The sequence below is a fragment of the Adiantum capillus-veneris genome, chromosome 30, assembly GCF_014529385.1.
Source record: "Adiantum capillus-veneris isolate H3 chromosome 30, ASM1452938v2, whole genome shotgun sequence".
NCBI classification, from domain to species: domain Eukaryota; kingdom Viridiplantae; phylum Streptophyta; class Polypodiopsida; order Polypodiales; family Pteridaceae; genus Adiantum; species Adiantum capillus-veneris.
Window position 1 is genome coordinate 92,060,718 of NC_140960.1, and position 144,179 is coordinate 92,204,896.

The window sequence follows — 144,179 nt, forward strand, 5'->3', positions numbered from 1 at the left end:
TGTTCGAGAAACATTTTGTGCATCCTACAAAAGCACGAATGTCGATGTGATTTTATGTGTGTGTATTTTTTTCTCTTGTCTTAAATAAAGTTTTTTTGTTTTTCAAGAATAGAATAATAGAAACAATGGATCCTTTTGTAATATTGGTTTTGTTATGATTGATTGAGCATATTTTCTCTTTGTCTTGATTTTACTATATTTTTTGTTATGTGTGAGTGATGTTTATCTTTTTATTTTAAAATATCTCTAACTCATTTAATGTTTTTAATTTTATTTTGTTTTTTTATAAAGTTACGGAATATAATTTTGTAGAATGTATGTTTTAAATCACAATTGCTTTTCTCAAAACTATTCATAAATAAAAAGGACATTTTAATATGGGTCTTTTGGATTAAGGGTTTCTTGTGTGGTTTCATGAATTATCGATTGTGAGAGGAGAGGTTAAATAGTGATTTTAGCAAGGGATCATTGGCACTCCATTGAACGTTATTGTTGATGATCTTTTGAGTATAGCAAGCGACTTTATTTGAGGACCTTATTGCTTGGCACCAATCTTACCATACAAATGAGGGATGTGGTTAGCACCAATCTAGCCTTAGGCTTCAAAATGACCTTACTACAACAATGAAAAACACTTTTACTTGTTTCTCAACTTCAACCATCAATGTTGATGACTCTCAGGTATGTCTTTTTGACCTTAGTACATGAACTGTAAGTAGTTTGTGACATTATGGGTTTGCAGTTGGTAACTAGTCTAAGACCAAGGGTAGCCCACATTCTGAGAAAATCCATACGGAAGTTTTCATAGCTCTACAAGAAATTGTGATGGTCCAGTCTCCTTTGATTGTTGCTAGGTTGCCATAGCACTTGTTGATGCAACTTTATTGGTTACCACCATAATCATTGTTGACACTGAACTAATTGGCACTGGCACAACTGCCGAAGAGGTTGAAACTAGAGCCAATAATGGTACGGACACAGTCCGATCGACATTCATATGTTTCTGTGTTGTTGTCACTATAGATTGAGATCTAGACAACACCTAGAGACGCCTCTCTATCATTTCTTGCTTCCACTTCTTAGTAGGTGGCTACTCGACTCCCTCTTTCACCTGAGAAATTGTTTCTCTCTTGGATGTTACAAGAATAGTAACAATGTTTACTGGTGGGTGCAACAGAGGCACATCTAGAGGCAGCACCAGAACCTAAACCGATTGGACTCCCCTAGTCCAAAAGTAACCGGGACATCCACCACAGGCAAAGCCCATATTTCACAAACAAGAGTGAAAAATCTATGGATCGGGCCTTCATCCCCATTCTTTGGGAAAAGAAGTTGCAGTAGCTAGCTCACTTTCCTGTTTACTACTTGGACCTTGTTCATTGTGCCAACTACCCTCCTAGCTTCTATAAACAATTGTCAGATCAAAAATTTTGCCCAGTTAACTCCCCCCCACATTTTTGCTGTAGAAATTGTATCATGACGTGCTCGAGAGATATTGTATACTTTAGTCATAAGCCAAAATCCTTTTTGAGATATTATCTGACCTCCAATTCTATTGAAGTTTATGTTAAGTTTGGTGAGTGAAGGGAAGAAAGGATGGTGTAAGATGAAGGTTCAGAATCCCATATGCAATGTAGTAGAGAATGGCCATGTATGAAAGGGATCTAAAGCTGAATGGGAAATCATCCAAGTTTGTTTCTTAAGAACATTTCTCTATTTATGAACTTGCGATCATTGTGTCCATACTCAAGATCATGTATATGAGCCCAAGCTTCCATCTTGGGACCTAATTTGCTTGCGTAACTTCGTTTTTCCATAGGCAATCACACACACCTCATACTAAGATGGTATCAGAGCCATGGCAGCTAGGGTCATGTAACATTCTTGTAATCATAGGAGTATAGTGGAAAGAGTTTCTATTAAGTAAATTCCTTTTAATCACTCTATATACCTACATTTAGGTAAGCATACTTATCTCTCACTAGGAATGTGTACGTGGATACCCAATGCAAGCCTTCATTGAAGCATTGTTAAGCCAATTATGGAGAACTGAAGGTGGTTTATGAGCCAAGGAGCGGATCCAGAAGGTGCTTTATGAGACAAAGCAACGCCTTGACAAAGTAATCTCACACACGGTTTCTTGAGGGAAGCTCACCAAGGAGTTTTGGTTTTTTCATTTACAAGCACAATTCGGAAACCTTATTGCCAAGCCTAGCATTAGGTTCGGAGCATCGCATGGCTGCACGCATAAATCTACAAATGAAGGTGCTACACTACAAGAGCCGTCATTAGAGCTGAAGCCAGCGCACAGGGCCATATGTATTGTAAGCACACAATCCTTGTATTCACTACTTGAAATCATGAACGTATGTAAGCCGTAAGGGGGTTTAGACATTGCTAGTGTGATTGTGCACTCGATAAGACCACCGATAATTTTTTTGTTATGCCAAATTTAGCTTCAAAGGATCTCGTATGCGCAATTAGACATTGCTCTTGTGACTAGATGCACAAGTAGTAAGACCTTTGTGTTCACCCTAATTCAAGAATGAATATGGAAAAGAAGCTTAATTGCAACACTCATGGAGTTTGAATCAAAGCACAACACCGAGCTAGACCATGTGGCTCCAACAGAAGCCAACAGATCTAGACCGTGTGGCTCCAACAGAAGCACCAAGAGAATGTGCATTTTTCAACCAAGGAGGATTAAAAGGTGGAAGGATTACCAAAGGAAGAGGCAGAGGCCACGATGGAGGTAGAGGACGATTCACTTGTCACATATGTGGATAGCCAGGACATTTAGCTTGGTATTGCCTTCAAAAGGAGGCAAACTTGACTAGAAGGATGGAAGAAGAAGAAAGAGAAGAACAAGGGGAGGCTGCAGAAAGGGTAGAAGCCTCCAGGACTGAAAATGTGTTTTGAAAGTGTTTTGTAACCCCCCATGTATGTAGGGCACATGTCAAGACTTGGGCTAACCTAAAGGGACATGGATATCTGGGCTAGGTTATAGAAGTCTGAGGCACATTTTTCCGGGCTACTCAGTGTGGAAGTAAAGGGATTAGGAAAGTGCAGAAATGTAAGTACATTTGTGAAGATTTAGATTGTATTTGGGGCAATATGTGCGGGCTATGCTACTAGGGGAGTAGGCATATAGGACATGGCAGTGCAAAGATTTATTATTTGGGGGGGGGGGGGGGGGGGGGTGAAGTTTATGTCAAGTTTGGTGAGTGAAGGAAAGAAAGGATGCTGGAAGGTGAAGGGTCACAATCCCATATGCAATGTAGTAGAGAATGGCCAAGTATAAAAGGGGCCTATACGAGCCCAAGCTTCCATCTCGGGACCTAATTTTCTTGAGTAACATCCTTTTTGCACAGGCACTCACACATGCATCATGCACCCACCCTAGCTCTAGGAGATTTGTATGTTCTAACAAAATCCTGACAGCAATGTACTCTGAATTCATTAGTGGTCAAATTTCCATAGTCTATAATCATCTCTTCCATGTTGGTCTTCTTAGTAGGAACATCGACACTTGTAGTAGGGAGATGACCTTTATCTTGCCCCAGCTAAGCCGACAACTGTTGGGGCTCACCATGCAAGTGAACAATGCCTTGGTTGTCCGTTGCTACCAATTCTTGCAAAATTAGAAGAGTGTGTGGATGAGGGAATACATGTGCCCAGTCGATCAATGTGTATTCAAGAAAAACTCTATGCTCCAACCAAATCTTCATCACCTCATTCAATTTTTTGTTAATTGGTATTAGAGACTTCATACTTGATGACCCTACCAATGGAGCCATCGAGCTATTGTATGCACATGATTGAAGAAAGAGGAAGGAGAGGGCTATGGTCTGTACGTGCAACCACAAACTGGCTCAAAGATAAACAGCTTGCACACAGGGAAGGCAAAGACAAAAACAAAAAGTAAAAGTGGACCCAATGAATTTGCCACACTTAAATAGACTTCCTTTTGGATGTATAGTGTAACATTTAATGGCCTAAAACCTTGTGTGTAGCGGAAATTAGCATGAACATATTGGGCATTTCATTAGAATAGATTCTTAATGAGAATTACAAGAGTGCTTGGGTGGAGAGAGCAACAAAAAGCATAACACCTAGTTAGATAGCATGAACAATACTTTCAAAAGAGAGAGAAATTAAGCTATTGACAACATTTGAGGACCGGATTTTCATGGAGCCGGTCCCCCCTCCAAAAGGCTTTGTTTTATGGTTTCTCCCATCAAGAGAGACATTGTACAATACAATTCTTTGTGTTCCTTCAAGACTAGCTAGTGCAATGAAGATGAAAGCTTCATGCACTAAGCAAAACACTTAGCAAACACAACATCAATTATCCCCGGTCTCAGACCCAAGACCTCACACACCTTCGAAGATGGTGAGAGCTAGCAAGGTATGAGAGTAGATTGAGAGGAAGAAGGAGTATCTTACGAGAAAGATGTACATTTCCTCACATAATCACTCATATTAGCATAGCTTAGCTTAGTAATTAGCATGGTAGAGGAGATGAGCATGCATTGAAGCTTGGCTCTTCGTTGGATTTGCATCACAAAGCCAAGAGTTGTTGGTGTAGGCCTCCCTTCTCACAAGCTTGGAGTAGGTGATAAGCTTTCCATTAAAGCTTGAGAAGGAGAGAGAGTCTTCTTTACTTCACACATGAGATTGTGTGAGTGTGTGTGTGATAATGCCTTGCAAAAATCAGCCCCCCCCCCTCTCTCTTGGTCGACCCCTCTTGCTATTTGCTCATGCTCTACCCTCATTGGACCTCCCCAGGCCTAGCCAATGGTAATTAAGCAGTATAAGTGATAGCCTTCTGACATGTGTCCCCCTTTCCCCTTTTGTGAGAGCTTTAGGTAATTTAATAATTCCACTAAACTCTCATTGGACCCCTTTGCCTCCTGGCCAATAGGAATCAGGCAAGCCATTGGGCTGCTGAATGCTCATTGGACCCCTTGGGAGACTGTCCAATAGTCTTCTAGAGGACATAATTCTCATTGGTTATTTTATTAAGTGATTTTAAATTAATTAAAGTAGATTTACTCTAGCCTAATTCTCATTGGTCCACCTCCAAGGCCATCCAATAGAAATTGGGTACACCTTGTGGGCATCTGGGCTAGGGAGCTGACATGTGTCCCTAATTCCCTTTGTGTAAAGGGAGCTTGTGTGTGTGTGTGTGGCTTTCTCTCTCATCCCCTACAAGCAAGGCTCTCCCCCTCCTTTATTAGGGATGTGTAAAGACTTTTTTGGACACACACAAAGCATCCAATTCCCCAGTGGTTGACCTTTCGACACAACCTTTGAATTTTGGAACCTTAGCATTTTGGAAGTCTTAATGGGATGACCCTTAGGGACTTTTTAGCCCATTGTTGCACATGGCTCTTTTGCAGATGCCCCCCCCCCCGCCCCCCCCCTTTGGATCCCTATTTTCCCTCCTTTGGATTCCTACTGTGGCCGGTCTGCTAGCTTAACCAATATTCTAGCTTTTTCTCCCCTGGCACTTCCCCATATTAAATGATCAGTTTAACATGAGAAAATCATTTAGGAGAATTAGATATTGATTATTATGACATTACCTCTCTCTTGAAATCATAGTCGTCCTCGACTATGGTGTAGAGAAGATAAAGCATATACATGAGTCCTTTTCTTAGCGGGTTGTGCGCTCCTTGCCGCACTGTCGAAGCAAGGGACTTGCCAATACACCGTATGCGAGCCACAAACGGCTCCAAGCACACAAAAAGCCTAAACTAGCAAGCTCAAGGAAACAAAGGGTGTGTCACTCACCGCTCTACGCTCGCCTTCGTGGTGGATTCCTCGCCGCGATGAAGAAGAAGCTGTAGTCGTGCCGCGCTCAACCGCTTCGCCGCCATCGTGCCTTCGTAATGCTCGATCGCACACACACTCTCCCTCTCTCTCTCTCTCTCTCACACACACACACACACAAGGAGGTGAAGAAGAAGAAGATGGAGATGGAGCAAGAGCACTCTTCAATTGCACAAATGAGAGAATGAGTAAAAATTAGGTTTAGTTGGCTTTTATAGGAGCTCACCCCATTCACACTTGGGCGCCCATGCTTAACCAACTAATCCCTTGAATGTCCAAGTTAAAGTGCGCCTCTCATCGACGATCACTCTACCTTTCCCTATTGGTCCGACAAGCCCGGTACCTGACTCTACCAAATACATAATACGCATCCATCGTAGGTGATGGGGTGTCCGTGTGCCGTGAGGGTTAACATGCCCCCCTTCCTGATGTAGATTCCGTCCTCGGAAGCTATTGAGTTGAAGCTGGTTCGTCGAGGTGGAAGAGCATTTGAGATGAATGTCCTTAGCCTTCTTCAGTCACTGCAAAATCAAACAACATTGGCACAGTAATTGCATTCTCTTAAAAAGCATATGCAGTTTTAGGTAGACACATTGATTGGTAAAAGAATTTCAAACAATTTGTTAGCAATGAACATTAAATTGCAATGTAATCAAATGCATAAACAGATGTAAAGGCAAAAAATTAAACAAGTCTGGGGTCGCTAATTTGACGGTCGAAAGGCACTAGAGATCGAATATTAATACCATGGGTAAGCTTCTTAATTTTCTGTGGTCAATTAAGTTGTTTAATCACGAGAGCCAAGTATTCATGTTCGAGGGCTGACTAGAGGCTATACCTAGAAGACTTTGTAGTTAAGCTACCATAAAAGGAATTTCTCATGAAATCATCGCCTGACTGATTACTTTTTCTTTGACCCCCCAAGGTCTTTTCACATTGATTCAATTATGATGTGTGTGCTTATTTTGTATGTCTTGGGTTTTTTGCTTTTCAAGGAAAAGCGCCCACACTGGGAACCTCTAGGGCTCTAGTACCATAGGCTATACATGTGAGTGAAGTACCAAATCAAGCTGAGATTTCTCTTCCAGCTTAAAATTTTACATTGTGGCACTTTGATTTTTTGTTTGTTCATTTTCAGCATTTTAATTTTGTAACTTTGGGGGGCCATATAACACTGTTACCCTCCCCAGGCTCATCACATTAGTAAACTCCCTTTATAATACTTAAGCTAAAGGTCACTAGGGTTAAGCCCACTAGAAAGCCCTAGTACATTTCATACAATGCTGCCTAAATCGAATTAAGAACCTAAGTAACCATTGCTTATTAGGAAGGCATTCCCCATGGTATTAAGAGAAGATTTCTAATACCTAGCTTGGTCAAACTAGCTTAGTCGGACTGCTTGATTTTTACACCTAAACAAGTGATTATGACAAAAGATTGCATTGAATTAAATGTTGGATACTAAGCCAATGCGCTGAATAGTATGCTACCAATCACAATCAAAGCAGACAAACATGGATGCAAAAAAGATAAGGGCAATGCTAATGGACAAGAAACACCTGTTTGTGTTGATGGTCGCGCTTGATTTGAAGTGTGAACGAGAGAAAGGTTCCATGAAGGTCCAAATCCTATCAATAGCAACACACTCCTGTACACACTATGAAACACAAACAATACCTCTAGGAGGCACATCAGTGGGAAAAGAGAACTTCGCTAATCACTCAACTCTAAAACAGAAACACTCCTATCGTACTAATCTTACTTACCCTCCATCACTCAAGTGATGAGGATCAAAGGTGTTTCATGGCATAGGTTTCTGTTTCACTGTACCAAATGTGACATGTGTAGGTCTGAGTCAATGTTTTGACTTTAATGTGCATACTTGTTTGCTAATTGCTCTTGCTCTTTTTTTTTTCTTTTTTCTTTTGAGTATAAAGCTTTATATGTACATTCCCTAAGATCGGAGATTAAGAGGTCAGGGAAAAAGGTTGAGAGGGAAACAAATGAATGATGACTGTCAGTAAACACTCCCCCCTTCCTTGGGTAGATCATACCGTTTGAAATGAGCTTGTCACCCTTTGAAACCAATTGTTCCAGTTGGTAATAGGTGAGGATTTTTGCCAGTAATTTTCTATTACCCTAGGTGCCTTGTCAAGATGCAAGGGTGGTAAGGTACTCTCCCAGGATCGAACTTGAAGTGGTTCATCAGGTGATTCTTGAACACTCGGAGGTGTGGATTCTTTTGTAGCTTCATGGAGGTCCACTACTATAGATGGAGGCTGTGTAGAAGCTTTTACCTCTATGGATGTATTACAGGAGGAGCTAGAATCTTCATGGGACTCCCCCCTTTCTGAGCTAGGTGGAACAAATCGTTCTTTCTTTGGTACCCAAACTAGCTCTAGAACGGGTGTGTAACATTCCATGATTTTTTCCTTTCCGCGATTTTCAATTTGTTTTGGAGCATCAGGATTGGGTTTACATGGGCCAGGTGACAGGTAAGAGCACAATCTACGTTTGGGTACCCAGATTTGATCATTTCCTTGATAGTAGCCTTGGGCTTCCAATAGTCGTTTAGGGATCCATCGCAACATTTTCTTACTTTTCTTGGAGCGAGTGGTACGTTTCTTACAAGGCTTTTGTTTTATGGTCACTAAAGAAGCTTTAGGGACCCACTTGTATGTTTTCTTCGTTACATTAGGATGAGTCTTGTTGGAAGCGATATGCATTGCTTGTAGCATATTTAAGGGTATAGGCATTTCATCCCCCTCAGGTGTTACCCAGGTCGTCCCTCTATTTCCCCAAGTGTCTATGGTTGATGCTAGGTGGACCCAATCCACATTGTCCGACTCAGTCATCCCAGGTAGGATATCCATATAAGGAGAATCTTGGCCAATGTCTGTATCCTTCTTACAAGTGTAACAATATTGTAGTGGGGCCGAGTGAACTGTGGTGTCAGAGCGATGATCAATAATGGTTTTACTCCCTAAGGGGTGTACCTTACCAGTCACCAAATCCACTCTAAGGACAGAGTCTTGGAATTGCAAATAAACATGATTTTTAGACCAATCGTGAACCATTTGTGCTTCCCTCATGAATGGTCGTCCTAAAATCATTTCATATGACATAAGGTGTTTAGAGAAATCCATTACAATGAACATATGTCGTACCTTGTGTCCTAGAACTTTGATCTTAAGATCCTTGAGCATCCCCATAGGTTTGGCTATGGTACCATTTGCCATCTTTACCACAATGTTAGTAACACTGAGGCGGGGTTTTCCCATGGATTCCCAACAATCTTTTGTAACGATGCTAACTCCTGCACCACCATCAAGAATTCCCTTTATAGTTAATCCCTTGGTAGTGATGGGTAGGGTTGCATTAGACTCGTCGCCTTCAAAATACTGCCCTAATTCGTTAATGGGTACCTCAATCACAGACTCGTGTCCATCTAAGTCAAGTGATTGCACATGATTTTCCTCATCAATCATAATCGAGTCAGGCCTATTTGGTTGCGCAAACTGCGGTAATCCCGTTCGTAGCTCTCCGTTAAGGAATGCTCGAAGTGCAAGGAATAACTCAGGATCTCCATACAGCTTTGCTATGATCGTGGTTCGGACCTCAGAAGACATGAAGTCCACTAGTTTGGCAACATTCATTGGTGTTTTGCAAGGTGTAGGTCCTTGACTAGGAACTGGTGAGGATGGAATCTCATATTCCTCAATGGGATCAGGTATTCCTTCGTTAAACATCCTTCCCAACAAGAAGGGTGTATGCTCACTTTCTGATGTCCCGTCCTCACTCCCTTCTTGGATGATACTAGATATGGCTAACGGTCTATGGTTCATGTGGGGTGGATGAACTTGCGTGGGAAACACTGTGTCATGAATTTTGACCTGCATGGGTTCTGGTTCTAGTTTCCTTTGAGTCTCCTCCACTAAACCTCTTAGATGTTTCACCTGCTCAATCTCGTCTACTGGGTTTGGATACGTCCCAATCTTCTTTTTACGATTCTTCCCTTTTTTCCCCTGCGGTTTATCTTGGGGGTCTTGGATTAGATTTGGAAACACTTGTGGTGTTTTCAGAGGCTCTTTATGATTTTCTCTTATTCGGTTTTCATTTGGTTCCATGTTACGGTTTTCCTTGTCGGTCTTTCCCTTTGTGGTATTGGTTCTAGTCTCCATTGTCTCGACTGAATCTGAATCATCCTCGAGGTCATTCATATACACGGGGTCATCTCCTGTTCCTATGTTTGTTTTGGAACTTGGCTTTGAATTTTCCGTATTCTGCGACTTCTTCCTTCGTGTCTTCTTTTTCTGTGCTTGGATAAATGACGCGGTATCTCTCTCTTCGAGGATATGTCCTGGCCCTTGAAGCATGGACCGTGTAATCGCATAAGCGGGTGCGACGGGTGGTATTGGCGATGTCACACTAGCAATTTCGACCAAATTCAGGGGTGTGATTTTAGGCGCATTTGGGTTATAGGGGCATTGGGCAATCAAGTGATCTATGCCACAACGATTACATGTGAGTATTGGCATTGCAGACATGCTCTCTTGATTCACTTGCATCTGTGCAGCATTCTTTTGCAGCCTAATAGGGCACTCCGCTACTCGATGTGGTCCACCACACTCGTAGCATTGAAGAGGTGGCCTCCTAGCCTGGGTGTTGATATTTTGACCTCTGGATGCGAGAGCAGCAGCTTGATAAACCGGCTTAACTTGTCCCCAACAATCTTCCATGTAGTATATAGGACATTCTTCAAATGTATCAAGTCCGTAGGCAATACTAGTGTCTATTTCCTCCTCACAGCCATCTGCATAAGCATTTGATGGCTCGCAACCCACTTGGTTCATAGGGGCGACTCTTGGATGCGGGGGCTGCGGTCCTAGCACAGGAGGTGGTAACGGTGTAGCTTGTACAACATTTTGAGATCTAGGGACCATGTGTTGCGGTAGTTGCTCAACAGGTGGAGTAGGCATCAATACAGGAGCTCGAGGTGCATCCGTCCAGGCTACAGGTGGTCTATTTGCCATCATACGTTTGATCATTAAACAATCCTTAGCTTGGTGACCATACCTACCACATGCGTTGCAAGTTCCATTAAATTTTACTCTAAACGTAGGGCACTCACTAGTGCTATGTGGACCTAAGCAAATGGAACACCATTGTTGCTCCCTTCTTGGATACATGTGACTATTTTGAGGGGGTCGATTATCCTTAAGAGACTCTTGGATTGCCTTGGTGAGGTCTGTCAAGAATGTCTCAAATACCTTTGGCTCATTGGCAATGGGCTTTGCAGTCATGGGTTCATACTCAATGGCTTGTGAGCTAGTGGATCTCGTGTCAGTAGACACCCTCATGCCTGCTATCATCAAGTTGTCCTCTAGTTGGATTGCATTGGCAGTGACATCTTCCCAGGTTGTGATACCTCTAATCACTAGTCCATTATAGATTCCTTCATTCCTCAACCCTCGAATGAATCGATCAAGCAGTTGGTTATTGTTGAAGCGCTCATTTACAGGGCAACGAGAGTTTAAGTGCTTTAGACGACTAATGAAGTCCCTTACTGACTCTCCTTCCTTACGTTCGGCCTTCTGTAGCTGAGATGCTACACCCCAAAGCACACCTTCTCGTATGTACTCCTTTAGAAACAACCTTCGAAGGGTAGGGTAGATTGTTTTCTCGTCCACCCTTAGGGTTCTATACCAATCTCCAGCCTTCCCACTTAATGTCAAGCTTAAGGCATTGCACTTATGTAGTTCGTTGCGTTCCCCTAAGGAATCACATACTTGTTCAAACACTTCAATGTGTTTTCTAGCATCTTCGTCCCCATTGAATTTTTGCGTGAGTTTGGCAATTTGTACTGCCTTACTTCTAGGCTCTCTATCAGATGCATGACGCATATTTTCCGCGATAGATCGACCTATGGTTTGAGCAAACGCTGCCAAGTCACCTATGTGAGGAGGCAGGGCCGGTGGAGGTACTCTTGGAATCATATGTGGGAGAGGGATGGGTGCCGGTCTTGGCATATGTGTAGATGATGCAGGATATGGAACATAACCGGGCATAGGTCCACTCGGATAAGGGCTAGGGAGCGGCACTCGAGGAGCATAAGCAAGTGGTACAATTGGAGGTGTGGGGGCCATGTGTGCATAAGGGGCTAGAGGCACATATGGTCGAGGCCCCATATTAGGTACTACAACACTAGGTAGTGGCACTGCGCTAACCGTAGATATCATCGGTACATTCTCTGTCAGGCTTATCCCTGGAGTGAGCACTGGGTTTTCCTTAATAGAGGGTTGAGCCAAGTTAGGGAAGCTAAAGTTTTCGCTCGGAGGCTCAGATTGCATAGAGACCCCAGGTGAAATGACGTAAGATGGGTCCATGGGGCTCATTAGAGGAGTCTCCATTTGTGATAGAGTAGGCTGTTGAGCCTTGCTCGTATCCAGAAATCTCATGGGGCCAGTTGAGAGTATATTTACCCCTCGGTTTTGCCTTTCTGATTGAATAATGCCATGGATAACATTACAGATCATTTTCTGTTGATCTTCGATGCTCGTGGCACTAGAGGTGGATTGTACAATCTCTATCCATCCTACATGGTAGGCGTGGCCAGAGTGTAGATCCGTCAACACCTCAGTGTGGAGGTCGTATGTCCAATGATCATTAATGAACAATCCTTCTAGAGTCGACGTGTTAACGGTTTCTTGTGAGGTAGAAGCAATGTTGCTCCCCGTGGTTTTACTTGTCACCAACGGTACTCTAGAGGGAACTTCTGAAGGAGGCAGCTCAACAGGGCCTTCTTGGTAAGAAGTTGGTAGGATATCCACATGGACACTCTTTGGGGGTGTGGGGTCCACGTGCGAGGTGAAAGGAGAGTCCACTTCCCCACCCCCTTCGTGTGCTTCATTTGCATCAGGTTTCGAGCGAGTAGCTCTACCTAATGTTTCCATGAAACGGCTAAACATACTAGTACTAGGCTGTGGAGCTTCGGGAGGTGCATGGCCTTCTCTCTCAGTGTTTTGGTTAGGATATGCTTCCATGATTTCTAAGTCGGAGGAGGAATCACTAGTGGCTATTTTAGGGTCTTGGGTGGTGCTACCTTGTGTCCCCACTGAGGGTCTAGAGCTTATCGTGGATGGGTAATGGGTGTCCGTATGAACAGAGGCACCCTCAATATGCTCGTGTTCTAGCACCCGCCCAGAGCGTAAGTGCATGTGCTTTTGATACCCTAAGGTGTCAAAAAGCTGCTCTAGGAGGCCTTGTGACTAGTTTTTAGCGTGTTTTTTGTTTGTTTTTTTGCTAGATTTTTTAGAGCGTGTCGTGGAATGGGCCGTGTGATAGCTCGAAACGAGCGTATCGGTCAGAGGGTCGTGCTGTGCTTTACAGCCCTCCGTTTGGTCACTCTATGCTCTCGGAATCCCTAAAACTGTCAATTTCCAGTAGGGAACTAGGACCAAACTAGAAAGTCTAAGGGTGCAAGTGGGAAGAGAAAGGAGGAGAGTGGAGGACTTGTCCCACATGCTCTCATTCTCTCTTGAGGGAGTAGGGTATATATATAAGAGTGAGTCTAGTATATATCATAAGACTGAGGACTGAGGCCTGGGCCTGGGCTTGGGAAAATGATCCCGATCCCGATCTATCCAGAAAAAAACGCAGAAATTGCAGAAATTGCAGAAATTGAAAACGCCGAACTTGAAAATGCAAAAATTACGGAAATTGAAAAAACGCAGACAATAGCAGAAATTGAAACTTGACAGCAAATGCAGAAAACGCAAAAAACAGAAATCTCCACACACTCCTTCCCTGCCTTTCCTATGATAGAAATTGCACCACAAGGAAGCGTAAAGTGCTAACCGAGCTTAGTGTAGGGCATATCCCCGGCAGCGGCACCAAAAATGTGCGCTCCTTGCCACACTGCCGAAGCAAGGGACTTGCGAATACACCGTATGCGAGCCACAAACGGCTCCAAGCACACAACAAGCCTAAACTAGCAAGCTCAAGGAAACAAAGGGTGTGTCACTCACCGCTCTACGCTCGCCTTCGTGGTGGATTCCTTGCCGCGATGAAGAAGAAGCTGCAGTCGTGCCGCGCTCAACCGCTTCGCCGCCGTCGTGCCTTCGTAATGCTCGATCGCACACACACTCTCCCTCTCTCTCTCTCTCACACACACACACACAAGGAGGTGAAGAAGAAGAAGATGGAGATGGAGCAAGAGCACTCTTCAATTGCACAAATGAGAGAATGAGTAAAAATTAGGTTTAGTTGGCTTTTATAGGAGCTCACCCCATTCACACTTGGGCGCCCATGCTTAACCAACTAATCCCTTGAATGTCCAAGTTAAAGTGCGCCTCTCATCGACGATCACTCTACCTTTCCCTATTGGTCCGACAAGCCCGGTACCTGACTCTACCAAATACATAATACGCGTCCATCATAGGTGATGGGGTGTCCGTGTGCCATGAGGGTTAACACGGGTAAAGGATCCCTATGTTACCCTACGACATCATTCCACAATGGATGACTAGTCCATTTGGTGCTTGAGAGCCTAAGGCTGCCGCAAGCATGTCTGCACATTAGTCCTGTCAATCTTCCATAGTAGAGTGACAAGCTCTACTTGGTGTTTGGGAGACGTAGTCCTCGCAAACTTGATCTAAGCATGCATACTACTTCATTTTTGTGCACAATAAAGAAAAAGAGAGTCTTATAAGACAAAAACTTTGTTCATTTTTAACATTTTGTACATTTTCTTACTCTTGGGAAGCATTGTAAGCATTGACAAGGTTTAGGTTATCCTTTAATTGTATGCCTTGCATCCATCTAGCATCTTCAACAGGATAATTCTTAAACTTAATAAGATATCATCGGATAGTCTTACCGCCTCTTAGTACCTTGTCTTCATGTCGGAGAATGGACTCGGGCTGCAGCACCTCCTCTTGGTCCTCGATCTCCGGTGGGTCTTCAGTAGTTGGTTCTTGAGGTGGCTCTCCTTTGTAAGGCTTTAATAGGCTCACATGGAAACCATTTTGTATGAGCCAATGATTGGGCAACTTGAGTTGATATGCATCTGGTTGATTGGCCTAAGAATCTCGAAGAGACCATAGTACCTTTTTGCTAGTTTAGCATAGTACTTTTGGTGTCCCGTAGGATTCTTGCCCGTTGTGTGCCTTAATCGAGCCTTGGGAAACTTTAATAAGACCCAATCATTTTCTTTAAAGGCTTGGGCTCTTCTGTGCTTGTGAGCAGCAGCCTTTTGCCTTTGCTGTGAGATAGAGATAGCATCCTTAATCTTTTGAAAAGATTCTTGTAGGTCTCGGCTATACTCATCTACAATGAAGATCTTCCCATGTACCTTAAGTAGCAAGGGACTTTTTTATCTTCCCTCAATTACCTCGAAAGGTGCTTTTCCCGTGGAAGTATGTACAGTGTTATTGTAAGCATACTCCACTAAGGGTAAGTACTTCTCCCATTGGGATCTTTGATCTACTTCCGTTACATAGGCTTTTAGTAGATCGAGAATTGTTAGGTTAGCTATTTCACTTTGGCCATCTGTTTGTGGATGATAGGCCGAAGAGAAGTTTAGCCTTGTCCCTAAATTCTCAAAGAGACCCTTCCAGAAATTACTGGTCATTCTAGGATCTCTATCCGACACTATGGACATTGGGAAGCCATGGTACTTGAAAATTTGTGAAATGAAGAGGGTTGCCATTTCATGGGCTTTGATAGTCTTTTTGACAGGTATAAAATGAGCTTGTTTACTGAACCTGTCTACTATCGTCCATATTCCTGTATTCCCATGGATAGACTTAGGCAATCCAAAGATAAAATCCATGGATATGCTCTTCCATGGTGAATTAGGGATTGGCAAGGGTTGAAGCAATCCAAGCTGCTTTCCTCTATCAAATTTTTCTTTTGGCATACCACGCATTTAGAAACATACTCTTGTATGTTCACTTTCATGGTAGGCCAATAGAAATATGTTTCAATTCCCTTTAAGGTAGACTGAATCCCTCTATGCCCCGCATAAGGTGGAGCATGAGATTTATACATTACTTTCTCACGTAGTGAGTTAGTAACACATAGTCTATTGCCGTAGAGAAGATAACCATCTTGTAAAGTAAATGGTTCTTCTTTCTTCCCTAATGCAAGGGCTGAAATCACATCTCTAAAATCGGGATCAATAGCATACTCATCTATCATTGAAGATAGATCATTGTGAGTTGCTATGGAAACCGCATTCACTCTCGGTCGTCTTGAGAGTGCATCAGCTACTTGATTATGCTTGCCAGCAATGTGAGCAATATGAAAATGAAATTGCGAAAGGAAATTTTCCCACCTCATTTGATTGTCGGAGAGCTTGGTCTGCGTCATGAAGTACTTAAGACTTTGGTGATCCGTTCGCAGAATGAAAGGAGTCCCCAATAAATAGTGCTTCCATGAGTCTAAGACATGTAGAACTTCAAGGAGTTCCTTTTCATATATGCCTAGATCTTGCTCAACAGGGTCGAGCCTTTGACTTTCATAGCCTATGGCGTGCCCTTCTTGAAGCAAAACAGCTCCAAGGCAATCACCACAAGCATCACATTGGACCTCAAATGGTTTTGACAGATCCGGTAGTGTAAGCACAGGTTGAGAGATAAGCTTTTCTTTAAAATTTTCAAAAGAATTGTTCTCCTTAGCAGACCATGTATATCTAACGCTTTTCTTTGTTAGGTCATGTAATGGTCCGGCAATTTGTGAGAACTTTTCTATGACGCGTCTATAGTATGCACACATACCTATAAAGCTTCTTAGTTCATGAAGATTCTTTGGTTTAGGCCATCCTTTTATTACCTCTAACTTTGATGGATCCATTTGGATGCCATCTTGAGAGATAACGTGACCTAAATACTGAATCTCTTGCAAGAAAAAATCACTTTTCTTTCGATTAACATAAAGTTTATTCTCTCTTAAAACTTGAAATATTACATGGAGGTGTTGCTTGTGTTCGTCTAATGAATTAGAGTAGATGATAATATCATCAAAGAACACTCCAGTGAAGGTTCAATGAGGCCTGAACAGCTTCTCCATCAAGCGGTTGAATGTGGCTGGTGCATTGGTCAAGCCAAAAGGCATGACAATGTATTCGTAAAGACCAAATGTGGTGCGAAATGTTGTCTTTACAATGTCTTGATCAACTATCCTTATTTGCTGATAACCACTTTTTAGGTCAATCCTACTGAAGTAGGTCGATCCTTGTAGCTTATCAAATAGGTCTTCTACCCGTGGAACGGGAAACCTATTCTTGATAGTGATCCTATTTAGTGCTCTATAGTCGACACACATATGATATGTGCCGTCTTTCTTTTGCACTAATAGCACAAGTGAGAAAAATGGAGATGAGCTAGGCCTAACCATGCCCTTCTCAACTAACTCATGCACTTGCCGCATAATCTCCTCTTGTTGAGCTTGAGAAACTCTATAAGGAAGTTTGTTAGGCGGTGAACTTCCTGGAAGAAGTTCAATTGCATGGTCATCATTACCTCGTATAGGAGGTAGCTCACAAGGGATGTCGTCAATAAAAACATCTTGAAACCCCTTGAGAAAATTGGATAACTCTATTTCCTTTTGGTTGCTTTTATTTTCTTTTGCTAAAGCATTAGGTTCATTTTGAGAATCTTTAACAAAAATCATGTACACGAAAATAGAGCTCTTTATTGACTTGTTGAAAGCTGGTGTATGTACAATGGGGACAGTGTTACCCATTTCCTTAGCATCTATATACATGTGTTTTTCCCTGAACTTAAACGAGATTCTCCTTTCAGGAAATTTAACATTGGCAGCCAGGCGGTCAAACCATGGTGCCCCTAGGATTACATCCTCATGCTTGAGAGGAGGGATAAAGAAGTCCTCTTTGTCCACATAGATTTGGACATGAAGCCTCAATTTCCCGATTAAGGGAGTGACTGAAGCTTCTTGCCCCTTGAAAGCGTTGTATGCGGGTAGGACATCTCCCATCTCGTAGGCTTGTATGCCTAGCTTGGTGGCCAACTCTATAGATATAAAATTGTGAGTAGAACCAGGGTCAAAGAGAATAAAAGCATCATGTTCTCTTACCTTTCCCCAAGCATGGCATAGAGGAGATCCTTTGTGGTGAGTTTGGTGAGTCTCCTCCTCTTGGATTTCAACCAAGGTAGCTCTAGGAGGATCTTGGCGGTTGTTCTTTTGGGGACAAGCGCGTTACGCATGCCCTTGTTCGCCGCACTTGAAACACCGGTTATCCTTGCGATAACGCTCAAGCTCTTCAGGAGAGAGTTTGTTTTTACCTTTGTAAACTCCCTTCTCTTTAGCTTTGTTGGAGTTGCCCTTAGGAGACTTTTGGACATTGTCCTTCCCCTTAGGCTCGTTGGAAACCTTGTTTTCCGTGGGCTTATTATTTCTTTTAGCCCCCGTTTGGAAATTGATTTGAGAGGCCACCATAGTATGATGTATTACCACCGATATGGTACGTGGCCTTTGGGAGTTGACATACTCCGGAATTTCTTTGGTTAAGCCCACACAAAATTGTTGCTTTTACTCTCCAAAATCCAACTTTTTGAAGACAGTTGCTTTGAGTTGTAGGTCCTAAAACGTGTCTACATATTTGTGGATGGATTCATAGGGAGAGACCTTTAAGCTTCACCGTTCAGTGAGTACTTTGTCTTTGGCATCGTTGGCCAAAAACTGCTTCATAATGGAAGCTCTTAAAGATTTCCATGTTCGTGGAGCTTCACCGTTGGCTCGTAGGCTAGACCACCATTGCCTGGCGGACTTTTGAAGTGCCTAGATACATGGCGTAGCTTAGAGGACTCCGTGAAGCCCTCATCTCCAAATGCCGCATAAAATTGTTAGATAAAAGCCAAGACTTTGTCTGTAGCACCAAAGGTGCCATCATAGATAAGGAAAGAGATGCTCTTCCCTCCCTCTTTGAACTTCTTCAGCTTGGATGACCTCTTCCATGCGGCATAGGATTTCCTATGGCCTCTTCTTTTTTATGGTTCAAAGGTTGCACCATCACTTTCTTCAGAAGGTGAAGAATTTGAAGAAGGTGGAGAAGAGGGTGACCTCTTTCTCGCCTTTTTCTTGTCTTGATCTTCGTCGTCTTCACCATCACTTTCATAAGAGGAAGAGGATGAAGAAGATGGAGAAGAGGGTGTCCTGTCTCTCGCCTTTTTCTTCTCTTGCTTTTTATCGTCCCTCTTTGAATTGTGGTCTAGAGAAGGGTGCGATGGTCTTCTCCGCTTTGGTCGTGATGGAGAGCGTTTAGCCCACCGTCTTCGTGGAGCCATCTCCGTCGAGGTGGCGGGAGACTCACTTCTTTCTTGTTCCTTTGGTGGAGGCTCTTGAGTTCTCCTTTGGGAAGGAGATGCATCATCAAGAAGTAAATTCTTGAGCCCTTCGTATGGATTCTCTTCTACTTCCTGAATCGGAGAGAGACCTCTTTTGGGAGTCTCACAAGGAGGCTTCCTAGGTGTTCTCTCGTCATGGTGATGAGCTTGGAGAATCCCATGAGCACGGAGCTGTCGTTGCACTTCACTTTGGAGAGATGGATTGAAGCCTAGAAACAAGATAGTTAACAAGCATCGAAGCATCATTAGTAGCTTGCTCATTAGCAAAATCAAAGTTATCAACATTAATTTCACTCCCTTTACTATTGTCAGCCATTCTAACAACTTTTAGGTGTAAACTTTTTAGGTGTACTTTGGCACTTCAAGCCCTAGTTGCTACTCCTCTTTACCCCTTTAGAAAAAGCACTCAAGCTACTGTACCCGAGGGTCAAATACAATTAATTGCAAGGAATAGAAGAGAGGGTCTTTCAACACCAAAACAGCATCATCTCCTGTCAAGCTTCTAATAGCTCAATAGTGGTTAAGCCGTAGGCAAGCCCCGTAGGACTCCACTATTAAGACCATAGCTCTCCACGATGATACCCCGTTAACTGCACGAAGGCAGGCGCACTGCAAGGCTGAAAAATCCCTATTCCACTTACTCACAGGCAATTAATAATACCAACCATTTATAGCTAGCTTGAGGACCTCCCTTCTTGAGCAAGAAAAGAGAAACCTTGTGCTCTGATACCAATGTAACATTTATTGGCCTAAAACCTTGTGTGTAGCGGAAATTAGCATGAACATACTGGGCATTTCATTAGAATAGATTCTTAATGAGAATTACAAGAGTGCTTGGGTGGAGAGAGCAACAAAAAGCATAACACCTAGTTAGATAGCATGAACAATACTTTCAAAAGAGAGAAATTAAGCTATTGACAACAGTTGAGGACCGAATTTGCATGGATCTGGTCCCCCCTCCAAAAGGCTTTGTATTATGGTTTCTCCCATCAAGAGAGACATTGTACAATACAATTCTTTGTGTTCCTTCAAGACTAGCTAGTGCAATGAAGATGAAAGCTTCATGCACTAAGAAAAACACTTAGCAAACACAACATCAATTATCCCCGGTCTCAGACCCAAGAAGACCTCACACACTTTCGAAGATGGTGAGAGCTAGCAGGGTATGAGAGTAGATTGAGAGGAAGAAGGAGTATCTTACGAGAAAGATGTACATCTCCTCACATAATCACTCATATTAGCATAACTTAACTTAGTAATTAGCATGGTAGAGGAGATGAGCATGCATTGAAGCTTGGATCTTGGTTGGATTTGCATCACAAAGCCAAGAGTTGTTGGTGTAGGCCTCCCTTCTCACAAGCTTGGAGTAGGTGATAAGCTTTCCATTAAAGCTTGAGAAGGAGAGAGAGTCTTCTTTACTTCACACATGAGATTGTGTGAGTGTGTGTGTGATAATGCCTTGCAAAAATCAGCCCCCTCTCTCTCTTGGTCGACCCCTCTTGCTATTTGCTCATGCTCTACCCTCATTGGACCTCCCCAGGCCTAGCCAATGGTAATTAAGAAGTATAAGTGATAGCCTTCTGACACGTGTCCCCCTTTCCCCTTTTGTGAGAGCTTTAGGTAATTTAATAATTCCACTAAACTCTCATTGGACCCCTTTGCCTCCTGGCCAATAGGAATCAGGCAAGCCATTGGGCTGCTAAATGCTCATTTTACCCCTTGGGAGACTATCCAATAGTCTTCCAGAGGACTTAATTCTCATTGGTTCTTTTATTAAGTGCTTTTAAATTAATTAAACTAGATTTACTCTAGCCTAATTCTCATTGGTCCACCTTCAAGGCCATCCAATAGAAATTGGGTACACCTTGTGGGCATCTGGGCTAGGGAGCTGACATGTGTCCCTCATTCCCTTTGTGTAAAGGGAGCTTGTGTCTGTGTCTGTGTGTGGCTTTCTCTCTCATCCCCTACAAGCAAGGCTCACCCCCTCCTAAGTACGGAAGTGTAAAGACTTTTTTGGACACACACAAAGTATCCAATTCCCCTATGGTTGACCTTTGGACACAACCTTTGAATGTTGGAACCGTAGCATTTTGGAAGTCTTAATGGGCTAAACCTTAGGGTATTTTTAGTCCATTGTTGCACATGGATCTTTTTCAGATGGCCCCCCCTTTGGATCCCTATTTTCCCTTCTTTGGATCCCTACTGTGGCCAGTCTGCTAGCTTAAGCAATATTCTAGCTTTTTCTCCCCTAGCACTTCCCCATATTAAATGATCAGTTTAACATGAGAAAATCATTTAGGAGAATTAGATATTGATTATTATGACATATAGCACCGCATAGCATGAATGTGTGACAACAAATGCATCACCTTCTTGTGTCACAATTAGCCTACTCATGTTAGTATCCATCTCATGATGCCTCAAATATCTCCCTCGGGAATACATACTACATTCAAAGTTGCTCACCAACATGATTACAACGACAATTGGATCAGCCGTCCTCCTCATTATTATTCGGCATTGTTCGGATGTAATATTGTAGTTTGAATCCATTCATCGGACTCAAAACCAGAGTACCATCCAAATTTTGCAAGAAGAACGCAACCGCAGGTAAAAGCTTTACGCATTGATGTAAACGTTTCATGGTAATCCGTAGCTTTTGGCGTCGCCAAGCCGCAGCCTAATTTCATCATAAGTGGAAATTTAAGCTAGAAAATCACAAAGTAAGCATAGGCGGGGTATTGGGGCATCATTGCTAAGCGTTTAGATGCATTCTCGATCGAAAATGACTAGGTCAAAAATTCATTACTGTTAATAATCACGAGTTTTATACTTCATCAGAAGTGAGATTTAAGACCATAAGCATGTGTGCTTAGGTCTTATATACATGTCCTAGGTTTGGTGCTGTAACAATTATGATTTTTTTGCCGATTAGCGATTAGCTTTTGGTGACTTTGGTCATTTGAGTGTAGCTTGTGTTAGATGCGAGTTGTCTATTGTTTTCTAAGAGATTGACACCCTCTTGTAGCCTCTATGCACTAGTCAAGTGAGCTTCGTCCCATGGATTGACAATTATGTTCGTGGTTCTTGCTATGTCTGCAATAAGATAGGAGTGAGGTTAGAAACCCGTCCCACATTTGGTGCCGCTCTCGGGGATCGAATAGACCTAAACTAGGAAAAACATGAGCGTCTTCTGTAGTTGTCCTTTAACTTCCTCTAGGTTCACCTAGAGTTAAGGATTAGATTAGGATTTTTGAGAATGATTGATGGACAAGACAAGTCTTAAGATCAAGGCTCAAAAAACCATTAAAAAAAAAAAGAAAACAAGTGTTTGTGGACACTTTCCACAACCCCATTACAGTAGAACCTAGGAGTAGGGTAAGTAGAATCCGAGGTGGGATCTCAGAACATTGCTCGCTTCAAAAAAATCAATTGTGAGTTGTTTATGTGACGTTGCAAAAATTCAAGTCTATGGCTTGAAATAGCACCAAAGACTGTCAACCACTGAATCCGGCTGGAGATAATGCTCTAAAATTTGTATGAACGAGTGGGTAAGCTTAAGGATGCATTTGAGGTAAATTTTTAATAGTTTGCAAAAACTCATATTATTTACTTTTTCTTGAGATTTTAGGCCAAATTAAGTTTGACTTGACTCAGAGGCTTAAAACAGGTTAAAAAAAGACCGTCCAGTGAAAAAATTGCAAAAAGTGTTCATTTTAGGCCAAAAGTAAATAATTGCGATTATTTACTTTCAGCTCAAAATTGATCAAGGTTGATACCAGAGACTCTGTGCATGGTTGCAAACATCTTTTGTAAAGGCTCATAGAATTTGGATCACAAAACAGACCAAAACCTTGAGAAAAACTGAAATCTGTACTAATTGTCGAGAACTTGAGTGTGACTTGGTAAATCTTGCTCAAACTTAGTGAAACTTGACTCAGAAGCTTGGATTGAAGTGTTAAACATGTGTATATGCTCTGATAATAAAAAAGATGAAATATTTGCCAAAAGTAAATAATTGCGATTATTTGCTTTTGTCCTACTTTTCAACTTTTTTTAACAACGCAGCATACCACCAGTTTTATCATGTTATATTGAGCACACGAAACAAATTTGATAAGATTTGGATTATTAAAGTGAAAATTGTGGCCAGATTTGTAAAGTCAGTCTGTGGACAAAAAACTATTGACAAATTGAGTAGTAATTATCCAAACTTGGTGAAACTTTGCTAGGTAGCTTAAGTTGAGTTGCTTAACCAGTTTGTATCAACATTTTGGCTGCAAAAAATTCCCAGTTGTAAATAATTACGATTATTTACATCTGTTATAAAATTAAATAATTTTGCACATCTGAGTATACCACAAGGTCAAGCATATTAGGTAGACTCCACAACTAAAATTTGGTGAAATTTGGATCACAAAAGTGAGACTTAAGCGAAATTCTTGAAAACTAAGTTTGTGGACACTAAACAATTGATAACTTGGACAAATCCTATTCAAACTCAACCAAACTTGTCCAGAGACCACAACAAGGTGATTACTTGGCAAAACAAGCCTGACAAGTGAAAAAACTGAGAAAAGTAAATAATTGTGATTATTTACTATTGAGACCCAGAGACAAGATTTTTGACTTTTGAGTTTGTACATAATACAAGGCTACTGGTCAATTTTGGGTTCCATCGGGTCCAAATTGGTACATGTTAACTGAGTTTTCAGGTTGCAGATTAGTCCTTTGGATTTTTGCAAGAGTAGAATCTGAAAGTCTCAATTGCTGACTCACTTAGCTCATATTGAAGTGATATACATAGACTAGTCACAATAGTTAGCAAAAATTGTACAGTCTTTGAGAGAAAACAACTAACTTGGTTAAAACTCATACATGAATCAGGTTACAAGCAAGGAAATGAGAGCTTGACAGGGGTTGCACTCAAGTCAAGTGGAAGAAACGGATGCCAATTCAATCCGATAGTAAGTACTCTATCCAGGGCTTAACAAGTCTATATGAACCTTAGATCTGGTCGTATGCTAGCAAATCAAGGCCTATTTGAAGAGACCACTAGTAGAGTATCCATCGAAGAGAGTGTAAATCAAGGTGATGACTTGGACACTATCTTTGAAGAACTCTCAGACACCTATTTTGTCTCAACATCTGAAATGTCTTCCTATTCGACTCATTCAGGAACCGGAACAATAGTGCAATATAAGCACATACTCACCTTTTATAAGACTAATGTCCATGGAGCTCAGGTTTACCTAGATCCTAATGAAGAGTATGCCATTCGCATTGATGACCATGACATAGAGTTTGAAGAGGAAATCAGGGCAAACAAATAAGGAAAAATGTATATGGATAAATACGAAACTCAGTATTTAAAAGCTAAAAACCTTGATGTGACAGACAAATGGGGGTTAGAACTGAATGCCATAATTCTAGATATGGCAGCAAAAGAAGGTCCACCAACTTTAGAATTTCAGGGATACGATCAAGTTTTTCTGAAACCTTTGAAACGGCTTAGCACAAATAATCCTAGGATCAGAGTCTATTGTTGGGAGGATTGGAACATCAAGGATCTTTTATGGACTTCTCATGCCAAATCAGGATAATTAACACCCATGAAGATCATCTATATCTTCAAAATCAAAGACAAGGATTCAACAAATCTACCAACTTACCTATTTAGGGATTGTTATAACAATAACTTTGTTATGATGAGTCCTGAGGAGGCAGAACAAACCAAATACCAAGGGTACTCTCTAAGAGATTGGATATTGGGCCAAGGACCAGAAACTATTCCAAGAGAGGAACTCCGCGAGAGATCTTTTGGGAGCAATGTTAAAAAACCCGAACCTACCTCACGAAGAAAACCGAGTGACACTAAAGCCAGTCCAGGGCTACATGAGTCACTATTTCAAACAATCTGGTTTGAAGGACTTGGAACAAGACCAACTGCCAGGATAATTGGAATTGAGCCAAATAGACGTGTCAGACTAGCTGATTTTAAAAAATGGGTTAGAAAATACAGTGGATATGGGGATCCATATGACCACTTAGCAAGCTTTAAGCAAGTTCTAAGAGCAGAATGCATATTTTATTTCCACATTCAATTTGAGGGATTCGGAATGACATTAGAAGGAAAGCACTGACATGGTTCCAAAATATTCCACCAAGGTCAATCATGGACTTAAATATATTAGCTCAGGGATTTGTAGCTGCATGTTCCAAAACTAGGATCAAACATAAAAAGGGTAGCTCAAATCTATAGCTTCAAACAGAAACAAGGTGAGTCTGTTAGGAATTGTGCAACTAGGATGAAGCAATACATTGCAAGGTGCCCAGAACTAGAACTATCTGCAGATCAAGAAAATTAGTGTCATTGTTTCTAAAGGGATTGCTAAACAAGGAGCTTCATGCTATACTGTATAGCAAGAAACATATGACCCTAGAAGAGTGTGTATCAGATACTATTGACTTGGGAGACCATTGTGATATTTTCAATGAAGAAGACGTTCATAAGGATACTGAGAGTGAGAAAACAGCATCCACCAAACCAACACAAGTGGGAACAGCTGTTGCAGCACCACTAACATCCATAGAAGATATGCTCAAAAAGATGAATGAAATGATGAATAACATGCAGAAAGCACCTATAAGAGGACCAGGGCAAAGGATACCTCAACAGGGACAACCAATTAAGCCATAGAAATGGTGTGCTATCAAGGGTAAATGGACCAACCATGAGACCAATGAGTGCTATTACCGACCAAAGTACGATAAAAATGTTCAATGTGTGTCTATGAGGCCACAACAACAATCCATGTACAGATATCAACCTAATTTGGCCCCATCACAAAGACCACCAATGGGTATGGAAAGACCACAACCAGTGTTGGGTCAACAACCTCCATATCCTGAACATAATGTAGTGCTTGTAAAGTACATGCATTCAGAAGGAGTCATAGATGAACAAGCACTAGTGCCTATTACACCTTATGTGGAGCCTAGTCCATCTACGGTAATGGTAGAGGAAAGTGATATAATTCACATCCACCTTCAATGTAATAACCTATGACTTTTGCTACACTAGAGCTTACATCAATGTACTATGTAGCTAACAAGGTGTTAGACCTCCTATGGTAAGAGCCATGATTAAGCCAAGGACTGAAAACTGCCATAATTGTGGTACAGATGATCATTGGAAAAATGAATGCCCAGAACTGGACAAGAACATTAAGCCAGTTGAAGCTTTTTGTACACATGTTGCAAAAAGGGTGGACACTTCCCTGAAAACTGTCCAAAATATCCTTTAAACAAAGAAAAAAGTGAATGTAGTCCAAGTGATACCTAGTAGCTCATTAGAGAGTGAACCTATTGTTCCAATTAAGGTGATTAATAGAGCTTAGGCTAAGAAAAAGAAACACAACTCGTTTGAAGAATCGGAGAATAGTAAAAATTCCTCTCAAAAGACCAAGAAAAGAAGAAGCCAAAGGTATGAGATGAGAAAACGAAAACAAAAGGATGAAATGGAGGAAAAGGCCAAGAAACTTTTCTAGAAAAAAGTGAAAGAATCTGTGAGTGATATCAAAGAAACCACAATGAAATCTGGAGGATTGACTTTGGGTAGACAAAATTTTTGAGTCAATCAATGCAGCCTTGGAAGCTTTCCAAGTGCGGCTTAAAGCTAGCTAAAATATGGAAAAGAAATGAAAAAACTATTCTTCTCTAGATATAGAAACAGCTAAGCTTGAAGCTTATCAAAATTTGGTAAGAATTACTCAAGAACTGCTGGAAAAACAAAAACCCAAGCTTGAGAGTATAGCAAAACCTGAGGAGCTTGTGGCCATGCAAGAATTTGACTCAGTCTCTTCAGCTGAATTAAAGCTTCCATCTTGGTTAAACAAAGGCACACCTATTTGGATGTGTGGCGCCTCAGAAAGTGGGAGTTTAAAATGAGAAAAATGTATCTTAGAAAGGGATTGCACAGATGAAGCCTATATACCTGAACCTTTGCCGAAGCATTTGTTTGAGCCATTTGAGTGGACGTAAATTTTGGCAACAATGGATATGTGTGTGAATACATCTATGCCTACTCAATTTTGCAATGAGGATGGCTATGACATAATTCCCATACAAATGATTTCAACCATTCACATTGAAGATGAAGTTCAGGAACCCAAGGACTTTTTGAAAGCTCAACAAGTCTCTTCGGACCTCTATTATGATGCAACAGACGAGTTTGAAGAACATTCAGCTACATCTGATGCTTCGGGGTCTGAAAAAGAACATGTGAGAGCCAAATTACTCATAAAAGGAGGAGAGAAAAATTTTCTTGACTTTCCAAACCAAAAACCAAGAAGACAAAAATGGTATAGAAGAAAGTAGATATCCTTCAGACAAAAAATAAGAAACATCAAAAACATCAAGGAAACAAGAAAGGAAACTCAATCAAAACCTAAACACCAAGATGATGATTCACCCATGACCCGAGTTAAACGAAAGAAGAAATATCAAGAGTTAAAGAAAGCTCTAAAGGCGATGTATACCACTGAAATGGAAACAATAGAAGAAAAAAGTAAATATGTAATGAGTGTTCCATCCCATTACAAGAGATATACTCTCCAAGATCGAAAGATCATAGTCGGACAACCTGTAAGGGAACTAAGAAAACAGGGTGAGTCCTATGAAGGACCTGAAAATACAAAGAAGGTAGATCTAGAAGAACCAGCAGAAGAGCCTAGACCTGCCTACGTTGCGAATGACTTGACTGAAGAAGAAGAAGAGCTTTTGCTAGTCTTTACCACCAACATTTCCACTTCCTTTCAAAGAGACCGCCACGATACACAACTTTGAATCATGCAGTTACAACTACTTTCACGCAAGTGTTGAAGTTAACAACAAGGCAAGCTATAGATCACGTGTAGTACATGCTTGCAACACTAAAGGGCACAAAGAAAGAAAAAAAGATAACCTATATGGGTGCTCCATAAGTGCTAACAAGAATTTCATACCATGCTATTGGAATGGCCGACAACTTGTCGCAACCCCATATCAGAATACGTGGATAATCTCAGCTCAACCTTCTCCACAAACCACTAGATCAAGAAAAAGAGTATATAAATCAGATGAGGAATCAGCAAAAAGCACGCCTGAAGCCCATAGGAGCAAAATCTCTAACAATGAAGAAACGAGGGCAAGAGAGAAGCAATGAAGAAGAAAGCAGTGGCAGCTCATCAAGAGGAACCTCAGTAAAAAAAGGGCAAGGTTTGAAAGAGAGAAACAATCATATGAAAGAAGCCACCAAGCTGTAGGCAAAAACCCTCAGTCATGGAGCCCGAGGGAGGTCAAGGGTCCAAGGACCAAGAACCCCGCGAAGAAGGTCCCAGAGGATCCGAAGGATTTACTTGAGTGGATGTATGCAGAATCCAAAGCATTGAAGATTCAGGAAGCTCTAGAAGCGCAAAGGAAAGCAAGAGAAGAAGCGGATGAGAAACAAAGTCAAGCAGAAGCTTCACAACAAAGTGAATCACATCCTGAACAAGGAGGGATGTCTCCAAGACCCTCTTCACCAACTACAAAACAAGAAGATCATCCCATGCCAAGTCCAAGCCCTTCACCAATTGCTAAGTCCAATGAAGGCGAGGAAGCAAAGTGAAAAGAGAAGCAACAGGAAAAGGCAAGTTTTGAATAGCCCAAGGAAGCCGAAAAAGTTGAAGATGGACCTTCTACAACAACTCAAGTAGAATCACTTGAGGCATCCATAAAGCCTCAAGAAGAATCAATTGAACCTACAAGGCTACAAGCAGAATCCGCTGCACCATCAAAAGAGCCGCATACCAAATTTGCTGAAACTTCTAAGCAGCCTCAGATATAACCTGAAGATTGGGAAACCATCGATGAAGTGATCAAGCAGGTAAATGAGTATGCAAAGAAAATGCAGATGATGATAGAAAAGGTGAGAACAGTAACACTTAGCCGCAGTGCCAAGGCTAAAGAATTGGAACAGGTAATAGATGTTCTACAAGGTGAGCTCGAAGACAGGATGAACATTATTGAAGATCTTCAAAGACAGATTAAAGAGCTAAAAAATGAAGCAGAACAACACCAAACTATCAAGGAAAGGTAGCAAAAAGAGATGGAAGATTTGGGGGAGCTCCTCACGAAGTTGTCTAATGCATGCAAGAGTAAGGACCAACAACTGACTGAAGTGACCAACGAACTTTTAATCACTACTCAGTCAGTCCAAATGATCCAAGTGCATCTAGATGTATCCAATGCCTCCTTGCAGTACTCCAAGCAAAGAAGCAATGACCAAGCGGCATTTTTAAGGCAGATAAGAAAAAACCCCACCGTAGCTTCACTCAAGGGAGCTGAAGTCTACAAGATTTTGGAAAAGAGGAACAAGGACCTCAAACTTGAATTTAAGCTTGAACAAGCACAAAGACGAGACCTTGCATTAATGTGGGTACAAAGAGAAGAGTAACTGCTCAAGGAGATAGAAGATTTGAAGAGAGCCAACCAGTTGCTGAGAGAAGGACATACAAAAGCTCAAGAGGATGCAGGAACATCTGAACAGTCGATCATAGACATACCATCAGTCTCCTTTGCAGATATGGAAACACAACCTTTGAAAGGTCTAGCAAGAGATTCGGAGTTTCAAGTGCCAATCACTAAATAAGAACAAGTGCCAATGGTCTAGCTTTCCAAAGCTGAAGAAGATGCATTGAAGGAGTAGATAGTCCATGAAGTAGATGCTGAATGGAAAGCAGCAATGGATTGGGAGTTGAGAGTTCTCCACTTAGTAGATGTTGAATGGAAAGCAGCAATGGATTGGGAGTTGAGAGTTCTCCACTCAGTAGATGTTGAATGGAAAGCAGCAATGGATTGGGAGTTGAGAGTTCTCCACTCAGTCAATGTAACTCAACCCACTCCCAACCAAATCAATGCTCAATGGCATCAACAATCGTTGCCCTGCCCATTGATAAAGGTGGAGCTACTGCAAGTTAAAGAAAGACTTTACAAGGATATGCAACCAGAAGGCTCAGATGCTCTCCACCCCAAATGGAGAAATAATTGGCTCAACAAGAACTCTAGATACCTCATTCTGTTTACAAGAGCACTTGCAACAATACAAAAGGACCCCACATTCTGTCATGTACCAAGGGTAAGGACGTGGCAGGCACACGACGCATTAAGGAAGAAGAGACCAACTTGGCTCAACTACCCAAGGTTGCCAGCTCTAGCGCAGGGACCGCCAACAAAGGAATACATGGTAAAACCCCTAACGAGTCCCATGAACTTCTTCAAAAGCCTCCCTGACCTCTCATGTGCAATGCTCTGTAAAATTTGCAGAATGCTGCTTACATGCATTCAAACTTTTCATGAGCCTGAGCAAGCAGGAGCTCCCTGGATGTCTTTCCTAGAAGGCAACAAAAATATATGCTATGATTTGAGTGGACAACCCTCAAAATAATTCCTCTACGGCTTCTACGTCAGATGCATGTTCCTGCCATCAAGCAATATGTTGGCATTTGAAGAGGCATTTTATACAGGATTCTTCACACGGCGGACAAAGATTTTTGGGCCAGTGATCAGCAACCTTACATCAAGGTTTGTTGGCTATTTAGCCATCGAACTTAAAAACAAAGTCACCATGCAGTTTTTGCAAGTCCTTGACAAAGAAAGACGAATCGGATATGAGAAAGCTCTACAGGCGCTAAAAGACCGTCTCGCCAGTCGTCAATCCAAAGACTAATTCAATCCATGAAGCTGTGTCAAGGGATGACACAGTCGAGGAGGGGGGGGAATGTAAGCAGCAAGCTAACTCAGATAAAAAATTTCGGGAGCTTTTATTGTAAAAACACCTATTCTTTTGAAAAATCAAAAATTTTGTAACTCCTATTTTCCAAATGGATACTGTAATCGATGAGCCAGGGCTATCAGCTTCCAGATTGTATCAACTTATCTTTAGTTAGAGCTCCCAAATTATTAGTTTTTTACCACAAAAACCTTGGCTAAGGTATAAAAGACAATTTTTGTAAGTTATTTTTCAAGTTTTGGATAATAGAAACACAACGTGAGCTAACGGTGCTCACTTCTCTCCTTCTCGTACTTCCTACTCCCTTCTCGGTTGTCACATTGCAGTGTCGTCTATTGCATTGCAACCGCAAGTAAGAGCTCTACGCATTGACGTAAACATTTCATGGTAATCCGTAGCTTTTGGCGTCGCCAACCCGCTGCTTAATCTCATCATAAGTAGGAATTTAAGCTAGAAAATCACAAAGTAAGCATAGGCGGGGTACTAGGGCATCATTGCTAAGCATTTAGATGCATTTTGGGTCGAAAAGGACTAGGTCAAAAACTCACTGGTGTTAATGATCGTGATCTTTGCATTTCATCAAAAGTGAGGTTTAAGACCATAAGCATGTGTGCTTAGGTCTTATATACATGTCCTAGAAGTTTCGTAACATTTGGATGTCATTTGATACTGTAACGGTTATGATTCGTTTGCCGATTCGCGATTAGCTTTTGGTGACTTTGGTCATTTGAGTGTAGCTTGTGTCAGATGCAAGTTGTCTATTGTTTTCTAAGAAATTGAAACCCTCTTGTAGCCTCTATGCACTAGCCGAGTCAGCTTCCTCCCATGGATTGATATTTATGTTTGTGGTTCTCACTATGTCTGCAATAAGATAGGAGTGAGGTTAGAAACCCGTCCCACACTTATCTCCAGCATCAAACTGGTTGTCGGAGAAGCTAGGGTGTGAAGACCCTCTTGACTAAAGGCCTAAGACCAAATAAAGTGGCCACTATTGCATAATAGTGTGAAATTAAAAAGAAACATGGAGAAATGCGTTCGTTGCAGACAGTGCTAATGGAAATTGCCGTCTGTGTAGCTTGTAGAGGCCAAAATGGAAGGTGCTTCAGTGTCAAAAATGGGTTCTCAAGCGAGGGCAACCTTGCTGATGCAGGTTATGCCCAAATTGGCGTAGGTCAAGATCCTATTTCTCTCCTTCACAAGCAACTTCTCCCGCATTGCTAAACCGAGCCGAGGCCTTGATGCCAAGCCAAGCAAAGCTCTAATACCAGTTTTAGGAGAAGCTAGGGTGTAACTGAAGGCCTAAGACCAGATAAGGTGCTATCTCATAACAGCGTATGTTTAATATCTCTCTCTCTCTCTCTCTCTCTCTCTCTCTCTCTCTCTCTCTCTCTCTCTCTCTCTCCTCTCTCTCTCTCTCTCTCTCTCTCTCTCTCTCTCTCTCTCTCTCTCTCTCCTCTCTCTCTCTCTCTCTCTCGTTCATCTCTTCTGCGACTTGCTTTCTCTGCACGCTTCACCATGGCTCGCCTTCACCCGCCATAGCGGGGACCAACAACTGGTATCAGAGCAAACAATTTTGGACTTTGTATATGTTGTTGTAGTGAGTGTTCAAAGCAAACCATTGAATGAGCTTTCCTTTCCTTCTGCATGAGCTTTGAATTTGAAGTCGTATACCACGTTATTAAAGAAAATATTCATGTATGATAGCCGGTGCTTCACTGTGAGCTATGTATGATTGACAAGAAAAACCACTAAATTGACATATATGGCATATGAATCCGAGTTGAAACACAAAACCTGAAGATTTTTAGAGTTTTTTATGAACAATTGATACATGCAGGTGCACATACTTTGGAGAAACCAAAACCAAGAATGTGCCTTTGCAAGGCTCATCTCCATCATCAAACCTGTTGTAGGACAAGCTAGGGTGTGAAGACCCTCTTAACTGAAGGCCTAAGACCAAATAAGGTGGCCACTATTGCATAATAGTGTGAAATTAAAAGAAAAAATGGTGAAACTTCGTAGAGGCCAAAATGGAAGGTGCTTCAGTGTCGAAAATGGGTTCTCACGCCAAGGCGACCTTGTTGATGCAGGTTATGCCCAAATTGGCACAGGTCAAGATCCTCCTTCTCTTCTTCACAAGTGGCTACTCCCGCATTGCTGAAGCGAGCCAAGGCCTTGATTCCAAGCCAAGTAAAGTGCTCATACCAATTGTAGGAGAAGCTAGGGTGTGAAGACCCTCTTAACTGAAGGCCTAAGACCAAATAAGGTGCTATTGCATAATAGCGTGTGTTGAATCTCTCTCTCTCTCTCTCTCTCTCTCTCTCTCTCTCTCTCTCTCTCTCTCTCTCTCTCTCTCTCTCTCTCTCTCTCTCTCTCTCATCTCTTCTGCGACTTTCTTTCTCTCCATGATGCACTATGGCTCGCCTTCACCCGCCATAGCCGGGACCAACAACAATTGGTATCAGAGCAAACAATTTTGGACTTTGTACATGTTGTTGTAGCGAGTGTTCTGAGTAAAACGTTGAATGAGATTTCCTTTCCTTCTGCATGAGCTTTGAATTTGAAATCGTAAACCACGTTGTTGAAGCAAATATACATGTATGATAGTCGGTGCTTCACTGTGAGCTATGTCTGATTGACAAGGAAAACCACTAAATTGACATATATGGCACATGTATCCGAGTTGAAACACAAAACTTGAAGCTTTGTAGAGTTTTTGATGAGAAATTGATACATGCAGGTGCACATAGTTCGGAAAAACCAAAACCAAGCATGTGCCTTTGCAAGGCTTATCTCCATCATCAAACACGGACACCACTCTATTGGTGTAGTTGCTTACAGACGTTTTGATATGCACCACAAAGCGTGTTGTGAAGCTATGCTTGCCAACCTCTGTAGTGCAATAGCATTTTGAAATGCTAGTAAAAGATGGCCAACAAGATCACCCGCCGTCAGCTTCGTCATAGACATCATTACTCATTAACTAGCTCAACTGTAGGAATTTTGAGAGGCTGTCTATAATGGCCTCCAAACCTGAAAATTTTCATGCGCTACAGAGCCCTTTTCAGCGCCACAAAACAGGGGTAGCGTTTTGAGATGCTGCAGCAAACAGCTCCACCGACATCCGATTTTTGCAGCATTTTGAAATGCCCGTCTACACCACCAGAGAGAGCGTGCCTTGCTGGAACCTCCATAGTGAGCGTTTTGAAACGCTATTTTTGCCGGCAAGCACTGCTCACCTACGCCTTCTATTGCAACTGTGCCACCGAGTGAGGCAGTGTCTCAAGATGCTACCGCAGCTGCCAAAGAGCGCCCGAGAGGTTATGCCCGCCTGTAGCCGCCTCTCAAAACGCAAACCTGGAGCTCATGTAGGATGACGTAGATGATCTACTACAACAAGCGCCCTAAGGCTCTAATACCAATTCGAGGAGAATCTAGGGTGGATGCCATCCGCAAGAATCCATGGTTCCTTGGAGCGTACAGAAGTGCAGAGATTTTGAAGAACAAACGAGAGAGGGAGAGATTCAACACACGCTATATTTTGTATTTAAAAGACTTGCTACATACATAGAGTTTCTTTCCACGCAAAATGAAGCTCAACTATCCTTTCCTGCATGCTTCATAAGAGTATGTTTCCATAGGCTGACACCACTAACTGAACCCCGGCTTGAATGCCCAACATTTCTTTCCTTGCGCAACCAGCCTTCCATCCTTCTTATGCTCTTCGACAAAGAGACCATCGGAGTTAAACATGACATGTAATTCCTACTCAACCATTTTCCCAACAGAAACCAGGTTCTTTGTAATGTTGGGTACATATAGTACATTAGCTAGGTACTTAACTTTACCATATATCATAGACAATGGCACATTTCCAGTATGCATAATAGGATGTGCAATATCATCCCCAATTTCTACATAGCCAAGACTTTGTAAAGTCTGCATTTCCTTAAACCATTCACCATGACTGGTCATGTGATTCAATGTACCAGAATCCATATACCATACATTATCACTAGATTTTTCCACATTTGCAGACATAGTATTCAGCATGTGTTGCACCACAGATAGCCGCATTCATGCTAGTAGTTGCATAACGGTTTTGTTTGTCTCATATCTGGACAAACATGTTCAAAGTGACCATGTCTCCCACAACCCAAACATACTACATTTCCATGTTGACCTGCATTATTGTGCTGCGCATTTCCACGACCTCTTGGACTCCCCCTACCTCGAAAGTTTCCTCGACCACCACCTTTGTTGTTTTGACCATGATTGTTATTCTGATGTTGTGCTTGGTGGTTGCCTCTTCCTCGGCCTCGTCCACGACTTGTACCACTTCCTCTTCCTCTTTCTCTGTTGTTGAAAAGAACCTATATAGAATTTTTCCACCCTTCGTAGAGGAGTCTTCCTCAAGTTCCTTCTCTTCCACAATCAATACGGACACTAAATCTGTAAACGAGGGAGTGTTCTCCCAAAGATGGATGCCTGTTTTAAATTGTTTGTACCCAAGATCCAAACCTCATAGACAGACTTCTACTTTATCATCATCATCGACTATAACACCAATCGATGCAAGTGATACACATATGTTCTTTATCTTTAACGAATAGTCATTGATGGACAGTCTTTTCTTCTGAATAGTATTCATCTCAGTCTTCAACTGCAGCTTCCTTGCCTTTGTGTTGGTCACAGCCAATGACAGCAAAGTGTCCAAGCCTCCTTAGGAGATTGAGCATCCTGTATCTGTCCAATCATAGTGTCATGTGCACTGACAGAAAGCCAATGCATGAGCTTCCGAGCTCCCTGGTTCCAATCTTTAAATGTCTTAATTTGTGCAGCACTGGCACCTTCCTCTGGCAGTAGTAGTGCTACCTCATGCTTGTCCAGCTTCTCACTGACAATCTGGTTAAGCCTGCTAGAAATTATCAATTACCATCTGTAACCACAATCTGCATACATACACCTGTTTCACTGAACCAAACAATATATGTGTACACTGCAACCAAACCAAAGCTTTTTGTACCACCTATATGCAAATCTGCAGAATTTCGAACCTTAGCGGTTTTGCATGTGAAGGCACTCTAACTCCAAAGTGGGGGTCAAAACGTATCCGTAATGGAAATCTAGATGCACAGTCTTAGTCCAAAGGACTGTATAGAACCTCCCAGGAATATCGAAGCCGCTTCCTAAACTGCTCCTGCTTGCTGCTCGAAGCTCCTCAGACACAACTAGGCTCTGATACATGATAGGGATCAAGAAGGAGAGAGCTTGAGCTCTTGCAAGCGCGCGCACACACACACACACACAAAGATGGAGGCAAAAGACTATACTTCTTCTTCTTCACTCACTCAAGATTAGAGGTCTACAAAACATAAGGAAAAATACAACGTAAAAAGGGGAAATAATACAATGGTTTGAACTGCTACTGAGTGAGATGAGTAGATAAGTGTGTCATCACTTTGGTAGGTAGACCAGCTCGGTGTAGTCTAGTTGTAGTATCACTGGCGAAGATATGCATATCCACCAAGGCGCGCCAGTGATGATGACTATCGGTGATAGTATTCCAGGAGTCATACATATTGAGCTTGACATCTCAACAAATATGGGCAGCAAAGGTTGGTCTTACATGGGGATGGTGCTAGAGAAGCCTTTAACCAATCACTTTCTAGTGATAGATAGGTGGGGATAGCAGAAGGCATGGTAACTATGTGTGCAGGTTAGCAACACAACCTACGTGACATGATCCTCCTCATGAATCTTTACACCGCATGCAACACCACAAGATTTTCGAGGACGGAAACTTGCATAGATGGCACCAGAAGCACAAAGTGGGAGGAGAAACAGGAGGAGGAAGAAGAGAGAGACACCATCGTACACATGCACCTTTGCATTGCCATCCTTGCATCTTTGGGTCACGGTTGCATATGATTGCCGAATCCCTCATGATGACCTTGGGGACGATTCACATCCTCTATTTTTCTTTTCAAAAAAATAAGAAACTCTATGGTGCTTGCCACGTGGAACTTTCCTCGATCTTGAATGAATGACATCTCCTCATTAAATAAAGAAATCGTAGTAGGTGTCAATCAACAAAACTTATCACAGGAATTTCTTTTTACATTACATGATTTTGGTGTTTGATTTGATCGTGTCGCTTGTCCGCTTTCTTCTAGGATTGCTGTGCCCTGCTCGCATGGAGGTGCAGACTTGAGAGAGAGAGAGAGAGAGAGAGAGAGAGAGAGAGAGAGAGAGAGAGAGAGAGAGAGAGAGAGAGAGAGAGAGAGAGAGAGAGAGAGAGAGAGAGAGAGAGAGAGAGAGAGAGAGAGAGAGAGCATGAGGTGCTGCCGCTATTAAATTTCCGTGGTTAGATGGGGACTTGAGAGAGCGGAGAGCATTGATTTTTGTGGTGCCTTGTCTACTCTCGGCAGGTGTACTTCCTCTTCGTGTGGACCAGAGGAAGGCATGAGCCTATGCAAGAGAAAAGCGCTTTGAGGAACTAGAGCCAGATCAGCCCAAGGGTTTGGCACCCTGAGTTTGGAAATAGATCCACGGATCCATTGGGATCCGAAAATTGAGATTCCCAAGGCAAAACTTCGCATTTAGGAAAGCAGAGTTATTTTGCAGGAGGAGGACTCTAGGAACAAAGTCGGAAAAGAGGTGCGGGGATGCCATGCCCTGAGTTTGGAAGGTGAGATTCAGAGGCCGGACCCTTGATTCTCGAGGATTCGGATTAAGGAACAGAAGTTCCATGGAGTAGGGTTCTACCCTAAGAAAAGGAAGACGAGGCTTCTAGGAACCATCAAGTCTTATTCTAGAACGAACGTGGTAATACGCTTGGTTCAAGTGCTTGTATAGACTTCTCCCCAATTGTAAAGATACTTTTACGGGGGGTGGGGCAACCCATCTGCTGGTCCCAGTACCCGCCTATGCAATCAGCGCACATTAATCAAAGGGTATCCAGAAGCGGTCGAACAGTGAGCTCATCACCTATCAAATCAATGCCGAAGGACACGCCCCCCAAGGATTCAAGGGACATGACAATCACATGTCGCACATTAATCAAAGGGTATCCAGAAGCGGTCGAACAGTGAGCTCATCACCTATCAAATCAATGCCGAAGGACACGCCCCCCAAGGATTCAAGGGACATGACAATCACATGTACTACACAGGACATCTGGGGACTGCTACTGTCTATCCAAGAATAGGTACGACAACACAATGAGGTTATTTCACGCCAAAATGAATACATCAAAAACCTAACACTACGCAACCAAGAGTTGGATCATACCATTGCACTGCAAGCTCTGAAGCTTCAGCAACAAGAAGACACCCTGAAAACGCTGCAAACTCGAGTGTTGGAACAAGGCAGTCACATAACACAGGTCACCAATAATGTAACCGGTGCACCCGAGGGGTCTCCTCCATCTTGGGCACAGATAGTGAAACAAGAGAGGACCATGGGACACAAGACAGGAGAGATGTATACGTATGAGAGTATGTATACGCATGAGGATTCTACCAAATACAAGGAAAGGGAGAAAAGATCCCAAAACATTGTGATACGAGGCATGCCAGAACCTGAGGGGGAAATAGTCATGTCATTGAACGTAGATGTTACCACCTTGTTAGCAGAAAAGCTTGATATGCAAGATGCAAGGGTATATGGGGCACATAGAGTGGGCCAGAAGAAGACTGATGCTCATAGGGCAGTTGTATGCACAATGTTGGATGCTCGCAAAAGGACCATAATTTTGGAAACTGCACGCTTCTGCTTGAAAGGCACTCAGTACTATGTAAGTGAAGATAGAACACCGACACAATAGGCAGCAAGAAGGAAAGCATATGAGGAACGTCTCAAGGAGAAAAAACCAGCATCACCGCCTAAAAATTCATAGGGGCACGCGACCCATGGGATCACGACCATACATGTTACAAGTTGGAACTGTAGAGGTTTCCCATGGCATAAGGGAGAAGGGCTGGTGGATATTCTACCACAAGCTGACATACTCTTCCTATTGGAAACATGGGAACAAAACACATGCAAGCTGCCGGACATTAGTGGATATATCAAGCACTCCGTATGGTGGAATGGTACCAAAATGCGAGGACAAGGAGGTGTAGCTGTAATGTATAAGGAAGAGCTTCAAAAGATGGTTGAGGTATGCAAGATTGATGACCACAAGCGCTATATATGGGTTAAGGTTTGCTCATCAAAAGGATTGATCGTTGTTGCAGGATGCTATATCCTGCATCGAGAGTCACCTTTTTATGACACAAACCAGCTATCCAAAAATGACCCCTTTGCTGACCTATGTACAGACATTGCAATGTATGCACAAGAGGGAGCAGTTGTCCTTCTTGGGGATTTGAATGCCCAGATTGGAAACACACAGGTACAATTGACAGACCATTCACTGCACCCTACGAATAAGAATGGGGAACTTATACTTGGTTCTATGTGGGATAGATGTTCAAGTGATAACATCATGAATGCACAGGGGTCAGCCATGATAAGTATGATGAGCTCAATGCAGCTTGTAGCCATGAATGGTGCGGATAAGTTCGTACACTCTGGATCATACACTTGCTACACGGCAAATCATGGGAGGAGTACAAATGATTATGCCTTGGTGAGATACGATGCATTGGACTTGGTCCATAGTTTTGAAGTGGGTAGCAGGCTACCAACCTCAGACCATACACCAATCCATATATGCCTACACATGCCCAGTATGCCTATTGTCAACACAATGAATACACCGAATTGGTCATACAAAATTCAACTCACGAAGAAAGAGGACTATGCTAGTCTCTTAGATAGCCTACTATTTGACCGGAACATGCCTTGTGACATTGAAGAGACGTGGAAGATCTTCCGACATGTAATGGAGGAAGCGGCAAAAATTATTATGGGCAAGTATCAAAGTGGTAAACAGACTAGGAAGGGTTTACCTCATAATCCTTGGTTTGATGCAGAATACAAGGAGGCCAAACGTAAGATGAGAGGCTTAGCACAACACTCAAATGAATGGGAATGGGCTGCTAGAGAATACAATACACTCAAGAGGAAAAAGAGACGCATGTATGAACTCTCAAAAGAACAACTAGACTTGAGCAGGTTCAAGAAAGAGCCAAAGAAGGCTTGGCGTAACATGAAGGGAAAGAAAAGGGATGTGATGGGAGATTTCAGCCTAAACGAAATGTATGCTTATGTACAAACTTTGTATGCCCCGTTGGGGACTCAAGAGGCGATATACACAGGTGCTCAGGCCGAACATCCAAAGCCCATCACCTTCTAGGCAGTCATTAAAGGCCTCAAAAGCCTGGTGAATGGGAAAGCAGCTGACACATTACATCTTACCTCTGAAATGCTGAAATGGTCAGGTATTGAGGCTAAGAAATGGATACACCATATGATGAATCAAGCAATCAACCAATACTTATCCCAAGATTGGCAAGAAAAGTGGGTGAAAGCGCTCTTTAAAGGAGGTGACCGCAATTTGCTCACTAATTATCGCACCATCATGGTGAGCTCATGTATGGCAAAACTTTTTGGAAGCATTATTGAGAAATATCTTAGCACATGGGCTGAAAATAACGGGAAACGTGCCATTGGACAAGCAGGATTTAGAGCCCATCACAACACGATAGACCACCTTATCACACTCCGGGTCTTGATGGATGAAGCCAGGCTAAAAGGCAAAACCCTGTATTGTTGTTTTGTGGACTTCAAGAAAGCGTTTGACACAGTACCCCGTCAAGGGCTATGGTCACGTATGAAAAACTCTGGGAGTTCCTATGCATCTCAGGGCAGCAATGGGACGCCTCTACCAAGAGGTCAGATGTAAACTCAAGACAAACATAGGTTTTTCACAAGAGTTCAGGAGCACTATGGGAGTTAAACAAGGATGCCCTTTGTCACCTACACTTTTTAGACTATGCATAGATGAGCTTGATGATTTCATTAACAAGGCTATGGGAGAGGGGGGAGATCACCCTAGCATTGATACTTTCATGCTTCTTCTCCTCATATATGCCAATGATGTGGTTCTCTTTGCCTACAAGGCCCTCCTTCTACATAAATTTTTGGATGCAGTACATGCATTTTGCAATGCAACTGGCTTGTCAGTCAATGTAGCCAAAACAAAGGTTATGTCAGTCCACACATGTAGAAATGAGAATCAACCCATCATCACGTATGACGGGCAAACACTCCAAGCGGTTGAGAGGTTCAAGTACTTGGGCATCTATGTACCTTCAAACCATGCATGGGCAAGTTGCGCGCAAAACAGAATTGATGCACGACAAGCGAAATACTATGAATTTGAGAACATATGCAAGAAAAGTTTCACAAAGCGATGGGAAATCAAGTCTATGGCATTTGATGTATGCGTGGTCCAAACAATACTTTACGATGTAGAGGTATGGGGGGGGAGTATCCCCGCTAGCACTTGGAATGACATTGAAAAGATACAGAAAAAATTCCTATGTAGACACATGGGGATCAAAACTACCATCCCATACTCAGTGATGCTTTTGGAGACAGGCAAGAGACCCTTGGAAATGCAAGCCTTACAGAGGGTACACAGATACCTCATGAAAGTTAAGATGATGCCAGAGAGCCGTCTACCCCACATGGCATGGCAAGCCGGATATAAACAGCAAAAGAATTACAAGAGTAAATTTCTAACATCCAGTCTCGTAGAAGACATACGGAAATGGTTCTCTAGATGGAATGTGGGAGACCATGTGGACATGCACATAGAGGAAGGCACTGAACATGAGCATGGGCTGAATTTTGACAGAAGCATACTTGAAGCCCTACACACTAGATGGAGTACAGCAGTACACAGGTCCAAATTTGAATACTACGGCAAACACATCAATACGCGATATTGGGAGACCTACAAGACTGGGGACACTCAGATGCATATCAAGACACCTATGTCCCACCAGGCAAGACGGGCCATTACTTTGATGCGGACGCGATCACACATGCTCAAGATTGAAACGAGAGGGTGGCTGAATATTAAGGAAAATAGAAGGACATGCACACAATACAATTTAAACAAAGTGGAAAGCGAGGCCCATGTCACCATCGAGTGCCCAGCATACGCACACATCCGTGCTGATTTCCCACTGCTATTGCAAGGGGATGTCACCTTTGAAGAGCTTCTCTCTTGGACACACCCCTCCCCAATAGCTTTAGGCATCTACTTTGCCAAAGTATTGGATCATCACACAACAAAAGCTACTAGCCCACTACCCCCTCTACACACATGAGGGGAACATCTTGTAGATTTTTTTGTGGTCCCATGGATCATTTTGGCCCCCCGAGGACGTAAACACAACATCATCATCATCTCTTTTACAGTTTCCAGACGAGTCTGGAACTCAAGACCTGTTATTCTATTTCACGTATATTCAAGGACCATTATCACAATCCCTCATTTGTGAGCACCCTTCCCCTATTTCAATAATTAATTTCTTTATTTTGTATTTCCTTAAATGATACCCATCTATCAATAAAAATATTACCATTTTTAAAATTCAAACCATCTTTTTGTTGAATCTGTGTGATAGGTACATGTATTTTAGGTGACCTCCTTGGGTTGTGGGCTTAATGAATTTGAGTGACACCTTGATCATATCCCTATAATTCGGTTAGGGATCTAAAATGGGGAAGGGAATGGTCCCTCAGTGATCATTCCCTAGAATGCAGGCGACCAATGACAGACCATGTTGGCGACCGACAGAGGCCGACAGCCAACCTTGGGAGCCTGATTCCAGGGGAATGGTCCCCAAGGGACCATTCTCGTCCGTCACAGGTCCAGGGTAGGGGGGTCGACTGCTGAAGATTGAAGCGTGTGCAAAGGACACCCCTACGCTGACAGTACACTACGTAGACAGGCAGATTACGGAGGCATGGATTGGCTGCATGAAGAATATTTCCGTGCGCTGACGTGGGGAACGGTGGTTAATATTCCCACTGCTGATGTGCAACTCAATCATTTGAAACCTTGAACTTCATTTGCACGTTGATGTGGCACCCATCCAACGTTTGCAAGAGAGGATTTTGCAGGAGAAAGGACGATAGATGCACGGCCAAGATGCGCTGCCCCAAGACCCTGGACTCTGACGGAAGCTATGCAATTTAGGAAATAAAGCACTTCTTGATCATATCCTTATAATTCGTTTACAGCTCTTATATAGCAGAGCAGCACTGTATTTTGGCAACCATTCGATCCATCTCTTTACACCTTATGGCTCATCGATCCCACTCCACATATGCAGCCTCAAGCGTAACAACTAAGCATCTATTGGTAATTGTTAGCTATCAACTTTGTAGAGCTGAGAAAAGTCGGTGCAAACAAGCTACTAAATAGAACCACCAGCATCATGAACCAGTTGTGTTGATCACATGGGCACAATGAGTGGGATAGATAACAAAGGAGAACTATTTATACTGTGTATATTCCTAGGAAGAACTTGGACGGTGATGTGAGGGTGCTTGGTGAGACCAATCTTTAGTCTTTGCCCTTCAGTGCCTCCTATACTAGTTACATAGCAACAGAACTTGACTCTTTTGGAGATCTTTGGTGAAGAATTTCCACTTAATAAACTACTAGATATATTCTTGCTACTTAAGTGTTTTGCTCAAGGACCAAGAAAATAACGGTTTTATCGTTTGTAAAGATTAACTTTGGCGACTTCACTGAACAAAGTGAAGGTTCACATTGGCATTCTGAAAGAAGAAAATGAAAGAAAAGCCAAGTCAGCCAAGGTCGTGAAATGAAAAGACCCTTCAATTGACAAACTAAGCAAATTAAGATTCCGACTATTAAATAAAACCTGAGAATAAGGAGCTGCAGACATTACATTGCCGCCCGAGCTCCACCCACATTGTTCTCTCTCTCTTCAGGCACCCTCGATGTCTCTTACACGGGTGGAAATTACTAGACTCATTCGTCAGGACCTGATCCAATTGGATATCAGAACATGGATAGAGCCGCCACAGGAGTTGGGCACGAAGATGGCTTTCTACAAAGAGCATCTTCTCCACCTCAAAGGAGATGGGTTTGTGATTCGACCCAGCTACATGGACACACATGTCTCATGGTTTGCGGTGTGCCATTGGTCAGATACGCACATCCTCACATCAGCTAGAGATTGAGACTGATAGACTTAAAGGGATACCAACAGACAGCAAGATATGCCGCTTATGCCAGTTAGAGCCAGAGACAGAGCTACATTACATATGTCATTGCACAGTGTACTATGAGATACGGAGACGTTTCCATTGCTTATTTAGAGTACCAAGCAAATAGAGGCCCTTGGTACCCCTCAAGGGCCTCTATTCGCTTGGTACTCTCTAGGGTCATGAGTTATGAGGATCAGAGATGTCTTGGGCTATATCTACTCGAGTTACACAGATATAAAGACACTTTATTGGGGAAAGATAGAGAGAAACAGTCCCAAAGTCGGATTACAGATTTCTTTTCACTAGATATGGGACTGCCAAACACGCATCATTGCAAAGCTCGGCCCACACTCATTCGACCACTACCGACACTCTCATCGATCGAGCATTGAGCTACGGAGATCCAAACGGCCACGATTGAGGAGAGAGGCTACACAACATCCTTGCAGACTACAACAAAGGATTCGAGCCATACTCTCTCGATATCCAGAGTGCAGATGAGGATGGATTCTAGTAGTAGTGTCTAGTTCTTTTGTACCCAGATATGGTATTAGATTCACCATTTTGTAACAGATTGGTCTCATAGGTCATTTTGGCCTTTTGAAGACGATAATATAACATTTCATTTCTCTCTCTCTCTTCTCACATTACACACTCCATCCATCAAGTGGTATCAAAACACTTTTGGAGTGCCTTGAGCTTTACTTTCAATCGTAGCCTTTTCTAGGTCTACAGAAAGTTGGAAGTCCCAAGGTTCTCCCTATCATACAAAGGCAAACACAGCATTCACTCCTACTATACACGAGGGCATGGTGTGACAATGAGATAGTGACAGAGCTTAGCAGATGTCATTCCTTACCTCCCATCTCAAATAAGTAATGAACTATTAAAGAATACATTGCTCAAATTTTTTGCACCCAACAGAAACCTGTCATTAAATCTCTCCCAATGTTATACAAAAAATTGCTATCCTACAAAGAAATGGGAAGCCAGAAACCAATCATACAATGTGTCTAAAGGTGGATGCATCCCTATACATTTGATCTTTGCCTGAACTATTTAAGAAACTAAACTCAGTAGAATTCCCTCAACAGAGCCTTACGGCCACTCCGACGAACGAAATTTCCAAAAATTGATAGGCCTACCAAAAAGGCGGACCTCCAGAACAACCTACAGCTACATGGATGGTTTGGTTATTGCAGCTTTTTTGCCGCAGTATAGTTCAATGCAGGGAACTTCTTCGGATCGTCCCACGTGTCAACGACCAAATTTTGTGCTGCTGCCTTGTCTACAAACCAATACAGGACACCAGTTGATGGCCTTACCATCTGTGCAGGTAATGCACCAGGAAGAGCCGGTCTTTCCAGAACCCTCTGAATAACTTCCGCCTTTCCAGAGCCCACAACAACAAAACAAACCTGCGGCAATAAGCAAAAAATGTTAATACTCTCTCTCTATTAACTGAAAAAACAATGGGAGCATCAACAAAGCTCTCTCTCTCTCTCTCTCTCTCTCTCTCTCTCTCTCTCTCACACACACACACACTTAGTACTTTAGTACTAAGGTACCCAGACATTGTAACAGATTCACCATTTTTGTATCAGTTTGGTCTCATAGGTCATTCTGGCCTTTTGAAGATGTTTAATATAACATTTCATTTCATTTCATCTCTCTCTCTCTCTCTCTCTCTCTCTCTCTCTCTCTCTCTCTCTCTCTCTCTCTCTCTCTCTCTCTCTCTACGTCTCTTTGTTAAAGTTCAGGCATCTCTCTTGGTTCATCGTCCCAGTTTCTCCCAGGGACAGGTGCTAGGGAATGAGGGCTGTTTTGTGGCTGTGCCCGGCCAGTGTAAGGTAGGTCTCTCCTGTCGGGTGGTATCTAGCCATGTTTAGCCTTTGGTTTTGGCTCAGTTCCATGGCCTAGTATGTTCCTTTTGCCCCTTAGCAGGTTTCCCCCTTGCAGTTCAGTGCTTTCCCAGAGCGCTAGGGACAGCTGCTCCTCTCTTGCCCTATTTTACCATTCATTGGGATTTATGACCAGGTCGTGGAGTCTTCTGGCTGGGTTGGGCAGGCTGTGGCAGCACGTATATATGCAGCAGGGGGGCGCCTATCAGTTGCATGCATTCAAATTTCAGCCCCAGTCCAGGGGCGCCCTCTCATGGGCACCCCAAGAGGGCAGCATGTGGAGCTCTTCTACAGGCAGCCCTAGTGGTTTTTCTCCAGTGGCCCGAGCGTTTTTCATCACCTTGACCAGTGTTTTACCTGGCACCCACCAGCGTTTTTGGTGGGCAGCCTTGGGGATGTTTGCAGATGATGGCACGCTTCTTCTGAAGGCGATCTCTTGCTAGGACAGACATGGGCAGCAGATCTTTCCCCTTGTTGTGATCCTCTCAGGGCAGCCTGTCCCGTGGGACTATCCTCTTGTGTCGGCCTAGGAGAGCAGTGATCCAATTCTCTCTCTTTCCAGTTCTTCCTTTGCCAGGAGATGGATCAATGGTGGGGAGCCCAGCCCATGTTGTGGCCCTGTCAGTGATCTCGTGTGCAGGACCAGTTGGCAATGTCAATAGCATTCGCAGTTGCATGCACCTCGAGTCTATCCATTGGGCATGTCAATTCTATGCCGGACCACCCTTGGTCACTTGTATGAGCAGATTGTTATCAGCATGGAGAGTCTTTCCCAGATCTCTCTCTCTCTCTCTCTCTCTCTCTCTCTCTCTCTCTCTCTCTCTCTCTCTCTCTCTCTCTCTCTCTCTCTCGCGCGCGCGCGCGCGCAGCAGCTAGTGTAGTACGGGCACAGCAGGGTACAATACAGCGCAGCAGAGCTGACACTGTTAGGGTTCGCGGCAGCAGCAGGAGCCGAGACAGTTGGGGTGCGCGTCAGAGCAGGCTGTTGTACTGCGCGAGCAGGAGCATGCAAGAGCAGCAGCAAGGCAGCGCGAGCAGGAGCAGGCAAGAGCAGCAGCAAGGCAGCGCGAGCAGGAGCAGGGCGCACACAAAGCTCTCCCACTCTGATCGTACGCACACACGCTCTCTCTGCAAGCTCCTCTAGGTGTAGAAAGACTTTCTACACGTAGCAAGTCCCGTCATACGCGCACCCCGGCACCCCCTTCATCTACTCGTACAAAGTCAAATAGCTCCTACGTTAAAGTTTAAATATTTTTAAGCTTTAAGATAAACTTTTAAGTTTGCCCTATTCTCAGCAAGGCTCATTTTTTGAAGGGTGACCCTAATCATTCATTTGAAGGGTATATTTTAACTACCCTTCATTAAGCTATATCTAGACAAAAATTAGAAGGGCTACTCAAAGATTTTTCAAAATTCTATCCTTCTTTCGAAGGGTAAAATATTTTTGCCCTTCACTGAAGGATAAAAGTGCCTCCGAAGGGCATCGAAGCCTTCAAAAATCAGGCCTGATTCTCAGTCCCTCACCCTAGTACCCTAGTACCCTACCCCACATTTGTGGCTCGGGTTCGATGGATCCGCCTACCGAAGGGGAAGGGCCGGGTGTAGATAGCTACACCACCCCAAAAAAAACAACAGCTACATTTAAACGGAGAAACAGAGATACTGTACTATCACCAGGATCCTTACGAGTGGGGAAAACCTCCAGGATACATGATAAGCTAATGATGGAGAAGGTCCAGGTGATGCTCAAATCAGAGCTAAACTATATGAGGGATAACGTCAGGAAGGAAATGCACACGAGCGCTGAGAGCTACAGGAACTCCATGTATGGAGACATGATGAGAGAACTAAGGAGAGAGATCCGGGAGATACAGAATGAGGAGATTCAGATCTTGAAAACAGAATTACGAAACCTAATCAAGGCTGAAGTAAATGTAACAGAATGCATTATGCAAAAGAAACTCGATGAGGCAGTAGCAAGTTTTGAAGCATGGAGAACAAATATGGAAAAGCACATGGGGGAAAAAGATGCAATAATCAAGGAGCTAAAAGGAGAACTTGCGGCTTGCAAATCTGCAACTAAGGAGAAGGGAGACGACCAACCTTCGGTGCTGAAGGAGCTCAAGGACATGAAGGATCAGATGAAAGCTCTACGGGAAGGAGATGAACAGAAATCGAAAACGGCATCTTCATGGGCGGAATGACTTTTTAAGACACAAGAAAAGGTTGATGAAGCAGAGAAATCGATTGAGGACGCGAAGAAAGGGAAGGCCCAGATGCCCGAGACCACACCTACCTCCACCATTATTAAAATGACCATTGAGGAAGAGCAGAAAAGGAAGAATCGGGCTCTGCATGTGCGGGTCACAGGAGTCAAAGACAAAGAGAATGTAGATGAAGTGAAGGAACTACTACAACGCATGGGAATCAACCTACTCACACAAGTGCATGGAGAGTGGGCAAGAAAGAAATCGATGAGAAGGGAAATGTAAAGGATAGGGCACTTATTCTCCGCTTCCCGAATATAGAAATAAGGAAAGAATTTCTAAAGAAGAGGCCAACTCTTAAGAAAACCGGTATTTTCCTGGGAGATGACCTTACATTGGCAAAAGTGGAACACATGCAAGAGTTGATGCCAGAGATCAGGGCAGCAAGAGAAAAGGGAAAAATCGCCTTTTATAGAGGAGGAAAAGTAGTGGTTTTGGAAAAGCGCTCAGCATGACGGTGCGAGACCTATGGGGCGACGCTCCGGACAGCGGCGTGGAATTGTAATGGATCATATAGGCTAGATGTAGGTGCCTTTGAAGACAGCTTTAGGGAAAGAGACATAGTTTTCTACTCAAAGACACACCAGATACCGGGACAGCGTATGCCACATGTGAAGGGTTATTTATGGGAAACAGCTGGTCGACCAGACAAGAGATCTCTACGGGGTAGCCGGGGTTCAGGAGGAGTAGCAGTCTTATTTAAAGAGGAGCTGAAACCACTACTACAGATTATCAGGAAAGATGAGCAAGCAAGGTATATGTGGGTGAGAATTAGAGTCGAGACAGGTAGATTTCTATATATCGCTATATGCTACTTCCCTCCAAGTACATCAGTCTACTCCTCACCTAAAGGACAGTCCCCTTTCTCCATATTGAATAATGACATATGGGAGTTCTCTAGAGATGGAGACATCGTTCTCTTAGGAGACTTTAAAGCCAGAACGGCCAACTCTCAAGCAGTATTCTATGATACTTCTGAGGAAATGCTCAAAGAAGTGGATTTATCACAGAGGGGGCTTACTAGAAACTCACAGGATAAAGAACACACTGAATATGGGAGACATCTCATGGAGATGGCAACCATACATGGTTTGGCCATACTTAATGGTCTAGAGAACTTCCCTTTATCTGGGGGATTCACATGCTTCCCGCACAGGGATGGGGCCAGTACAGTGGATTATGTTATGACTTCACCGAGCCTTATTTCTAGTATCGAGGACTTTAAGGTGGGACCCAGACCGGTTGGGATTGCAGTGGATCATGCTCTCTTGACCTTATCAATCTCCTTCCAATACAATGCCTCCCAAGTACAAAGGAAGAAGACACACACAAGATATACTTTCACGCCAGAGACTGATTCAGTCTATGTGGAAAAGATCTATAATAGGATGTGGGCAGCCGAGCCAGTATATATTGTAGAGGAGATTACTTCTCAATTAACAGAGATACTACATGGAGCAGCACAAGAGGCATACCCACATACTCAACCTGATCAGAAAAGAGGATCTGGGAACATGCCTCAAAACAGTTGGTATGACGAGGAATGCAAAGAGACGAAAACCCAGGTCCAGAAAGAGCTTACACTGGGGATCATCACATATAAGCAGTCTCGGATTGCTCTTCGGCGTATAGTACGCCGCAAGAAAAGGGCATTTTTAGCCAAACTGGAGAAGGATTTATATCAGCTCTTCTTGAGTCAAGACTCACATGAGGCCTGGCGCTTATTTCACGAGCACTCACCACCTCCGACGATTACTTCTCCTGAGATTTGAGGTCAATATGTAACATCATTATATATGGTATCTGGACAGCCTCCATTACCAGATCCGCTAGAGCCATGCCCTGCTACTAGTACTTTCTTTACTACGGAAATGGTGAAAAAAGCCATTGATAAAATGAAGACAAGAAGAGCATATGATCATGATGGTTTAGTAGCAGAACATCTGATCCATGCCAAGGATCTACTTTCAGAAGTCCTTGCTCGTCTGTTTAATCGGGTCATGTGTGAAGGATTACCTGAATCTTGGAAATTATCTACTATCGTACCTATTTTCAAGTCAGGGGATCCTATGATACCCGGGAACTACCGTACCATTATGGTAGGTCACACATTGACCCGACTGTACGCATCCATTCTTGAACAAAAATTGAGTAGATGGGCAGAGAATGAGGGCATAAGGGCAACAGGACAAGCTGGATTCAAGAGGGGTTATTCCACTCTAGATCATATTCTTACACTCAGAGCCATTATTAAGGAAGGAAGAGCAAGCGGGAGAAGGATGTATTGTTGCTTTGTGGATTTCCGGAAATCTTTTGATACAGTACCAAGGGCAAGATTGATGCGTAGGATGCAAGAGTTAGGGGTCCCCAAAGAGATTATTTGGGGGATCATGGCCTTATACGGGTCAGTAACTGGTTATGTACGTACTCCAGAAGGGGATTCCGACAATGTTCATTCCACCGTTGGAGTAAAGTAGGGATGCCCACTGTCCCCTACTTTATATGGTATGTACATAGATGAGGTATCAGATTACATTGATTCAGAGGGTGACAGAGGTGCTCAACTTGCAGGGTCATGGATCCCTTTGTTGTTGTATGCAGATGATATTGTATTGATAGCAGAATCACCAGATGGAATGCAGAGGCAGCTAGATGCATTACATAAATTCGCGGAGGACAGTGAACTGTCGGTAAACTTGGGTAAAACCAAAGTTATGGTGTTTAACACCACACCGCAGTGGGTTAGGAGATCGGCACCTACATTTGCATATGGCCAGGATACAGTAGAGTACACAGAGGAATACACATACCTTGGTGTGGTATTTGCAGGACCGAAGTTTATTCTTAAGAAAGCAGCGGATGCTAGATTGTCCTGAGCCTCTGCGGCCTTGGGAGGGTTGGAGAGGATGTGTTCACAAGTGCAGTTTCAGGAACCATGAACAAAACTTTGGCTCTTTGATATTGTGGTGGCTTCGGCTATGCTTTATGGGGTCCAGATTTGGGGACCATCTGTGGATCAGGATAATTGGAAGTCAATGGAGAGACCTTTGGTATCTATGATTTCCCGAATGATTAGAGCCAAGGCCTCCGTACCACACGCGATTACCCGAGCGGAACTAGTTGCCCCTCCGATAGAAATTGAAGCTCTTACCAGATCAGTGTCCTTTATACATGGTTTGTGGGATACAAATAATTGCCGATATACTAGACTGGCCCTCGAATCCTCTTGACAATTAGCAATGAAAGGGGATACATCATGTTGGTATGCGCAAATGTCCTCGTGGTTTCAGAGACACGGGTTCAATATGGAAAGATTACCCCCCTTCCAATACTCTATTGAGGCTCCATCAAAGGCAATTACACGAACGGAGATTAATAAAATCATCCGTCGAGATCTTATACAGTTGGATACTAAGAGGACATGGGTAGACCCTACACAAGAATTGGGCACGAAGATGGCCGATTACAAAGAAAACTTCCTACAGCTATCTGAAGATGGATTTGTGATTTTCCCCAGCTACATGGATACCCACCTGTCTCATGGTTTGAGATGTGCTATTGGTCAGATTCGTACATCCTCACACGAGTTGGAAATTGAATTTGGCAGATTTAGGGGAATCCCACCTGAGAGCAGAATTTGCAAGTTATGCGGAATGGAGCCGAAGACGGAATTACACTACATATGCCATTGCACCGTATACTATGAGATACGTGGGCGTTTCCATTGCCTATTTAAAGAAGGCTTTGGACCTCTAGATAGAGTCATGCAATACCAAGATCAAAGATGCTTAGGCTTGTACCTACTAGAACTACATCGACACAGGGATAATCTAATGAGAAGACAAAGAGCACTACCGCCTCAAAGGCAGATCACAGATTTCTTCGGATCGAGAGAAGCAGGAGTAGAAGGAGAAGCAAGAGGCCAGCAGCCAGCACAAAGGAGTACCCACATTCATACCAAAGGCACCCTCATTGACAGGGCGATTGAGGTTAGGAAATCGAGACGACCACGACCGAGATGCAGAAGCACACTTCACCGGAGGAGACTACAACAAAGGATTAGAAGCATTCTAGCCAGACACCCAGAATGCTCCTAAGAAGTTTATTTATTACTTTGTATTTAGTCTTTCACATTTATTTTCACACTTTCACACTTTTCACACTTAGTACTAAGATACCCAGACATTGTAACAGATTCACCACTTTTGTATCAGTTTGGTCTCATAGGTCATTCTGGCCTTTTGAAGACGTTAATATAATATTTCATTTCTCTCTCTCTCTCTCTCTCTCTCTCTCTCTCTCTCTCTCTCTCTCTCTCTCTCTCTCTCTCTCTCTCTCTCTCATTTTGCGCTTTCCCTCCATGGAAGAAAAGAAAGACTTTTTAGAGAAGAGGCCAACCCTCAAGAAAACAGGTATCTTTTTAGGAGATGACCTTACCCTCTCACAGCTTGCCAGAGATTAGAGCAGCAAGGGAGAAGGGAAAATTGCCTTTTTTACAGAGATGGGCGGGTAGTGATTACAGAGCGCCGCTCTACATGACGGTGCGAGACCTATGGGACCACTCTCAGGATGGCGGTTTGGAACTGTAATGGTTCGTATAGACTTGATGTGGGGGCCTTTGAGGACAGCTTCAGAAACAGAGACATTGTTTTCTACTCACAGACTCATCAAGCTCCAGGACAGTTGATGCCGCATATATCAGGATACAGATGGGAGACAGCTTGCCGGACATGCACCAGATCTGAGCATGGGACTAGAGGATCAGGAGGTGTTCAGTTCTTTTCAAAGAGGAGCTCCAGCCACTACTGCACATAGTTGGGAGAGATGATCAGGCCAGATACATGTGGGTGAGGCTGAGGGCAGAGACTGGACGTTTCTTGTACATCGCCATATGCTATTTTCCTCCCAGCACTTCAGTATATGCTTCACTCAGAGGACAGTCTCCTTACTCTGTACTTGATGATGATATTTGGGAGTTCTCCAGGGATGGAGACATCATACTATTGGGGGATTTCAATGCCCGTACAGGCAGTTCACAGACGGTTTTCTATGACACCTCAGAGGAGATGCTCAGAGAGCTAGAGCCAAAGGAGATGGGGCTTGAGAGATGCTCACACGATAGAGTGCATACAGAGTATGGGAGATATCTCAGGGAGATGACGACTACTCACACTTTAGCCATACTGAATGGCTTACCGACCTTCCCATCATCTACAGGTTTTACTTGTTTTCCACACAGACATGGGGCCAGTACTGTAGACTATGTTCCGACACATCTGAGCTTTCTCTCTCACATTCAAGATGTTACAGTGGGGCCCATGCCTGTTGGGATAGCAGTAGATCATGCACTTTTGACATTATCAGTCTCCTTTGAGCACAATACATCTCAGGCCTCACGGGGTGGTAGACATCCACGCTATACTTTTACACCAGAGACTGACTCAGTCTATGCAGAGGAGATACGTAGACTTTTATGCACAACAGAGCCAGTATACACAGTGGAGGAGATCACGTCTATGCTGACAGTGACATTACATGGGGCAGCGACAGTCTACAGAGGCATACCCACACACTCAGCCTGGTCAGAGACGTCGTTCTGGGCACATGCCTCAGGACAGCTGGCATGATGAGGAGTGTCGACAGAGGAGAGCTCAGATCCAGCGGGAGCTTGCATTGGGAGTGATCACCTATAGACAGTCTCCTATTGCTACACGACGACTAGTACGATGGAAGAAGCGAGCTTTCTTGGTCTAGATGGAGCTCAGATCCAGCGGGAGCTTGCATTGGGAGTGATCACCTATAGACAGTCTCATATTGCTACACGACGACTAGTACGATGGAAGAAGCGAGCTTTCTTGGTCCAGATGGAGCAGGATTTATATCAGCTCTTCCTTAGTAGAGATTCACGAGAGGCTTGGCGTCTATTCCATGAGCACTCTCCCTCACCAATGATTACTTGTTAGGTGCAGCGGAATGAATGTTGTATTTTCTCAAGATTAGTGATCTTTACTGCTCAAGGTTCCTTTTAGTTCTTAGGGAAAGAGAGAGCTTTCCGTCTTATAGAGAGTGTGGTGATCACGAACAAAGTGAGTGGATCTAGTGCGTGCAAATGAATGAGACTGAGAGAAGGAGAGAGAAGAGATACGACGCCGAGGGGTTGTAAAACCCTCCTCCGAAGGCCCCACTCTCGTCGGCGAGAGTGGTCTACTTTGATTGCACAAAGGTGTACAATGCGAATGCAATGGACTGATGCAATGGGACTATGCCGGTGACGACGACGGTGACTTGGCTGAAATATGGGATCTTCTAGATGCTGAATTTCTGGGGCTGTTTCAAGGCTGAAAATGGACTGTTTTGGCTGAAAATGGTTGGTCCTTGTCTGGGGTTCTGCCATAGATTCATAGGCTGGAACTGCCTTTCTTCAAAGGGGCTGAACCAGCGTTTTTGTCACTGCTGAAAACTGATGATCAAGACGCTGATGGCTGGGACTGAAAACGCTGGGATCTGCTGCAGGTTGCTGGCGTTTTTGGATGCAAAACGCTGGCTGAATCTGGGGGTCTGTTCCCTGATGAAAACGCTGGATAGCTGCAATGAGACTATGGCTGAGGTCGCTGGTTTATTGCAGGTCTAAGGGGCTGAATCCCTTGCAATGATTAGGTGCTGAAAACGATGCAAAACTGCAACACTATGCTGGCATTAGTAAATCTGGGCTGCTGCTGTTGAAGAGCAAAAACGCCAGGCATGAGGGAGCATGGAGGGCGATCACTGACTTGGGAAAACGCCGGCAATGCTGAGGTTCTGCTGTGGATGAAAAACTCCAAGGGGAATGGGAGGATGGTGAGGATCTACTGCTGGGGGGGGGGGGGGGGGGGGGGGGTTACTGCTGAGAAGTTGCCTGTTGAGTGGGGAGCTCCTGCTGCCTCTTCTGCCATTTAGTGCAACTTGGGTTTGCTTATATACAAACTTAGCAAAATTGCCCTACCTACTTAGTCAGTTAAAAATAATAAGTGAAAATCCCAATAAATAGGAAAATAGGCTAAATGCACTAGAAAATTCCCCTAACTGATGCTAATGGATTCTGATGGGAATTCCGATGATCATGCTGTGTGCAACTGGAGGATATGCATCTATGCTAAGTGACTGGGCATGCACGGTCTACGAATAGACTCACAAAAGTGCCAGATCACTGCTAATCTAATCTAACTGAACCTTGTTGTGGTGTAGCTTATCCACGGACACATAGGGTTGGGATGTGTCACGTGACATTACTTCTACGGAGATATGGGGGCAGTATGCAACATCATTATACACTGTACCGATGTGCCAATAGGCCAGATACGCATATCTTCACACCAGCTTGGGATTGAGACAGGTAGATTCAGAGGCATACCAACAGACAGTAGGATATGTCAATTATGCCATGCAGAGCCAGAGACAGAGCTTCACTACATATGTCACTGCACAGTCTACTATGAGATACCGGGACACTTTCACTGCTTATTCAGAGATGGTTTTGACTCGTTAGATAGAGTCATGAGATATCAGGATCAGAGATGTCTCGGATTATTTCTACTCGAGATACAAAGACATAGAGACTCTCTATTGAGAAGGCATAGACAGAGACAGTCCCAGAGACGCATCTCAGATTTCTTCAGTCCGAGTACCACAGAGCCAGACGGGCCACCAGCACCACACAGCTCGATTCCCACCCATACACACACCAGTGGTACTCTCATTGACCGAGCTATAGAGTTGGGGAGAGCGAGACGACCACGACTGAGGAGGGGAGCCACGCAGCACCGACGGAGATTGCGGCAGAGGATCCACAGGATTCTAGCACGACACCCAGAATGTCGATCAAGATAGACTTCATGCTACTGCTATATTGTATCATGGTGACACTTATCCCCATTTTGTACCTTTGTGGCATTATACCATTGCTCAGCTTACCAGCCACCCATAGAAGTCGATAGCACTCCTATCTCAGTTTCTAGTTTGTAGTTTTCTTTGTTTGTACCCAGACTTGGTACTAGACTCACCATTGTAATCAGTTTGGTCTCATAGGTCATTTTGGCCTTTTGTAGATGTTAATATAACATTACATTTCTCTCTCTCTCTCTCTCTCTCTCTCTCTCTCTCTCTCTCTCTTCTCTCTCTCTCTCTCTCTCTCTCTCTCTCTCTCTCTCTCTCTCTCTCAGTGATCTCTCTTCTCCACAAGTGCGCCTTGTTCATGTGTTTGGCATTGCAAGTGTTCTAGATCGGAGTCGAAGTGCCCTCTGGATCACGAGCCAGTTCTTGTCTTCATTGCATCTTCCGCTGCCACCTTTGGCACTCTTGGGATAGATCTTTAAGGTCTCTCTGGGAAAGTTACCTTTGATGTTAAAATTCTCTTCTTCTCTTCTCTTCTCTTCTCCTCTCCTCCCGTCCCCCCCCCCCCTCCCCCCCTCTCTCTCTCTCTCTCTCTCTCTCTCTCTCTCTCTCTCTCTCTCTCTCTCTCTCTCTCAAATAACAAGTCTTGAGTTCAACTCTCCTCGTCGGATAGATCTTTAAGGTCTCTTGGGATAGTTTCCTACGACGTTAAAAATCCTCCTCTCTCTCTCTCTCTCTCTCTCTCTCTCTCTCTCTCTCTCTCTCTCTCTCTCTCTCTCTCTTTTCGGAAAAATCAGGGCTGTATATTACTGAGTACAATATAATCCCCAGCGGATGCCAAAATAGCCTATCACGTGGGGTGTACAAGCTGAATGTAAGGTTGAGAGCCACTATAGTGACAACTCGACTAGAACAATGTCATGGTGGTCTGTATGATGAGTGGAGGAGAAACCACTGAGGAGGTGCATAATGCCATGTAATCTGTCCACCTGTAAGTGTGAAGAAGAGTGGAGATCGGGCCCAACGCCGAAGAGAGTCAAATCGACGAGCCTCGGCTGCTCTAGATGTACCTGAGGAAGAATCCCACTACCAAATGAGGGTGTGAATGATGTCCAGCCAAATGGCAGTGAGGGTATCTGGTAGGAGCTGTGAAGCCGAACTGAGAATGTGAAGACAACGAGCTCTCCAAACATTCCATAGTGCAATGCTAGTGATGACTGAGAAGATTTCATCACGTGTCTGAGGATCCCCCTGCCAAGCAATCTGTGGTAACATAGCCAAAGTCCCCCGCCGATAACCAGTCAAGGTAAGCATAAGAGCTGGATCTGTGTCTGAGCCCTCGTAGAAAAGATGTGGTCCGGGCATCGGCATCAACGAGGAGACAGATCCCCAAGTGAGAAATCCATGCTGAACACCAACTTTGCTAAGTAAAAAGCAAACTGCTAGCCACACTACATGAGAAGACGAGCATGACCAAAGACAGTGTGTAGGTGACTCAGGTAGGCGCAAAGAACAGCGAGTACATAATGGATCATGACCCATAGAAGCTAACCAAGTCCCAACTGGAAGTCCTGCATGTGCAATCATCCACAGGAAAAAAGAAATACGACGAGCCACATGTAAATCCAGATGGCTGACCAAAACTGGTGTAGATAGGCATGGAGAGACCTAATGTAACAGAAACGCATATGAGTGGGCTGCTCTGGGTGCTGTCTCATCAATGCGAATCTTCCAATTCTGATTGTGTACTCAAGAATGATACATGTGCACGGTGGGGTTAGAGTGAGGCAATGCCACTCTCCTGGGTCCCAATAAAGCTGAGATAGGGCACGACCCTCCCACACCCAAAGCCTCCAAAGTGCAGCATCAGCGGAAGCGAAACGGGGGTCAACACAACGACGCTTCCCGCGGCAGCCAACTACTCGTATGGCCTCCCATCGAGCCGGGGTAGACAAGGTGCGGAGAGGTGGTAGCATATGTCAATCTAGCATGCATCCCCGGAGAGTAGTCAGTATCAACTGTGAACAGCATGGTGTCTAAACGAACTAGTAAGAGAGTGCTCTGAGCAAAGAGGCCTTCCCAGCCACAACGTGGAGGCACTGAACCGTGCCTCGCATGACTGCGTCCCAGTGTGAACGAATGGCAGAGTCAATCTCAAGCAGTCTGTCTACTACCCGCGACCAATGTCATAATGTTCTGCCACAAAATCTGCATCCAGCATACGTGTCTCATGAAACAACCGCATAGAGGCAGCAGGGCCAGTGTCCCAAGCAGCCCAATCAATGTGAGTCCTCTCTCCAAGCTGACGGGGTGGATTAACCGAAGAATCAAGAACTGCATCATTCCAAATGAGAGGCTGGCGTTCAATCGCCTCACGGCATGAGGGAGGTGAGCGTATGATAGCTCGTCGCATGGAAACCCAAATCTGAAGGAGCGATCGGATGAAGGGTGAGAGAGTGCTGGTGCACAAGGGGCATCCGTAAAGAGAAAACGATACCCTGTTTGCCAAGTATGGCCATCTCTAGTGCCGAGGCGTGGAGTCGCTATGGAAAGAGAGGCCTGCAGAAGCATCTTCCAAGGTTCTTGGCCGGGAAAAAGACCCCGAACAATAAGCTTGGTAAGAAGGGCGCGGCTCTGTAATTCTGGATCAATAATGCCAAGGCCACCGGCTGACCTAGGACAAATAATCGTGGACCAGCGAACTCGAGCACGAGTATCAGTAGTCCCATCTGTGCCACTCCATAAAAAGTTCCGCACGAGTCTGCGGAGCTAGCTATCACACCAGAATGTAGCATCCAACAGGAGGCCGTATACCATAATGTAGCCAGAATGACCTGGTTGGCGACCAATGCACGGCTAGCCAACGACAGATGACGTGAAGACCAATGACATAGCTTCCTGCAAATAGACTGTAGTACGGGTGCAAATTGTTGCTGTGAGGAAACGTCAAATCCAACCTGAAAGCCCAGATATCTGCATGTTTGACCTGACTGCAGCCATGTGAAACCATCAGTTACCCCCCAAGTAGGTATGTCATCACTGCCAACCAGTAACCCATAGGATTTATGCCGGTTAATGCGTGCACCACTGGCAATGCAAAAAACCTCCAGGGCCTCCCCCATGGCATCAAGAGCTGCTAGCAAATAGCGCAACATCAGCATAGTGTCATCAACAAACTCCTGATCGATAAGGTCCGGAGCTGAAGGTACTGGCATGGTCAAGCCACGAAATGCATGACTCTGAGCACGAAGAAAGTCGGACATAGTCTCTCCTACAAACAGATACAGATATGCTCCTAAAGAACATCCCTGACGGACAGATCGACCACCAATAGTAATAGCACTGCTGGCAGTCCTGAAGAAAGCGGAAATGCCTGAGATCCATCTCGAAGGGAAACCCATCCTGGCTAATGATCCTTCGAGAAACTCCCACTCAATACGATCGTATGCTTTCTCGAAGTCAAGGCAGAAAAAAGCGAGAGGTTCAGAAGATGATCTGGCCCACTCTACTGCCTCATAAAAAGTGAAGATATTATCCAGTATGCATCGATCCATGACAAAGCCTGTCTGAGAAGTATGAATAATATCTAGTAAGAACGGTCGCAAGCGATGGCTGATCAGTAACGCTAATATCTTATAGACCGAAGGGAGTAGGGTAATAGGTCTCCACTGACGGAGCTAAGTGGTGTCACCCCCTTTCGGAATAAGAGATATGAGACCTGAACAAAGATCCGGATGCATATATCCTGATGCAAAGATATCCTGACAACCACGAAGCAGTGGTATATGCAATACATCCCAATAGGTCAAAAAGAAAGCTCTAGTGAGGCCATCCTCGCCTGGACAGGAAGATGGATCTAGACTCTCGATAGCAGCATAAAGCTCTGCAAGTGTGAATGGAGCCAACAAGATCTCTGCCATAGTGTCTGTACAACGACGTCGGGTGTGATGCCAGATCTGCTCACGGGCAAGTAAAACCTCAGTAGTGCATACATCAGCAGTGAACAATGCCTCAAAATAATCTGCAGACATATCAAGGATAACATCGGGATGCATATGAAGTGTTCCCTGAGCATCGCACAAAGTCCGGAGGGTGGTGCCAAGAGGGCGCTCTTTATGCGCAGCGAAGAAGTCCTTATTCATTCGATCAGCTTTAGCTATCCAATGAGATACTGAAGCAGGATGAGTGAACTCAGACCTAGCCTCCTGTACGCAACGAATTTCCTATGTGAGCTCTGTCTGTCTAGCAGCGAGATAAGCATCCTGAGGCCACTCCTCAAGCAAGCGTTGTGTGGAACCAAGAGGAATGTGGAGGTCAGACTCGCGTACTCTCAACTGATGATGAATATTAGCAGTCTGATCACGGCAGTAAATACTAGACTGCGTAATGCAATGGGCAAGGAACTCTCCAGGGGGACCACAATAAGAATCACCCGTGGACCACAAGTCACGAATCTGCTGCTGCAAAACTTCAGTGGTGAGAACACTATCAGGGATCCGGCAGCCACGTCTCTGTGCAGAGGATCTAGTGAAAGAGATAAACAATAAGATGGGTAAATGATCTGAGAGGCTGGTCCCTCGCCAAATAGTAGTAAATCCACCTAGAGCTGCTGCCCAAGGGCCAATGTAAAAACAATCAAGTCGCTCTAATAATCTTCCCTGCTGTCTCTGAAACCCCCACGAGTAATGAAGTGTAGCAAGGTGGTGACCAAAAGAGGGTATGTGCCAGGCGTCAACACCTTGAATAGCTAGAAGAAATCGATCCCAAGCTGGCTGCTCATCGGGAGAAATGGATGATAGAACTGGAGGAGTGATCGAGCACGAGTCAGAGTCACTCTCGACGTTGTTGAAGTCGCCTCCAACAACCCAAGAGTCTACAGCAGGTAGAGCAGCAACCAAGGAGGACCAAAAAGTAGCTCTCTCCCGAGGAGTAGTGGGTGCATATACTGACATAAAACCAATGATAGAGTCCCGAATCCGGATAGAAACATAGACTGCTGTGCCAACGACAAGGGTGCCATGTTGCTGAACTGATGCCAAGTAACGTGGCCCCATTGAAATGCATACACCGCAACTCTGTCCATGAATGCCCAGAGCAGGCTCCCAAAAAGTGTGAGCGCCCGAGGGCATGAGATTACCAAAGGGAGTGGCAATCTTATGCTCCTGTACTAGTAATATATCCACAGTGCCTACTACATGAGCGTGTAAATCTCTGCGAAGTAAAAGCTTACGTGAACCTCTTACCCGAGAAGTCTGTAAACCATTAGCATTCCAAGAAACTACATGTAAATCCATAGTCTGCATGAAAGAATTGGTAAAGCATCTGACTAACTGCGCATCTTCTTGGAAGCAGCTGGGCCATCCAAGGGATGAGTTTCGGGCCGGAGGAAAGCAACCCGCAAGCCCTCTCTAAAATATGGTGTCTCATTGCACCAATTGCGGACCTCAGCTTGTTTACATTGCATTACCGATGCTGCAGCTTTGACACCCCAAATGCGCATAGACATAGGAAGCACCACATCTGAGGATACATGAATGATCATAGGCAATGAATAGCAAGCATAAACATCACTCCATTCCATAGCACCAATACATGAAGGGAAGTGTGGAGACAAAACATCTGGAGCGGAAGTAGACAACCATAAATTAAGCTGAGCCATAGTTTGTGCATGCACAAAATGCAGAACCTGATCTTCGGACCATTCCTGAGCTGCATGGAATGGAAGGAAAAAGGAGTGGGTAGGCTGAGAGCGACTGCCTATTAAAGAGGGAACACAACCTGGCTTGTGATGCATAAGGTAGAGCTGCACCCGCAATGGTCCTTCTAAGTCACCGCACATTTCAGCCCGATGAGTGCCCCAGGAAAGAGGGCAAGAGCTGAGAAAACTGCGTGGGACGTAAGTATGAGCGGCTGAGGGAGGGGGTGGACCAGATGGTGGAGGGGGGGAGTAAGGGCGAGAGGGAGAGGAGGAAAAGGGAGAGGTAGTAGCGGTGAATGATCCATCTGCATGGGAATAGGGACCTCGGGAAGAGGGGAAGGAGCGTGCAGGGGAATGGCAAGTGAAGGAGGAGCTGGTAGTAGAGGTAAGTGATCCTGGGCTGAAGAAGAAGAATGGCGAGGAGAAGCTGGGGGTAAGGGAGTGGCGGAAACTTGAGAGGGAGCAGGAGAGTTAACACTGGGGGCTCTATGCGGGGTGGGATGCTGACGAGGACGGAAGGAATGGTTACGACCTACTGTCTGCCATGCAGTCTCAGTAGGAACTGAAGCTCTGGGAGCACCCATAGGCTGCTAAGGTGCTCGAGTAGTAGTAGTAGGAACCGGCTGTGGACGCTGACCACGTGGCTGAGCATGAATGCCACGAGCCGGCTATTGTTGTCGCCGATGGCGTGGCTGAGTGGAGCAATCGCGTGCCAAGTGTCCCATCTCGTGACAACGTAAGCACTGTCCTGGGCGGCCAATGACTACCATTCGGCAAGAGTAGTCTCGATCACGCACAGCCACAGTAACTGTATCCGGTAATGAAGTATCCCCAAACACCAGGACCTGAATGCGAGGTGGACCACATGAGAAGATGCAGGATCCTGGAACTACTGTGCCAAAATGAGCAGCAATCATCTGAAGGAGATGCTCATCAATAAAATGGAGAGGCATATCCGGGAAGGAGAGCGTCAGAGGGAATCTGGGAATAAGATGTCGACTGTCAAACTCCTCAGTGGTAAACTCGGGATACCATCTCGTCAAGTATATCATTCTGCGATCAGAGAGTATCGGAGAGCGAGCCAGGAGAGCTGAGGCAGTGGCGGGATCTGAAAGACGTACCATGAATATACCTCTGCCAAGGAAGGTAAGCTCCGAGACCCGTCCCTGAGTATTGCCCAATGCAATCTGACACCAATCACGTATAGAAGAGCGAGGTGGAGACTGTCCAATCATCCGACCAACCAAGGCATGCTGTGCCAAGTGTTGAATTTTGGAGTCAATACGTGTCAACAGGTCACCAGTACAATCCACGCGACAGGCAAGTGGTGATGGAGCGCCGTGTGTAGCACTCAAGATCGGCAAAGCCGCCATGAAGAATGGGCGAGACTCGCAAACGGGAAAAGCAAGACCCGAAGTGAAGTTTGGACTCTTTCTCTCTCTTGCTCTTTCTCTCTTTCTCTCCTTCCCTTGCAGGCAGTAGAAAGATACTCACAGTGAAGGTTTGAAACAGGTAGGGTTTGCGGGCTGTTAGGGTTTCGGGGAATTAGGGTTTCACGGGATTAGGGTTTCACGGAATTAGGGTTTGCAGGTGGAGGCTGTTAGGGTTAGGGTTTCACGGAATTAGGGGTTGAAGAGGAGGGCTTCAGGTACTCGCAGGCTGTGACGCGCAGGGCAGGCAAACTGCAGGCTGTGACGCGCAAGGCCGGCAGACTGCAGGCAGGAGATCGCGCGGCTGCAGAAAGACTGCAGGCAGGAACGCCGCGAGGCTAGAGGCCGGGCAGGAGGGTATGCGGCGGCGACAGGTTGCAGGCCAGGCAGGAACGCCGCGGCAGGCTACAGGCCAGGCAGGAGGGGCAGGTCGCACGCAAGGCGCAGGTACGCGCAGCTCTCTCTTCTCTCTCTCTCTCTCTCTCTCTCTCTCTCTCTCTCTCTCTCTCTCTCTCTCTCTCTCTCCTCTCTCTCTCTCTTCTCTCTCTCTCTCTCTCTCTTCTCTTCTCTCTCTCTCTCTCTCTCTCCTCTCTCTCTCTCTCTCTCTCTCTCTCTCTTCTCTCTCTCTCTCTCTCTCTCTCTCTCTCTCTCTCTCTCTCTCTCTCTCTCTCTCTCTCTTCTCTCTCTCTCTCTCTTCTCTCTCTTCTCTCTCTCTCTCTCTCTCTCTCTCTCTCTCTCTCTCTCTCTCCTCTCTTCTCTCTCTCTCTCTCTCTCTCTCTCTCTCTCTCTCTCTCTCTCTCTCTCTCTCTCTCTCTCTCTCTCTCTCTCTCTCTCTCTCTCTCTCTCTCTCTCTCTCTCTCTTCTCTCTCTCTCTCTCTCTCTCTCTTCTCTCTCTCTCTCTCTCTCTCTCTCTCTCTCTCCTCTCTCTCTCTCTCTCTCTTCTCTCTCTCTCTCTCTCTCTCTCTCTCTCTCTCTCTCTCTCTCTCTTCTCTCTCTCTCTCTCTCTCTCTCTCTCTCTCTCTCTCTCTCTCTCTCTCTCTCTCTCTCTCTCTCTCTCTCTCTCTCTCTCCCTCTCTCTCTCTCTCTCCCCCCCCCCCGATCCATGGCCACACACGTGCTTTTTTCACCGCGGAGATAGTGAGGAAGGCCATTGACAGGATGACTGGGAGAGCATACGATCACAATGGTTTAGTGGCTGAGCATTTCACGCATGCAAGAGATCTACTAGCAGAGCTTCTAGCAGTGATGTTTAACCGTGCCATGTGTGAGGGCTTGCCAGATACTTGGAGCCTATCTACTATTGTACCTATCTTCAAGTCGGGAGACGCTATGGAGCTTGGGAATTATCGCACTATCATGATTGGACACACATTGGCACGGTTGTACGCATCTATTCTTGAGCAGCAGCTGAGTAGATGGGCAGAGAGGGGGGATACGCGCAGCCGGCCAGGCAGGGTTCAGGAGGGGTTTTTCTACTCTTGACCACATCTTGACACTCATAGCCATCATTGAGGAGGGTAGATCGCGTGGGAGACGGATCTATTGTAGCTTTATGGATTTCCGCAAAGCATTTGACACAGTGCCTAGAGCTAGATTGATGCGCAGATTACAGCAGATGGGAGTACCCATAGAGCTCATTTGGGGGGTCATGGCATTATACAGGTCAGTAGTGGGGCAGGTACGCACCTCAGAGGGTCTATCCACACCGATTCACTCCACTATTGGGGTGAAGCAGGGCTGCCCGCTCTCTCCTACTCTGTTTGGTATGTATGTGGATGAGGTTTCTGACTACATTGAGAGAGATGGTGATAGAGGTGCACAGCTGGCAAGGACATGGATTCCATTATTGTTATATGCTGATGATATTGTGTTGATCTCCAGCTCTCCGGAGGGGATGCAACGTCACTTGGATGCTTTGAATAGGTTTGCCCAGGAAAGTGGTTTGTCCGTCAACCTTGGTAAAACCAAGGTCATGGTATTTAATACCACCCCACAGTGGATCAGGAGGTCAGCCCCAACATTCACATACGGCCAAGAGACTGTGGAGTATACAGATGCGTACACATACCTCGGAGTGGTTTTTAGTGGGCCAGCATTCTCATTGAGGAGGACAGCAGAGACTAGACTGACCAGAGCCCATGCACCATTGGGTAGATTGGAAAGGATGTGTTTACAGGTTCACTTTCAGGAGCCTCGGACGAAGCTCTAGCTCTTTGACACTCTGGTGGCTTCTGCATTGCTTTATGGAGCTGAGATTTGGGGACCTTCATTGGATCATCACGGGAGGACAGGCCGCAGTGATAGATGGGGGTACATGGAGAAGCCTCTGGTCTCTATGATCTCACGGCTCATTAGAGCCAAGGCCTCAGTACCACGTGCTATTGTTCGAGCAGAGCTAGCGGCCCCCCCACTAGTGGTTGAGGCGCTCACCAGATTTGTCTCCTTCATACACCGCATGTGGGAACTTCCCAGAGACAGATATTCCCGCCTTGCACTTGAGTCCTCTCGACAGTTAGCCATGCAGGGAGATACAGCATGCTGGTATGGGGAGATGACATCATGGTTTCAGGCGCATGGGTTCAGCATAGACAGATTGCCTCCCTTCCAGTACTCACTGGATGCACCCTCTCTGACTCTTACACAGTCCGAGATCACCAAGCTCATCCGCCAGGACTTGACTCAGCTAGACACCAGGAGGACATGGATACAACCAGCACAGGAGCTGGGCACGAAGATGGCTTTCTACAGAGAGCATCTCCTCCAGCTTACGGTTGATGGTTTTGTGACGAGGCCCAGATACATGGACACCCACTTGTCTCATGGGGTACAATGTGCTATCGGCCAGATACGCACATCTTCACACCAGCTGCGGATCGAGACTGGGAGATACGGCGGAGTACCAACAGAGGCAAGGACATGCACCCTGTGTGACATCTAGCCTGAGACAGAGTTGCACTACACATGCCACTGCCGCGTGTACTACGAGATACGAGGCCGCTTCCATTGCTTGTTCAGAGAGGGCTTTGGACCATTCTCCAGAGTCATGCAGTACGAGGATCAGAGATGCTTGGGTTTGTTTTTGCTCGAGCTACACAGACACAGAGAGAGCCTGATGAGAGGAGAGGCTAGCAAGTCTCAGAGACAAATCACAGATTTCTTTAGAGCTGCCACTGGACACCCGGAGAAGTTACTACCACAGCAGAGCTCGTCGTCTCACACCAGAGGCACACTGATCGACCGAGCGACTGAGCTGGGGAGATCCAGACGCCCACGACTACGGAGGACTACACAGCATCGGCGGAGGCTGCATCAGAGGATTCGGATCACTTTGGCTCGACATGCACGACGCCCGGTCAAACTACTGACCATGGAGGAGATTGATGAGATCCGCCAGCGACCGATGCTGGATCTCTTGTGATCTAGCTATCCCAGCTAGCTGCTTAGTTCACACCTATTAGTTTAGGATTCCATAGTATTTTATTGTGACATTTGTCATTTCATTTTTGTCATCTTGTTACTTTGACTTTGTATCAGATCCACCACATTGTAACTTTCTGGTCTCATAGGTCACTTTGGCCTTTTGAAGACGTTAATATAACATTTCATTTCATTTCATCTCTCTCTCTCTCTCTCTCTCTCTCTCTCTCTCTCTCTCTCTCTCTCTCTCTCTCTCTCTCTCTCTCTCTCTCTCTCTCTCTCTCTCTCTCTCTCTCTCTCTCTCTCTCTCTCTCTCTCTCTCTCTCTCTCTCTCTCTCTCTCTCTCTCTCTCTCTCATTTTTTTTATGTTTGGAAGAACAGAGGTTGTATATAGTGTTGTAAGAGACCTCGGGAGATATTTAATGGCCTATCACCCAGAGGAAGTACAAAAGAGGACTGACAACCTGTAGGCTATGTAAACATCAAGGTTGTCTGTATGATGAATGTAGAATAAACCATTGTGGGGGGAAAGACCTCACAATTGTGCCCATGTGTGAAGAAAGATGCATCGACGTTGCTCCACTGCCTTGGAGGAGCTCGCTGAAGAATCCCATTGACTGCAAAGGGTGTGCAGCAGCTCTATCCAGATGGCTGTCAAACTCGTGGACTATAAGCCCTGAATGTGGACCCATCGAGCCTTCCACATGGTCCATAGCGTGATGCTGCATATAGTGGTGAATACTCTCTCTCGTTGGCAGCGATCCAGCTGGTGACCTACATCTAGGATCATCTGTAGAGTGCCCGGTCTATAACCCAAAGGAGTAATAAGGAAGACCAGATTTGTCGACACACCCTGAAAAAAGGTGTGACCCTGGAAATTGCAAAAGCCATGCAACTGCCCCCACGTCACGAACCCATCGTGGATGCCCACTATAATCTACAAACAACAAACTGCCATCCACATTGGATGTGCAAAAGGACAAACCCAGAAACACTGCCTCAAAGACTCGGGCTTTAAAGTACATCTCTGACAAGTCGGGTTATGACCAGTGACAGCCGACCAAGTACCAATAGGCAATCCTACATGTGCTATCATCCATATGAAAAAACATATCCTGCGGCCCGGAGGGTCCAAATGCATGACAGAAACTATCTCTGGAAAGCAGGGAGGATGCATTGATCGACAATCCACAATGTTCAAAGTGGTGCCTCCTCGGTAGTGAAAACAAGGTCAGCACAAGACCTCCTCTAGCAAGATCCTACCACTCTAACTGGTAGTCAACTGCTGATCAAGCGTGTAAAGAACACGCTTAGTATGTGTGTTTATTCATAATTGAACTTAGATAAAAATTGAACTAAGAACGAAACTACAAGACAAGAGACTCAGAGACTGAATGTGTGTTGATTGATTGAAATGCGTTACATGGGTGTTCTTCTATAGAAACTGAAGAGACATGACCATAGTTCAAGAGACATGACTCTAGGTCAATAGTCGTGTCCTTCTGCTGTAGAGTTGTGACCCTTTGGCGTAAAGGTACAGCCATTCGCTCAAGAGGCATGGCTATTCGCTGAACAGGTGCGACTCTTGGGCGAAGAGACACATCCTTTGGAGAATCACGAGTCTCGGATTTGGCCCATCTTCATATCTGCAAAAGAATCAAGCGAAGAAGATAATACAAAGACAGAGAATACGTCACAATCGCAACATTCCCTCCCATTTAAAATGAGAGCCTGTGTCAAAGAAATGATTTCTGATGTTGATAGAACTCTGGAAAAGCATTGAATCTTCGAAAATCTTCAGTCTTTGAGTTATCTGAATCCTTCGTCTTGAACCTTTGCTTCTTGCGAAACCTTTTTGCTTTGACTGCTAAATCCCATGTCATTGCATTGTTCAAAGACTTTTTAGAAGAATCTTGCTTGATGAGGTTGACTGCAACAAGAGATTAATCTTCAAAATCCTTTATGTGATATAAGAGTTCTGGTTCAAAATCTTCCAATAAATGTGAAATATTTAGTGAAGAGAATCTTCTCAAGGCATTCTTCGAAGGGGCTACCTTCATCTTTGTTAATCACTGGAGAGGATTTTGGATTGAGACTGCAATCATCTTCCAAAAATGAATCCCAAAATCCTTCAGAATCATCTTCAGAAACTGCCACTTCATGACTTGCAATTGGTCCATCAAAGAATCAAAAAAAGCATAGTCGTCTTCTGACTCAGAATCTGCAACTATATCATTATCTTTGTCTAGGAATGAAGTATCACTTGGAAAAACTTCTTGCTTGAAATCATCTTGTCTTCCTCAATTGATTCAGGAGAAGTTAATTAATTCGAAAACACATCAATAATAATTTTTCCTTCCGCATCTGAAATCATATTCGTTTTATAATCCACTGTATCATGCCGTTTGACTTGTACACGTGAGGCTTGAATCACTTGTTCCATATGATAAAGCCCGTGTAAAATTAGTTCACGTCCATCTTTGAACAAATTGATAGTATATTCTCGAAACCTAATTGTTGGATCTTATTGGAATAACCAATGCTCACCAATAATCATGTCGTAGTCAGATAAAAGGCATGACTTTGAAATCGAGTTGATCTGCATAATTTTGAAAATCAAACTCCAAATGTCGGACTGTTTCATCACAAGTTAAAATTGATCCATCTGCTAATTCTACATCATACAAGTGAGATGTCTTCTGAGTTGGCAAGCCAAGCTGTTGAACTATTTGAGTGCTGACGATATTATTAGAGCATTCGCTGTCTACCAAAACATTGATGGAGCGACCATTGAGAGTTCCAAGAAGGCTCAGAACTTGCTTTGAGAGAGGCTCCAAAACTAAAGAATCACATTGAGCATGCTTCATAAGAATAGTCATATCCTCTCAGACACGAATTGTGTTAACCACAGATTTTCCTTTGTCTTTAGCAAAAGCTGGTTGCTCGGAATTTTATGATGTTTCCGCGTTGGAATTTCTTTTCAAATTAGACGGATTTAGTTTGGACATTGATACCATCTATGGTCACCACCACAAATTGTACATAATCCATCCTTCTTTGAAGTCGAAGAAGAATTTGACGAAGAGCCTTGCTGAGTATTGGAACGTCGATCTTGAGAAAAATCACGTCTTTTACCACGATCAAGTGGAGCATTTGAAGGAGATCTACTTTGAGATTGTCGATCTTGAGAATAGAACCTTGAAGTTGAATAAGGCTCCGTTGCGTGCTGCCTGAACTGAGATTGGTGCTGCTGACTTTGGCTATAGCGTTCTCTGCGATCGTGCTATGAAAAGCGAGCACTATTTGAAGATCTGTCACCAGGGAGAAAATTCAGAGTAGGTCATCGATTATCTCCAAGACGCTCCACATAGGCAATGCGGGATCCAAGGTGGTAGGGTTGTATTTGTGCACATCGTCCTTCAGGGTTGGTTCAAGCCCGTCAATGAAATTGTGTAGTTTATCAGAGGGGATGAGATTATCTATCTCTAGAGTTAATTTCTGAAACTCTATGATATACGTCGCCAAGAAACCAGTCTCGCTCAGGCGACGAAGAGAAGACCGGGTATGAAAATCCGCATTGGCAAGTCGAACGCCTTGTGAATAGGGGGCGTGAATTTATCCCAAGAAGATGTGTGCTTACCGTCAGTAACCCGTCGTTTCCACCAAAGAAATGACGTCACAAGACGCGTACCACGTGCCAATAGAAAAGAACAGACTGAACAGACTTTTAGCACTTCAATAACAACTGAACCGAAAGAGAGAGAGCACACGTGACACGAAGTGGCGGAATTCCACCCCAAAGAGTATTGGCCCCAAAGCTTGGCGTCCCTTTCGGTATTTCTTTATATTGCATCAACACAATACAAGCCGCTACTCCATGCTCTGCACCTTCGTCCAAAGGCATGCTAGAGAATGAGCGCATGGCGTCATATTTAAAGGCCCTAGGCCCAAAAGCAGTTTACATGAAAAGCCTTAAACTCAAAAGCATATGGTAGAAAAGCATCTTGTCCAAAAGCTGCCATCTCAAATTACGGAAATTCGTACAGTAATACGTCAGCACCTGTCAGCGCAAATCATGGAAATCCGTACAGTCTGCCATGTCAACAGTCAACGTGAAATGCAGGATTCTGTACAGTCCGCCACGTCAGCAGCCAAGGTGAAACGCGGGATTCCGTACACTCTGCCACGTCAGCAAGCCAACGCGAAATCAAAGTGCATCTGCTTCAAGAATTCTGGATGGATGAAGTTTTCTGTAGCTCCGAGGTCAAAGAAAATAAGGGTTTTGAAGCCATTGACTTTGCCATATGCTCGGCACAATTTATTGTACTCTCAAGGAGTTAGCCATAGATATCAAGGACTTTGTGACAGGCACCACGTGCCGATAGAAAAGAACAAACTTTTAGCACTTCAATAACAACTGAACTGAAAGAGAGAGAGACGACACGCGACACGGAGTGGCGGAATTCCACCCCAGAGAGTATTGGCCCCAAACGTTGGCGCCCCTTTTGGTATTTCTGTATATTGCATCAACACAGTACAAGCCGGTACTCCAAACTCGGCACCTTCTTCAAGAAGCATGCCAGAGACTGAGCCCTAACCTCATATTTAAAGGCCCTAGGCCCCAAAAGCAGTTTACAATAAAAAGCCTTCAAACTCAAAAGCATCTGGTCCAAAAGCAAAGCCAAAAAGCTACCAGCGTAAATCATGAAAATCCGTACAACCTGCCACGTCATCAGCCAGCGCAAAACGCGGCAATCCGTACAGCTTGCCACGTCATCATGCCAGCGCAATTCTCGAAAATCTGCCACGTCATTAGTATTCGCGTGTGTGTGTGTGTGCAGGTCCTGCTTTACTTTAATCCTTTGTCACTTGGGGCCCCATCGTACGGGGTCCCCATACGTTGGTAGGACTTCTTCTTCTGTTACTTGTTACTCTCGGCCAGCATATGTAAATTGGCTCCATTCTTTAGGCTTTGACACGTCAACAGTTTGTTACATCTCCCCTTCTTGAAAGAGAGTAATCGTCCGCGATTACAGCATATCTGCAAAACAACTCAAGTTAGCTCAAAAAATTTCCAAGGGACAATCAATTTGCTCTTTTTATTAAGGAGTTAGCTTCTCCTTTCGGCTCTTTTGATCAAGGAGTTAGCTTCTCCTTTCGTCAAGATCGAAACTCTTGATATTCTGGCGTAGTAAAATTAGCCATCGCACCCGACACCGTATTGATCTTCCACGGGTGTCTTGATGCACTAAAATTACATACCCAGGCAATCTCATCCAATTAGGAATATTCAGTAATTGACACATCACAATGCAACACAAATGCTCACATATGCATGTTACAAGACACAACAAGCAGCGCCGTTGAGCACTCCCCCGAGACAAACGGTTTGTGGTATGAAGCTACTCAATGACTACCTCGTCACTCCCCCCGCAAATAACCTAAAAAGATCTAGGCCATGAGCTCAGAGGACTATACAACCAAACGCTCCCCAGACCATAGTCTGTGTCGCTCGGAGGTTCAAGCATACAACCAATCGCTCCCCATGCATCGGCCTACGTCGTTCAGAGGTTTTCTAGCATACAACGAAACGCTCCCCAAGCATCGGCCTGCGTCGTTCCGAGGTTCAAAATACCAAAACAGTATTTCTCACTTCTCCACCCGAGAGTAAAAATCACCAATCAATGAAACCATTATTAAAATCAAAGTCAAACAATTCAAATCGGCACCAAGACAGGTTCAAAACAGATACCATCCATTTCAAACAAATTCCAAACTGGATCAACAAACAAGTTCTCAAACAAATTTCAAACTTAAAAAACAATCTCGACATCAGTCGAGCTCGAAAAGTCGACTGACTTTCCATCCTGGAACCTGCACCAAAAATTAGGGTTAGGTTCATTCCGTAAGGTCGTAGCCGAGCACAGGATGGTCCATCAGCTCTTAGACAAACAGTGTTTCTTTGGTGGCGATGGTAGTCCCAAGATAGCAATCGCAACGAACCTCCAAGGTCATCTGCTCGTGAAGAGACATCTACTCTGCCAGAAGTTGCACTACGAAGGAAGATGTCAGAAATCATATAACTTTGGACAAAATTTTCTTGAAAGCTTGCCAAGTCCTTGGAGTATGCTGCTTGGTAGCTGTAGATATCAACATCTGCATGGCACTGCTTTTGAGAAAAACAGTGACTTGAAACAAATTTGGATCCTTCTCTTGCAAGTGATCTTTATGGCTTATGCCCTGTAAGACATGAGCGGTGAAGGCGGGAGCGTGCCCGATGCGCGATGAAGTAAGGGTGGAGTGGCTAATAAGTCCGTGGTCGGAGCACGAACCTAAAATTTCCAATAAGCTTTGGAAGTGCAATCTTGCTCTGTATGCTCTTTGGTAGGACCAGTATGCTTTCAGAAAAGCACACGCCTGATGCTCTGATACCACTGTCACAAGACAGGCACCACGTGCCAAAAGAAAAGAACAGACTGAACAAACTTTAGCACTTCAATAACAACTGAACTGAAAGAGAGAGAGATGACACGCAACACAGAGTGGCGGAATTCCACCCCAGAGAGTATTGGCCCCAAACGTTGGCGCCCCTTTCAGTATTTCTTTATATTGCATCAACACAGTACAAGCCGGTACTCCAGACTCTGCACCTTCTCCAAGAAGCATACCAGAGAATGAGCCCTAACCTCAGATTTAAAGGCCCTAGGCCCCAAAAGCAGTTTACAATAAAAAGCCTTCAAACTCAAAAGCATCTGGTCCAAAAGCAAAGCCAAAAAGCTGTCAGCGTAAATCACGGAAATCTGTACAACCTGCCACGTCATCATCCAACGCAAAACGCGGAAATCCGTACAGCTTGCCACGTCATCATGCCAGCGCAATTTTTGGAAATCTGCCACATCATCAGTTTTTGCGTTGTGTGTGTGTGTGCAAGTCCTGCTTTATTTTAATCCTTTGTCACTTGGGGCCCCATCGGACGGGGTCCCCATAAGTTGGTAGGACTTCTTCTTCTGTTACTTGTTCTTCTTAGGGTTTAGGCCTCTTGGCCGGCATATGTAAGTTGGAACCGTTCTTTAGGCTTTGACACATTAGCAGTTTGTTACAGACTAGTCCAATAGCAGGTCTAGCTCTCTTAGCTGGAGGTGGCACTGGGGTTCTGTCGACCGTTGGTGCGGACGTCGGCTCTGCTCATCTATCACTGAGATAGGGACAACTAGAAAGGTTATGCCCAGTTTGAAAGCATTCAAAGCATTGGCCTTCTTGTAGTAAGGTGTCTCGTTGTTGAGGTGTCAAACGAGGCCTTTGCGGTTGATTTTCACGAGACTCTCGAGAATTTGGTCATTGTTTCCGAGAGTTGTGGTTAGTGATCGGAGGATCTTCTGTGGTAAACTGTAGCTTTCCCTTAATCAGTTTGTAGCTGACCGCGAATGGTCCATAAGTTCTTACATGGTGGAGACTTGCTTGGATAGACAACATTCCTGCAACGGTGATGGTAGTCCAATGGTGTATCGCTCGCATTGGGCCTCCAAGGGAACCATCCTAGAGAGGGACACCAGAAGGTACACGTCGAGAAACCTTTGGTTATAGTCGTCCATGGTTTCGGTGGCAAGCATTTTAAGTTGCCCCACTCTGCCAAAATCCGGACTTCAAACATAGAAGTCATGTAACTACGTGCAAAACTGTCTTGAAAGCTTGCCAGGTCCTTGGAGCATGCGGTTGTGTCGCGATTGAACTCCACCATTGCATACCATTATCTTTAAGAAATCCCACTGTTCTAGAAATGTTGGATTCTTCTGTATAGTTCCCAAAAGCATAGATGTTGTCGAATTGTTGTAGGAACTGCAAAGCTTTCTTCCAATCTTTCACCCCGGAAAAAGTGAAAAATTTGACTATCGTGCCACCATCCTTGAAATCTTTGGGTTGGTTAGGCGCATATCCCGGGTACGGATAATAAGGGTATCCATATGGACTCCAACCATTGTAGCTTGGTGGCGGTGGTGGTGGGGGAGGTCAGGGCAATGGCGGTGGCAAAGGCGGTTGCATTGGATCAAGGTCACATGGCTGCACCATATTCTTGAAGACTCCCCCGATCGGAACAGATGACTGGGAAGGTTGCCGGTTGGAAGCCCTCGTACTTTTTGGTACCGGAGGAGGAGGTACCACCTTAAACATCAGAGGGGGTAACATGTATTCAAAAAATTGTTGAAAACTTTGCAACATCAAAAGATTCTACTGAGGATGCCGCGAAAGAATGTCGTGAAGCTCGTCGAGAAAAAACTGCAAATATTCTGTTGAATCCATGAATGCCATGTCTTGGGTTCTTTATGGCTTATGCCCTGTAAGACAGAGCATTGAAGACGGGAGCGCGCCCGATGCGCGATGAAGTAAGGGTTGGAGTGGCTAATAAGTACGCGGTTGGAGCACGAAAATTCTTCAAATAAAATTCCAACAACCTTTGGAAGCGCCGCTCTTTTGTAGGACCGGTATGCTTTAAGAAAAGCACACACCTAACGCTCTGATACCATTGTCACAAGACGGGTACCACGTGCCAATAGAAAAGAACACATTGAACAAACTTTTAGCACTTCAATAACAACTGAATTGAAAGAGAGAGAGCACACAGGACACGAAGTGGCGGAATTCCATCCCAGAGAGTATTGGCCCCAAACCTTGGCACCCCTTTCGGTATTTCTTTATATTGCATCAACACAGTACAAGCCGGTACTCCACGCTTTGCCCCTTCGTCCATAAGCATGCTAGAGAATGAGCCCATGGCCTCACATTTAAAGGCCCTAGGCCCAAAAGCAGTTTACATGAAAAGCCTTAAACTCAAAAGCATCTCATAGAAAGGCATCTTGTCCAAAAGCTGCCAATGCAAATCACAGAAATCCGTACAGTCTGCCATGTAAGCAGTCAGCGTGAAACGCGGGATTCCGTATAATCTGCCGCGTGAATAGTCAGCGTGAAACGCGGGATTCCGTACAATCTGCCACGTCCGCGAGCCAGCGCGAAATCCGGAGTTTCATACAGTCTGCAACATTAGCGAGCCAAGGCAAAATTCGGAGTTCCGTACATTTTGCCACGTCTTCTTCTACTGCTTCTGCTTCTTAGGGTTTAGGTCCCTCGGCCGATGATCTGCACAGTGGCTCCGTTCTTCAGTGGCTTGACACGTCACCAGTTTGTGACAAATGATGTGTCCTTGAGAAGAGAACTACCAAGTGCAACTTTTTTACTCTTTACTATGGACAAGTAGACCTCCATTTTGAATAGCCATTGGTCTAGCCACGCTTGTCGCGACAACCATTATAGGGCTCAGGCTATTTAACATCTAGCTTCTTCTTTTGAGCAACATTACAAATTTTATAAAGTAATTGAAGTTCACGATTGTCTACCTCATCTGTTGGATCAAGCTCTTCTTGTTCGTCCACTAAGGCTTCAGAAGAAGGTGGTGGAGAAGTAGCAATAGTCGTCCGAGAAGTAGTAGGACGACTCCGAGAAGTGTTTTGCGTCTTGCATCTAATCCAAGCGTGTGAAGTGATGCAAGACTTGTGGAAAGTGTGGCCATCTGCTCCATGATAAGAGTAAGGGCATCTTCAGATTGACCTTCTCCGTCTTGTGAAGTTGGCATGGTTACTCCTCAAAGGGAATAAGCAGGGTCCCGGAGGAGAATATGAACTGGAACACATGTAGGAGCGAGTTTTGGGACGAGAACTTTGGGAACGAGAAGTATCCGGGATAAGTATCACTTTGTGTGCAAAGGGATTTTCTTGCAAAATCTACCTCCGGAAATTCGACTATGTACGAGAGGCAAGGGATGGGCACATCAAAGACTTGGTCAACCATGATGGCGAAATGTTCTGTGCGCAACTGGTGCACACAGAGCCAGCGCTAGGAGGGGCAATGGGTTGAGGGTGCAATCGCTCGCTGGCTTTCATTGTTTTTTTTTTAATTACGTAAGTTGAATGTGCTCTTGCAAGGGTAAGTTCACATGAGATTAAATTTTTTTTGGGGTGCTGGCTGGTCAATTGAAAATCAAACCTTTGGTTGATTTTCTTCACTTGGTGAGCCAAAGGCTCTTTTTGCACTATCTAGACACACAAGCCACCAAGTGATGGTTTGTTTAAATTTTTTTAGAAAACACTGTTAAAAAACGCTGCCGTGAAAAGCTGTCAAAAAACAGTTGGCAGAATTAGAGATGGGGAAGCTGAGGGTAGAGAGGTCTATATAGCACAAAAGGCTTCGCCTCTAAGTACTCCATGTAAGGTTAACCAAGGCAAAGTTAGTGGGGTAAGCGGCTCCGGCAGCAGAGGAAATGGTTGAGTCACAGGAAGGAGAAGATGAGGTTCAGATGAGTGTTTCTTAATCTCACCTTGACTTCTCAAATCCTAGTACAGTAGAGTGGTTGAAGCGGATAGGGCTTTGAGAACAACAAGCCATGGAAGGTATGGGAGGCTTCGGGGGATGCAGCAGCAATATTAGATTTGCTTCAGAAAAATGAAGGCGATACTCTTCAGGGTGTTAAGGTAACTCCCGAAGTTGTCTCAGATGCTTTTGGTCTTCCACTGGACATTGCGAATTCTGCTCTGATGAAGATGACAAATCAAGTGATGCGACCCACAGGGACAAAGAATTATTATACAGTTCAGCAAACTGACTTGCTGAGGAGGAGGCATATTAAATGGTATCTCAATAGGGTTTGCTTGATGGCAAAGAGCAATTATATGAGCGAAGAATCCTTTCAACCCTTGTATACAGCTGAGAAGGGGGTGAAGGTGGATTGGGCAACACGGGTATATCAGCGGTTGCTGGTGTATGATTGCAAAGACAAGAGGTGGATTGTTCATCTTGGGAGATTGACACCACATTTGCGACGCCTTCGAGGAGACAACAAGCACATCTTCAAAAGGACATCAAGCACATGAACTTCAGGTGTTCAATGTTTACTTGTTTACTTGGTAAGCCTAATGTGCTTCCCTAGTTTCTTGAGCCCATACTTGGCTGCTTGGCATGATATAGGCCACTACCCTAGACCCAAATCGACGGCGAGGAGCCTCACGTAAAAAAAAACTGGCGCTGCATTTAATATTAGCCTATCACTCCTTTTTGTTGAACATGCCTGCATTGAAAAGGCGCTCTCGCTACAGCGGTGAAACTCACCTATAGCATTTCTACTCTGATATCCATGATCATCTCTTTTGCGACCCCTCATGTCAATTGTCGCGCTCACTACGAGCGCACGTTTAGCATGAGAGCAAGGTTGGTGAAAAATGGCAGGTAAAAGCCCGGCGTTGATGCTAATGAAGCAACGGTAGCAGACAGTAGGAGCACTCCTTGCCTGCTACCTACAAAGCGTCAGCTAGTGTGAGCTAGCATCGCAGATCTGGTAAAATACAAAGGAGGCAACAACAAACCTTTGTGGCATGGGGGGAAGTAGCTGAAGGAGAACCAAAGATTTGCAAACAAGCTTGAGCATGAGGCTAACAAAAGTAAGCATTCAGACTCACTCTTCCTTGGTCTTTCTAAGGGAGAATCAAAGGTCTGCAAAACGATCTTGAACATGAGCCTAAGTTAAAAAAAGAGGAACAACGTAAAAGCATTGGTGATGATAGACATGATAGCATAAGTGAACGTATAAATTGACAGGATGAAAAGCTATTGTAGCAGAGATAATGAAGCAATAGTCAAGGGCCCAAGGTGGAACCAAACGTAAAATTATGTACGTATTCGGTACATAAGCTACGCAATCCTGTATGGATTGAGGTTTAAGGTACGTAAAAATACGCACTATTGGTAAAAATTCCTTAAAAATTAGGAAGAAAATAGGAATTTCATAAGAAAAGCCTACAAATATATCACTCTCTATGTCTATATGGCATTAAAAATTAATCAAGTGACCTACCATGTGATGAGCACGTGGCGGTGTGTGCAAGTGAGAGAGCACGCGAAGAAGTGCAGCGCTTGAGCTTTGGAGTGGGGCGAAGGCTTGCAGAGCAGCGAACGCTAGGGAACGAAGAAGAGAGAGAGAGAGAGAGAGAGAGAGAGAGAGAGAGAGAGAGAGCGCACGATTTTCAAAGGGGAAGATTAGAGTGAGTTGTTTTCTCATCTCTTCCCTTTATTATAAAGTATAGGACCAATTTTAAAGTTAGTGGCCAAGTTCAATGTGAACTTTGCCAAAGGTTAATAACCTTTAAAACTATACACAAAAGGGGCCATTTGGGCCTTTAACCCAACAACCTCCCACTTAAAGGCATAAATGGCGCCTTTAAGCTACGTGACTCCCACCATCTGTATGCATAGCTGATGTTGTGCTTTGGATAAGCACTTAGTGAGAGCATCTGCTAGATTTTGTGATGTATGGACCTTAACCAATGTAATAAGGCCATCCTCAAGCACTTCTTGTTGGGTTAAAGGCCTAAATAACCCCTTTTTGTACATTTTTATACTTTGTCCAAGTTCATATTGAACCTGGACACATTTTTAAGAGGTCACTTATAATAAAAGTGGGAAAACCCAAAACTCACTTATTGAGTTTTGCCCAAAAACGTGATCTCTCTCTCTCTCCCTCTTCTTCTACTAGCGCTTCCTCTCCTGCTGCTCTTCGCCTCCCCTCTCTGCACACACTACACTTCCTCGCGTGCTCTTTCACTTGCACACACCGCCGCGCGCTCATCAACTGGTATCAGAGCCCGATTAGGGTTTATCCCCAAACCTGCAAACGCTGAATTTCAACCAAGAAGGTCAACTTTCTCGCAAGATTTTGCAATTTCGTCATCAAAGGACTCGTCCCCGGACACTAGAAAGCTCTCGGCAACCCAAATTGACCTAAAACAGGCTGAAATTAGGTCAAAAACAGGAAATTACAAGTTATGACAGCGAAAATATAGGATTTGCAAATGATATATTAAGGTGTGGGAATACTTTTGCCAAGTCCCCGCTACCCGAAAACCCTGAAATTGCCGAAAAACAAGCCCTAAAACAGGTGTTTTAAGCAAATTTCAGATTTACGCAGGTTTTTGCAAGTGTTTTTATGGTGCGATAACATTCGGGAAAGTGCAACTTGATGCAATCTACGCACGTTTTACAAATTTTGTCGATATATGACCATTTGTGGCTCAATTTCTTGCAATTTTGATGCTACAAATTGGGGCTTTTGTGTTTATATGCTTCTAAAGGTTGTGTGTTAGCCTTATGTATGTCTTCTGAGGCTAAAAACAACTAAATTTGTTGTTTTCGAGCACAAATTCGCTCGCTGAAAATTCCTGCGCATAAATTTCAGAAATTGAATTTTGTGCCCAAATCGTCCTATTTTGCCCGAATTGCTTCTGTGACCATTTGGAGCTGTAGTGCACATCTCTGTGAGGCTATACTCCGATTTTTGCGCATTTTGCCCAAAAATTCAGCGTATTATCCCTCTTATTTCGTGCAACTATGGCCTCGTCTTCTTCGGATATGAAGAACCTCTTCGAGATTAGGAGGTTTGATAGTACAGGTTTTGATCTTTGGAAAGACAGGATTCAGGGAATCCTATTTCTTAAGGATTGCGAAGGGGCAATTGAACAGGTGAAGCCACAAAATATCACAGATAAAGCATGGGGTAGCATGAACATGAAAGCCGTTACATACATTAAAATGGCCATGACAGATGAGACCGTCATTGATGTGAAAGGTCTCACGACTGCTTTTAATGTGTGGGAGAAGTTAAAGGGAAAGTATGAAAATACAACGCCTATCAACCACGTGCACTTGATGCGAAAACTTGTTGGCATGCAACTAGATGAGTCCAAGAGCGTGGCAGAGCACTTGTCATTGTTCGCAGGTACTTTGTCGCAGTTACAGGATTCTGGCTTGCCCCCTTTTGATGATAAGCTGAAAGCTATCTTCTTGCTTATGACCTTACCTGAGTCATGGGAAACTTTGGTGGTTTCGTTGTCCAATAACCCCAATTTGACCTTTGATGGTGTTAGGGATTCTATCTTGGATGAAGAAATCAGGAGGAAAGCAAGTGGAGAGGGAGACAGCTCTGCCAACATGGTTAGAGGCAGGACAGAAAAGAAGAATGCTTATGCACAAAGGAGTAAGAGTAAGAGTAAAGAAAGGGGAAATGCAAGCAAAGGCAAGTGTGATGTGACTTGCTATCAATGTGGCCGGAAAGGTCATAAGAAACCCGATTGCAGGTACTATAAAGCTGAGTTAGAAAGAAAAAAGAATGGCGGAGACAAAAAGAAAGAGAAGAAGGAAGTCAAGGCAAATGCACAGGATAGCTCAAAGGACAAAGAGAAGGCCAATGTGGCTTCTAGTGTCGTGATTGAGGAGCTGTCAGATGTAGAGGACATCTTGTGTGCCACTTTGTCAGATGATGATGCTTATGACTTTGATGCCTCTCTAAATGTTCATTCACAGGATATGCAGATCACCAAGAGTGATCTTATTGATGCTTTATTGACTGTCAATGATGCATTGTCCCAGACTTGGATTATTGATTCCGGTGCTTCATTTCATGTGACTCCTATCAAGGAGTGTTTCTCTACTTTTGATGCGGGCCATGTATACCTTGGAAACAATCATGCATGTTCCGTTGAGGGTATTGGCACTGTGCATCTCTCCATAGATGGCACAAATGAGCTTGTCTTACATGATGTTCGATATGTGTCGAGAATCAAGAAGAGTCTGCTTTCTGTTGGTCAGATGGATAATGCATGGTTACAGCACCTTGTTTGAGAGAGGGTCATGGAAAATGACTAAAGGCTCAAGGCTGATTGTAAAGGGCACAAAGAAAGGGACACTTTACTGCATGCATGGAAAGGCCGTGTTGGGCAAGTTTATTGCATTGGCTGAAATTAACTCTCACATGAAGTTGTGGCTCAAGAGGCTTGGCCATATGAGCCAAAAGGGTCTTTCTAAGCTTTGTACTTTGAACAAGCTTGATGCTAACGGCACAAAGCTTGACTTTTGTAATGAATGTCAATATGGCAAGCAAGTAAAGCGTTCTTATTACTCTGGTGTCTCTCGTAAATCTTGTGTGATTGATCTTGTACATTCCGATGTATGTAGCATGCCTACTAAGTCTATGGGTGGTGCAAATTTGGGTTTATTGGCTTAAGTCTAAGGATGAAGCCTTTGCTGCGTTTAAGAGATTTCATGCATTTGTGACCACCCAAACAGGTAGAAAGCTGAAATGCTTGCGTACAGACAATGGGGGGGAGTACACAAGTGCTGAATTTAACAAGTTTTGTGAAAATTTGGACATTAAGAGGGAGCTTACTGTGCCATACAGCCCCTCTTCTAATGGTGTGGCTGAAAGATTCAATAGGACACTTTGTGAGAGGGTGAGATGAATGTTGTCCACAGCTAATCTCTCTCATGGATTTTGGGGAGAAGCTTTGAAAACTGCAGTGCATATATGCAATCGATCCCCTTACATGTCTTTGAAAGGTGACATCCCTGAAAAGATTTGGTCTGGCAAGCCTGCTTCATATGATCACTTACGCATTTTTGGTTGCGAAGCTTTTGTGCCTGTTAGACCTGAGTTGAGGAGTAAACTGGATGCGAAGTCCATTAAAGGCCTCTTCATGGGATATGGTGAAGAAGGCGAAATGGGTTACAGGATTTGGTTACCTCAGCTCAAAAGGGTTGTACGCAACCGGGATGTTGTTTTTAATGAGGCAAGGCTGCTTCAAAACAATTGTGCCTCAAAGCATGACCATAAAAGGGTGAAATTTCAGCATGACCAGCCACTTGTTAGGCCTATTTTTGACCCTTAGGATGCACCACAAATGGCTGAGAATGTAGATGATCCAGTGGTGTTTGAGCCTAATAATGTTGGACAGCAAATTGAGGCTCCTGAAGGGCATTTGCAGCCAAGAAACAATGCTGAAAATGATGTATAGCAGCCCATTGTTGATGATTTTGTAGTGCCACCTGATGTAAACCCATTGTCGGATAATGTGGATCATTGGATGAGGCGATCTACTCGTCAAAGACGGCCTGTGAGTCAATATGACCCCTCTTTGCATTACAATATGTTGACAGATGAGGGAGAGCCTCTTACGTATAAAGAGGCAAAGACATGTGAGCACAGCGACAAGTGGGAGCTTGCTATGCAGGAAGAGATTAAAGCTTTGCATGCTAATCATACTTGGGATTTGGTTGAATTGCCCAAAGGAAGGAAGGCTATTCCTAACAAATAGGTGTATAAAATCAAGACTGTTGATGCAAAACCCAAGTATAAGGCAAGGCTTGTGGCAAAGGGATATGTTCAAACCAAGGGCATAGACTCTCAGGAAGTGTTCTCTCCTGTTGTGAAGATGACCACTTTGCGTGTATTGTTTGCCATTGTGGCTGCTCTTGATTTGGAAATGGACCAAATGGATGTACATACCGCTTTCTTGCATGGTGATGTGGAGGAAGAGCTTTACATGAAGGAACCCGAGGGTTTTGTTATATCCCTGGCAAGAAACATTTGGTATGTATGCTCAATAGAAGCTTGTATGGGCTGAAACAATCATGTAGACAGTGGTACAAGAAGTTTGATCGCTTCATGCTTAAACATGGTTACAAAACAAGCCATGCAGACCATTGCTTGTATACCAAACGTGATGAGGATGGCAGCCCTATCATTCTTGTGCTCTATGTAGACGATATGTTGATAGCTGCAAAGAAAAGAAGCAATGTTAATGCTCTTAAAGGGCAGCTGAAATCTGCGTTTTCAATGAAAGACCTGAACATATACTTGGAGTGCGTGTTACACGGCAAAGAGACAAGCGCATATTGTATTTGTCGCAAGAAAAGTACATTGAAAAGGTGTTGGACAGATTTAACATGGCTGAAGCAAAGCCTCTTGGTGTGCCATTACAGCCATATGTTAAAATCTCCAAGGATGATTGTCCCAAGTCAAAGGAAGAAGCCAATGACATGCAAAGTGTGCCTTATGCTTCAGCTTGTGGTTCACTTATGTATGCTATGGTTGCTACTAGGCCTGACATAGCCCATGCAGTGGGAGTTGTGAGCCGGTTTATGGCTAATCCAGGCAAGTTGCATTGGGATGCAGTGAAGTCCATTATGAGGTACTTGAAAGGGACTAAAAACAAATGCCTCTGCTATGGTAAAGGACCAATGGAGTTGAAGGGATTTTGTGACTCTGACATGGCTGGTGATGTGGATACACGGAAATCCACAATTGGCTATGTATTTACTCTTGCGGGAGGTGCTGTTTCATGGTGTTCTAGATTGCAAAAGATTGTTGCATTGTCTACGACAGAGGCTGAATATATTTCAACCACTGAGGCTTCCAAAGAAGCTATTCGGTTAGCACGCCTATGCAGTGAGTTTGGTTTGCCTACCAAGGCACCTATGCTTGGTTGTGATAGCCAGAGTGCCATATGTCTGGCAAAGAACGCCATGTTTCATGCACGCACAAAGCATATAGATGTGCGGTATCACTTCATACGAGAAGTGCTTGAGGATAGCCTTATTACATTGGTTAAGGTCCATACACCACAAAATCCAGCCGATGCTCTCACTAAGTGCTTACCCAAAGCACAACATCATCTATGCATAGAGATGGTGGGAGTCACGTAGCTTAAAGGCGCCATTTATACCTTTAAGTGGGAGGTTGTTGGGTTAAAGGCCTAAATAACCCCTTTTTGTACATTTTTACACTTTGTCCAAGTTCATATTGAACCTGAATATGAACCTGGACACATTTTTTAAAGGTCACTTATAATAAAAGTGGGAAAACCCAAAACTCACTTATTGAGTTTTCCCCAAAAACGTGAGCTCTCTCTCTCTCCCTCTTCTTCTGCTAGCGCTTCCTCTCCTGCTGCTCTTCACCTCCCCTCTCTACACACACACTGCACTTCCTCGCGTGCTCTTTCACTTGCACACACCGCCGCGCGCTCATCACTTCTCGTATGAAGTGATACCGCACATCAATATGCTTTGTGTGTGCATGAAACATGGCATTCTTTGCCAGACATATGACACTTTGGCCATCACAACCAAGCATAGCTGCCTTGTCAGGCAAACCAAACTCGCTACATAGACGTGCTAACTAAATGGCTTCTTTGGAAGCCTCAGTGGCTGAAATATATTCAGCCTCTGTCGTAGACAATGCAACGATCTTTTGCAATCTAGAACACCATAAAACAGCGCCTCCTGCAAGAGTAAATACATAGCCACTTGTGGATTTCCGTGTATCCACATCACCAGCCATGTCAGAGTCACAATATCCCTTCAACTCCAATGGTCCTTTACCATAGCAAAGGCATTTGTGTTTAGTCCCTTTCAAGTACCTCGTAATGGACTTCACTGCATCCCAATGCAACCTGCCTAGATGAGCCATAAACCGGCTTACAACTCCCACTGCATGGGCTATGTCAAGCCTAGTATCAACCATAGCATACATAAGTGAACCACAAGCTGAAGCGTAAGACACACTTTGCATGTCATTGGCTTCTTCCTTTGACTTGGGGCAATCATCCTTGGAGATTTTGATATATGGCTGTAATGGCACGCCAAGAGGCTTTGCTTCAGCCATGTTAAATTTGTCCAGCACCTTTTCAATGTACCTTTCTTGCGACAAATACAATATGCGCTGGTCTCTTTGCCTTCTAACACGCACTCCAAGTATGTGTTCAGCTGCCCCAAGGTCTTTCATTGAAAATGCAGATTTCAGCTGTCCTTTAAGAGCATCAACATTGCTTCTTTTCTTTGCAACTATCAACATATCATCCACATAAAGCACAAGAATGATAGGGCTGCCATCCTCATCACGTTTGGTATACAAGCAATGGTCTGCATCGCTTGTTTTGTAACCATGTTTAAGCATGAAGAGATCAAACTTCTTGTACCATTGTCTACATGATTGTTTCAGCCCATACAAGCTTCTATTGAGCATACATACCAAATGTTCCTTGCCAGGAATAACAAAACCCTCGGGTTGCTTCATGTAAAGCTCTTCCTCCACATCACCATGCAAGAAAACGGTATGTACATCCATTTGGTCCATTTCCAAATCAAGAGCAACCACTATGGCAAACAATACACGCAAAGTAGTCATCTTCACAACAGGAGAGAACGCTTCCTGAAAGTCTATGCCCTTGGTTTGGACATATCCCTTTGCAACTAGCCTTGCCTTATACTTGGGTTTTGCATCAACTGTCTTGATTTTATACACCCATTTGTTAGGAATAGCCTTCCTTCCTTTGGGCAATTCCACCAAATCCAAAGTATGATTAGCATGCAAAGCTTTAATCTCTTCCTGCATAGCAAGCTCCCACTTGTCCCTGTGCTCACATGTCTTTGCCTCTTTATACGTAAGAGGCTCTCCCTCATCTGTCAACATAATGTAATGCAAAGAGGGATCATATCTACTCACAGGCCATTTTTGACGAGTAGACCGCCTCACCCAATGATCCACATTATCCGGCAATGGGTTTACATCAAGTGGCATGATAAAATCATCAACAAAGGGCTATTGTACATCATTTGCAGCACCATTTTCAGCATTGTTTCGTGGCTACAAATGCCCTTAAGGAGCCTCAATTTGCTGCCCAACATCATCTGGCTCAAACACCACTGGATCGTCTACATTTTCAACCATATGTGGTGCATCCTGAGGGTCAAAAATAGGCCTAACAGGTGGCTGGTCATGCTTAACTTTGACCCTTTTATAGTCATGCTTTGAGACACAATTGTTTTGAAGCAACCTTGTCTCATTAAAAACAACATCCCGGCTGCCTATAACCCTTTTGAGCTGAGGTAACCAAATCCTGTAACCCATTTCGCTTTCTTCACCGTATCCCATGAAAAGGCCTTTAATGGATTTGGCCTCAACTCAGGTCTAACATGCACAAAAGCATCGCAACCAAAAATGCGTAAGTGATCATATGAAGCAGGCTTGCCAGACCAAACCTCTTCAGGGATGTCACCTTTCAAAGACATGTGAGGGGATCGATTGTATATATGGACGGCAGTTTTCAAAGCTTCTCCCCAAAATCCATGAGAGAGATTAGCTGTGGACAACATGCATCTCACCCTCTCACAGAGTGTCCTATTAAATCTTTCAGCCACACCATTAGAAGAGGGGTTGTATGGCACAGTAAGCTCCTTCTTAATGCCCAAATTTTCACAAAATTTGTTAAATCCAGCACTTGTGAACTCCGCCCCATTGTCCGCACGCAAGCATTTTAGCTTTCTACCTGTTTGGGTGGTCACAAATGCATGAAATTTCTTAAACGCAGCAAAGGCTTCATCCTTAGACTTAAGCAAATAAACCCAAATTTTCCTAGAATGATCATCAACAAAGGAGACAAAATAGCATGCACCTCCCATAGACTTAGTAGACATGCTACATACATCAAAATGTACAAGATCAAGCACACAAGATTTACGAGAGACACCATAGTAATAAGAACGCTTTACTTGCTTGCCATATTGACATTCATTACAAAATTCAAGCTTTGTGCCTTTAGCATCAAGCTTATTCAAAGTACAAAGCTTAGAAAGGTCCTTTTGGCTCATATGGCCAAGCCTCTTGTACCACAACTCCATACGAGAGTTAATTTCAGCCAATGTAATAAACTTGCCCGACACGGCCTTTCCATGCATGCAGTAAAGTGTCCCATTCCTTGTGCCCTTTACAATCAGCCTTGAGCCTCTAGTCATTTTCCATGATCCTCTCTCAAACAAGATGTTGTAACCATGCATATCCATCTGACCAACGAAAGCAGACTCTTCTTGATTCCCGGCACATATCTAACATCATGCAAGACAAGCTCATTTGTGCCATCTATGGAGAGATGCACAGTGCCAATACCCTCAATGGAACATGCATGATTGTTTCCAAGGTATACATGGCCATGCTTGCCTGCATCAAAAGTAGAGAAACGCTCCTTGATAGGAGTCACATGAAATGAAGCACCGGAATCAATTATCCAAGTCTGGGATAATGCAGCATTGACGGTCAACAAAGCATCAATAAGATCACTCTTGGTGATCTGCATGTCCTGTGTAAGAACATTAAGAGAGGCATCAAAGTCATAAGCATCATCATCTGACAAAGTGGCACACAAGATGTCCTCTACATCTGACAGCTCCTCAATCACAACACTAGAAGCCATATTGGCCTTCTCTTTGTCCTTTGAGCTATCCTGTGCATCTGTCTTGACTTCTTTCTTCTCTTTCTTTTTGTCTTTGCTATTCTTTTTCCATTCTAACTCGGCGTTATAGTACCTGCAATCGGGTTTCTTGTGACCTTTCTTGCCACACTGATAGCAAGTCACATCACCCTTGCCTTTGCTGGCATTTCCCCTTTCCTTACTCTTACTCTTACTCCTTTGTGCATAGACATTCTTCTTCTCTATCCTGCCTCTAACCATGCTGGCAGAGCTGCCTCCCTCTCCACTTGCTTTCCTCCTGATTTTCTCATTCAAGATAGAACCCCTAACACCATCAAAGATCAAATTGGGGTTATTCGACAATGAAACCACCAATGTTTCCCATGACTCAGGTAAGGTCATAAGCAAGAAGATAGCTTTCAGCTTATCATCAAAAGGAGACAAGCCTGAATCCTGTAACTGCGACAAAGTACCTGCGAACAACGACAAGTGCTCTGCGGCTCTCTTGGACTCATCTAGTTGTATGCCAACAAGTTTTCGCATCAAATGCACTTGGGTGACAGGCGTTGTATTCTCATACATTCCCTCTAACTTCTCCCATATATCAAAAGCACTTGTGAGACCTTTCACATCAATGACTGTTTCATCGGTCATGGCCATTTTAATGTATGTAACAGCATTCCTGTTCAGGCTAACCCATGCTTCATCCGTCATATTTTGTGGCTTTACCTATTCAAGTGCCCCTTCACAATCCTTAGGAAATAGGATTCCCTGGATCCTGTCTTTCCAAAGGTCGAAACCTGTTCCATCGAGCCTTCTAATCTCGAAGAGATTCTTCACATCCGAAGAAGATGAGGCCATAGTTGCACGAATAAGAGGGCTAATACGCTGAATTTTTGGGCAAAATGCACAAAAACCGGAGTATAGTCTCACAGAGGTGTGCACTACAGCTCCAAATGATCACAGAAGCAATTTGGGGCAAAATAGGTCGATTTAGGCAAAAAAAAACAATTTCTGAAATTTATGTGCAAGAAATTTCAGCGAGCAAATTTGTGCTCAAAAACAACAATTTTAGTTGTTTTTAGCCTCACAGAACATACATAAGGCTAATGTACAGCCTTTAGAAGCATGTATGAGCAAAAGCCCCGATTTGTAGCATCAAATTGCACAAAATGAGCCACAAATGGTCATACATAGCCAAAACTTGTCAAATGTGCGTAGATTGCATCAATATGCACTTTCCCTAATGTAGATGCATCATAAAAACACTTGCAAAAACCTGCGTAAATCTGAAATTTGCTGAAAACACCTGTTTTGGGACCTGTTTTTCGGCAATTTCTTTGTTTTCGGGTAGCGGGACTTAGCAAAGATGTTCCCACACCTTAATACATGATTTGCAAAACCTGTATTTTGCTGTCATAACCTGTAATTTGCTGGATTTAACCTAATTTCAGCCTGTTTTAGGTCAATTTGACTTGCCGGGAGCCCTCTAGTATCCGGGACGAGTCCTTTGGCGATGAAATTGCAAAATCTCGCGTGAAAGTTGACCTCCTTGGCTGAAAATCAGCGTTTGCAGGTTTGGGAGCAAACCCTAACCAGGCTCTGATACCAGTTGATGAGCACGTGGCGGTGTGTGCAAGTGATAGAGCACGCGAAGAAGTGGAGGGCTTGAGCTTTGGAGTGGGGCGAAGGCTTGCAGAGCAAGGAACACTAGGGAACGAAGAAGAGAGAGAGAGAGAGAGAGAGAGAGAGAGAGAGAGAGAGAGAGAGAGAGAGAGAGCGCACGATTTTCAAAGGGGAAGATTAGAGTGAGTTGTTTTCTCATCTCTTCCCTTTATTATAAAGTATAGGACCAATTTTAAAGTTAGTAGCCAAGTTCAATGTAAACTTGGCCAAAGGTTAATAACCTTTAAAAATATACACAAAGGGGGCCATTTGGGCCTTTAACCCAACACCACGGTCCATGATATGAACTTGGGACACAATACCACATGTCAATAATAGCAATGGAACTTAAGAGGAAGGAGAACCACCACCACCACCCCAAAAAAACCAAAAAAGAACTTGTACGGATTCAAATTGAATCCATACAGTACAGATCCATACTGTACGAACGTATCGTACGAATCCAGGACGTACGTACGTACGGACCAACCTTGCAAGGGCCCTTAGAGTAACATGTTGTGCTTGGCAATTCTTTGTGGGATATGCATGCTAACTTTGATGGTGCTCTTAGAAAAGCATAAAAGTGTATACCTTGGCACATGCCCTCCCAGATGAGAACTTCATGGATGCATCAGAGAGAAACTTTAATGGTGCTCTTAGAATACAAAGTTGATATTAATTGAGCCGTTCTACTGTAGTGATTGCGCTGGAGCTTATGAAGTGAGAACTCGTTACTCATCACTACAATAAACCCCGCACTGTCTATAACGTAGAATATAAAGTTACCTTTATTTCTTTTTAAGTTAAATCTATCTCTTGTATTTGTCTTAATGCATGTTTTATGACAAAGAGCATATAGATTCACAACAGTGGATGTTTTGATTGCACAAGCACGACTCCATCTCGACAACATTGCAAGGTCTGTTATCTGTATCCAATATCCCATGTCTATGCATTTGCTTGGCGCAACACATAAATGCTACGAGCCAGGGCACGGCCTCCGTTTTTTACTATTTTTGAAGGGACCACAGTGCCAACTCTCCACCATACTTTTGTATAGCACTTTTGCATGACGTGCATTGTATATTTAGCAGTTTCACTCTATGACATCTCATTGCAAGACGAAATGTACAACTAATTCACATTGCTTTTATGTAGCTTGACTCAAACATTGTCCTCCGGCTTGCACAATTGGATGACACCCATATACGATTATCAGGTCGGTAGTGCAGTTTAACTTTAATAGTCTGTTGATGCTTTTTGTATATTTTGAGTTTGTCAATGCTTCCTTAAGTTTAGTTTAGCTACATATTTTCCTCAGTAGTATATGCTTAATCTCGATCATCATATCTATATATCAAATAGACCGTAAGTACTTCTTTTCTCAAAGTTGAACAATTCAACTTATGTACTACAATACTCGATGCACTCTACATGTACTTTATTTCTAGGTGGTTGATGTCAATCTATGTATGCCCTTGTTTGGCAATGCATCTTATATATTGTAGATCAATGTTCTCCTTTGCATAACCTTCTGTAGCACAAAGATAATTTTTTATCCCAACGTTTTCCTCCTCATATATGTTTTACACCAAGTTCTGTGATCGACAACCCAACCCTCCAACTATGACAACACGTCTCTCTCTCTCTCTCTCTCTCTCTCTCTCTCTCTCTCTCTCTCTCTCTCTCTCTCTCTCTCTCTCTCTCTCTCTCTCTCTCTCTCTCTCTCTCTCTCAGGTTCTACAAGAAATAAGAGAAAATTGATTACGCTTGATTCGAAGTAAGATGGGTGCCCGGTCTAAAGATTAAATGGACGGCGATATTACTAGAATGAATGGCAATCTACAAATAAACTACCAAATTAAGTTAAGGAGTACAACTTAAGCATAATGATTAAGCTGCAATCATTTGCTTGATTTAGTTATCCCCTTTATTAGTCCGCCCTTTGTCGTATAGTGAGCCCTGTAGGACACAACTTGCTTCTTACCAATGGTCATCAAGTCCGAATCTAAGCCATTATTGTTGTCTATCAATTGGTTCTACTCATCCACTCGTATTCCACAACAAAAGCCGACTCAAGGAACCATCAAGTCTTATTCTAGAACGAGCGTGGTAATACGTTCGGTTCAAGTGCTTGTACAGACTTCTCCTCAGTAATAAAGATACTATTACGAGTTGACCAGCCCACCATCTTCTGGTCCCAGTACTCTCTCTCTCTCTCTCTCTCTCTCTCTCTCTCTCTCTCTCTCTCTCTCTCTCTCTATATATATATATATATATATATATATATATGTATATATATATATATATATATATATATATATATATATATATATATATATATATATATATCCTCTGGCTTCGGTATTAAGAGATAAATTCTATTTATCCGAGTATATACTATATTGCTATGCGCTCCCGTTTGTGACAGTGGTATCAGAGCATGGTCCCCTCTCTTTCTCTGTGAAGGAGGACGACTCTGGGAAGATACGGGAAGAGCCATGACAAGCCAAGAGAGAAGTAAGCATGCGGAATCCTAAGCCCTGCAGGAAAAGCTCGCAGAGTTGAAAAAATTTTCTCTTTGCAAAAGTCGACACAAGATTTGGGATCCTCTGAGCAGGCGACAAGAGCATGATGCTCAAGAGCCTAAAGAATCCAAGGAGCGGAATGCTCAAGATCCTTCACAATCCATTCATGAATATCAATCCAGAACCATTGCTAAGAAATCCCGTCATTCCATAAGGATATGAAGAAGGTCTTTAGACCTCAAAACACTCCGGTCAAGTTTGATACTTTTGACAGAACGGAAGATGTTCTGAAAGCTACCGCTTTCATTCGACAGTTTAAAGTTGCTTTTGCAAACGGCAATTTCTAAAAAGCGTCGAAGGTGAGGCATGTGACCAAACACCTCAAGGGGATTGCAAGTACTTGGTGGTATACCAAAGCTCTGCAAAAAAATGACAACAAGACTTGGATTCAATTCAAGGCTGAATTTTTTGACAAATTTTTTCCCTCTACGCTTTGAGGAAGGCACCCAAGAAGATTGGGATTGGTTTGCCCAATAGGAACACGAGCGAGTCAAAGCAAGTAGTGGTTCACTCTTGCCAAGGTAGCTCCACTCTTGATCCTCTCTGAGGAAGGAAAAATGAAGAAATTCAACTAAGGACTTTTGTCCGAATTTTGTAGACGCATCCGCAAGATACTTTGCAACGAATGGTGGAGCAAGTGTACACACCTCCGTGTACATAGAATCTAATCCCCGTAGTGAGATGGGAACCATTGAACACAAAAACATCCAATTTTTGTTATCTCTCCTCGACGGATACATTGCTATCTGGAGAAAGTTTGGAGTAAGGAAATTCAATCTAACTCCTGAGTTTTTGAATAGAAGACCCTCAAACTTTAAGTGAGAGGGCAGGTCTTTGATCAAAGTTAAATTGTCACGTGACACATCCAACCCTATGTGTCCGTGGACAAGCTACAACATCATCAGGGTTCAGTCAGTCCAGTCAGTCTAGATTAGAAGTGATCTGGCACTTTTGTGAGTCTATTCGTAGACCGTGCATGCCCAGACACTTAGTGTAGATGCATATCCTCTGGTTGCACACAGCATGATCATAGCATTCTCTCAGAAGGCTCTCCCTTCCATAAGAACAAAAGGAACCTTGAGCACAGTTCGGAGCAGTCATCTTGAGCAAAGCGCAAACATTCATTCCGCTGCACCTAACATTGATATCAGAGCTTTGGCAGTGTTCTATATCACTCAAGGAAAGAACCACAAGAACCACAAAAAAAAAAATTTGCTTATTGCGATCGCACGAACCCAAGTTCGCTTGGGCGTGTCGATTCCTAATCGTGTTTTTGAAGAGTGACAGGAATCCCAAGAAAGAAGAGCTTGTCCAACCTCCCCTTGTGTCTCTTTTCACTCATTGAAAGCGGACCGTGCACTTAGCGGCCGGCCAATCGACGTGAGGTGGGAAAAAGCAACCTTGGTGTGAGCGCAAGGCCGTCAAGGGGTGCGCCCGCGGAAAGGAATAGAACTCGGGTGAAGAGAAGATCCTTCTCAAACACAGATTGCAAACGAAAGAAGAACCTCAAGACTCGCAAGAACCTCAAGCACTCAAGAACCCCAAGAACCAAGACCCCCAAGAACCCAAGTTCCTCGTAAACTTAAGAACCCAAGACCACAAGAACCCACGACTTCAGTGGATGGTCATCACTCGAAGCGGAATGGATACTTCGCTTGGAGGTGATGAGCATGAGAGAGGCGAAGAAGAATTTTCCCCACCAGGAGGTTTTTCCGACCCTCCCCCTTCCCCATCTATGACAAGGATTGCACTAACTCCTATGAAGGAGTTGCCGCAGTTGTTTATGGACATGAAGTTAGACCACGAAGAAAGAAGGGCAGCCATAGATCGTGAAGCCATAGAGCGTCAGTACGACTTGGAAGAAAAAGAAAGTCAAGTCAAATTTAATCTCGAGAATAAAGCAAGACAAGCAAAATTTGATCGCAAGAACAAAGACATCAAAGAAAAGAGCGACCGACACATGAAAGAATTCTTGCGACTCTTTTCTCAAGTACAAGCACAAATGGAAGAGATTTGGGAAAAGGAGACTCTCTCAGTCTCTTCTTCTCCCCAGCATGACACACAGAATTTGCATGATTATGAGAAGCATGATGAATTGAATGATAATGATGAGTATGATGATTTGAATGATGATGATAAGCATGATGATTTGAATGATAATGATGAGCATGATGATTTGCATGATCAAGATGTGATTTCTCACAAGCATGATGAGTTGCATGAAGATGATGTGATTTCTCACAAGGATGATGTGTTAGTGGATGCTTTTTCTAGCGAAGCTAACCTCGTTGTAGATTCGATCAATCACGAAGAACCGATCTTGGCTTTCGAGTCGAGGTCCAAAGAACCCTCACAGGACGATTTGATCATTCAGGAAGAACTGATCTTGGCTCTCGAGCCTAAGTCCAATGAACCCTTACAGGAAGTACTATGTGTTCGAATGATTCGTCAGCACGCATTGTTCGAGTATTTCATTCGTGATCGTTTCTTGTATTTTCGTCAGCGTCTATATGTGATCTCTTTTCCTAGGCATGACATATTGGACGTTGAGCACGTTTCACTCATGAATGAGCACAAATGTACGTGGATTTTTCATAAAAAGCTGAAAAGTATGCATTTACGGAAGTTACATTCCATGTCTCTTCCTTGGCATGACACATTCGTAGAAAGAGCACATGAAAGTATGAGCACCAAGCATGGGCATTTCCCTTGTGAATTGCCACAGTTGATTGCTTTAGATCAGAAGAGAAAGATTCGATCTCATTGTTTGCATGTGTTTGATGAACGGTTTGGCACTCCGTCTCTATGTTCATTACATTGCATGCACAGTCTTTAGAGAAGACAAGAGCTTTTCCACTCACTTTACATGGAATGGATATGTTCATGTTTTGTTGGAGGTGGTTTCAGGAATCTTCAGCCTCGGAGATTCTTGAAGAAGGAAGAAGCATGACTATCGACAAAGTTGAAGCATCGAAGGAGCCACAGAAGACTGTGTGTCGCTTTCGGCGCGGCCCAAATAAGCAAGCGTTGTAGACCTTTATGAAGTTCAAGTACCGCACGACCCACACATCAGAGTGGGCCGGTAAAGAGTCCCTTCCAGGATTCCGGATGCTATTGGCGATCTCCCTCGACGCCATACAGTTCAGTACTAGTAACTCACTTTGAAAAAGAGGGGATGTCACGTGACACATCCAACCCTGTGTGTCTGTGGACAAGCTACAGCATGATCAGGGTTCAATCAGTCCAGTCAGTCTAGATTAGAAGTGATCTAGCACTTTTGTGAGTCTATTCGTAGACCGTGCATGCCCAGACACTTAGTGTAGATGCATATCCTCTGGTTGCACACAGCATGATCATAGCATTCTCTCATTAAGAACGGAAGGCATTAAGAACGGAAGGCTCTCCCTTTCATAAGAACAAAAGGAACCTTGAGCACAGTTCGGAGCACTCATCTTGAGCAAAGCGCAAACATTCATTCCGCTGCACCTAACATAAATCTTTGAGGAACTCATAAACTGCGTATTGCTTTTATGCACGAGATATTCATGTGTCTAACCAGGACAATCACTCTCGAGTGTTTATGAGAGTAGGATCAAGTTGAAACGTTGCTTTATGCGATGAATTGGTTTGCTCAACCATCCGAAAGGTTACTGATTGATCTAGTATCCGATAGTTTCCCAACAGATTACCTACTATTGGGGGTAGGACATTATGAAGGGACCATTCCGAGTTTTCAAGAAAAGAAAAGCTTTTATAAAGCTTGAGTACCCTATGAGACTACACCCCTTACCCGATAAGGGAAGATATGGTAGTGCTTTTTGCACAAGTGAATAAACACTCTCTTTACGAGGGAAGGAACAAGTGACGACTACAGCCTATGCTTGAGGAATCCAAGGATTGAAATTCTAGATTATTTGATGAGCAGGTTTTGCTCTAAGATCAAGCCAAGGGATCGCCAAGTTGAGCGTCTTCGCTCTAAGGATCTTACGAAGGGAAGGTAATTTTCCAGGTTCACCAAAACTCTAACACAACTTAAGAATTATGTACACCTTTGGGTACATGGATAACACACGAAGATGCAAACCTATGCCAAGGTGAACGGAATGAGATAAACCAACTTCCTTTTCAGGAACTATACGGGAGTTTGTTATACTCTCTTGAGCACCTTTTTGCGCGCAAGGATATTCCGACACGAGAATCTCTATTTGAGATGTGTTCGGTAGAAGGAATTTGAGTTTCTCTACAGAGAAGAGGTTTTTTGATGATCATTGAGTACGCTATGTGCTTTTACCATTACAGTAACAACGTTTGGTTGCGGTATATGTTTCTCCATGAGCAGGTCAAGTAGCATTTACACGGTCCTGGAATAAATTCGAACTATTATGTTGTAAGAGAATAATTTGCCAACCGTTTCAAAATGATAAGAATTACATATGGGAGAACATCCCTGAGAATCAAAGAGGGTTCGCTCTATAGTGAACCGGGTTTGAACATACATCTGAAAATGCTATGGCTATAATTTTATCTGCCTAAGATTTTGCGAGCAATCCTAGATGCTTGCAAGGTGAAACGTTTTTTTTTATGGCCTCCGTAAGGAAGAGACGCTAATGGACGTCAAGAAAACACTGTTGGTGGTAATAACTCGTAGGAGGAAAAGATTGGAAGGAAGTGCCGCCGTGCACAAGGAATCTTTGGATTGGAACCGTCCGCCTTCGTTGAGCGACGGCCCGGCGGAACAAGAACCTTTTTTAATATGATCGCAAACTCTCTTTGTGAAAGAAAGACATCGAGCTTAATGCTCTATGACTTGGGCATTCCCTATGTGGGAGGACACAAGAGGTTTAATACCCTCTGGACTAATAGCGCAGGATTATGCGCAAGGATAAATACCTAAATTGATTTCTAGGAAGATTATTCTTCTCAAATTTAAGAAGACAGCATCCAGTTAACAGACTCTTGGATAAAAAAACTTTGGATCTGGAGGGGAAAAAAGCGGAAAGACGTGCGGCAATGCACAAGGGATCTTCGGATCAAAATAATTGGCCTACCCAAAGCAAAGGCCCGAAATAAGAACTTACTTTGGTAAGATGGCACACTTTGTATGCCACACGAAGATTCACATGAGCTTAATGCTCTCGACATGCCCTATGCGGGAGGACACAAGAGGTTTAATATCCTCAAGACTAATAGCGCAAGGTTATGCGCAAGGACAGAGACCTAGTTTGATTTCTAGAAGGATTATTCTTCTCGAGATTGATAAGGTGGAATTGAGTTAACAGATTCTTGGAAAGACGTGAATAATGAGTTCTTACGTGGCTCATGATTTTGATATATGGTGGAGGATATCCTCGAGGTACTAGAGAAAGGACATGAACCGGTAAGGTAAGTATTGTTTAATTTAATTTTTAAGCTCTTTTGAGAAAGGACTAGCTCAACTCACCATTGAGCAAGATTTGGAATCTTCCCGGTTTCTCCCCGGCAGTTAGTTGGATCTCTACAGTTGAGGACAATTGTTTATAAGTGAGAGGGATGTTGCTAAATTGGCTATATCTGACACAATAATAATTCTAAATTAATAGTTGGATTTATAAGTGAGAGGGTTTTCTCACTTGGAACATCAAGGAAAAATAATTCTAAATGAATTATTGGAATTTTAAGTGAGAGGGTTTTTCTCACTGGAGACATTCGAGTACAGAGTGCTCCTAGTGCGTCATTCAAAGTAATGACGGGAGCACTGAGTACGGGAATATCTGTAAGGCCACCCGGAACGGGTACTTCTGAAATCCTGATGCGTCACATCGGATGGTGACAGGGAGCATCGGAAAGAGGTATCCGACCATCACGGAACGGACATCTCTGATGCGTCATAGGATGGGTGACATAGAGCATCGCGAAGGAGATTGTACCGTAAGTTCGGTAGGAAAGGACTAGGTGATGGGTAGTCTTGATGCGTCACAAGGTGGGTGACGGGTGCATCGAAAAGGGGATATCCATAGACAGGAGGAAATTCCGAATTGTGTTAGAATTGTGCACAAGGAAAAGCAAGCACTTGAATGAAGATGGGTTCAAAGGAAACTTTGAGGAAAAAACAGATGCTTTCTGAGAAAGCGGGATTGCTTTTCGAGAAAGCAGATGCTTTCCTGCGAGGAATTCTATGTCTGCATTGCAACTATGCATGTGATTGCATCCAGGACGCCTCGGAAGTGGTATGAAAGCATTGTTTTTAACTTATAAGGTTTTATTGAGTTTTTGGGTAGATCCAGACTATTTTTAAAATACGCCGGCCGCCCGCTTAATAATTGGGCAGCCATCTGATGAATAAGACAAAAGATCAGCCAATGTTTTCTCTCTCTCTCTCTCTTTCTGGTAGAATAGCGCAAAAGGGGGAAAAAAAAAAGACGGCCGCGATCTCTACGCAAGCAACCTGCGCTGAGCTATTCGTGCCATGGCCAGGAGCTATAAAAGCATCACATGCCCTCACTCAAAGAGGGAGGCCTGCACAAGTAAGAAGGGGAGGCTGCTGCAGATTTCAGCCATGAAGTTGAAGCCACCGGTGATGCTCATGGCTGCTGCCCCGCATGTACCAGATGTCACCAAGACCCAGTGCGCGAATTCCATCACAAAGAAGTGCCTACAGCAAGAGTTTCCATTGCGACAAGTTGCTGTTTTTCGCTGTTTTCAGCCCATAAACATCGTAGATGGGGCTGATTTACGAGAAGGAACCTAAGAACACACTCTTTTGTGTGTAGGATTATGTAGAGACCTCTTCCGGGGCGTTGTTTTTCGAGAACCAAGTTGCGTTTCGAGCATCGAGACTTTGAAGGTAACAATTTTCATGTTATGATCTCTAAGTATTTGTTTGCAGGTGTACTTCCTCTCAGTGAGGGAGTAGGAGCAGAGGAAGGCATGAGCCTCTGCAAGAGAAAGCGCTCTAAGGAACTAGAGCCAGATCAGCCCAAGGGTTTTGTACCCGAGTTTGGGACGTAGATCCACGAATCCGAGAGTGGTAGACTCTTGAGTTGGGGATCCGGAAGTTGAGATTCTCAAGGAAGGACTTCGCGTCCGGGAAAGCAAAGTTGTTCTGCGGGAAGAGGACTCTGGAAACAGAGGCGGAAAAGAGTTGCAGGGATGTCATGCCCCGAGTCTGGAAGGTGAGATCTAGAGGCGAGAACCTTGGTTCCCAAGGATTTGGAATAAGGAACGGAAGTTCCTTGGAATAGGGTTTTGCCCTAGGAATAGGAAGCTGAGGCTTCCGGGAACCATCAAGTCTTATTCTAGAACAAACGTGGTAATACGTTCGGTTCAAGTGCTTGTAAAGACTTCTCCTCAGTAATAAAGATACTATTACGAGGGGGGACCAGCCCATCTTCTAGTCCCAGTACTGTGTCGATCTTCTCTCTCTCTCTCTCTCTCTCTCTCTCTCTCTCTCTCTCTCTCTCTCTCTCTCTCTCTCTCTCATATATATATATATATATATATATCCTCTATTTCTCTCTATACATCCTCTGGCTTCAGTATTAAGAGATAAATTTTATTTATCCGAGTATATTCTATATTGCTATGCGCTCCCGTTTGTGACAATGAGCATAAAGAGAGGTTGTATCAATTTCCTTGATGAGACCTAATACAGGTCGAGACGCGTTGGCCACACATAATACAATCTCTTTTCCTAATTGCCTTGGAGAGTTCCGCGCGTTTGGTCTACATTATTTACAAACCTTTGTAGATGGACCTGCTCTGTGATGGGCGTCTCCACGTGCATAGACTTGTATCCATGGTGTGCCAATCTTTGTAGCTAGTGAACCTGGTACGACCAAGCCCCACCTAGCAGCTACGCTAGTAACACAACCTGAAGGATGGACCACGAGCGATGGAAAAGAGAGAGTAACCGGAAAACGAGGGATCCCCTGCTGGCGATCAAACTCCTCAACATCGAAGTCTGTTGTCCAGCGCTCTAAAACCAGCAACCAGGCCCGTGCAACAATAGGAGAACATGTAGAGAGAGATCGAGCGAATCGGTCGTCTGAAAGCTGCACTTGAACGATGCCATGGCCCAGCATGATGAGCTCCAAGATGCTGCCTTCGAAGCCACCAAGGGCAAACCGGAGCCATTCTCGAACTCTACCGCATAAACGGGGAGAGGGCCACCATGCGCCCAACCAGTGTCCGGCCCAAGTAATGTCTAGTGGCCGCCTTGATACTGGCTAGGTCCTCTCTAGTCGAGTCATATGTCCAGGTGAAGGGTGCCTGTGCAGTCATCCTGACGCCCGGTGCAGGTGTGGTGGCTGCCATGAAGCAAGAACTAACCAAGGGTAGAAGTCCGAAATGTCAAAGCTCTCTCTCTCTCTCTCTCTCTCTCTCTCTCTCTCTCTCTCTCTCTCTCTCTCTCTCTCTCTCTATCTATCTATCTATCTATCTATCTAAGAAAGTGGGGCTTATAACCCTTTGTATTACATAAAATAGACCATAGGGTAGGTCCATACACAAGAGATGTGGGAAAAACCATGAAAGATATACAATGAGATCATAGGTAAAAGTCCCAAACAAACCATAGGATACATCAATGGATAAAGATACTCTAATCAAGAAGTGATAAAGAAGCTTCTGGCTGTGATAAGCCTACACAAATCTGCCAAAAGCCTATCCGCCTTAGGCGATGTAGCAAAAACCACAATGTCTAGTGCTACCTATTTGACTAATATAAAGTATCCGCGGTAAAAAGCCTCTAGTAGCAGCTCACAAAAGCCAAGGGACTTTGAAACCCCATGGCTGTGCCTCCAAAATCATCCGCATACACTCTAGCATTTCTTGATGTGGTACCTTAAAAAAGGATTAGATGCCACATATCGTGGACCCACATAGATGCATACACCATAACTACGAGGCAAGTTTCATATAGCAAGCTCCCAGAAGGTGCCAAAGCCCTTCACTATGGAGGGTTGTAATCCAATAGTGTTCCCAGTCAATACATTAGCTTAATGATATGCAAGAAAGCATAAACATAACCATCCATAGCATGAGTAAAAGGCTATGCAACCAAAGTAGCATACATCCACAAAACAGCATAATCAACGCATCTCATGAAGGCTCAGTATCCTACAACCTGTGATAGGCAAGCATATAATCTGATGAGAAAATGTCCATGTCATGGTGCATCCAATCCAAAATATCATACATGCAATCCACAAAGGCATCTCAGACCCATCTCCATAAGTGACTCAAACACTGCAGCACAAGATAGATAGAACATGTCGTGCATCCTCAATTGTAGCATAACTCTGGAACTGTACATGTCTGGACACAACGCCTCTTGTGGTGGGGGTCCCTTCCCTCATTCCCATGTTTCTATGACCTGGTCTAGTAGCAATCTAAAAGAATAAACCTAAAGGAAATACGATGCACATCTGGAGACGAGGATAACAGTGAAGAAGCCACAAAGAGAAAACCAGAAAATCTGTAGAAGATATCCAACAAGGTGCAGGGCACCAATGCTCTCTGGACGAGAGCACACCTAGGAGGAAAACTCCTAACAGGCCAGCCCAATTGCACAAGGTGGCTGCTGTAAAACTTCCAGAGGAGCAGCTCAGCTAGTCTTATTCCTAAGGTTAAGTTAGCCCTCAGTCCGCAGCACATGGACTATATTCTCATGCTATCTTCTAAGCAATGAGATATGTAAGTGAAGTTCGCTTAAGCTTGATTCAACAAGACCTGAAATATGGGTTGCATATAGCTCCAGGAAATTTTCTATACCATACACATCAAAAAAACATTCGAAAGAACTGCCGAATTTCAAGCGAGTCTACCCTACCCTTTCATTGTTTCTAGAAGATCCATGACGACTTACATAAGATGCAGCATTTATACAAGGTAGAGTCATCGAAATCCTTTTCGGTGGAGGCTTTGGGGAATGTAGAACTGGCACTACCCATTCTCTTTCGTCTGCTAATCCCAGGCTGTTTGGAAACAATGAGGCAACGTGACCATCTGGCCCAATGCCTAGTAAAATCTGCATCAACCGATACATATCAACACATTGATGGCAAAGTGACAATTTGAAAAGTGTAACTCTGAACAAAATTCCTAATTTCTGAGCTTCACTGCGCTCACATACAAATGACCCCACATTATGATTTCTGACACTCAATAACATGTTTCAAGTTTTCGTGCTGCGAAATGTCAGAGAATAAATAATACCACTGCCTAAATTCCACATATTTACCCTTCCAAACACTCCTCTTGGGCTTCAAAAACTAAAAAGCAATTTTCTTGTTACCAGATCAAACTGAGGAAAAGCTCCTGTTGAGTCCAGCTTTAGAACTTCCCTCTCGACCAGACCCCTGCACGAAGACATACTGTGAAGAGGAGATGCAGGAACCAACCCTAGTTACCACAGATGGCTACATATTATGTAGCATATCACACAGCTCATAAACTACAACCAGAGGCTTCAAAACCTTATCTGAAGATTGATACTGCACTAACCTCATCAACTGGTCATACTTTCTTGCAACAACATTTGTGTTGTCTTCATATTCTATAGGATGTATCTGATCTCTGGGTATCTTGGCCTTCGATAACCACGTTCCCTGCCCTTTGTAGCAATAACTCACTTTAAAAGTTGGCCAAAAATCACAACAAACGCAAAATAAAAAGTAAAACAAGTATCAACACAGAAAGTTGCTTCTGATCGATTCTATCCACCACAAGTAAGGCTCTACTTGATTATATTTGTGTTCATGAAAATTATGTCTACGGCATCACAATCAAGGTTCTACTTGGTTCTCTGCCAACAGGAAAAGAAATACAGCATGACATGGAAGTAAGGCCAACAATCACAATGTCAAACCAGATATAATGTTCTCCTCAAGTGGATAAACATTCAAGCAGGACATGTATCCAAGCCCAATGCCTTCACCTTTATGCTAAGCCCTTACTTAACCGAAACGGAATTGACAGATCATGGAGCCTAAAGACAAATTGCCTATCCACGTAATCGACACACAATGAACCCGATGCATTAATCTAAGGCCAGAAACCAAGTAATCTTTTTCTGTATTTAGTTGTACTTTGGGTTGGCGTGTTCTTTATATCAAAGCTAAACAGTAGAGCTAAGAAGTGTAAACTAGGAAGCTAAGCGAAGCAAGCCGGTGTTCCACTGCTAACTGCCATCTGCACACAAAGTCACACCTAAAGTAATAATACACAAACTTTGCTTGGTACACGTTGTCGGACATGTGGTTTAGTTCCAAGCTGCCACAACGCCAATCAACTAGCCTTTCTTTTACTTTGCAGGTGCTCAACAATAACTGCATACGACGCCAAAGTGAGACCTGTCTGCAATTGCATTTGCTTTAAGAAAGGGATGAAGTGATTTCAACTGCTGGGAAACTAAGCTATACATAAGCCCCACTTGTAGTTTTGTCTTTACGTCATGTTCAACACCCAAAAAAAAACAGAACTTGAACAGCGTACAATTTATATTGTGACTTACCACTACCGTGAGACTTCATCCATTATTTGCATGAAGATCTAGAACCGATCTACACAGCGTAGGGTACAGAAGTATTTGAAACAAAAAGAAAATTTTATTCTACTGACCATGAACTTCAGAGAGCGACAAATTGTCTCACCAGCTTACCATTGCCAGTTTGAAGTTGCTATCATCATCAGTCAAAGGAACAACACGCTCATCAACCCAACAAACATGCCACTTGGTCCAATCAATGTCAGCCTCATCCATGAGTGGTTCTAATACCTGTAGTTTGAATGAATAATAACCTGTGTGAGAAAATAGAGAAATGGAACAGGAATGTGGCAACATTGCTCCTTCCCATGCAGCAAAGCTGATGCAAATGTTTTGAACTTGCATTTTTGTTCTATTTAGAATAATCAACAGAACAATGAAGACAAATAATTGCTGCCGACTTGGAATAAGATCATTAACTTTATCATGTATAGCTTGGACTACAGCCCCGTGCGTGTGTGTGTGTGTGCGCGCGCGCGCAGAATACACAATGTGCACAAGCGCACACAATATCACATGCATACAAATATAATAGAGAATTGCAAAATGGGTTGAAACATACACAGATTTTTAGCTGCATTTCTCTCATTCTCGTAGCAAGAGGATATACATATACATGTTTGATAGACAAACTATAGAAAAGGAGCAGTTTATAAGGCCATTACCTTGACAAGTGACCCCCCAGGCAAGGCAATTGTAAACCACCCATGAGAGCGTATAGAGTTCCTGGACACTTCAACTACAAATTGTATAACAGCTTCAGATACTTCAAACTCACTGTCAAGTTGCCGAAAAACAACCTCTGGGACGATATCTGTATACTGAAAAAGGTGCCCTTGACGGGTATGGGAAACTGGAACATGCTCTTGTTCAACTTCTTGTACATAGAAAGCATGTGAGTTCGTAGAATCTTCAGAAGATTTTGGGCCATTGTCTATGGCAATTTTTCTTGGCCGCCCTCTCCGTTTTGGTTCTCTTGGGCCACTGTCAATAATATTCTTCCGTGGCCGTCCTCTTCGTTTCACTGCTTGCGGAATGTCCAGCGAGTTTGCACCATTGTCAGGAACAACTTTCCTAGGCCGTCCTCTTCGTTTCACTCCTGGAGAAACCACTTCTGGATGGCTTTCATCATTTATTAGACTGACAGCAGAAAAAGCTCTCACATAATATGTACTGATTTGTTTAGCACTCTGGAGCCTATGAGTTGTTCTTTGATAAAAGAATGGTAGCCTTGTAGCCATTGGCATAGCATATAATTCATCGTTTGCAGTTGCAGAATGGAAACGTGCTACCTGATATAAAATATCAAAGCAAGAAGATGAACACATTTAATAGTCAAATAGAAGAACTCTCAGATGCTACAGCTTAGAGAGACAATCATCAAATTTTATACACACACACACACACATTTAATTTTCAAATAGAACTCTCACATGCTACAGCTTAGAGAGACAATCATCAAATTTTATACACTCACACACACACACACACACACACACACACACATTTGGGTGTATGTGTGTGAGTGTGTGTGTGTGGGTGTGAGTGTGTGGGTGTGAGTGTGTGTGTGTGTGGGTGTGTGGGTGTGCATTTACTTCAAGCATATATAATATATACCTAGATGAATCCAGGGTAAGCCCATATGAACCCTTAAAGGAAGTGCCGAGGAGGGGGTCACACCCACACACACACACCCACACACACACACACACACATACACCCAAATGTGTGTGTGTGTGTGTGTGTGTGGGTGTGTGGGTGTGCATTTACTTCAAGCATATATAATATATACCTAGATGAATCCAGGATAAGCCCAGATGAACCCTTAAAGGAAGTGCCGAGGAGGGGGTCCCATAAGTTGGTGGGAACTTCAACTTCTTCTGCTTCTTAGGGTTTAGGCCCCTCAGCCGAGATTTGCACGTTGGTTCCGTTCTTCAGTGACTTGACACGTCAGCAGTTTGTGACATCTCCCTGCTTGAAAGAAAGTAATCGTCCGCAATTACACCATATCTGCAAAACAAATTTTTCGAGGGACATTCCTGGGACAATCAATTTGCTCTTTTCGTTAAGGAGTTGGCCTCTCTTTTCGGCTCTTTTGTTAAGGAGTTGGCATCTCCTTTCGTCCAGATCAGAAGTCTTGATATTCCGGCGTAGTAAAATTAGCCATCACACCCAAACCGCACTAATCTTCCACGGGTGTTTTGATGCACTAAGATTACATATCCAGGCAATCTCATCCAATTAGGAATATTCAGTGGTTGGCACATCACAACGCAACACAAATGCTCACATATGCATGTTACAAGACACAACGAACAGCGCCGTTGAGTACTCCCTCGAGACAAACGGTCTGCGGTATGAAGCTACTCAATGACTACCTTGTCACTCCCCCCGCAAATAACCTAAAAAGGTCTGGGCCATGAGCCCAAAGGATTGTACAACCAAACACTCCCCAGAATGCAGCCTGCGTCGCTTGGAGGTTCAAGCATACAACCAAACGCTCCCCAGACATCGTCCTGCGTCGTTCAAAGGTTTTCTTGCATACAACGGAACCTCCCCAGACATCAGCCTGCGTCGTTCCGAGGTTTTCAAACATGCAACGAAACGCTCCCCAGACATCCCGTCTGCGTCGTTCCGAGGTTCAAACAATATCAAAACAGCATCACTACTCCTAAAATCACCAATCATTGAAACCAGTATTACAACCAGAGTCAAACAATCTAAAGCGGCACCAAGACAGGTTCAAAACAGATGCCATCCATTCCAAACAAATTTTAAACAGGATCACCAAACAAGTTCAAATAGAACTCAAACGCAAAAAGCAATCTCAACATCAGTTGAGCTCGAAAAGTCGACTGACTTTCCATCCTGGAACCTGCACCAAAAATTAGGGTTAGGTTTCTTCCATAAGGTCGTAGCCGACCACAGTATGGTCCATCAGCTCTTGGACAGACAGTGTTCCTCTGGCGGCGATGGTAGTCTCAAGACATAGCAATCACACTGGACCTCCAAGGTTATCAACAAGAGACACCTGTTGAGAGACGTCTAAAGACTGCAAGTTGTAATCTGCTAGGATTTCCGTGGCAAGCATTTCAGGATACCCCATTGCCAGAAGCTGCCAGAAACCATATAACTTCGGACAAAAGAAAATCTTGAAAGCTTGCCAAGTCCTTGGAGTGTGCGGCTTGGTAGCTATAGACATCAACCTCTGTATGACACTGCATCTGAGAAAAACAGCACCTCGGAACAAATCTTGGATCCTTCTCTTGCAAGTGATCTTTATGGCTTATGCCCTGTAAGACATGAGCAGTGAAGACGGGAGCACGCCCGATGCGCGATGAAGTAAGGGTGGGAGTGACTAATAAGTCTTCGGTCGAGACCCCAAGATACTTCAAATAAAATTCCAGTAGCCTCTGGTTTGCTATGCCAGCTCTTTTGTAGGACCGGTATGCTTTTAGAAAAGCACACGCCTGATGCTCAGATACCACTGTCACAAGACGGGCACCACGTGTGCCAACAGAAAAGAACAGACTGAACAGATTTTAAGCACTTCAATAACAATTGAACTAAAAGAAAGAGAGCACACGCGACACGGAGTGGCGGAATTCCACCCCAAAGAGTATTGGCCCCAAACCTTGGTGCCCCTTTCGGTATTTCTTTATATTGCATCATCAAAGTACAAGCCGATACTCCATCCTCTGCACTGTCCAGAAGCATGCCAGAGAATGAGCCCATGGCCTCATATTTAAAGGCCCTAGGCCCAAAAGCAGTTTACATAAAAAGTATTCAAACTCAAAAAGCAACTGGCCCAAAAGATGGCGTTAAAAATCAGCCAGACTAAACCACAGAAATCCGTACAAGCTGCCACGTTATCAGTCAATGGTGAAGCGCGCAAATCCGTATAGTTCTACCACGTCAGCAATCAACGAAAAATCAAGAATTCCGTACAGTTGCCGCTTCATCAGCCAACGTAAAAGCCGAAATTCCGTACAATTGCCACGTCACCAGTCTCTTCGCGTGTGTGTGTGTGGCCTTGCTTTATTTTGATGCCTTTATGTCACTTGGGCCCCATCGGACGGGGTCCCATAAGTTGGTGGGAGCTTCAACTTCTTCTACTTCTTAGGGTTTAGGCCCCGTAGCCGGGATCTGCACGTTCGCTCCGTTCTTCAGTGACTTGACACGTTAGCAGTTTGTGACACGAGCTCTTGCTTACATAGAGCACTTTGGCATCGCTTTTTCTAGGTCTTTTCTTATAAGCCTTCAAGGTACAAAAGGCGTTGTCTTTTTATAAAGGTAATGCATATACATAGAGGTCAACTCTGCTTTTGCACAAGAAAGCACCAAAGTCGTGGATAAAGTTCAAAAGACTCTATGGTTGATGGAGGAGTATGAAGAGGACGTCATCATGCAATGGACCCATCTGAGGATGATGAAAGATGATACTTGGGCAACATATTATCAACGGTTTTGAAACACCCTTTTACCAGTTGCATCTTTTCGGAAGACTCCTTTTCGAGAGTAGATAGAGCAAATTTGTTGCACCTTACCAAATGAGATCCAAAGGTATTGTTTGAAGCATAAGTCCAAGAGGATTCAGAAGTTTATGACACATGCAATAGACGGATTTTCCATGCATTCAAGCTCCTTCACTTACCCGACAGACACGCCAATGTCCAAGTCAATAAGAAAAGAGTCTTCCAAGGAGAAGAAGAAGGGCAAGAAGCACAAGAAGAAATCTACAGGACCCAAATTGACAAAAGAGCAGCGTGTTGAGTACTTCAAAGAGGGCAAGTGTTATGGTTGTGGTGAACAGGGGCATGTCTTCGCAAAGTGTCCCAAGAAAGAACTAAAGGATAGTTGATAGTTCATCAGAGCATTCTGAAGATTCAGAATGATGTGTCAATGGGGACACAACACAAGGACAGCAACCATCAGGTCATCCCAGGAAACAAATAAAAGAACAAAAGGGTAAGCAAGGTCCACCATAATTTAGTAAAGGGCAGAAACTATCCGGCTCTCGATGCAAAGTGGATAGAGGCGAACTTCGCAGATTCTCCTCAATTTTAAGTTGTACCTTCAAGCTTTTGGATTTTTAGTAGTGTCTATTCCTTAAGTGCACGTCGAATCAACGAGTTGAATCTAGTACGGTGCATGTTGCACAAGAGGTGAGCCACTCCACTCCTTTGTCACAAATTACGAAGCTTGACTAAAGTCACTAATTTCTCTATGAGATTTTTGGGGGTGTTGATAAGCTAACAGTATTCTACGGAATGACTTTATGAAAAGATGTACATTGAATTGGAAATATCCTATGTTGAACTTGTTTCCTGTGCTTTTCCGTGTGTGTATTGTTACAGTATATGTTGGAAAGATAAAATGTCTACAACATTTTGTCTAATAATTTATTTGATGAATTTAGTGCATCTAGATATCTGTTAAAGATCAATTTCTATTTAGATGAGATGAATGGATACTATTGTTAGTGCATCAAGAGTTCCGGAAGGATGAGATGACTACACAAAGATCTACGTGCATGAAGACTTCTGGACTAGTTGGGTGGTCATTGGCATGTATGTTTGAATGTAAGAAAGTATATAAATTTGATAGTGACAAGATTAAGTGGATCAAGACATCTCTAAAAAGATCAGCACAATCTACATGTGATAGTTACAATGGTCGTGATTGGTATCTAAGAACTCAACGGAAATGTGATGAATGTCCGGTGACTATCGTCTTTGTGCGAGTGCTAGATACGTGCAGTCTGGTGCATGAGTACATAGAGTTAGTGTCTATTGAGCTAGTTCATGTTCTTTGTCTGTTTTGCAGGCGTAATCAAGGGCAATTACTCTTCTTTCAAGAGGGGGATATGTCACAAGTACGAGACATGGCAAGGACCTCACTGTGAGGATTCTAGGTACCAATCCTCTATTAAGTACTTAAACTCGTGATTAAGACTTAAGAAACTGAACTGAACTCAAAGAAAGACTTAAGAAGACTCTGTGTTTGATTGATTGAATGTGTGATACAAGGGCTCCTTATATAGGAGACGAATAGACACAAATGAAAAGACACGTCTCTTGGTGAAGAGACATGACTTTAGACGTAAAGATACATCCTTTCGGCGAAGAGCTGCAACCATTGGGCGAAGAGTCGCACCCGTAGAGCGAAGGGGTGTGACCAGTCATCGAAGGAGTGTGGCTTTTGGCGAAGAGGCATGTCCTTTGAGCGAAGAGTCGCAACCATCCAAGCGTAGGGGTCCTCCTTGGCATGGCACTTCGCGTATCTGCATCACGAGTAAGTATTGTAATGTAGTTAAGTCACAAACGTGACATTCCCTCCCTCTTAAAATAAAACTCAGGGTAGTTGTAGAAACTCCGGGAGAGGAAATGTATTGTTGTTGTGCTTCTGCATCCAAAGCTCTTTTTGTTAATTCCCACGTCATGGCACTGTTATTGATCATGACTATTTTGCCAAACTGAAAACTGATCATATTTGCAACTTGTCTCATCTTTTTCAAAAGTATCAATATCACATCTGCAACTTGATTAGTGCTTTTGTCAAAGTCATTTGTAACTTCGAGCTTTGTCCAATAAAAGATTGAATTTGTATCTGCTTCAAGTGAAATTGGTAAACTGACTTGCGTTTTATGTTGAGTGATGACCACTGGTTGGAAATTTGTAAGGTATTCCATTGGTTTGTTTGGAACAGTAAAATCCTCCTAAAGGGATGTTGTAGACTGAGACATAGTAGTGTTTGGAGGTACGTCCATCTGTAAAGGTTTATCTGTGAAACAAGTTGTGTCCAAATATTCAATTGCAACGACTGAAGTCGTGCTGCAAGATTTTGTATCCGTTTTATCCTTTGTATCATTGAAGGTAAGAATTGGTATTTTCAAGTTTGAAGAATTATCATTCACCACAGCATCAGTTATCTCATCAGAAACAAAGCTTCATTTTGCAAGGGCGGTGACGAGGCTGTTGTTTTTGCCTGGACCACAACCAAAGAAGTTGTGTGCGTTTGGGATGCCACACATGAACTAAAATCTCTTGAATCTTCAGCTTTATCAGCAGGTATTAAGGCTTCCAAGAGTTAGAGGAGCATGGCATGGCTCGCAAGGGGGAACTTGTCCAACGTTGCGGCGTTCACGATCGAGTACTTGACTAGGGTCGGAAATATGTGCCACTATGTGAGCCCACTTCGAAGAGGTTGAATGCTCTTCAAGGGGAGATCTTCTGAAAGCTTCATGTTGCTGCTTTTGCCGATGATCATTTTGAGGTTGAGGCTTGTTATAACAGTCATGCTGCAAAGAATGTTGCTTCTGAGCATGTTGTTGCTGAAGCAAAGTGAGTTTGTGTTGGGTTGTCTCTGAAGAAACATGTTGAGGGTGAGACATAGATTACTGAGAAACCGTCGAAAACTGTTTGATACCAAAACGTTGTTGCAATTGTTGCCGGAGAGCCTCCAATTTCACTGTAAGTGAGATGTCTTGTTCCAAGGCGGCTACCCGATGCTTCCACAATGAGAGGTGAGAGTCCATACTCGAGCATGAACCGTTAATGAAAAGGAAGGCTTTGCTCGAACGCCAATGAAAGGGGTTCCTTCTTGTTGCGGGGAATGAAAACTGTCCACCACAGAGGGGGCTGAAAAAGCATGTAGTACTCAAGCATTAGAAAGGGAGATTGATAACCATCACTCTTGGGAGGTAAAAGTGGCGAAGAAGAAGATCATTCGGTGCTGAAAATTGAAGTATTTTGCTGCTGTAATTTCTGGACAGCCATGCAAATCCGCCTTCGAGAGCACACCGCGAGCCCACATCACGCACAAGGAGGGGGGGGGGGGGGGGGGTGGCTGGTAATGAGGCGCACCCAAGGAAGGGAAGGGGGGTTGGTTTCTTGCGCGCAATCGAAGAGGGGAGGGGCTGATATGCTCGCGCGTCAAAGAGGGGGGCTGAAAAAAAAAAAACCGTTTTTTTGAGGTAGGAGAGGGTGCCCAATGGTTAGGTTTTTAAAAAAAAAGTCCAGGGTCACTTTTTTTTAAAGAAAAAGGTCATTTCCATGTGAAAGGGCATGTTTTAAAAGTTGTGTCCTTTCGAAGGGGTGCATCACTTGGAGAGGCTCCGAGAGGGTAAAAGGGACATGGGGAGGCTAGTTTGAGTACCTCCACGCGTCACATGGGACAGGGCACCGCCATCAATGCCATGTTGAACCTCCGAGACTTTAAGAGAGCATCTTGCCTTTAAGAGAGCATCTTGCATTACACTAGTGTTACCCGAAAGTGGTAATTTAACACATGTGCGGGGGGAAAAGAGGGAAAAATCTTGGGGATTTCATTTGTTCTCCTTCTTCCATACAACTCCGGGAAGGGGGAGGGAGAGGGTAGCGGCGAGGGTGATAGGCTCACAACCTTTGGGTCCCGGGAAAAAATTTGCTGTGATACCACTGTGAGGATTCTAGGTACTAATCCTCTATTAAGTACTTAAACTCATGATAAAGACTTAAGAAACTGAACTGAACTCAAAGAAAGACTTAAGAAGACTCTGTGTTTGATTGATTGAATGTGTGATACAAGGGCTCCTTATATAGGAGACGAATAGACACAAATGAAAAGACACGTCTCTTGGTGAAGAGACATGACTTTAGACGTAAAGATACATCCTTTCGGCGAAGAGCTGCAACCATTGGGCGAAGAGTCACACCCGTAGAGCGAAGGGGTGTGACCAGTCGTCGAAGGAGTGTGGCTTTTGGCGAAGAGGCATGTCCTTTGAGCGAAGAGTCGCAACCATCCAAGCGTAGGGGTCCTCCTTGGCATGGCACTTCGCGTATCTGCATCAACGAGTAAGTATTGTAATGTAGTTAAGTCACAAACGTGACACTCACAAGGTTAGGTTTTTAAACCTAACCTTTAGCAGTTTAACCGAGGGGCCCCAAAACCCTTAAAAGACACAAAAACGCGAATCAATTGCTGACATGGCACTGTTGTATGAACAGCCAGCAAAAACACTGAATACATGCTAGCGTGGCAACTTGTACGAAGTCCGGACAGACCCACGATTTGTGAAACAACCTCCTAGGTGCTTGCTTTTGGTGAATGAAGCTTTTGGCGAGAAGAGCCTTTCATGTGAGTGCTTCTCAAGGCCAAGGACCTTTAAATTTGTAACCAAGGCCCTCGCTTTGACATTCCCAGTTTGTGGAAGCCAAGCAGAGCCAGCAAGTTGTACCTTTATGAAGCAATGAAGAAAAATACACGAAGGGACGCCCTACTTTGGGGCCATTGCAACTGGAAGCGGAACTTTGTCGCTTCGTGTTCTCTCTCTCTCTCTCTCTCTCTCTCTCTCTCTCTCTCTCTCTCTCTCTCTCTCTCTCTCTCTCTCTCTCTCTCTCCATTCACATTCAAGTTCAGTTGTTGCAATTTCTGTTCATGTTGCTATTGATTTCTCGCTTGGAGTGTCCAAGCCTATTACAGACCCGCTATAAGTATACGGACCCAGTGCAACAGTGTTGTAACGGTTTTCTGTACAGTCAAACAAGATCCACCTTCCAAGACCCATACCACAAACCTGGTGCAACGGTTGGGACAAGCGTCTAAGACACAGTAGGACAATTAATCAGACCCGGATTAACAATCTTTGCATTATGACAGTTTTTCATTGAACAGTTGGACAAGAGTCCGAGGCCCGTTCTACACAATATTCATATCCAAGTCCATGCATCTATGTTGTGCATCTGTATAATGCATCTCTGAAACATTAACTCTGGAAGTTTTGAATTGTAGTGCATCAATAGTTTCAGCTTGGATGAGATAACCAGATGGATGGTGAACCCGGTGCATCAAGAGTTCTAATAAGGATGACATGACTACGCAAATTATCATTCTCATGTATCAAAAGTTCTGAAAAGGAACTAGATAGGTTAGGATCTAGATGTTCAATGAGAACTATGTCGAACTAGATTTTGTGTGGATGCATGCTTGGAAAATTTACTCTCCAGCAGGGACGATCACTTCCATGAAAAGGTAATCTAAACAGGTTTTTTCATCTCAGGTTTGCCAGCGGAGTTAAAGAGCATCCAGCTGCAGGGCATGAGGGGGGTGCAAAGCATGTGTTAGGACATCACAGAGGTAGTACCCGCTGAGTGGCTCGCACCTCTAGAGGCAACAGCTCCCACATGGATGGGGACCTTCATGCAACTGGAGGTTCTCATCGCAGCTCGAGCTTGCTCAGAGACTGCACCCTCCATGTTCTTCGAGATACAGGACGAGGGTCGACTACACAGAATCTCGGTAGAGGCTTCACAGGTTGCAGAGGGTTGTTTACAGAGGATCCGAGTAGTGGCATCTGTGGGAGGACTTGTGTCATCAATCCTGACCCAGCAGCTCTTGAGACAGGCCATTAGAGGCTTTTGGCTTGGGAGAGTTGTCCATTGGCACAAGTGTAGTGGGATCCTGGAGAGTGGTTTTGGAGGGACCCTTTCTCCTCAGTCGACCATCCAGGGGTCCCTTTCTTTCAATACATTGTTCGACATGGACGTCACATATTGGCAGCACGGAGAGAGGCTCGTCTTGCTGCAGCACCTCATTGGCAGGAGGGTCTCACAGCTGAGTTCTTGTTAGCTTTTTGGGCGAGGTTGTGGGACGCCAGACAGCCGCGGTGAGTCACGTTGTTCCAGTGGTCGGTTGCACATAGAGCTACAGTAGTGGGGAGTTGGCTAGTACATAGTGACCTTTCTGCAACATGTGCAGCTTGTGACCATCCCTTGGAGAGTAAGCGTCACTGTCTGTGGGACTGCCCTATGGCACAGCAGGTTTGGCTTCGGGTCCTTTGGCTGATGCCAGCTCTTTCCACAATACGGCAGTACACTTGGGGGACAGCTGCTTGGTCCACTCTCACAGGCCCTGCACTTCGGTTTGAGCTATCCTCCACTAGCAGGATGATAGTGATTAAGGGGGGTCGACCTACACTCTAGCCTTCTACACAGGTTACTCCATAGGAGTGGCACAGTGAGAGAGGTGTTGGGAGCTCGTCTATGACCTGCCACTCTCGTTCATCTGGCGGGCCCACTGCTTCCGCATCTTTGAGGCTTGCCTTGTGCCACCAGCGGAGACTGTTCGAGATTTTTGGCTGGAGTTGATCCATACTCTCAGGGGACAGTTCGAGAGACTTCAGGGCAGCTCCGACCACATGCGGAGCGTAGAGAGGCGTTCCTTCAACTTTGGCTCCCTGGGCCTTTCTTCACCATGGTCTGGGGTGTGCTCAGATGGCACTACCGTCCACCTGTGTGGCTTTTCCCTCCTCCCATCTCCTGATTTAGCCCTCATTGCACGTATGTTGTTTTTTCATTGGGAGAGTCTCCCCTTATGATTGTTGTAGCCCTCTCTAGTAGAGGTAGTTGTAGCCCCATGGGCAGTTTCATTAACTAATAGAAGAATCTTTTTCTTGCAAAAACAAACAGGTTTTTTCAATGCACCTCTTGTCTTAACACATTGGGACTGCATATTAACTCGGCCATGAGTCCATGACCCTTATGATTAACTGTAGGCTACGACCTATTCTCACATTTTGAATTGGTCGTAGCATGAGACTTGATGACATGCTTTAAAAAGAAGGGGTAAAAATGAAGTGGGTATGTGAAAGAGGCTTTAAGAGCAAAATCCAATACACGGATATTCAATAAGAAGGAAGAAGCACCCTAAGGACAAAGAACTTAAATAGCCTTTGTTGTGTGATATCTAAAAGTAATGGAGGCTTAGCAATGAGAAGTTCTCTACCACATTAGCCCGCACATTTCCCTTTTGTCCGGCATGTTCGTTCCAAACAAGAGGAACATCTTTCGGTGCCCAAGCGCGAAATACCTTTGTCAAGTATGACCCACCAAAATGTCCATGACATATTGGTGTTCCCTCACACCAAAGGGAATCGGAACAACGCTCTATCCCCCATCCCTACGAATCTGTCACCATGGCTCTCCAATACTCTAGCTACCTTAATTAAATCCAACAAACCATCTTTATCAATGAGTGCATACATCATTGTCATATGTGAAATAGAATGCCAAGTACAATCACATGTTGCATTCATTGTTCTTGAAGCATAGGTCCGTAATAGAGGCCACATGTGGACCCAAGAGATGGCAAAACAACATGAAAAAACACCCTTGGAGTGACCTACTAGACCACTCAGCCAGGCAAGAAACAGCATCTTATCAGTTGGGCAGGGAGTAAGCGTCTTGTGCAGCTGATTTTAAAGTAACTGGTGTGCCTCATTGTCAGGATCTTTAAAATTGAGCTGGGGTCTCTAGGGTAAGAATGACAGGTATGTGACCAGTTACAATCCACCTTTTGAAATAGTGTGAGAGCAATTTCTTTTACTTGAAAAGCTAAATGCTAGTTAACTTGCTGCCTGGCCTTGACAGAAGTGTCTCTTCCTCTTGAACAATGCAGTCTTAACTAGGAAATCAAAATAGTACACTCACAAATTGCCAATAGGAACATACATTACAGCATGTCATACACAAAAGGGGAATGGCCTCCATAACTTTATTCTGCTGATTCACCCAAATAGAATCTTTGAGCATGTGAAGCTCGGTCCTTCATTGCAAATCTCTGGATGCAAAGAGCTATACGTGTACTTGCTGCAAAGGTCTACCCAGAATCAAAGTTCTCAAGCGCCCAAGTAGAATAAATTAGCGATCGAATAACGTTGTCTAGTATCCATTATAGCACGGATCGCCTGTTGCATGCGACATAGAACGACAAGAACCTGACCTATTGGCTTGCCATGCTGAGGCATAATGCCAGTGCTCCAGTACTTCTCATCTTGCAAACAGGTAATTTATTTACAATTTCAGAATGCTCGGCGTTGATTCAACGAGACATATCAGAATCTCTCTCTCTCTCTCTCCGCACGAACACACACACACGCCGCACCTGGCAGAAGAAATGGCAGGGAGAGATCGCCTTTGTGAAGACAGACATGTTCAGCAGGCTAGGGCGCTATGAGGAATGGATATGGATACTGGATAAAGACCATATTTTAAAAACAGGAGTGAACGCCGGGGCGGTCAGCCTGAGCACTAACACCCATATTTCATATTTAAGAGGGGGAGGCAATGGGATCACAGGTGGAGAAGCTCACGCGCGAAAGCCAAGAAGATCATAGCTGTAAAACATAAATCAAAAACTAAACCTAGACATACACTAAACCTGGACAGCCTGAGCAATGCATGTTAACTTATAATATAATGTTGTAAAAACGGCTGCAGATACACAATGCATGCGCAGGTGAGGTGGTTAGCCTATGTGACCCTAAACTCGAACAGCGAGGCAACAGGTCATGTGTTTGGATCTCTCCACCATGCCTCGTTTTTCCTGCTAGCCACGTTTAATACGTCTCGTTTTTTTTGGCGGCACACCTCGTCCTTTCCGCTGGCTAGGTTTAGTGCGCATCGAGATCCCACCCCCAGCCCCGACCGTCGATCCCATTACCCCTTCCCGCATTAAATATAAGTGTCACTTAGTGTCAAGAGGAGGCCAACTATGGTAAAACACCCAATGGTGTGCCCCCTAAGGGTGGCTTCACAAATGAGCGCTGGCCATCCCGACACTTCATGCCAATGGGTGGCCCGAAAAGTACCATGCTCGACTGATGGGAGTTGGAGCATTCACAAACAACGGACACCATCACTTTTTTGTGGAGTGGAAGCGTGAGAAAGTATTGGCTCAGTTGGTTACGACTCTGGGCACGCGACCACGTGGTGTTGAGGTCAAATCTCCTGCCCATAATTTTCAATGAAAAGCTGCCAACCTAGTCGTGCCCATGCTTCGGGTGGGTTGGGGGGGGGAGGGGGGGGGGGGGAGGGGTCGCCCATAAAAAGTCTGAGGACGAGCATGACAGGAATGCTAGCTCGCACCCTTTCATTTTGTGTGTGAATCAAAATGAGGCGCCCATGCATTAGGTGGCAGCCCTTGACTGGTCATTCACTTTGTCCGTTGAGAACGGGCGGACGTTTGTGAAGCCAACCTAAGAATGGAGAGTGGTTCAAGGGTCAAAATTGGGAATTTTTGGGCAGTTAGGGTATTCATTAAAGGGTGCGCACATGAAATGAAATTTTGTTGTTGCATCCGAAAATTGATGAGTTGGCAATTGGATCCCTCCCGGAGCGTCAAAACCGTGAAAGTAGGACTACACACACAGTTTTCCAATGGCGGCCCTATTTGCCCACAAATTTCAACATGCTTGTGAGCTATTCTTTCGCGAGTGAACTGCCTGTATGCGCAAGACGAGCTTGGTGGTAGCAGCCTTGAAAAGCGGAGGCACGATTCAAAGCTAAGGAGGGCTTCTCATGTGTGTACCCTTTCAAGAGCACTATGTGTCCATGCATAAGAGGGAGTAAGATGAAATTGATGTAATGAAAGTATCTGCCTACGATTTCTAAAAAAATAAGTATTACTGAGAATCCACCAAGATGCTTGCAAAACTAAAAGGGGCGACGTGACAAGCCAAGGACGAAGGTAGGGAAGGCAGGAACAGCCCGTGGTGCCAAGGGTTGTCAGGCAATGGGAGCGACGTGTCTGCATGAGGGGACGACAGGGGAGGAGATGTCCAAGTTTCTTTTTTTTTATTGAAGAGATCTAAATGCTGACAGATGGGCCTAGTAGTGACAATGCTAGAGATATTACAGAAACGGCAGGTATGAGTCATCACATTCATGAATGAACGGATGCTTTGGATGCTGCATGGAACACCACTACCATAATCGAGAAGGTAGTAATTTTTGCTTTTAATTAGTGCGCATTTTGTATGAGATGCTCAGTTTGTTTTCACATCATTTGCGGAAGTGACAATCATCAAGTGATCAAGAAATTGGTACAAAATTGTTTTCATTCTAGTAGTTGTACAATATCAAAAAGTTAAGTACAAACTAGGGTTTTTTTCATGAGCACATACTTCAAGAGTAAAGTGAGTTTTGAAATGCTTTAAGTTCAAAAGAGGTCCAGAAATGCTTGTCAAATGGGAAAATTTTGTTAGGTCTATTAGGATGATCAATGGAGCTCCGATATTAGTGAAACTCGACAGGTAGGTAGCCATGGGGGTAAAATTCATTCTCAAAGCATCAAATCAACTAGAACCAATCCACATTAACCACAGCAATCAATCCAATTAGGCTCCAAGAAAGCGATATGACAAAAGTCGGTAAAATTGGACCATAAACAGAGAAATTGGGTAAACTTAGGAAAAATAGATCCAAATTTGAAAACATTCAATCACTGTACTAGGATAGGCTATAGGAACATGTCCCTAAAGCTTCACCTCAAAATTTGTTCCAACATGGATCTTTCTGACCCTCATTTGACCTTGAAACACTTTGACCTAGTCCGTGTAGTTGCCCTAAACACAATGGTGAAATTTCGTCAAATTTGGAATTGTTTTGACTTTTCAGCACTTTTTGAATCAGGTAAAGGGCCTAAACACTGACTGAGTTTTTGATAGCAAGATTCCTCGCAGAAAACCTCAAAAAGAATGGAAGCTTCACCCTATGAGGTCGGTTTAAGGGCCTAAACAACTTAGTTTTTGATAGCAAGATGCCTCGCAGAAAACCTTAAAAAGAATGGAAGCTTCACCCTATGAGGTCATGGGCATTTCTTCAAACAAGAAAGCCCATGTGACAAATGAGGAGTTGGGCCAAATTCCGGCAACATTTTCATCGGCAAATTTCAAGCGACAGATGGGACGAAAGTGAAAACAACAATCTTTCCAAAAGAATTATGGACCTTGCATCAAAAGTGGGAAGTAATGGATGGGTCCCGATGCTTGCAACAATTAGACAGTTTTTTCTGGCTACCAACACGGGGCACAGACTTCCAGAAAGCCCACAAGTTGATGAACTCCATCCACAATGGAGAAGTGACCCTTACAATTAAGGATGGAGCAAGCACTAATGGTCTAATCAGCCAAGCCCTCCATCTATCGGCAGGGAGCCACAACCTCCTCCATAAGATAAAGGTGGTGGAAAATGACAAAGCTTTTGTAAAGCAGCAAGGACACAAGCTCACGTATGAGGATCTCATATATTCAAAAAAAGAGTTGCCCCTCAAGCTCATCTCCGAACACTTGAAAGTGCAGAAGCCACCAAGATTTTAGAGCCTAACCTCCATGTAGCAGTATTCATGGCCATCAATTTGGCAGAAAGGAGGGTCATAAGGTGCAACCTTGGGAATAATATTCTAGAGAACTTGGTCGAAGCAAACCTGAAGAGAAGTGACCACAACAAAGTGTACTTGAATGCAAGACTAGTGCTCACAAGGATTTTATACCAAGCACTGGGTATGATCGATGAGTTGCTAGAAGCAGAGTCACAGTTGAATCTCTTGCATAGAGCAAATCAGGCAATGAGGTCAATGGGAAGCTCGTCGACCACACCAACAAAAGAAGGACAAGGGGCCAAAGCTCGAGGGAAAAGAAATTAGATAGGAAAGCCACCAAATCTGATTTTGAGTTGGATGGAGAGATTAGAACCAAGGATGATATCCCATTAGAGTACCAGTCCACGGAATAAGAGGAAGACATCATCGCCCCTCTAATAAAAAAAGAACACAATCTACTGATCAAATCCCAAAATCTCAAGTTCAAAGATCAATGGAAGAAGTCCAAGGACTCCGGAGGGAACGACTAGCAAAGCTAGAGCTGAGAAGAAAAAGATGGATGAAGCTAAACAAAGGCAACCACCCTCTAAATATGATACAAATGACATTGAGCTTGATCAAAAGCTCGAGAAAATCAAGGAAGAAAGATGCCAAAAAGTGACCGTTGAAGTCCAAATGGCGGGATCATGATTGAAGATACATGATGTATTGAAGAGGAAGGCTGACCATAGAGAGGAGGAGGATTCAAAGAGACAAAAATTGGATGATCTAGAATTTTCGCTAGACTCACCAAGAAGCCAACAATCCATGCAAAGGGATTCTTCAAAAGAAACGGCTACCACAACCAGGCAAGAGGAGAAGAAATCAGAGACAGAGTAACATGTCTCACCCTGTGAACCAATCAAGCTCCAAAAGATTCTTTGCACACTAATGTCCAAAGTTGCATACCATGCACAGTTGAGTTCTGTTGCAAATAGTGAATCTCTCTCTCTCTCTCTGCTAAAGCTTTGAGCTTTAGCTCAAGCCGAAGCTCGCACACGCATCGAGGCATATCGAGAAGGCGTCGTGGCTTTAATACCACTTGTAAGTGCTATGCAAGAGTATGTGTGGGAGTGCGATGCGGTGCAGTGCAGCAAGAGATAGTGTTTGGTGGAGCTCTTAGTGAGAAGATTGCTCACCGCTCCTTATTCTTCCATATATGCAAAGAATAAGAGATGTGGTTAGTAACGATGGGCGGCCGACCACTTGGCATGAATCCCAACAATCACAATGTCATTGTCATTGTTCTTTCCATTAGCGACAACTTGGAGAGGGAGGACAACACATCTACATAGAGGTTCCCAACATTCAACAATTTTTAAAGCATGTCAACTTGGGACTTCTATATTTTTCCTTGACACGCTTGAAAAATCGTTGAATGTTGGGAACCGCTATGGAGATGTGTTGTCCTCCTCTTTAGAGTTAGTTTCTAAAATTTTAACATAAACACAAACTGAAAAAAGCCCCTTGAAAAGAGAAATCCAAATATATATATTCAGAAGTCAAATTGGCATTGATTTGCAAAATCCTCCTCAAAATTATCTTTTTTTTGTTGAGTGCACTTAAACTAGTACATTCACCATATGTAGAGAAGAAAATCTTTTGACTTTCCATTGCTAAAAAGGCTTTTCATTGTCCTAAGAAAATGATATCAAATTGAGAGGTTGCAAGAAAGAAAGACAATAGGTCTTGGATGATCATTGCCCTTGATAGCCTAAAAGGCAACCTAATAATGGGATCAAATCCAAGCACATGAGTAGTATCATACAGTCTACCTATACCTATATAACAAAGACATAGAAGTGTGATATAGGAGTCCTAGAAGCCTAAGAAACATCCTCATAATCATTGAACTGAAAGGGCGGTGGTAATGCATGTGCTAGCCTCCACCCAACTGTGCTATCTTATAGCCTCCCCCTAGCGTACACACTATCCGGCCGTGCCGGTGGCCTTGTCCATAGGACCCATGTCCTTACATTAGACCCCCCTTGGAGAATCGTTTTCGTCCTTGAAAATGAACGTAGGAAAACGTTTCTTAAGTGTGGAGACATTCTCCCATGTAGAACCTTCTTCAGGTCTATCTAGTCATTTTACCAACACCCGTCGTCTGACATGATGTCTGGTGCGAAGCTCATGAGAATCCAAAATCTTTTCGGGCTCATGAGAAATGTTTGGTTGTTTGATAAGGTCAACTAACACACCTGTGTCAATGGCGTTATCATTATGTCCTAGCTGTTTTCGTAAACGACTAACATGAAAAACAGGATGAACTCGTGAGTGCTCTGGGAGAGCTAACTTATAGGCCACTTGACCTATACGTCTGAGAATGATAAACGGTCCACAATAGTGTGGTGAAATTTTAGCAACTTTTCCCGTCTTCAGACTTTCTGAATGCTCCAGAACTTTGAGGAAAACCTTTTCTCCTTCTTCGAAAGTAGCAAGACGACGATGCTCATCTGCGTACTTCTTATATCGATCTTGAGCTTGCTTAACATTCTGTCGAGAAACTCGAAGCATGTCAAAATGGTCTTGGAGAAAATCCTTCGCTTGTTGTATCTTCTCCTTAGCCAACCCCACCGTAACGGGTGATCTAGATTGAAATCCATATAAAAGCATAAATGGACTAAACCCTGTAGTCACATGCTTTGAACTATTATAAGCAATTTCCAATATAGGTAAGTAGTCTTCCCAATTGATTTGCTTCTTGCTAACGTACGCTTGTAGTATATCCTCTAGCACTTAATTAACTCTTTCTATTTGACCATCCGTTTCTGGATGATCAGTTGTACTTAGATTAAGTAAATTTAGTTTCCAACTTTTGGAACACAGCTCTCCAGAAGTGATTATCGAACTTTCAATCTTTGTCACTAATGATACTACTTGGAAGACCGTAGAGTTTATATATATGCTCTACAAATAGACGTGCTAATTTCGGTGTCTTAACCGTAGTCTTAGTGGGAATGAATCGACCCATCTTTGTGAGACGGTTTACAATTACCCAAATGGCATCATGGCCACGATTTGTAGTAGGTAGTCCTACTACAAAATCCATAGAGATACTCTCTCACTTACCTTGTGGTATCTCTAAAGGATGTAAAAGACCACTTACCTTGAGGCGCTCTGCCTTATTAACTTGGTGTAAGCCCGGCCAATAAAATTGCCATCGAACTAAGGCATACGTCTTACGAGTACCTGGATGACCAGCACTTGGACTATCGTGACACTCAAATAAGATTTGGCGCCTAGTGTCTGAGTCCTTTGGCACACATACTCTACCTTTGTGGAGTAAGTAGCCATCATCAATGGGAAATTTCTTTCATCTCTTAAGCTCTTCCTGAGTAGGGGTGGAGCTCTGTGTGTTGGAGTTTCTATCTACGTGTGCAAAGACATGTTGATCTGGCTGTTCAGAGACATGTGAGTGTGAGGGATCCCTTTTTAAAACTGCACTCCACACTTTAGCATATGATTGATCTTGTGTACACTTGCCACATAATGACTCTAAAAATCCACACTTTAGTTCCGTGAAAGCAAGTGAATTAATCTGAGGCATCCGACTTAGTGCATCCGCTACTACATTATATCACGCCTTGCGATATCGTAGATTACAATCATAATCTTGAAGGATTTCTGTCCATCTAGCTTTATGGCCCTTCAAGTCTGTTTGAGTAGTAAACCATTTGATACTTCATGGTCAAAAACTACTTTAAACTCGGCACCATACAAATAGTGTTGCCACTTTCGTAAAGCGTGAATTATGGCATAGAGATCTCTCTCATAAACGGAATAATTCTGTTGAGCTCTATCTAACTTTTTACTTTCAAAGGCTATAAGTCTTCCCTCCTAGAGAGGTACCGCACCAATGGCTTTATCACTAGCATCAGTCTCTACCACAAACGGCTTAAGTGGGTCGACGATTGCTAGGATGGGAGCAGTGGCTATAGCAACCTTGAGCTGTTCGAAATTGCGTTTTTGGGCTTCTTCCCAAGAAAAGGTCTTACCTTTTGCTTTAAGTTGATCCGTCATAGGAATAGCGATTTTGGCATAGTCAGGATATACTGTCGATAAAATCCAGCCATGCCTAAGAATATTTGAATCTCCTCAACCGTGTTGAGATGTGGCCATCAAAGAATTACAGCGACCTTTTCAGTGTCCATCTTGATGCCAGAATAAGAGATCACATGACCGAGGTAATGTATCTCTGTTTTAAAGAAATCGCAATTGCTTTGCTTAGCATACATCGCGTGAACTTGTAGTTGTTCAAACACTAATCGTAAGTATTCTATGTGTTCATCTTCAGTCTTACTGTAAATGAGAATGTCATCAAGGAAAAACATAACAAATTTTCCAATATAGTAATGTAAGACACTATCCATGAGTGTCATAGATGTAGCTGGAGCATTGGTTAGACCAAAAGGCATAACCAAAAATTCAAAATGCTCGAACTGTGTTCTAAAGGCAGTTTTGGAGATATCTTGTAAAAGGATACGCACCTGGTGGTATCCTGAACGAAGATCTATCTTTGTATAGTATATTGCCCCATGGATTTGATCAAACAACTCATCTACTCTTGGCAGAGGATACTTGTTCTTGATGGTTATGGCGTTTAATCCGTGATAATCTACGCACGTGCGCATAGTACCATCTTTGTTTTTTACCAATAGAATTGGTGATGCCCAAGGCAAAGTGCTAGGTCTAATGAAACCACGGGCGAGGTAGTCAGCCAACTGACTCTCAACCTCCTTGGCTTCTTTAGCACTCATACGATAAGGTGGTTTACTCATCGGTTTAGTGCCTGGCAAGACATCTATGCCATGCTACACATCACGTGTAGGGGGTAAACCCGGTGGTTAAGCACTTGAGAACACATCACTATACTCCGTGAGTAAGTGAGTCAACTTTTGTCGTGCAAAAGGAGAAAGTAAATTAGAGTTATGCTGGGATGGAGAATCTTGTAATTCCTGTAATGTTTGTTTTACAACAGTCGCACGTTGCTCTATAGAATTAAAATTGAGAGAACTTTGCTCGTTAGATTCGTTAACACTTTGTTCATCAGTAGAATTCATTGCACTTTGCATACCATTACTAGAATTCATCGTACTTTGCTCTTAAGAATTCACAAGACTTGGAGACAAGCAGTAACACAAAAAGACTTCATCTATTAAATCTGCTTTTTGCAAAATAGAAAGCTTGGCTGTAAATATAAGAGGTGCATATGGTATATTTTTCTCATGAAGCAAAAGCACATGTTTACCATTGGCCATAAAGGATAAGGAGTTGTGTTCATAACTAGTGTGCAATGTGTTTCCTAAACCATGCAGCCACTCCCGTCCTAAAACTACATGAGCATGGTCCATGTTCATAACTTAATAGTCAAGGGTCATCGTATGATCTTGAACAATAAGCTCAACCCCTTGAACTACTGTGTCCCATACTTCTTTATCATTCCCAGACATCTGCTCCACCACATACTTGTGAGAGCAGGGAGTCTATGTAAGCTTCAATTTCTTGACTAGCTTATAGTTCAAGAAGTTATGAGTTGCACCAGCATCCACTAAAATACGAACACGTTGTCCGTTAATAGTGCCATACATGCGAATCAAATCATGGGGGCCAAAGGTGTGCTGCCACATTGAAGCAGACACACAACACTTGTGATTTTCTTCCATATGAAGAACCTCTACAACACAACATTTAGGAAATGAATCTAATGTGAGGCGTTGCACTGTGTGCATGGCCTTTTCTTTGCCTTGCAAAAGAGGACAATCTTTCTTGTTATGTTGGTCCGAAAGACATCTAAAACACAAATTGTGTTTCTTCGCACGCTCAAAATCGGTAGTGCTGAGAGACCCACGTGGAGTATCTCGTGAGTGCTTAGGTTTCCTAGCCTCTTGTGGGAGTGGAGAGGTAGATTGTCTCTTATTCCTCTTGGAACGTGTGGGAGATCTACCTCGCCATTGGCTCTTAGCCACATTGCTCTTAGCAAAATTATTCTTAGTGTAGGGAATATTTCCTTTCCTCTCTTGGCCATCATCATATCTTTGGGCATCACTGATGGCTTCTTCCAAAGTTTTTGGATGTTGGGTCTTGACATGAAGACAACAGTCTTTTTCAAGACCCCTATTAAAACCCCGTATCTTTTGGAATTCATCTAGACCTTCTAGTTTTAATATGATTTCCCGATACTTTAAAAGGTACTGTGTGAGAGAGAGGCCAGACATGCGGCATGCATCCCATGCTCACCAATTCTTATCTTCTTCACTGGAGTCCAAAAACTCTTTGGAGAAAGAAGCTTGAAACGTAGCCCAAGACAAAGGACAAGAATCTATTGGAAATGTCATCCACCACTTATAGGCTTTGCCTTTAAGAGATAGACTTGTTTCCACAGCCGTCTTTATATCCGGGGTGTGTCTCAATCGATGAATATCACTCCATTTGTGTAAGAACGTATTGAGCGCATCCTTGTTGCGCTCACGCTCTTTCTCGTGAAATTTAAGAATGGTGATATTCTTAAGTAATGCATTGCTACATTCTGCATCTTTTGCAGCATTTGTCTCTTGGACTCCTTGAGTCGTGCGAGCTTGGTTCCCTTGAACCGTGCCACTTGTGGCTCCTTGAGTCGTATGTGAATTCATAAATTTCACAAGTAACTCCGTAAGATTGGTAACATTTGCATTAAGTGCAAAGAGGTTGCGTTCAAGTACGCTTTGGTGATTTTCCAAAGTCTTGAAAGCAGCCACATCTACAAGGCCATGATCTCCTAGATCATCGTCATCATGCATATTAGTGTCAGTCACACCGTGGTGCCCTGATTTTGATCTACGTGCTCAAAATCTAACGTGAAATTGAAGTCTTTGTGTTTTGTATGCTCCGCGATTTGCGTTGCATGCGACCTCGCCTTGCGGAAATTTGAGCGCTTCACTTGTCGTTTGTTGTAAGAGCACCTTTATTGATTTTTCAAAAAAACCCGTCGTGTTTGTGAAGGCTTTTGTTCACTTTGAAGCTACCTCCTTGAGGAAAAAAGAGTTTTTGGAGGAAAACTTGCCTTCCTCCAAGAAGTGATCAAAAGGAAAGGTGAAGGTACTTCCTTGAAGTTTGAAGCTTTTCCTCTCCTTCTAGTTTTCCTTTCAACACAAGTAGGCTATCTTTCCTTGTTATACACAACAAGGGTCAATAGCTTGATAGTAAAGTGTTGGCCTCTCACCCTCATGGGGTGGGTTCAACCCTCCTTCATGCAAGGGTGCGCATCCAACGGCGCCAACCAAAGCCTTCGGAGCCTCGGTGCCGTCGAGTTTGCCTTGGTCGCCTGCCTTAGTTGGGCATAGCTGTCTATCTACACGTTGCACACAAGAAAGCGTACCCCTATCTTCTTTTGCTTCACAGTAGAGACGTCGCTGTCTGCAGAACGTGGGAGAGAAGCAGAACGCCACACACGCATGCAACCCGCTTTTCGACTCCTCCCAAAAATAGCTCGGATACCAGTGAAAGGGCGGTGGTAATGCGTGTGCTAGTATCCACCCAACCGTGCTATCTTATAGCCTCCCCCTAGCGTAAACATTGTCCGGCCGTGCCGGTGACCTTGCCCATAGGACCCATGTCCTTACATGAACATAAGAAAATTTCATCTCTTCTTAACTACAATCTCCTCCAATGCATTCCTTCACCACCTTGATCATATATGCTCTCCACCTCTTGTTGCTATGTTATCCTACACAAAAACAATGCGCTTGAACATAGTCATTGTCAACATGCCTTATCTCTCTCTCTCTCTCTCTCTCTCTCTCTCTCTCTCTCTCTCTCTCTCTGTGGGTTCACGATGTTGCAACAAGGCCTCCTCTAAAGGCATACAGACACAGGTGTATGCAAATGATTTGTAATAGGGGATATCAAAAATCAAAATTTGGAAGCATCATTTGTTGATTGACAACATGATTTACGTGTCGATTATATAGTTCTCATTGCTTTCAACAAAAAAGTGTTCTAAATCTCCATCATCTCTCATAAATTCCCTCTAATATTCACTCTATATTCTTATTAACCCTATAATTATTTATATATGCACTCATTTCTCTTGGTTTGAGCCTCTGCTAAGTTCTTGTCTACAACCAAAAGCCCGATTCTTTTTCGGTCGACCCTAGAGAATGGCGCACTCTAACAGTGGGTAGGCTCTTGCATGTGTTGATCAGTGTTACATCGTGTGTTGGACCACCCTCTTGTGGACAATGGGTTGGTTCTTGGTGGGGACTTTGGTGGCTTATGGTGTAAGTGTGGGAGATACTTGGAGGTAGCATATGCCAACGTACTCTCTGAGTGTAAAGTCTTGGTCTTTTGGTTCAGGCTATTGGTTCCAAGCCAAAGATGGGTGGTCTTTGAGTGGCAATCAGCTGCTTGCTTGGTGGCATCTCTATTTTGGCTTGTGATCTCCCTATTAATTGCTATGTCTAATGATTGTTTTGGTATGTAAGTATAGGTGGATCCCTATAAAGCCCGACTTGATATGTACTTGGTATGTTGTTGTTGGGTCTCATGGGAGTCTTCTTGCATGGGGCGTTGGTTATGGTATACATTTTCTTCTAATATATTATCGCACATAATTTGAGAATTGCACAAAAAAGGCCTTAAATACTTGAGTTTCAAGGATCATCTCAAAGAAAAACAATATCAATGAAAATCTAAAATGCCACTTCAGGGCATAAGGATAATCAGGGCTTGCCAAAAACCATTTTGCTAACCAAATAAAATAGTACACACTTAAAACTCTTTCGGTTTTTAGCTCGAAATTTTAATACTTCTCGTTAATTACAAAAAAACTTGTTAAATTATGTCTATTTTCAAGGAAAGCTCAGAATCTAGCCAGGATTTGGCAATTTTTAGCCGGTTGAAAATACACTAAACTCCTGTTTTTTGCAAACACTGAGTATAATGATACGCTTAACACTTTGACTTTGTAATGTGCTTAAAAGGTCTAGAATATTACATACTCAAAATGTACACATCTACAAAAGTCTAAATATTCTAAGCTGTTGTAATATGCTCATCATGCACAACACCCATGCACACTCATGCCAAGAGAAAATTGATGTACATGTCGAGAGATGGCTTTTCGTGACATATAAAAAGCAACAAAAACATGAAATGATAGAGATCAGGAGAGAGCCCTCATATCTCCTTGTTGGCAGCTACTCACTGTTGTGCCAACATTGTGCTATATGGGTTGCATGATAGGAAAATTCCCATATAGCTTCCTCTCTTGGAATGATAATAGCCATCGAGTTCACTTTGTTGAAGGTATACATCGCTTAGATCCTCCCTACCCCTACAAAGAATGATGGATTCGTAACATAACCCATAATGTCCTCAAAGCTAGCTAGATAAATGCAAAGGGGGTGGGTGAGCAACTTGGAGGAGAGGCACACCTATACAAAAAGAGAAAGAGAGAGAATAACCTCCTCACTAGAGCGTGGATATTGAGCCTAGTGACACCCTATATGAGCATATGCATGTTAGATGATGTTCTATATCACAAAGAAGGAACAAAAATTAATATACATTTACAAAAAGGCATCCTTGTCAAACTCAACCCCGATCACTCCTCCACTGCACTTTACTACAACCAAATTCAAGCTATTAAAGCACATAAGTTAAGAGTTATTATGAGGACATGCATGAGCAAGAGGCATCTCAAGGACTTTTGGTCACTCATAGAAGAGAAGGAAGATTGAAATATGTCAGCCAGTCCATAGACATGGAAGGTTTAGCTTGAAATGCACACCATTGAGTAGGGGTGTGGAGGGAGCTTTTTGTGCGAGCTTTTTATGGAAAATGGATCGGTTGGAAAATTTATTGAAAAAGCTCTCTCCGTGAACTTTGTGCTGGATTCCCTAATCTTATGCAAAAAGCTCCCTTCACCAATTGTGCCGCCACATCAATAGACACATCTAGAGCGTGGCAGTAGGTGGTTAGACGTCTTATGTGCACTTCTAAGAATGTCTCCTTGCACAGAAGCAACAATGCATATGAAGACAAGTGTATATGTTTTACATGCAAGAGCATTAAATGTTTTCCTGATTCTACAAAATAAGCAATAGATTTTTTACCCTCAAATACAATAGAATTAAAATACGAGCATCGAAGTAAATGGTGCTGGATAGAACTTCTCTGATGCAGCACTTTGTCCATTGTAAAGATTAGCAAAAGACAATGCATGTGTGCATGATTCAATTATTAAAGAATGCAATGCACACGGCGAAAGGGGGGGTGGGTGGGAATGTACTTAACAATTCAATAGAGAAAAACACACCTCAATTGGCAAGTTGCTATAGGTGTGAGTGTTAATTAGACTACACATGGTTCATCTGCAGTTGTTTTTTTGGTAATTTCTCCAATCTCAATTCTCCACAATTACATGGGGCAAGGTCATGTAACTCTTCTTTATTGCTATCATGCTGGAGCAACCTACTCTTCCGTCATGTTTTACCTTCATCATTAAGGTTAATAACAGGTCAAGTTAACAACATGTGAAACACATGAAAGAGCAGAGATCCAATGGTAGGCACCGTGCAAAGGAAGGCTGTTGCTGTTGTGTTCAGGTAAATGAAAAGCAATGCGCTTCTTTTCATGGAATTTGGGAAAATGTCGCAGTGCGTCACCCACAATTTGGCCGTCACATCAACAGACATTGCTATAGAGTGGCGGTCAAATCACGATGTAAGTGTTGGGAACTTGCGAGTGACAAGCTTGACTACCAAGAAAGGACAACCACAATGAGTGCAAGTTTATGAAAAGAGTTACAGGAAAAGGAACAATCCACTTAATCACAATATTGGTCAAATCCTACATATCTTTCTCACAGTTCACGAATAGGGTTACAAGAATAGAAAATAACCACTTATTTACAAGATCAGACCGCTTGAGAATAAGCATATCTCTTGTTCAAAAGAATGTTAAAAGTGATCGACCGTTTGTAATGCTTTACAAAAAAGTTCAATGTCTACACAATGCAAGGTGCTTCTTGAAATATCTGTGCTATTTCAACAGGATCAAGATACTGAGTTGGAGCTCTACAAACTTCTCTTAAATCTACTTTTTGAACCAAACTCAAGTAAATCTTGTAATGACGAATCATGCCAAGCTCTTGCTTTAAGAGCATTAGCCTAATGTTGGGAAAGAAATAGAGATCAAGCAACTTGATGTAAATTGTGTCCAACTCTTCATCTATATATGACCCCCAAACGGTGTAGTTTTTCTCAATCACTTCCCATGCCCATTGCCATCCCCGTTCAGCAGGTAACAAATTTTCTTCGAAGGCATCAATAATAAAAAATTTTACACTTGCAAAAATATTCACAATTTCGTGGGCCATTTAATTGGCTGCAAGAAACGAAAACAACATTAGTACTCAAAGCTTAAAATGTGTGTGTGTGTGTGAGAGAGAGAGAGAGAGAGAGAGAGAGAGAGAGAGAGAGAGAGAGAGAGAGAGAGAGAGAGAGAGAGAGAGAGGATCAACATGGCCACTTAAACACTTTAAAAAAGTATAAGCACAATACAAATACTTCAATTACTAATTGTCATGCCAAAAAGTGTCAAGAGCTTCATTAGGTCAAAGTCTTTACAACATTCCTATTTTTTTGCTTACAACAACTCATATTCTACTCTATAATTGGATGGTTCAGGATCGCTCCAATATACCCCATTGATAAACTTCACAATTAATTTCAAAATTTCAAACTCTTCATCCGAAATGTAAGATTTGTGATTGTGATATATCTTTCGCAACTGAATATCACAACCACAAACATTGACATAATAAATATCAACCATATGTAGTTCTTGTAGGACTCTCATCAATTTTATTTCATGCATAGTGAAATGCTTAACCGTCCACAATTTCCATACCACCCATCATCATATGAATACACCCAATGATGCCACCAACACCATGTACCATATCCTTGACAAATGTACTCTTCCTTAACTTTCAAATATATAATCATCCTTATATGTATTGGGAGAATAGCCAATACATCATGACCCATATTAACCTACATTAGAAATTCGTAAATCTCTCTCTCTCTCTCTCTCTCTCTCACACACACACACACACACACACACACACACACACATTCTGTCTCATTAACCTATCTAGTAGATAAAAACCCACTTCAATAAGCCACCAATAACTAAAAAAATATGGTACTTAGCATGCATAGACAATGGATCAAAGTGTTTGATTATCTAGAGAAGTTGAGCCTACGACACACTCTACTTGGAACTCTCAAGATCCAAGGTCTGACACGTCGAACACTGCGACCGAGGCGTCGAGGTGATTCACCCAAAGAATAGATTCTAAACATCCATTCATTCACTCCATAGGGACCGTATGAAAAGTTGCAATTGAGAGGCCATTGCATACCTAACTCTCGTATAGTGATTCGCATATCATCTATATCAAACTCTATGTGATAATAACCTACAACACTTCTAAAATATCGTGCTTCATATAATGCCAAGACAAAATGTCTGCAATAATATTGAAGTCTGCAATGAAAATAACAACCAACCATTCAGACATAAAAAGTAACAACACATTTAATGTCATATGGATTCAAATTCAAGATATACGCACCGAAGGATCTCAAAATCCTCGATAATACGAACAATATCCTCAGCATGTGTAGGACCCCTCCACAATGGAGGATCTAGAAAACATGTAACATGTGTAAACATACAAAATAAAGGCCACAAAGTTCTCATTTTTGTAAAAGTAAGTAATAAAGATAAGATTTTACGTTTACATACCTCTAATATAAGTAGGTATATCATTGAGCGTGTACGAAACCATGATGTATCGTGCCATTCTTTATCTGCTCTAACAGCACAGATTTGGAAGTTTAAGAGGAACAAAGATGAAATAGAATAAAGAAGACTTTGACGATCATGCCGTAGAGAACCATGTCCTTCTTTCTTTTGTTTTAGTGAAGGATTTAAGAGAGAGAGAGAGAGAGAGAGAGAGAGAGAGAGAGAGAGAGAGAGAGAGAGAGAGAGAGAGAGAGAGAGAGAGGAATGAAAGCAATTCAAAAGACTTTGAAATTTCACAACTTCACAAAGAGACAATACAAAACAACTATTTGAAGTGTAGCCTTCGAGAGACCACATTAGGGATTCTATAAGTCCAAGGACCTATGTTGTATATGTTTTGCAAGATATGGGGTGGTGTTTCAACTTGAGTAAATATCCTCAATCGATATGGTGTAGTGTGGTCTCCAGCAACCCCCACCTGTTGTGCATTGACTGGCCTCTCGTCACTCACAAACCAAATATTAACTTGAATTTGACGATGCTCGTGGTTCGAAGAAAAGGCAACATGATAACATCCAAGAACTTCCATGGACATATCTCTTCCTAAGTATAGCATTTCATAAACACCTACGATGATAAAACCTCGATAAGAGTGATCTCTGCAAAGGCATCCATGAATTATGTAGAGCAATAAAAGCTTAAAACTACAAATATACCATATATAAAAACTCTTATAGTATAATATAAGTTTGATCAAATAAGATCACCGAAAACATAGCAGGAACTCTTCCCCTCCATTGCGGTGGATCTTCAACAGAGTAAATGTATAAGTCAATCTTCTCAAGAAAATAATAGGTCAAGGTAATAAACTAATTTAAAAAAGAAGATAAATACCTCGAATGAATTCAGTGATGTGACCCACTACATAGGAGGCACTGCGTCGAGGATCCATCTGTGGGCAATACTTTGATCTAAGAGATATGAATAAAATTTAACATCAAGTGTGTGTGACTTTAAGTGAGAGCCACAATGTCAATTTGAACTTATTGTTATGAGCTTGCTAGTTGTAATACATCCTTGAATACAATGTTTGGAGTGTAGTAACACTCCGCTTGAGTGTTTTCAGTATTGACAACAATCCTCATAGAAGCTGCACTTTGTACATGTGACATTGCAACATACAACTGTCCATGAGAGAAGATTGACGATGCAAGATATAGACCAAGAATTCCAAGTGTTTGTCCTTGTGCTTTGTTGATACTCATCCCAAAAGCAAGCCTGATTGAAAACTGACGATGCTTCATTTGAAATGGAAGCCCCTTTTGGTTTCCAATAATAAAGTCAATCTTTGGAAGAAAAACTCTCTCTCCAATATTCGATCCTGTAACTATCTCTACCTCAATTACCTTATGATGAAATTGCTTGCATATCAATATGGTTCCGTTGCATAATCCACGTCTTGGATCCAAATTTCGCAGCAACATGATAGGAGCATTTTCTTTCAAGACTAAAGCATGAGGTGGAAAACCACCACCAAGAGTAAGGCTATTAAGATATTCAATTGTGTACAAATGTGTGTTTTCCTCTGACATACAAATTGAATCTGCACTCAGATACTCTTTGCAATCTCCATGCATTCTTTGCAATGCATAGTCATTAATTAAATCCACCTCTTTATTCCGTGGAGCAAGTATTGCTCGATCTCTGAAAAAAGTTGCATGATCTTGCACATAAGCTTAGAAGATCTGCCAAACTATTTCATGGAAGCATCATGTGTGAAGGTATTTTGACTCTATCTAAATCTCCTCCATCATCCATAACCCCATTGCCAATATCAAGCACCCAATGGGATAAACTTTGTTGAAGTGAATTTGAACCGCAATCAAGTATACACATATTTCTAGTAAGCCTCAATATCTTCGTATATTTTCATATGTGAGAATGACACAACGAAGCATTTACAATGTCTATACGACTACCTTTTGGTACAACAGGTAGTATTTGTCGAAAGTCACCTCCAAGCAAAATGACTTTTCCACCAAACAAAGTATCTTGCTGCATAATATCTCTTAAAGTTCTGTCCACTGCTTCAAATGCATAGCGATGTGTCATGGGAGCTTCATCCCATATAAGTAAAGCTGCATTCCTTAGAAGTTCTGCAAGTTGACTATTTACCTTTTTATTGCAAGTTGCTTCAGAGTGAAGCTCCAAAGGTATCTTAAACCTAGAATGAGCAGTTCTTCCATTACTCAAAAGCAAAGCTGCAATACCCGAGGATGCACATGCAAGAGCAACTCTACAACTTCCTCGCACTCGTGAAAGAAGTGCATTATATAAGTAAGTTTTTCCTGAGCCACCAGGACCATCTAGGAAAAATACCTTCCCTGAATGTGTGTCAACAGGTTGTAGCACTTGGTGGTAAGCATCTCGCTGATCCTCATTTAAGGAAGTCTCCATACAATCTTCTATACTACACTGTTCATCGACGTTGAACATTTTTTCTTCAGCCATAACACCATTTTCACTTAAGATACCATTGCCGAGTCTATTGCAGGCAACATATAATTGCAAAGCCTCTTGCCATGTTGTTGCAAAAAGCATTCTATATGAAGCAAAGCTTGATTTTTTGCCACATCAAATCGCACGCTGGCATATGAAATACGCATCCTTAGGGCATAAACATAGTCCTCACAAAATTCGGTACAAAAACTATCCCAAAGAGTAGCCGGATGAAGTGGCTTACAAAAGACTAATATGATTGCAAACAATTGTCTCAACTGCATTCCATTTTGAAAAAAAGATGCCTCTTGGAGGCAAAGTGACCATTCTTCATCATCTTGCAATAATCCTCTAGCTATACATGCCTCCTTGTATGTATCATAAATGTGACCATCATACATCCGCAAGTCTTCAAAATACTTACATCCCTTGCAAATATTGAGAAGCATTCGTAGGTAATAAACCTCACCAGCAGTAGGGACAATATTATACATTCTCCCAATAGAAACACCCTGTTGTTGTGGAGACCATGTCTTTCGACTTTTATTCCATACCCAACCATTTGGAAAGTCAGTATATGTGAAGCTATTTGCTTTTGGATAGTTTTGATTTTCAACAAACCATTCTATCAAGGTAGTTTTTTTATTTTGCTCATTATCCAGTAAATGTGATACATCATCACCATCTTGAAATGTAACCATATTCTGCAATGGAAGGTGTACTTGCAATCGTTGAATAGATGGCCTTTCACTATGCATGTCGAAGCCAAATATTCTCCACATAGCCTCAAATGAAGAAACATAACATGCATTGAGATAACTCTTGATCTCATCAGTAGCTCCTTCACAATCTTGAAGAACAATAGTGGCTCGATCATGTCCCTTGTAGACATACTTATAAAGATATTTCACGGCAGTGACAATTGAGCAGATCTCCACATTAATATGGGCTTCGTATCTTAGTGATAAGAGGGGGCTATAAGGTACAATCCAACGATTATCTAAATTGTAATTTTTAGACGGAACAAACCTTCCATCATCCCGTCTCATGTACACAAGACATCCACTTTCGTTTACATTTGTAGAAGTAGAAAATGTTCGTGGAAACTTAAATCTACACTTTCCATCAACCATACATGGAGAACTTGGGTTCAAAGGACCACATGGCCCATGAACATTACAACGACTCACTACATCAAATAATTCTGGAAACACATTCTTGTGAGGGAGCTCAGCACAAACCAACTTGTCATAGTGTAATGTATCTATGGGTTTATATTCGGATGCAAGTATCAACAATATATGAGCATGAGGAAGACCTCTCTTATGAAACTCAATCACTAAAACATGTCCAATCACCTCCCCAAACATGGCTTGCTTGATAAGTAAATGCATCATATCTTGGAACTTCTGATAAAACACTCGTATAGTCAGATTAGGACGATCAACAACACTTTGTCCAGGTAGTAATGCATCATCTATTTGCTTCCATAGTGGATTACATGTGAATGTGATGAAGAGATCCGGTTTACCCCTACTACGAACAATTGCCATTGCATCTTGAAATAGTTGGCACATATATCTTGGACCTCCAACAAAAGATGAAGGCAAAACAATTCTACGGCCAACATTTTGACCTTCAGCCCTCTCTAAGCCATCTCTAACCTCAACCATGTCCACCAATCCTTGGTACACTTCACCACGAAGTGTTTTTTGGTTATTTCGCATCCACCAAATCCGTGACTCCTCTAGAGTACTATAAGCATCCATGAAATACTGTTGTAATAGCCTACCCCCTCGAAGAAGACACTCCTCGGTATCATCTCTTATTTGTAAGCGAAAGGCATAATATTGCTTTTGACTCATTTTTTTTTTCCATCGGTAGTCTGTAAATAAAGATGCCACCCATCCTCTCCACTTGGAAATAATAAAACATACAATAAGGATATGTAAGCTCGATGCATACTGGAGATTCTTTTCAAGACCCCATGTCGAAAATTCAGTACAATGTCGTGATAGCCAATATTTCTATCATCCCCTTGTCCTGGCATAATTGCAGCAACCTCCGAACCCCTTGGAGCAAGATATTGCCAACCATCACAACGGTGCTCCGCAATAACCATCCTCATATTGGGTACAATAGCATCTCCAGACAAAGAAGCAGTAGATCGTAGAGCATTTGCATAGGGATTTACTCTATGCATCATCAATTGTAGACACTCTAGAATACTACGATCTAAATTTGAAACATGATGCAATCTGTTGCTCAACTCATGTTCGATATCAAAAAAATATAATTGTGCAAAGCGTGGAACTTCATTTTGTCCTTCAGCAAGCGCTAAAGAACCAATGCTATGATAGACAGATCCATGAACCTTAAAAGTGTATACACCCCTCCCACCATAATTAATAGTCTCATCGATATGGGCACCAAGAGACACAAATGCCAATGCATTATTGTATCCCTGAATGTTTTGTAAGTGTTGGAATTAGGGTTGCAGAGAAACACACACAGCTTGGAGAAGACGAAGGAAGCTCAAGGCACACAATAGAGAGTGTGTTACTTAGTGTGCAATGGAAAGATAGATAGCCCTAGAGTGATGGGCGTATATACAATGCACGGGGGAAAAAACCTCCTAAAGAGGGAAAAAATGCCTCGGCGGTCCTAGTGTGTTCACACACATCACTACCACATGTATATGGTAACAAATCGCCCCTGGAGTGATGCGGTGAACAAGAGCTGGCACATGAGTAAAGGGAAGTGCCATGCCCTGAGGACAGGATCAGTCCACAAAGGGGAGTAAGCCCAAAGCTTTGCGGAAAGCTCCAAGCTTCTCACGAGACAATGCCTTTGTGAAAAGATCTGCAAGGTTGTCCTGTGTGGGCACATAAGCCAAGCTGATCTCTCCTGCTGAGAGCCTCTCCCTGACATAGTGGTAATGCACCTCAATGTGCTTTGTGAGAGCATGAAAAACTGGGTTCCTCGCAACTGCCAATGCGCTCTAACTGTCAGTGTAGATAGTGTTGGCAGTGTCCTGTCCAACACCCAAATCAGCCATACGACGTCTGAGCCATACACACTCAACCGTAACAGTGAAGACTGCCCTATACTTAGCCTCACAACTCGAAGTGGCTACAGTAGGTTGCTTCTTGCTCAACCCTGATATACATGAACTGCCAAGCATGAAACAAAAACCACTTGTGGACACTCGCGTGTCAAAACAACCAGCCCAATCTGAGTCCGAAAAAGCATGTAAGTCTGGCGGCAATGATCCCCCCTTGGGATAAAACAAGCCAAGATGTAAAGTGCCATTAAGGTAGCGGAATATCCTCTTGACAGCCTGCCAATGCTTAGACCCTGGGCTATGCATAAATCTGCTGACCTGTGAGACTGCAAACTGAATATTCGGCCTCGTGTTGCATACATAAATGAGGGAGCCAACAACAGTTTGGTAAAGAGTGACATCAACAGGATCGCCAGCATCATGTAGACTCAACTTCAAACCTGTTTCCATGGGAGTGGCAATAGGTTTGCAATCCTCAAGTCCAAACTTACATAGCAATGTCTCTATGTAACTTTTCTGACACAAGGCAATACCACCATCACACTGCTTAAACTGTATACCCAAGTAATGATGCAATAGCCCCAAATCTTTCATCTTAAAAGTAGCATTCAAATCAGCCTTAAATTCAGAAATATGTCTCTCATTTGGTCCAATGATCAACAAATCATCAACATAAAGAACCACAATGAGAAGTACATCACCCTCATGCTTTACATACAATCTGCTTTCTGTTGGACTGTTACGAAAGCCTCGTTTAACCAAACGAGTGTCAGCTTTCTCATACCAAGCATGAGGAGATTGCTTCAACCCATACAAAGCCTTCTTACATCTGCACACTTTGTCCTCTTGTCCTTTTATGACAAAACCGCGAGACTGCGTTACATAAACTTCCTCAAATATGTCACCATTCAAGAAAGCAGCAACAATGTCTGATTGATGTACATCCCAACCAAAATGAGCTGCCAATGCACATAGAAAACGTACAGTAGTCATACGACAAGTGGGAGCAAAAGTCTCTTCATAATCTATGCCTTTTTGCTGTGCATAACCTTTTGCAACAAGTCGAGCCTTATGGCGATCGATCTCACCATCCGGCTTGCGTTTCAACTTGTAAACCCACTTTGTACCAATGGCCTTTTTGCGAGGAGGCAAATCACATAAAGTCCATGTGTCATTCTCTATAAGTGCATCATATTCTGATTGCATGGCAGCCATCCAATTTTCTGCATTCTGTGCTTCATCAAAAGACAAAGGCTCCTCAACATCATGTAAGCTAGACATAGCCAAAGCATAACAATCTAATGCATAAGATGCACGGCGAGAGCCTGAACGAGTACGACTAGACAAAGGTGCATCCAATTTACTGTCACACAAAGTGTGCACCAGCCATTTTGGCATACCTCTAGCCTGCTCATTTTCAGCCCTTTCCGCATCAAGTACATCATGTACATCTGCATCAGTAATAGGCTGATCTAAAACATTTTCAAAAACCCCCATAGGCTGTACATTTGCCTCATTGGAACTTACATTCGTATTTCCACCATTGAAAAGAGGCAACAGAGTGTCATAAATGTCTTGTGAGCTTACATTACTATCTCTAGTACATGACAGCAAGGGCTGAACAGAATCTTCCACAAACACTACATCTCGTGAAACCAGAATACGTTTTATTTGCGGATGATACAACCTGTAACCTTTGCTTTTAACACTATAACCAACAAAAATACATTTGACAGCCTTATCATCCAATTTTCTGCGTTGCACTTGTGGCACCAAAGCATATGCCAAACAACCAAAAACACGCATGTGCTCAATAGAAGGCTTTCTATCATGCCATGCTTCATATGGAGTAATAGACTGCAAAGCTTTCGTAGGACACCTGTTAAGTACATAAGTGGCACACATGATGGCCTCAAGCAAAAAAGAATGCGGCAAAGCTTGACTTTTGACCATACATCGTGCCATTTCCGTCAGTGACCTGTTTTTCCTCTCAGCAACACCATTTTGCTGAGGTGTATAAGGCACTGTACATTGGTGTTTTATCCCACGACTAGCCATAAATGCATTAAATTCATGAGACATATACTCCCCCCCTCGATCGGAACGGAGGGTGCCCATAGTACATTTCGAGACATTTTCAGCCATAGCCAGCAGCCATAGCCAGAAATTGTTTGAAGCACATAAAAACTTCGGACTTCGCTTTAAGCAGAAATACCTATGCATTCCTGGAGTAATCATCAATGAAAGTCATGAAGTACAGGTAATTGCCCAAGGACGGAGTTTTCATGGGCCCACAAACATCACTATGCACAAGCTGTAACCTGCATGTGGCCCGGACTGAACCATCCTTTGGAAACTTAGAACGCTGCATCTTACCCAAAATACAGCCTTCACAAACATGTTTGATAGGTGCTTCAAGGGGTGGCAAAGAAGCAACCATATCAGATTTCTGCAAACGCACTGCAAACACAGCAAACTGGCAAAATTCAGATGACCAAAACGTGCATGCCAAAGTTTTGCATCTGAAATAGCCCTTGAATCTGCAACAACATTTGAAAATTTTTGTCCACACTTGTCATACAAAGTGAGCTTATACAGCCCACGGCACAAAAGGCCAGATGCAACAATTTCATCACGAAAACTGAGATCATGAACTGTACATCTGTCATCCACAAATTTGACTACAAGTCCAAGTCTAGCAAGTGCGGATATAGACAAGAGATTCTTCTTGATCCCAGGTACATAAAGTGCATCAACAAGTGTGAAAGAACTGCCATTAGCAGCAGTAAGCACAATCTTTCCAACTCCCTGAACTGGATAAGAGGCATTGTTGACACAAGTGACTGAATTCCCATGAGGGACAGACTTGAGGGAGGTAAACAATTCACGATGTGAGGTAATGTGCTTTGTAGCACCACTGTCGAAATACCACACATGTAAATCTGCAGCAACTGACAAGCATGCATCATGGACAACAGTATTGTAAGTGCACTCTGCGTTAAAAGCCCATTCTGCATCAACATCAGCATCACAGTCTCCTTTCATAGAAGACTCAACAATGGCTGCATTTGTAGTGGAGCCAGCATTTGCAGTGGAACCACCCTCTTTCTTCTTAGCCTCTTTGGCCTTCAACTTAGGACACGACTTGATAAAGTGATCATTAGCTTTACAATAATGGCAACGCATCTTCTTTTTGCCCTTATCACCAAAATTTTCAGACGAATTGCTGCCAGCAGAAGCATTAGGAACAGAATTTTTGCCACTCGCAACAGAACCATAAGAAGTGGCTGCATTACTGTTACCACCCTTTCTTTGAGAAGCAATAAAAGCCTGTTCAACTGCACGTTGCCTAGTCCTGTTTTTTATGGAAAGTGACTCTTGCAACAGCAATGTGCATAATGCATCAAACTTGACAACTTCAGGATTTCCTTGGGTCATAAGTCTCCAAGTACTAGCAAAAGTCTGGTAAGAATCTGGTAAGGCATCAAGAACAGTCTGCACAAGTGAACTGTCTGAAATGACTTCACCTGCAGAAATAAGCTGCTCGTTGATATCCTTGACACTACCAAGGAAAGTGTCCATATCATCTTCCTCATGCATAATCTTCGACTCCAGCGCTTTACGCAGCAAAGCAATTTTAGCCTCATTGCGACTTGCATAAAGACCTACCAAAATATCCCAAGCATGTTTTGCAGATTTTGCTGAACGGATGTGAGGAACAATGGTGCGCTTCACAGACAACACAATCAATGCATGAGCCTGCGCATCCTGAACATCCCAACGAGCTTGTTCTGCCGTAGGCAAAACATCTCTAATAGCAACAATCCTTGCAGCAAGACCTACAACATACTCAACATCGCCTACATCCTTAGAACCAGGACGTACATCAATGCCCTGCACAATGTTCCAGACACCCTTTGACACAAGAACATGTTGCATCTTATAAGCCCACAAAGGGTAGTTGTCCCCATCCAACCTGTCCTCAGCAGCAAACATCTTGAACACATCTGTGTTGTTGTTGTCAGCCATGGTAAATGCTGCACCTGATGTGGAACTGCCCAAAAATAGGAGAAAGGGAGCAGGAACAACCTGTGCTATATAGCATAAACCGTAGAAGACTATAAGACACCTGTTATGCAGAAAACGACACTCACAGAAATTCTGCACAAAATGACAAAATAGCCTGTGCAGTACTGCCTGTAGTGGAAACGGAGGCCGAAATGAGCCCAAATATTTGTCGACCTGCGAACGCTTGCCAAAGCTCATTGAAATTGGAGAAAGTGAGCAGGCGTGTGCTGGAGCAGCTGGCGACTAAGCCCGGGAGGACATGACCTGCTCTGATACCAATTGTTGGAATTAGGGTTGCAGAGAAACACACACAGCTTGGAGAAGACGAAGGAAGCTCAAGGCACACAATAGAGAGTGTGTTACTTAGTGTGCAATGGAAAGATAGATAGCCCTAGAGTGATGGGCGTATATACAATGCCCGGAGGAAAAAACCTCCTAAAGAGGGAAAAAATGCCCCGGCGGTCCTAGTGTGTGATGTGTTCACACATATCACTACCACATGTATATGGTAACAATAAGAACTGTCTACTTCTTGTTGTGGTTGAGCTCATCAAATCTTTCAATTCATTTGGTGGCTCATTCTAAGGAAGTAATCGAACTCTTCCATCAGAGCAACAATATTTACCCACAAATATTTGGATAGTCTTTCCTTCGTCCTTCCATGCCTTTGCTCCACATTTGGAGCAAACAAAATCTAAGCTTCCTAAGTTGTGCAACACACACTTTTTGGATAGAACTGGCGCCATAGACTTGTGATGTAAAAGGAGAGATGTTGGATATTCAAAGCGGATGGACAAACAATGCTTTTATACTTTAGAATAGTTTCCCTCTACTATGTTCATTGTTGTCCCAACATTCACGGCTTCAGAGTTTCCTTCATGTACATCATGTATGCTCTGCCTTTCATTGCACTCCAATAAAGTTTCAATTGTACTTTGTAGTGCATTCCTTGTTCTCTCTCATGCTATTTGGTGCCCCGCCTTTCGTGAATCATCACATAGTCGACTACGTCGTGCATGACTAGGTGATAATATGCATGGTCCAGATACCATCTATGAAATCAAGTGCAAATAGATCTTATATTATAATATAATATACTTGTTATTGTTTTGGTCAGTCACTAAAAGGACATTCTTATGCATAATAGAAAATCGATATAAAAAGGAACATATAATTATATCCTCTAACCTAAATACATTTTACACATTGATAGTGACTCACTTAAAAAGTAAAGTTTGATGAAGATACAACATAACATTACATATTTCTACCATAAGTAGGACTAAATAAATTTGACACAACGGCTTGACTCAATTAAAAAGAACAGTTTGATGAAGATACAGAAAAACATTACATACTTCTACCATTAGTAGGATTAGGTTGTTGAGAAACTTGACGCTGCTTTGGTCGAACTAATCTAGCCAAAGCACTTAATTTATTTGAGGTAGCTCGGATATCTGAAAGTCTTGAACCTTGAACCTTTGTCAAAGCACCGAGCTTGTTGACAATACTTCTCAATCCTGGCACGATTTGTCGTAGATTATTGTCTTGCATTCGTCCTTTTGATTCACGTTGACTCCGCAAAGCCTCTTTTCGAAGATTCTCAATAGATGCCAATATCATCTTTTGAGAATCCTCAACTTTGGAAAGTTTCTCTCTCATGTATGCCTCACTCTCTAGTCTCTGCAAGTTTGATGCTTTTGTCTCTTCTCGCAATTTCCATAGTATCCCACTTTCAATCTCCAATGCAGAGCTTAAAGTTTCAACCACATCCGAGACATTGGTTTGCATTGTCTTCATCCTATTGCAAGAGGCTTTGATCTCTAGCAAGGTTTCAATAATTTTCTTCTTCGAATTCCACTCGACATTTTGAGCTGCTCTCTTT

The 144,179-nt window shown here is 43.3% G+C and overlaps 1 protein-coding gene across 2 annotated transcripts; it reads right to left on the reverse strand.

The window, feature by feature from the left end:
- Positions 1-45,082: 45,082 nt before the first annotated feature.
- LOC147418401 (putative 6-phosphogluconolactonase 4) lies at positions 45,083-116,862 on the reverse strand. Of its 2 annotated transcripts, none has more exons than XM_086506840.1 (7): positions 116,614-116,862; positions 104,358-104,984; positions 103,807-103,923; positions 102,651-102,754; positions 102,442-102,505; positions 102,013-102,174; positions 45,083-45,638 (listed from the first exon to the last, which is right to left on the reverse strand). In XM_086506840.1, the coding sequence occupies exons 1-7, from the start codon at positions 116,659-116,661 to the stop codon at positions 45,414-45,416; spliced, it is 1,347 nt and encodes a 448-aa protein (XP_086362966.1). In that variant the 5' UTR covers positions 116,662-116,862; the 3' UTR covers positions 45,083-45,413. The 2 variants fall into 2 exon arrangements, with proteins under 2 accessions (XP_086362966.1, XP_086362965.1); XM_086506839.1 differs by lacking the exon at positions 116,614-116,862 and adding an exon at positions 116,181-116,595.
- Positions 116,863-144,179: the final 27,317 nt, after the last annotated feature.

Coding starts and splice junctions, on each gene's coding strand:
- LOC147418401 (XM_086506839.1), bottom strand. CDS start 116,261: ATGCTCAAAGATTCTATTTGGGTGAATCAGCAGAATAAAGTTATGGAG. Junction 102,755..103,806: donor GCAACTTCAAACTGGCAATG/GTAAGCTGGTGA, acceptor TACAAAGGGCAG/GGAACGTGGTTATCGAAGGC. Junction 45,639..102,012: donor GTATAAATGCTGCATCTTAT/GTAAGTCGTCAT, acceptor TTATTGCCGCAG/GTTTGTTTTGTTGTTGTGGG.